The sequence below is a fragment of the Oncorhynchus mykiss genome, chromosome 19 (genome assembly GCF_013265735.2).
Source record: "Oncorhynchus mykiss isolate Arlee chromosome 19, USDA_OmykA_1.1, whole genome shotgun sequence".
NCBI classification, from domain to species: Eukaryota; Metazoa; Chordata; class Actinopteri; order Salmoniformes; family Salmonidae; genus Oncorhynchus; species Oncorhynchus mykiss.
Window position 1 is genome coordinate 38207144 of NC_048583.1, and position 144179 is coordinate 38351322.

General features: G+C 42.6%; 5 protein-coding genes and 2 pseudogenes across 7 annotated transcripts in view; 5 read left to right on the forward strand and 2 right to left on the reverse strand.

The window, feature by feature from the left end:
- Window positions 1–2726, forward strand: part of LOC110497769 (b(0,+)-type amino acid transporter 1) — a 3634-nt gene extending 908 nt beyond the window's left edge. Inside the window, exons 1-6 of one of the 2 annotated variants that reach the window (XM_036954745.1) lie at window positions 560–1367; window positions 1453–1586; window positions 1675–1804; window positions 1908–2032; window positions 2125–2212; window positions 2364–2726. In XM_036954745.1, the coding sequence (XP_036810640.1) occupies window positions 666–1367; window positions 1453–1586; window positions 1675–1804; window positions 1908–2032; window positions 2125–2212; window positions 2364–2594 (1410 nt within the window). In that variant the 5' untranslated portion in view covers window positions 560–665 and the 3' untranslated portion in view covers window positions 2595–2726. Of the gene's footprint in view, window positions 1–559; window positions 1368–1452; window positions 1587–1674; window positions 1805–1907; window positions 2033–2124; window positions 2213–2363 lie in introns of those variants that run through there. The other variant, XM_036954744.1, reaches the window with a different exon arrangement.
- A 12578-nt stretch (window positions 2727–15304) lies between these two features.
- Window positions 15305–36004, forward strand: LOC110498343 (annotated as a pseudogene).
- A 9426-nt stretch (window positions 36005–45430) lies between these two features.
- ldah (lipid droplet associated hydrolase) lies at window positions 45431–119523 on the forward strand. The gene is made up of 7 exons (XM_021574123.2): window positions 45431–45835; window positions 46418–46570; window positions 63083–63217; window positions 66932–67101; window positions 105759–105999; window positions 113347–113429; window positions 117315–119523. Exons 2-7 carry the CDS (start codon window positions 46426–46428, stop codon window positions 117507–117509), a joined length of 969 nt encoding a protein of 322 aa, XP_021429798.1. The 5' UTR covers window positions 45431–45835; window positions 46418–46425; the 3' UTR covers window positions 117510–119523.
- An 8692-nt stretch (window positions 119524–128215) lies between these two features.
- LOC110497772 (growth/differentiation factor 6-A-like) lies at window positions 128216–134102 on the reverse strand. The gene is made up of 2 exons (XM_021574124.2): window positions 133634–134102; window positions 128216–130793 (listed from the first exon to the last, which is right to left on the reverse strand). The coding sequence occupies exons 1-2, from the start codon at window positions 134049–134051 to the stop codon at window positions 129793–129795; spliced, it is 1419 nt and encodes a 472-aa protein (XP_021429799.1). The 5' UTR covers window positions 134052–134102; the 3' UTR covers window positions 128216–129792.
- Window positions 134103–135652: 1550 nt separating this feature from the next.
- Window positions 135653–137764, forward strand: LOC110498344 (annotated as a pseudogene).
- A 2310-nt stretch (window positions 137765–140074) lies between these two features.
- On the forward strand, window positions 140075–144112 carry mtres1 (mitochondrial transcription rescue factor 1). Of its 2 annotated transcripts, none has more exon segments than NM_001165124.1 (4): window positions 140075–140157; window positions 140961–141408; window positions 141677–141749; window positions 143146–144112. In NM_001165124.1, coding segments are annotated over 3 exon segments (702 nt in total). In that variant the 5' UTR covers window positions 140075–140157; window positions 140961–140980; the 3' UTR covers window positions 143347–144112.
- LOC110497773 (BEN domain-containing protein 3) overlaps window positions 143667–144179 on the reverse strand; it is a 5641-nt gene continuing 5128 nt past the window's right edge. The window contains exon 5 of the mRNA XM_021574125.2: window positions 143667–144179. This exon is cut by the window's right edge and continues 2175 nt beyond it. Coding sequence (XP_021429800.1) covers window positions 144102–144179 — 78 coding nt within the window. The 3' untranslated portion in view covers window positions 143667–144101.

A 144179-nucleotide genomic window follows, 5' to 3' on the forward strand; every position in this document is an offset into this window, starting at 1 on the left:
GGCCACATGAAACAAACCAAAAATACTGAGTATAGAATATGCAGGAAAATCAACTGCACCAATACCTGACAAAGAGTATACTTTATCGCATCCTGACAAAATGCTTTGATATTTGAACAATCCCACAGACAGCGATACTGTGTTCCCTTGTCTAGATTGCATTTGATAGACTGATCCAGGTGGAAAGACAGTGTAACATATAGTATGTCTGCAGACCAACATCATCAGCTAGGGGGCGAGTCTACACTCAGCTGTCATTTCTATATTCACATGGCTTCTGACAGCAATTTCAGGTGGCTTTACCACCAACACATATAACAATGGTGAGAGAGGTCAACCTTCCAACCCTCAGGGAAAGAGAAGGAATTTCTACACCATCCATAAACATTTAAAGGAATAATCTAACTGTACGATGACATAGCATCCCCTTTTCTCCCTCTCCTAGGGGAGGGTGTAATCTTTATGGGAACCCTTTTACAGCTATAAACAAAGATGACACAACAACATACTTTATTCAACCTGAGAAGTTAATATTAACTAAGGACTTTACACCCAGCTTCAAAGATTTGCCAGGTCTTTGTCATAATTGTTCTTGACTAAAAGAAGAGAGGATCTATCATTGACAACAGATTCTCCTGTTGTTTGTATAAATTTGGGGTCTGGCCATGGCAGAAACAGAAACAGAGAGGATTCAACTGAAGCGCGAGTTGGGTTTAGTCAGTGCTGTTTCCTTGGTAGCAGGAACCATGATTGGATCGGGAATATTCATGTCCCCTCAGTTTGTGCTGTCCTACATTGGAAGTCCAGGGGCAAGCCTGATCATTTGGGCATTGTCTGGCCTTGTAGCCATGCTGGGGGCACTCTCATATGCTGAGCTAGGAACCATTATTAAAGAATCAGGAGGGGACTTTATCTACATTCTTCGAATCTATGGACAGTTTCCTGCCTTCTTTGTGGCCTTCACCTTCCTACTAGTGGTGAAACCAGCAAGCATTGCAGCAATATCCCTCAGTTTTGCAGAATATGCTGTGGCACCTTTCTACCAAGACTGTTCTCCTCCTCAGCTAATAGTGAAGTGTGCTGCTGTTGCAGCCATCATGGTTGTAGCCATGGCAAACATCTTGAATGTACGTTTAGCCATGAGAATTCAGGTGGTCTTCTTGGTGGCTAAGCTATTTGCATTGATGGTTATGGTAATTGGAGGGATAGTGATAATTGCACAGGGAAATGTTGCTGTACAACAAAATGCTTTTGATGGTACGAACTTGGGTTTGAGCTCCATAGGGATGGCTTTTTACCAAGGCCTCTGGTCCTTTGCTGGCTGGTACAACTTGAACTATGTGACAGAAGAGTTGAAAAGACCTGAGGTAAGAATGCACTGTAATAAATCATGTATTTCCTTACATGATCCTAAGGACTTAAACTATCTTTCTCCACCTTGCATCCTCTCAGGTAAATCTGCCCAGGGCAGTTATAATTGCCATCCCCATGGTAACCATGCTGTATCTACTCGTCAATGTGAGCTACCTGGCTGTCATGACGCCAAGAGAACTGATGTCGTCGAATGCAGTGGCTGTCACCTGGGGGTGAGAGAGCTTGACTCCATCCACACACCTCTCTCTCATTTCTTTACATTTGTGGTGAGCTGACAAATGACCTTGTTGTCGTCAACAGGAATAAGGTGCTCGGGAGCTGGGGATGGGTGATGTCTATCGCAGCCGCTTTGTCTGCTTTCGGCTCCCTGAATGGAACATTCTTTAGTGGCGGCCGGGTGTGCTTTGTGGCTGCAAGAGAGGGACACATGGTGAGAAACACATTCAAGAGACAGACCATTTTAACAAAAGCTTTTTTTTCTGATGTAAGTAGTAGTTTTCTATGTCAACATTTGTGTTTTTTTCCTACCCCAGCCTGATATTCTGTCCATGGCCCATGTGAATCGACTGACCCCCTCTCCAGCCCTGATCTTCACCACGGCTATCTCACTCCTGGTTCTCATCCCTGGTGACTTTCAGAGCATTGTCAACTTCTTCAGGTAGTTTATGCTTTGACTTTAAAATGGCTCAATACATAAACGTTTTGTTGCTGCTTTATTTATCTTCCATCTCTCTCCATTGATATTGCCAGTTTCACTGCCTGGTTCTTCTATGCAATCACTCTGTCTGGGCTCCTCTACCTCAAGATCAAGAAACCTGAACTTCCCAGGCCATATAGGGTGAGTCTCATAGGACATATCATTTCTACTTTTATTTATAAAGGTCTGTTTCCATTTGAACATTGGTTTCTAACAATGTAATTACCCAAATGGTCCCATCTGCTGCCCACCCCTCTTGTGAGCGTACCATTGTTTTTGTTTGTTCAACCAGGTTCCCATTGTAATCCCCATCTTGGTCATCATCGCAGCAATTTTCCTTGTGCTGGCACCTATAATTGACAACCCCGCGATAGAGTACCTCTATGTCACCATGTTTATCTTTAGTGGTATTTTGGTTTATGTACCCTTCATCCACTTCAAACTGTGCCCTGGACTGTTGGAGAAAGTCACTGTGTTCCTGCAGCTCTTCCTAGAGGTGGCCCCAGCAGACAAAAATCTATGATTTATTTTACAGAATATATGTGTCACGGTCTGACCTTTATTTCCTTTGTTTTGTCGTTATTTAGTATGGTCAGGGCGTGAGTTGGGGTGGGCAGTCTATGTTTGTTTTTCTATGATTTTGGGATTTCTATGTTTCGGCCTAGTATGGTTCTCAATCAGAGGCAGGTGTCATTAGTTGCCTCTGATTGAGAATCATACTTAGGTAGCCTGGGTTTCACTGTTTGTTTGTTAGGTGATTGTCTATGTTAGTTGCTTGTGTCAGCACAGTTCTCATTATAGCGTCACGGTCGTTATTCGTTTATTGTTTTGTATAGTTTGTATTCAGTGTTCAGTGCTTTCTTTAATTAAAACATCATCATAAACACATACCACGCTGCGCTTTGGTCCGCTTCATACGACAATCGTGACAATATGTCTGAGGATAATGTTGTCTGCTGAGTAAAAGTTGACAAAAATAAGTTTGTCTCAGATTGGCACCACCATAACCAAATTGTGAATGACTTCTCAATAGTATGTACAGTGCCTTCAGAAAGTATTCATACCCCTTGACTTATTCCACATTTTGTTGTGTTACAACCTGAATTCAAAATTGATAAAATAATTTTTCTCACCCATCTACACACAATACCCAATAACGACGAAGTGAAAACATGTTTTTAGAAATGTTTGCGAATGTATTGAAAATGGAATACAGAAATATCTAATTTACATAAGTGTTCACACCCCTGAGTTAGAATCACTTTTGGCAACAACTACAGCTGTGAGTCTTACTTGGTAAGTCTGTAAGACCTTTGCACACCTGGATTGTACAAAGATTTTTACCAGAGTGTCTGTAGTGACGCCTCAAGCACTGAGATGCAGTGCCTTAGGCCGCTGCGCCACTCGGGAGCCTGAACGATAAACTTTCAACATTGGCCATGCTGTCAATCCAGCATGATATCTGCCAAGCTCAAAACAACTTAACTCGGAACTGGGAAATCTGAACATCAGTGAGTTCAAGACAACTGGGAAAGCGAGCTCCGACTGGGAAAATACATTTTGAACTGTCATCCAACTTGGAATTGTAAATCGGGAACTCGGGCCTCTTTCTACAGCTAAGACCTGAAGATCACCGACGTCATCATGATTTGACCTTGTTAATTTCAGAGTTGTCAGTTGTCTTGAATGCCCCATACTTAGATGACAAAGTTTGATGACAAAATTTGCCCACAAAGGACCGCCGTGCCACTTCCCTGTTCAAGTGAGCACAGCACAACAAGGTCCAAAAATGTATTGTAGGCTGCTGCATAAATTATGTAATATGCCAGGGAGATATGTATACTTTAGGTAAGAAAATAATACTAAGTGTATGTTGTGTAGAAAGCTGTTAGTAGCCCATGTGCCTCACCCTAATCATTTGGTCTATTTTCCCCTTTTATTTTTGCCTACTTGTTGTCTTCTTATGCCATAGTTTGTACATCTCAATTGTCAGTAGAAACCACATTTGTTTAAGCAAGTCAGCCATATCAAATATGTTTTTTTTAAGTCAGTAAATGATGCTAAATTTACTGTTTCGCTGCTAGACAAGGCTTCACTGATAGCCAGGTGTAGCAGTGGTAAGGTGTTGGGACTGCTGTTGAGACTGCTGTTGGAACATCTTGTTGTAGGCCCCAACAGTTTGTGGTTACCGTTTGTCACCGTTATAGTGCAATTAATGTATTCTTCAGTGTTCAAATTTGATTTGTCACGTACGCAGAATACAACACCTTACAGTGAAATTCTTACTTACAAGCCCTTAACCAACAATGCAGTTTGAAGAAGAAAAAAAAAGTAAAAAATTGAAATACCTAATAATTAAAGAGGAGCAGTAAAACAACAGTAGCGAGGCTATATACAGGGGGTACCGGTACAGACTCAATGTGCACAGGTTAGTCGAGGTTACTGAGGTAATATGTACATGTAGGTAGAATTAAAGTGACTATGCATAGATAATGAACAGAGAGTAGCAGCAGCGTAAAAGAGGGGGGAGGGGGCAATGCAAATAGTCTGGGCAGCCGTTTGTTGAGCTGTTTCAGAGTCTTATGGCTTGGGTGTAGAAGCTGCTAAGAAGCCTTTTGAACCAAGACTTGGTTCTCTGGTACCACTTGCCGTGCGGTAGAAAAGAGAATAGTCTATGACTTGGGTGACTGGAGTCTTTGACAATTTTTAGGGCCTTCCTCTGACACTGCCTGGTATTGAAGTCCTGGATGGCAGGAAGCTTGGCCCCCGTGATGCACTGGGACATACAGTGCCTTGCGAAAGTATTCGGCCCCCTTGAACTTTGCGACCTTTTGCCACATTTCAGGCTTCAAACATAAAGACATAAAACTTGTATTTTTTTGTGAAGAATCAACAACAAGTGGGACACAATCATGAAGTGGAACGACATTTATTGGATATTTTAAACTTTTTTAACAAATCTAAAACTGAAAAATTGGTGCGTGCAATATTATTCAGCCCCTTTACTTTCAGTGCAGCAAACTCTCTCCAGAAGTTCAGTGAGGATCTCTGAATGATCCAATGTTGACCTAAATGACTAATGATGAGAAATACAATCCACCTGTATGTAATCAAGTCTCCGTATAAATGCACCTGCACTGTGATAGTCTCAGAGGTCCGTTAAAAGCGCAGAGAGCATCATGAAGAACAAGGAACACACCAGGCAGGTCCGAGATACTGTTGTGAAGAAGTTTAAAGCCGGATTTGGATACAAAAATATTTCCCAAGCTTTAAACATCCCAAGGAGCACTGTGCAAGCGATAATATTGAAATGGAAGGAGTATCAGACCACTGCAAATCTACCAAGACCTGGCCGTCCCTCTAAACTTTCAGCTCATACAAGGAGAAGTCTTGTCTTCCAACAAGACAATGATCCAAAACATAAAGCAAAATCTACAATGGAATGGTTCAAAAATAAACATATCCAGGTGTTAGAATGGCCAAGTCAAAGTCCAGACCTGAATCCAATCGAGAATCTGTGGAAAGAACTGAAAACTGCTGTTCACAAATGCTCTTGATGGTGCAGCTGTAGAACCTTTTGAGGATCTGAGGACCCATGCCATATATTTTCAGTCTCCTGAGAGGGAATAGGCTTTGTCATGCCCTCGTCACGACTGTCTTGGTGTGTTTGGACCATGATAGTTTGTTGGCGATGTGGACACCTAGCAACTTGAAGCTCTCAACCTGCTCCAATACAGCACCGTCGATGAGAATGGGGGCATGCTCGTTCATCCTTTTCCTGTTGTCGACAATCATCTTCTTTGTCTTGATCACGTTGAGGGAGAGATGGTTATCCTGGCCCTACATGGCCAGGTCTCTGACCTCGTCCCTATAGGCTGTCTCATCGTTGTCAGTGATCAGGCCTACCACTGTTGTGTCGTCTGCAAACTTAATGATGGTGTTGGAGTCGTGCCCTGCCATGCAGTCATGGGTGAACAGGGATTGCAGGAGGGGACTGAGCCCGCACCCCTGAGGGCCCCCCGTGTTGAGAATCAGCGTGGCATACTGAACTATACTCTACTTTTCTTTACTTTACTGTGCTGTGCTGTCCAAACTTGTGAAACATGGACTTCTGTGATTGGTTCAGATTTGGTCCAGTCTCCAGTCGTGGATCTATGTTTGGGCCAAATTAAGGTCAAAGATCAACTACTGTGGACGTTGAAGTCAAGGCCGGACTGGACTGGCCCATAAAACATTGTCTGTGAACGTTGAAATCAAGGCCAGAGCAGAATGACCAAATTTCAACTACTTTTCAATGTCCATGGACATCCAATGATGGTCAAGTGTGTGTGCGGATGCTGGTTACAGTAAATGGAAAAAGAGGGGGATCATGGGTAGGAGTCAGGAAGACCCTGGAGAGGTAACATTAACTGGAGAGAGAGAGAAGAGAGAATAAGGGAGGGGTTGTCCAGACTGTTTTCACACTCTCACTTTGACCACAAGATGACTGAAAGAGAAACAGTTATGAGCTGAACATAACTATGCCAGTGGAAGGGAGGACAGTAGCAGGTGACCCAATTGTGGCTTGTGAATACTATGATTTCCCATAGCCAATTCAAATGCAGTGATTCTGGTAGAACTACGAGTTTTAATCAGTTAATAATTCACTAACAATAATATATATCAGTAAAAACACTAACTAATTGGTAGGTCTACTTTTGTTATTTATGTGAACATTCATTGTCCTCCCTCCTCACGAGGGTGAGAAATGAGAAAATATCTTAAAGATACTGTATATTGGTTTTTGTTAACGGAATTACAAGGAAAAATGCAATGCTTCTTAAATTTACAGAAGGCAAATAATTTCTCCAAAACTCACCTAAATATAAAGTCAATTTGGAAAGAATTCAGAAGCCTTGACTTTTCCCACATGTTGTTATGTTACAGCCTTATTCTAAAATGGATTCAATTGTTTTTTTTCCCCTCATCATTCTACACACAATACCCCATAAGGACACAGCATGAACAGGTTTTTAGAAATGTTTGCAAATGAAATATCAAATTTATCAAAGTATTCAGACCCTTTATTCAGCATTTTCCTGAAGCACCTTTGGTAGCAATTACAGCCTTGAATATTTTTTTACTTCACCTATATTCTTGGGTATGACACTACAAGCATGGCACACCTGTATTTGGGGATTTCTCCCATTCTTCTCTACAGATCCTCTCAAGCTCTGTCAGGTTGAATGGGGAGCATTGCTGCACAGTTATTTTCAAGTCTCTCCAGAGATGTTCAATCTTGTTCAAGTCCAGGCTCTGGCTGGGCCAGTCAAGGACATTCAGAGACTTGTCCCGAAGCCACTCCTGCATTGTCTTGGCTGTGTGCTTAGGGTTGTTGTCCTGTTGGAAGGTGAACCTTCTCCCAAGTCTGAGGTCCTGAATGCACTGGAGAAGGGTTTCATCAAGGATCTCTCTGTACTTTGCTCTGTTCATCTTTCCCTCGATCCTAATTAGTCTCCAAAATCCCTGCAGCTGAAAAACATCCCCAGAACATGATGCTGCCACCACCATGCTTCACCGTAGGGAGGTACCAGGGATCTTCCAGACGTGACACCTGGTATTTAGGCCAAAGAGTTCAATCTTGGTTTCATCAGACTGGAGAATCTTGCTTCTCATGGTCTAAGAGTTTTTAGGTGCCTTTTGGCAAACTCCAAGCAGCCTATCATGTGCCTTTTACTGAGGAGTGGCTTCAGCCTGGCCACTCTACCAATAAGGTCTGATTGGTGGAGTGCTGCAGAAATGGTTGTCCTTCTGGAAGGTTCTCAATTCTCAACAGAGGAACTCTGTAGCTCTGTCAGTGTCCCTGACCAAGGACCTTCTCCCCCGATTGCTCAGTTTGCCCAGGTGGCCAGCTCCAAGAAGAGTATTTGTGGTTCCAAACTCCTTCCATTTAAGAAGGATGGAGGCCACTGTGTTCTTGTGGACCTCCAATGTTGCCGACATTTTTTGGTAGCCTTCCCCAGATATGTGCCTCGACACAATCCTGTCTCAGAACTCAATGGACAATTCCTTCAACCTCATGGCTTGGTATTTGCTCTGACATGCACTGTCAACTGTGGGACCTTATATAGACAGGTGTGTGCCAGATAAATTGCAGGCCACACTACTTGCCTAGAGAGTTTTCAGCTATACTTTTCATTACTGTTTATTTACCACCACAGACAGATGCTGGCACTAAGACCGCACTCAGTCAGCTGTATAAGGAAACAAGCAAACAGGAAACCACTCACCCAGAGGCGGCGCTCCTAGTGGCCGGAGACTTTAATGCAGGGAAACTTAAATCAATTCTACCAAATTTCTATCAACATGTTAAATGTGCAACCAGAGGAAAATAATTCTAGATCACCTGTACTCCACACACAGAGACGCATACAAAGCTCTCCCTCGCCCTCCATTTGGTAAATCCGATCACAACACTATCCTCCTGATTCCTGCTTACAAGCAAAAATTAAAGCAGGAAGCACCAGTGACTTGGTCTATAAAAAAAGTGGTCAGATGAAGCAGATGCTAAACTACAGGACTGTTTTGCTATCACAGACTGGAACATGTTCCGGGATTCTTCCGATGGCATTGAGGAGTACACAACATCAGTCACTGGCTTTATCAATAAGTGCATCGTGGACGTTGTCCCCACGTACATACCCCAACCAGAAGCCATGGATTAAGGAAACATTTGCACCGAGCTAAAGGGTAGAGCTGCCGCTTTCAAGGTGCGGGACTCTAAGCTTACAAGAAATCCTGCTATTCCCAGCAACGAACCATCAAACAGGCAAAGCGTCAATACAGGGCTAAGATTGAATCGTACTACACCGGCTCTGACGCTCGTCTTATGTGGCATGGCTTGCAAACTATTACTGGCTACAAAGGGAAGCACAGCCGAGAGCTGCCCAGTGACACGAGCCTACCAGACGAGCTAAATCACTTCTATGCTCGCTTCGAGGCAAGCAACACTGAGGCATACATGAGAGCATCAGCTGTTCCGGACGACTGTGTGATCATGCTCTCTGTAGCTGACGTAAGTAAGACCTTTAAACAGGTCAACATACACAAGGCTGCGAGGCCAGACGGATTACCAGGACGTGTGCTGCGGGCATGTGCTGACCAACTGACAGGTGTCTTCACTGACATTTTGAACATGTCCCTGATTGAGTCTGTAATACCAACATGTTTCAAGCAAACCACCATATTCCCTGTGCCCAAGAACACAAAGGCAACCTGCCTAAATGACTACAGACCCGTAGCACTCACGTCCGTAGACATGAAGTGCTTTGAAAGGTTGGTAATGGCTCACATCAACACCATTATCCCAGAAACCCTAGACCCACTCCAATTTGCATATCACCCAAACAGATCCACAGGTGATGCAATCTATATTGCACTCCACACTGCCCTTTCCCACCTGGACAAAAGGAACACTTATGTGAGAATGCTATTCATTGACTACAGCTCAGCGTTCAACACCATAGTACCCTCAAAGCTCATCACTAAGCTAAGGATCCTGGGACTAAACACCTCCCTCTGCAACTGGATCCTGGACTTCCTGAGGGGCCGCCCCAGGTGGTGAGGGTAGGTAACAAAACATCTGCCACGCTGATCCTCAACATTGGAGCTCCACAGGGGTGCGTGCTCAATCCCCTCCTGTACTCCCTGTTCACCCATGACTGCCTGGCCAGGCACGACTCCAACACCATCATCACCTGATCACTGACAACGACGAGACAGCCTATAGGGAGGAGGTCAGAGACCTGGCCGGGTGGTGCCAGAATAACAATCTATCCCTCAAAGTAACCAAGACTAAACAGGAGGGAATGACAAAATCTATTCCCCCTCAGGAAAGTAAAAAGATTTGGCATGGGTCCTGAGATCCTCAAAAGGTTCTACAGCTGCAACATCGAGAGACTGGTTGCATCACTGTCTGGTATGGCAATTGCTCGGCCTCTGATCACAAGACACTACAGAGGGTAGTGCATACCGGCGGTACCGGAGTGCCAAGGCTAGGACAAAGAGGCTTCTCAACAGTTTTTACCCCCAAGCCATAAGACTCCTGAACAGGCAATCAAATGGCTACCCGGACTATTTGCATTGTGTACCCCCCCTAACCCCTGTTTTTACGCTGCTGCTACTCTCTGTTTATCATATGTGCATAGTCACTTTAACTATATATTAATGTACATACTACCTCAATTGGGCCTACCAACCAGTGTTCCTGCACATTGGCTAACCGGGCTATCTGCATTGTGTCCCGCCACCAACCACCCACCAACCCCTCTTTTATGCTACTGCTACTCTCTGTTCATCATATATGCATAGTCAATTTTACCACATCTACATGTACATACTACCTCAATCCGCCTGACTAACCGGTGTCTGTATGTAGCTTCGCTACTTTTATAGCCTCGCTACTGTATGTAGCCTATCTTTTTACTGTTGTTTTATTTCTTTACTTACCTATTGTTCACCTAACACCTTGTTTGCACTATTGGTTAGAGCCTGTAAGTAAGCATTTCACTGTAAGGTCTACACCTGTTGTATTCGGCACACGTGACAAATAAACTTGATTTCCTTTGATTTAATGACTCTTAGCTTTCATTTAACATCCAATTTGATATGCTCCTATGAACTTCACATGTTGGGGCTCATGGGACCTTTTGCATGGAAGTGACCTGAAATACAACTTTTTTTTAAATCATTATGACCCTTCATCTAGTCCTCTAGGTAGGGGTAATGAACTTGTAAATTAAAAAAACAACAACAAAAAACACTACTTTGTACTTGACCTGTATTTGACTCTGTACTTGTCCTGCAATTTTACCTGCAATTTGACATTTGACCTTTGTGCTAGAGACAAATGGCTTCATGTGCAGTAAAGGTCAAACCATGACTGTCATAAGGATATAAGTGTGTTTCCCTGTGATGTTCAGAGGCCAAACGACAGTGATCTGAAATGTGGCAAAACTGTCCTAAATGTTATTAAATGTAATAATTTGATTGACTATGGCTTTGGCACATGTATCAAAGTTATTACTGTACTGGGTCAAATTGACCCAGAACATCATCCGTGTATAGCTTTTTCGAACATAAAGGAAGGGTTCAATTGAAAGTTTATCAGTACCTGTATCAGATCTCTGCAAGTTCCAAAATCTTTTTAAAAAGAATGCCAAATCCTACTCTTATTCAGCATTACTATAATATACTTTTGTACAACTTTTCCAAAAACTGTATGGAACATTATAGCAAAGAATAGCTATAATTCCTCATACAGTGTATTGACCTACATAACGTGCAACGGGTAGTTGTTGTAAGTTGCTACAGGACAGTAGACAAGATCCCTGAGAAACAAAACATTAGACAATTATATTTTGACGCAAAACAATTGCCAAATGGAAGAATCAATACTGACAAATCTGCAAAACACTTATTCTAGAGAGAACTCAACTAAACGTAAGAGTCAGAGTTCCCCATCATGGGGGACCCCAAGATCTGCTTCTGAGCACCAATATCTCATTTTGATGGTGAAGACCATTCTTCATTTGCATTGTATTTTGTCAATATAGGATGATAAATATTTTTGTAATATGTAAAAATATATATATATTCTATTCTATACTACACTATACTTTAATTAATTACATTAAACATGATTTTAGATAGACCAGGTCCGTTTCTGAACTTCTTCAAGCTCTCATTAGTGTAAAGGAGGTTTCTGAGTTGGTGTCCTATACTGCTGTCCCACTTTATCCTTGAGTAAATATCCAAGCTAATTTAGGTCTCAATACATTTTTTTACTTACTAAAAGACCAAATGATGTCTAAAAATGTATCCTCGTGTCTCTGACATTTACACAGATTCAATGTAACTAAATAATAAATAAATGCAACACCAATGTTAAGATGTTTACTAACATGAGGACTTTTTCACTTGCTTTTTAGAGAAAAGCTGTCAAGTGGTGAGTGTAGCTGGTGCACAGAAGTCAGGAGAGCAGAGATGAGTGGACAAAGCACTTTACTAAGGCAATCATTTGCACAGAATGCAACCTCGTTACAAAACAAATGTCCAACGAACAAGTGAGGCAGCACAAAGTACAAAACCCAAGTACAAAGTACCGGCTGCCACAAAGCACAGGTAATAAAACAAAACCCGGCGCAAACCAGCAGGAAGCGTGCCAATCTTGACAATAAACCATTCCCCACACAGACATGGGGGGGAACAGAGGGTTAAATACACGACAAGTAATGAGGGAAATATAAACCAGGTGTGTGGGAAAACAAGACAAAACAAATGGAAAATGAAATGTGGATCGGCGATGGCTAGATGACTGGTGACGCCGACCGCCGAACGCCGCCCGAACAAGGAGAGGAACCGACTTCGGCGGAAGTCGTGACAAAAGCAGTGAGAATGCTGATGAACAGAAGTCTCTAAGGGTTTACTTGACCCGTTAATCTTACATTCAGTGAATAAATGATTTCAGTGAAAAGTTATGTTGATTGTTGAAAAGTTATGTTGATTGTTTTAAGTGATGATTTGTCTTAAGTGATGATTTGGCCCTGAGTGAATCCTTAGCATGTAGGCAGGGGCCTTAGGAAACAAGGTACAAGCATGTTTCCTGTACACTGGGTGGCAGCGTAGCCTAGTGGTTAGCGCGTTGGACTAGTAACTGAAAGGTTGCAAGTTTGAATCCCCGAGCTGACAAGGTACAAATCTGTCGTTCTGCCCCTGAACAGGCAGTTAACCCACTGTTCCTAGGCCATCATTGAAAATAAGAATATGTTCTTAACTGACTTGCCTAGTAAAAAAATCAATAATCTCAGCTTTAGGATTTTTTGTTTTAGTGGAACTGGAGATAACAGAGCTGGACCTGGCTAGATCTGAACATTGCACCATAATGTTTATGATTCAGTACAATTGATGTTATTCATTAAGAGAATTGCCATTTAGTACGTAAAGGGTCCAGAGTTCCAGTGATGTTGTGGGACTTTGACTGTGAACTCAGGATGTTGTCTAAACAAATATTGACTCAATTTTGAGAAAACATCTAAAACTTAGGTAGTATATGAGAAATATTGATAAAGGTGATATAATATTTGTTCATGCAGTAAAATTATTCAAATTGATTTGCCCATTATGTGTGATCTCCAGTGTCAGCAAGGTTAAAGACCTTTACGAAATACTGAAATTATACCAATACATGACAGAGAGAAGAAATTACGTGTCTGGGACATCCAACCTCAGGAATGGCCCCAATGTCATGTCAGGTAGGCTCGAGTTATGCCTGCTGGTAACTGGGGGGAACTGTTATCTTACTGATCCTTCCTCACTAAGTTTGCCTGACCCTTCCTCTCTGGTTATCATCCTCCTCATTCAGATGGAACTCGATGTCCTACTAGAATGCAGCTTCGTTTTTCACACGGCGGATTGTGCCTTCTGTGAGATGTTGGTCATGAACCCCCAGGGAGAGGCTGTGTATAGACAGGCTGCAGGAGCTGAGGCCTTCCAGGCTGCAATGGAGAAGTCAGTGCAAACATTTACCATAAAGATAAAACATGTATTGATCATTTGTACATAGAATGCGCTACTAGTCCCTCTTGTAAAACGGTTCTCCATCCTCCAAGTCATCAGGAGAATGAACAGCACAGCTGTGTATGGGGACATCTTTGTGTACAGTCCAGTCCTGACTTCCACTGGGTCAGAGATATGCTCATTTTGGCCCAATACAAACAAAGCAAAGACATTATGTACGCTCTGGCAAACACTGTCAGGAAGTAAGTGAAATTAGTCTTTCATCCCAAAATAACTGGAATCATAGATATCTCATCAATTGCCTTTCTTTTTTTCTTTCTTTTTTTTTTATCGAGGAAAATGTTAATGTTAATTTGACCATAAAAGCTTTTTAGCCATTTAGATTTTTTTATTCAATTATTTTTTTAAGTTAACCACCAGAGGGCAATACATCACAATACAATTCAGAACTACTGGGTAACATATTCCCAAATCTCATCTGCAGGTTTCACCCAGGACATCCCACCCCTGAGGTCAAATAGGTGAAAGAGTTCATGGATACCATATTGGGAGACTGCTCAAGGGATGAGGATATGACTTTCCTGATACTAAGGGTATACAACCGCTTATAAGCAATATTACAAGTCATGTTTTAAGTATTGTGTTGTTTTATACCTAACATACAGATACAGCTAGAAATATGTGTGCTGTGAATGACAGGTCAGAAAAACTCTCTTGGAGGGGTACCAAGATGCTGAGAGCCCCATCCAGAAACGTGTGGCAGCTTATCTGGTGCTTATGAAGAGTCCTGACAATGTGCTGCTTAGCAAGGTGATCGCCATGCTGAAGGATGAGCAGGACCCACAGGTCAGGAGCTTTGTGGCCTGCTGCATTGACAGCATCTGCCACTCTGTTGATCCCAAAATGCAACAGTAAGTGACTGTTTTCTACATGATATGTTCAGTCACTCCCTCTTCATTTACATGATTAATTTAATGTGTGTGATCACAGTGGTGGAAGGTGTTGATGTTTTCTGTATCTCCTACTGTATATGTATTTGACACCTGGCTAAGGAAATCATCTTCATTGAGTTTCTATTTTTCACAGTTGCGTAAAGTACTCAAGTAAAAAATACTTTAAAGTACTAGTTAAGTAGTTTTTGGGGGTATCTGTACTTTACTATGTATATTTTTGACAACTTTTACTTTTACTTCACTACATTCCTACAAGTTTTTTTTTACTTTTTACCCCATACATTTTCACTGACACCCAAAAGTACTCGTTACATGTTGAGTGCTTAGCAGGACAGGAACATGGTCAAATTCACGCACTTATCAAGAGAACATATGGTCATGCCTACTGCCTCTGATCTGGCAGACTCACTAAACACAAATGCATTGTTTGTAAATTATGTCTGAGTGTTGGATGTACCTCTGTACATTTTAAAAGCAAGAACATTGTGTCTTCTGCTTTGCTTAATATAAGGAATTTGAAATGATTTACACTTTTACTTGAGTATATTTAAGTATATTTATACTTAAGTATATTTGACCAATTCCATTTACTTTTGATTCTTAAGTATATTTAGAACCTAATACTTTTAGACTTTTACTCAAGTAGTATTTCACTGGATGACTTTCACTTTTACTTGAGTAACTTTCCATTAAGGTATGTGCACTTTTACTCAAGTATGACAATTGGGTACTTTTTCCACCACCGATTTTTCATCTGTCTGTCCAGCTGCAAAATCATGGGCTTGATTGTGTTCAATAGAATCGCAGCAATATAATACCCTTTATTGTCCTAATCCCCATAATCATTTGTGCAACTCAAGTAAGTTGTGGGTTCTGAAAAGTGCTCTCTTTCTCTCTTCCTCAAGAATAAGACCTCAATATAATAAGTTAGTATATCGAGGAGGCATTGCATCAGCACTCTGTTAATAACCACTTCGCCACAATGTCCCGCACCTGCAAAATGGACACCGCCATGGGCTCCATAAAGAGCAACAAGATCTTTGATTCCACTGCATCCCTGCCAAAGGCAGTCCTGCTGGAGACCACCTTCAAATCCTTCAGGTATAACAGTGATATGTTAGAGGTTTTTTAAAAACTATAGAAACTATAAAATATATATTTGTTTAATAAAATGAAACATTTACTTAAAATGTTTCTTATTTAAAATAATATTGCATCAATATTGGTGTGATTACATTGATATCTTGTCTCCCCCTTTTTTCCCACTTCCATTTTCAAGGTCTGTATTGAAGGAAATGGATATGAACTGAGCCTTGAGGCCCTTTTTGGAGAGCAAGGTTTCACCCCTGTCTCCAAGGCCTGTACTGGGCTGGTCTCAAGATGCCAGACTCAGTCCAACAGGTGCTGGAAAACTGTATCATTTGATATATTGCTGCTCAAGGAATAGTCTTTTCGTTTGGCTTTTCAGTGTGAGCTGAAGTATTCAAAGACATTTTTAATCATCCATATCTTACAGGCCCCACAGGACCTCGTAAGAGACATTGGACAGAACCTCCAAAAGCTTGTCAGGGAACTGCACTCTCAAGACTCCGCTGAGGCCATGGCCTACCTAAGGATTCTTGGAGATGAAGTTGGATACATCAAGTCCAGTGAGATGGAGCACATGGCCCCGGACCCTAGCTATGAACTGACGTGTTCTTCAAGATAATGCCTCTTAAGGTAAATCATTGTTGACTGAATAGGTCATTCTGAGGGGGAAAGCATATAATAATATACAGTATGTGGAAACAATATAACTAAACAAAACAGTAAATTACAAATGAAGCTAAACATGATTTCAATTATTTCTATACATTTAGAGTATAACTGACCCACACCCAAAGTCTCTTTGTTTCAATTAGCCATGCAGTCTCTGATGTCCAGCGTTGACAATGAGCTTCATGCCCACTATATCTTCCTGGATTAGAGTTTTTCCCTTCCCTCTGTGTCTGGCTTACCCCTGAAATTCTCCTTGTCTGGTGTCTTCGCCCCTGGAGCTAAGTGAGGTCTGAACTTTTCCCCTGGCATGGTAAACTGCCTGCTCTTTTGTTTCTATTCAATTAAATGTATAGGCCTTATGGAACCTGTTTGATGGATTTGGACTATATTTGGACAAATTCTTTCATTTATTTCGGATCCTAGGTGATTTTTACGTGTAAATTATGCCTTTCTTACCTGTAGCAGCTGTATTTCATGCAATCTATTGATGTGGAGTATATTACACAAATGGGCCTCGACATTCCTGAGTTTGTGGTGGCTGGCATCGAGATGCACACCAGCATATACCATGAGAGTTTCCTGAGTGCCAAAGTCACCATTAGCAGTAATGTTATCAAACTCTTCACATCTGCACCCAAGGGAACCACTCAGCTTCTATTCAGTGTCTGGTGGGAATTACTCTAACTTCAACTTAAATGATTTTACTTCTAATAATTTAATTTTAAATATAAGTGGCACATTATGGTTAGCTCACATACATATTAAGAATCCAGTTTGTATTAAATGCCATCATTTTTTAAATGTAGACCAACTTGACTTAAACCAGCCTCAACTTGCATCAGTTATATTAAGCATTACTATATGATGATTCCTACAACTCTTCAAAATCCAGAAAGAAGCTGATGTAAGTGTCCTCCACCCAGACTAAGATGGTGCCCTCTATAGGAGAGAGCATGACAGACTCCACTGAGTGCCAGCTCCTGTTTACTGGTATGAATATCTGCACCACACTGTGTTACGCCAACGCAAACTCAGACGATGCTCCATACTACCCCCTTACAGGGGAGAGCAGGTGAAGGCTGCGTCCATTGCTTGGATTTCCAAACATGATTGATTTCAACTGTATCATTCTATTTATTAAAAGGATAATCTTTAAGAGACACATGTCTGTCAATCCATTAGGCTTGATGTGGAGCTCCAACCAACAGGGGAGGTCACAGAATACACTGCTGCCATTACTTCTGAAACTCTCAGAGGGGGCAAGGAGGGACGAAAGAAAATGGACTCTCTGAACCTATCCCCGAGGGTGGAAGGTATGTGTGTCCAATGGAGAACAAAAAAAATTGAATTAAGACGGACAAATGCCATAAATATCCATATAAAATCAATTGGGGTCTGCAGAGCGCAGACCACTTGACTTTTTCCATATTTTGTTACTTTACAGCCTTATTCTAAAATTGATTAAATTTTTAAAAATCCTCAATCTACAAACAATACTCTATAATGTCAAAGCGATAACAGGTTTTTTAGGAATTTTAGCAAATTCATTAAAAATTTAAACAGAAATACCTTATTTAAGTAAGTATTCAGACTCTTTGCTATGATACCTGAAATTGAGCTCAGGTGCATCATGTTTCCATTGATCATCCTTGAGATGTTTCTACAACTTGATTGGCATCCACCTGTGGTAAATCAAATTGATTGGATATTATTTGGAAAGGCACACACGTTTTGTTTTGTGTGGAGGCATAGATCTGGGGAAGGGTACCAAATAATGTCTGCAGCATTGAAGGTCCCCAAGTACAAAGTGGCCTCCATTCTTAAATGAGAAACGTTTGGAACTACCTAGACTCTTCCTAGAGCTAGCTGCCTGACCAAACTGAGCAATCGGTCAGGGAGGTGACCAAGAACCCAATGGTCCCTCTGACAGAACTCCAGAGTGACTCTGTGGAGATGGGAGAACCTTCCAGAAGGACTACCATAGCCGCAGCACAAACAGGCCTTTATGGTAGAGGCTAGATGGAAAACACTCATCAGTAAAAGGCACATGACAGTCCGCTTGGAGTTTGCCAAAAGGCAGTTAAAGACTCTCAAAACCATGAGGAACAAGATTGAACTCTTTGGCCTGAATGCCAAACATCATGTCTGGAGGGAACTTGGCACCACCCCTACGTTGAAGCATGGTGCTGGCAGCATCATACTGTGGGGATGTTTTTCAACGGCAGCGACTTGGAGACTAGTCAGGATCGAGGAAAAGATGAACGGAGCAAAGTAGAGAGAGATCCTTGATGAAAACTTGCCCCAGAGCGCTCAGGATCTCAGACTGGGGTGAAGGTTCACCTTCCAACAAGACAACGACCCTAAGCACACAGCCAAGACAACACAGGAGTGGCTTTGTGTAATGAAGGGGCGGTGAGTCGAAAGCAGGTGCAGGTGAAACATTTTAATAAAACAAAACCAAGAACATGACACTAACATAAGGCAGAACGCCGATACAGAAGGACAATACCAACTGGTGAGTGAACATGGGAGAGTAACATATAAAGGGGAGGAAATAAAGGTAATGGAGTCCAGGTGTGAATCATAATGATTAACAGGTGTGTGTAATCTAGAGACGTCATATGCCGGGGGGGAGAAGCAGGAGCAGACATAATCCTCAAGATGAAACACAGGGGTCTCACTGCGGTGACGGTCTGCCTGTTCCCTCTGACGATGAACGGCGTGCTGGGGTCTCACGTGCGCATTGTTCCACACCTCCTCCATGTGCCGGAACTACTCATCTACTACAGGAGCCAGGGTCTGGCCCGGGGTCCATGGGGCCAGGGCCGGCTGGAAACCCAAAACACACTGGAAGGGGTTCAACCCAGTTGAGAAGTGACGTAGAGAGTTCTGGGCATATTCTGCCCAAGAAAGGAAATGTGCCCACTCAGCCTGCCGGTCCTGACAGTGACTCCTCAGGAACCTCCCCAGCCCCTGATTCATCCTCTCCACCTGCCCGTTAGACTGAGGCCGATACTCGGATGTGAGGCTAACCGTGACCCCGAGCTTCTCTAAGAAGGCCCTCCATACTCGGGATGTGAATTGGAGGCCACGGTCCGAAACGATGTCCTTCGGAAGGTCATAATGCCAGAAGACCTGCTGGAAGACTGAAAATCTATCCACTCCCACCAGAATGGTGAAGAAACCATCAGAAGGGGGAAGATCAGTAACAAAGTTAATGGATAGATGGAACCAAGGTTGCTGAGTCACGGGAAGTGGCAGGAGCGTCCCTGCTGGAGCATTTCCGGGGGGGAATTGGTTTCAGCACACACGGAACAGGAGTTGACATATCGAGTAACATCCTGCACCACAGTGGGCCACCAGTATTTCTCAGTGAGGGAATGGATAGTGCGAGAAATCTCTGGATGTCCAGCGATGACAGGTGTGTGCCCAGGTCAGCAGCCGATCCCTTAACCCTGTGGGAACGTAGATACGCATGGGAAGATAATTCTGAGGTGCGGGCTCCCTCTCTAGAGCCTGGTGAATGTCCACATCTACTTCCCAAACCACTTGTCCCACGACTCGGGATTATGGGATTATGGGTGCCCTCTGGCTAGGAGCCCCCCCCCCTGAATCGTAAGTGTGGGACAGGGCATCGACCTTGATGCTCTTAGAACCTGGGCGATAGGTCAGCATGAAGTAGAACCTGGTGAAGATGAGGGCCCACGTGGCTTGGCACAGATTCAGTCTCCTCGCTGTCCGCATGTACTCAAGGTTCCGATGGTCGGTGAGGATGACGAATGGTTCCTTGGTGCCCTCCAGCCAGTGTCTCCACTCCTCTAATGCCAACTTCACCACCAAGAGCTCCCAATCTCCAACGTCATATTTCCTCTCTGCGGGGGACAGTTTCTTGGAGAAGAAAGCACAAGGATACAATTTTAATGGGTCCCCCTGTCTTTGTGACTAAACTGCCCCCACACCCACCTCCGATGCGTCTACCTCAACCACAAATGGTAGATTGTGATCTGGGTGTTTTAGCAAGGGGCCGGAGGTGAAACGCTCCTTGAGGAGACGAAAGTCCTCGTCGGCTGCTGGAGACCAAACCAACCTACGAGACCCACCCTTGAGGAGGGAGGTGAGAGGGGCAGCGACGGCACTGAAGTTCCTGATGAAGCGGCGGTAAAAGTTGGCAAACCCCAAAAACCGCTGTAATCCTTTGATGGTGGTTGGGACTGGCCATGACCTTACCGCATCTACCTTCTTCCTCACTCCCTGCAGGCTGATTTGGTAGCCCAAGAAGGAGACAGCCCTCTGGTGGAATTGGCACTTCTCCGCCTTGATGAACAGGTGGTAATCCAAGACTGCTATAATGCGAGTGATGTGATCTTCCAGGTTGGTCGAGAAGATCAGGATGTCATCGATGTACACAATCACCTGGCGTCCGAGCATGTCCCTGGACACCTCATTGACGAATGCCTGGAACACTGACGGAGCATTGGTTAAGCCAAAGGGCATAACCAAGTACTCGCATTGACCAGACATCATGCTGTACGCCCTCTTCCACTCATCCCCCTCCCGGATGCAAATGAGATTGTAGGCACTCCACAGGTCCAGTTTGGTGAAGAACTGGGACTCGCGGAGCTGCTCGATGGCTGACGGCACCAGCGGGAGAGGGTACCGATACCTTGTGGTGACGTCTCGATTACCGTGGACTCAATGACAAAGGCGTCCTCCCTCCTTCTTGGCCACGAAGAAGAAACCAACCAATGCAGGGGACGTGTACCAGCGGATGAAACCCTGTTGGAGCGCCTCTTGAATGTAGTCCTCCGTGGTCTGGGTCTCAGCCACCAACAGAGGGTAGATGCATCTGCACGGAGGTGTAGCACCGGAAAACTACTCAATGGTAAAGTCCCAGGGTCGATGAGGAGGGAGACAGGTAGCGCGGGTCTTGGAGGATACCTCCCTTAGACCCTGATATTCCATTCAGGTGACCAGTTGGGGATTCTCATCCTCGACCATGAGATGGTAGGGTTATGGCGCTGAAGCCAAGGTAGGCCGAGGATGATCTTGTGAACTAGTGCACTGGTGATGAAGGGTATGTTTTCCTGGTGATTGGGCTCCACGGTGAGGTTGAGTGTTTGGGTGATGTGTGTGATGGTTCCGGATCCTAGAGATCGACAGTAGAGACTTTGAACCGGTAAAGGAGAGGAGAGCGGGTAGGTAGTAATATTGAGAGAGGAGGCAAGGGTCTGAGTCCCCCGAGGTGCCGGAATCCACTAAAGCTGTAGACACAGGGCATGAGGGACAGGCAGCCAGAGTGATGGTACTACAAAGAATCTAACAGGAAGAGCAGTAGATGGAATACCCCTACCTCCATGGGTTCAGGCCCTGATGCCAAACACTCACCGAAGGAGGGAGAGAAGCGATGAAGAGGAGGTTATCCAGACGGATGGCCATCTCAATGAGTGCGTCCAGGGTGAGGTTGTCATCTCGGTTGGCCAGTTCCATCTGGATCTCCTCGCGCAGACCTCTTCTAAATAACGTGCTGAGCGCCGGCTCATTTCATCCACTGGTAACTGCTACTGTCCGGAAGGTAAGCGCATACTCAGCAGCTGTCTGATTCCCCTGCTGGAGCTGAAGCAGATGCTCACCTCCCTCTCTGCCCTCCGCGGGATGATCGAAAATACATGAACCCCTCATAAAACCCAAGAAGACTATCAAAAAGAAAATAGCAAAAGGAGAATGGGAAATACACGCTGGTTGACTTGCCTAACATGCAAGACGAACTGGCACAGAGAGATAGGAAACACAGGGATACATACACTTGGGGAAATAAGCGACACCTGGAGGGAGTGGAGACAATCACAGGAACAGGTGAAACAGATCAGGGCGACACATAAGGCAGAATGCCGATACACAAGAACAATACCAACTGGTGAGTGAACATGGGAGAGTGACATATAAAGGGGAGGAAATTATGAAGGTAGTGGAGTCCAGGTGTGAATCATAATGATTAACAGGTGTGCGTAATGATGAGTGCCAGGGCCCTCATTTATCAATGTTGCCTACAAACATAAATGTTCGTAAAACATGCAAGCAATAATTTATAAGCAAAGTGTGGGATTTATTCATTTGTACTTATACTTGAGAATGTGCGTACATTTAAGCACACCTCTGACCATGCGTACACACAGCACCTTGTGGTAGAAAAGTCAAACTGCTAATGAAATACCATCCACCAAATGGAGAAAGGATTGACATACTGTATCAAATAATAAACTATGAAGAAAAAAGATAATACATTAATGGTTTATTCATGTATTTCTTTCATAGACACTTATCCCACTAATAGTTTTCTCAGGGTGCTATCAAATTCATAAATATGAACCCATTTAAGCCTAATTAAATAATAAAATAAATTAGAAAGGGAGTGGAATGTAAGGTTGGAGGCAATTTAGTTAAACCAGTTAAATAATATTAAAGGCAACACTGAGGCATCGTGACTTGTCCAACATGGTAAATCTTGCATTGCTGGAGGATCTGGCACAAGCTGCATTACGCAGGGAGCGTGTTTTCAGGGAGCGTGTTTTTAGAAAGGGAGACGAAACGCACCAATGCCATCCCAGTGCATACCCAAGTCCTCTCTACCCTGGGATTTTTGAAGGGAGATTGAGGATCGGTCTGGCATTTCACAACCAACCATGAGCCGAATCTTGCCTGCAGCCCTTGTGGCATAATTTCATTGACCCCACAATACATACGGTTTCCACTGCTGTGCAACAGGCCAGAGTGAAAGGGATACCATAGCTGGATTTCCCAATGTCATTGGAGCAATTGACTGCACCCACATCACAATAAAAGCACCATCATTGAACAAATTCAACTTATTCAACTGAAAAGGTTTCCATTCTGTCAATGTGCAGGTCCTCTGTGATTCAAATTTGGCTTTGTTGAATGTAGTGGCCAAACGGCCAAGTGGGACACACGATTCATTCATTGTGCAGGACAGTTCAGTTGGCCCTAACCTCCAGGAAGGAGCTGTTGAGGACGGATGGCTTATTGGTAAGTGACTTATGTTTTATTTGCAAGGTTTTATTTGCCATGTTAGACCTCTACTGGGAAACAATATCTGAATGTTGTGTTCAATACTGCAGGACACCGGGGCTACCCATTAAAACCATGGCTGATGACTCCCCTCACAAACATCTCAAACCAACAAGAGGCAAAGTACAACCAAGCCCACGCACGCACAAGAGCAACAGTGGAGCGCACCATAGGCCTGCTGAAAGGGCATTGCCTGGCTGCAATACCAGCCTAGCAAGGTTTGCCTCTACAATGACATTCCTTCAAATGCCATTACGTGAATGTAATACAATGTGCAAATTCCTTTTTAGGTTTGCTACATTGTCAAGGCTTGCAGTGTGCAACATTGCAATCAAAAATGGCATTCCCCTGAATGATCCACCCAGACCCACTCGCCAAAGAGGACACCCTTCTTGTAGGCCTGGGGATGAGGGGTCAGCCAAATCACCCACATCTGTCAAGATTTCATGTTTTTTTTTATTTTTGTTGTATTAATTTTGTTACATTTATTTTGTTATATTTATTGTCAAGAAAAAATATTGAGATGTGGTCCATGTCTGAATATTGTTGCAAAAATAAAGCTTGACATACCATCAGTTGGTGTGTCTGGTATTCCTTCAGGGTCTACGAGAGGGTCCTCAGTATCACCATCACAAATGATGCCACTGAGGTCTCTCCAATTATGCTGCCAATGTGCTGGTCCATAGCAGACAGTGGAGAGTCACTCTTCCCTCCTCCTGTTGCACTTGTCATTTTTGTGGATCAAGCCATTGCTGAGGGCTCCAAAAAGTATGGCTTCTTTTGTTTCCACTTTGGTGATCAAAAGTATATTTTGATCACCAAAGTAATATTTCTGCGTCCGAATAGTTTTTTTGGGGGGAGGAACAGGAGCAGATGTGACACTTTTGGTACAAGCCTCTGAATGTCCTTGAGCGACCAAGCTAGAGCCCGGACTTGAAACCGATCGAACATCTCTGGAGAGACCTGAAAATAGCTGTGCAGCGACGCTCCCCATTCAACTTGACAGAGCTTGATAGGATCTGCAGAGAAAAATGGGAGAAACTCCACAAATACAGGTGTTTGTAGCGTCAAACTCAAGAGACTCGAGGCTGTAATCGCCGCCAAAGGTTCCTCACCAAATTAGAGTAGAGGGTCTGAATACTTATGTAAATGTGAGTTTTCAGTTTTCATTTTTTTATACAATTGCAAACATTTCTAAATACCTGTTTTTGCTTTGTCATTATTGTCACGCCCTGACCATAGTTTACTTTGTATTTTCTATGTTTTGATTGGTCAGGGTGTGATCTGAGTGGGCATTCTATGTTACATGTCTAGTTTGTCTAGTTCTATGTTCGGCCTGATATGGTTCTCAATCAGAGGCAGGTGTTCGTCATTGTCTCTGATTGGGAACCATATTTAGGTAGCCTGGGTTTCACTGTGTGTTTGTGGGTGATTGTTCCTGTCTATGTGTTTTTCACCAGATAGGCTGTTTTAGGTTTTCGTTACGTTCATCACGTTCTTTATTTTGTACTGTTTGTATTTAGATTCGTGTTGCTATAGTCACAATAAACATGGATCGTAATCTACACGCCGCATTTTGGTCCGACTCTCCTTCTCACCAAGAAAACCATAATAGAATCACCCACCACCAACGGACCAAGCAGCGTGTCAACAGGCAGGAGCAGCGCGAGGAGAAGCGCAATAAGGATTTCTGGACATGGGAGGAAATCCTCGACGGGAGAGGACCCTGGGCTAAACCAGGGGAGTGTAGCCGCACTAAGGTGCAGCGGGAGAAGAAACAACAGGAACAGCCCAAGGAGGAGTACAGTATGGAGTATACTACTTGGGAGGAGATCGACAGGTGGGCGGCCGACCCAGGGAGAGTGCCGGAGCCCGCCTGGGATTCGCTGGAGCAGTGCGAGGAAGGTTACCGTAGAATGGAGGCGGTGAAAGCAGAGAGGCGCTGGTATGAGAAGGCAGCTCGGCGACGCGGATGGAAGCTTGAGAGGCAGCCCCAAAAATTTCTTGGGGGGGGGCTAACAGGGAGTATGGCTATGCCAGGTAGGAGACCTGGGCAGACTCCCTGTGCTTACCGGGGGGCTAGAGAGACCGGACAGGCACCGTGTTATGCAGTGGTGCGCACGGTGTCTCCAGTGCGGGTGCATAGCCCGGTGCGGTATATTCCAGCTCCGCGTGTCTGCCGGGCTAGATTGAGCGTCGAGCCTAATGCCATGAAGCCGGCTCTACGCAGCTGGTCCCCAGTGCGTCTCCTTGGGCCGGTTTACATGGCACCAGCCTTGTGCTCGGTGTCTCCGGTTCGCCTGCATAGTCCAGTGCGGGCTATTCCACCTCGCCGCACTGGCAGGGCGACCGTGAGTATTCAACCAGGTAAGGTTGGGCAGGCTCGGTGCTCAAGAGCTCCAGTGCGCCTGCACGGTCCGGTTTTTCCAGTACCACCTCCACACCCCAGCCCTCCGGTAGCAGCTCCCCGCACCAGGCTTCCTGTGCGTGTCCTCGGCCCAGTACCACCAGTGCCAGCACCACGCATCAGGCCTACAGTGCGCCTCGCCTGTCCAGCGCTGCCAGAGCCTCCCTCCTCTTCAGCGCTGTCGGAGTCTCCCGCCTGTTTAGCGCTGTTAGAGCCTTCCTTCTCTACAGCGCTGCCGGAGTCTCCCGCCTGTTCAGAGCTGCCAGTTAGCATAGAGCTGCCAGTTTGCAAAGAGCTGCCAGTTAGCATAGAGCTGCCAGTTAGCATAGAGCTGCCAGTTAGCATAGAGCTGCCAGTTAGCATAGAGCTGCCAGTTAGCATAGAGCTGCCAGTCTGCATGGAGCTGCCAGTCTGCATGGAGCTGCCAGTCTGCAAGGAGCTGCCAGTCTGCAAGGAGCCGCCAGAGCTGCCTGTCTGCAGGATGCCGCCAAAGCTGCCAGTCTGCAAGGAGCCGCCAGAGCTGCCAGTCTGCAAGGAGCCGCCAGAGCTGCCAGTTAGCATGGAGCAGCCAGGGCCGCCAGTCAGTATGGAGCAGCCAGGGCCGCCAGTCAGCATGGAGCAGCCAGGGCCGCCAGTCAGCATGGAGCAGCCAGGGCCGGCAGTCAGCATGGAGCAGCCAGTCAGCATGGAGCAGCCAGTCAGCATGGAGCAGCCAGTCAGCATGGAGCAGCCAGAGCTGCCAGTCAGCATGGAGCAGCCAGTCAGCATGGAGCAGCCAGGTCTGCCAGTCAGCATGGAGCAGCCAGTCAGCATGGAGCAGCCAGAGCTGCCAGTCAGCATGGAGCAGCCAGTCAGCATGGAGCAGCCAGAGCTGCCAGTCATCATGGAGCAGCCAGTCAGCATGGAGCAGCCAGATCTGCCAGTCGACCAGACTCTTCCAGATCTGCCAGTCGACCAGACTCTTCCAGATCCGCCAGTCGACCAGACTCTTCCAGATCCGCCAGTCGACCAGAATCTTCCAGATCCGCCAGTCGACCAGAATCTTCCAGATCCGCCAGTCGACCAGACTCTTCCAGATCCGCCAGTCGACCAGACTCTTCCAGATCTGCCAGTCGACCAGACTCTTCCAGATCTGCCAGTCGACCAGACTCTTCCAGATCTGCCAGTCGTCCAGACTCTTCCAGATCTGCCAGTCGTCCAGACTCTTCCAGATCTGCCAGTCGTCCAGACTCTTCCAGATCTGCCAGTCGTCCAGACTCTTCCAGATCTGCCAGTCGTCCAGACTCTTCCAGATCTGCCAGTCGACCAGACTCTTCCAGATCTGCCAGTCGACCAGACTCTTCCAGATCTGCCAGTCGACCAGACTCTTCCAGATCTGCCAGTCGACCAGACTCTTCCAGATCTGCCAGTCGACCAGACTCTCCCAGATCTGCCAGTCGACCAGATTCTCCCAGATCCGCCAGTCGACCAGATTCTCCCAGATCCGCCAGTTGACCAGATTCTCCCAGATCCGCCAGTCGACCAGATTCTCCCAGATCCGCCAGTCGACCAGATTCTCCCAGATCTGCTAGTCGACCAGGATCTGCTGAAACCGCCAGCCAGCCAGGTTCTGGTAGTTTCTACTACCTGCCTGGGCTTCCTCTCAGTGCTGAGCTTCTTCTCAGTGCTGAGCTTCTTCTCAGTGCTGAGCTTCTTCTCAGTGCTGAGCTTCCTCTCAGTGCTGAGCTACCCATCTGTCCCGAGTTACCTCTGTCCCGAGCTGTCCCTCTGTCCCATGTTATCATTGTGGTGGGTAACCTATTTAGGGACGTTTAGGAGGGGGATTAAAACTGTCATGGAGTGGGGTCCACGTCCAGCGCCAGAGCCGCCACCGCGGACAGATGCCCACCCAGACCCTCCCCTATAGGTTCAGGTTTTGCGGCCGGAGTCCGCACCTTGGGGGGGGGGGTACTGTCACGCCCTGACCATAGTTTACTTTGTATTTTCTATGTTTTGATTGGTCAGGGTGTGATCTGAGTGGGCATTCTATGTTACATGTCTAGTTTGTCTAGTTCTATGTTCGGCCTGATATGGTTCTCAATCAGAGGCAGGTGTTCGTCATTGTCTCTGATTGGGAACCATATTTAGGTAGCCTGGGTTTCACTGTGTGTTTGTGGGTGATTGTTCCTGTCTATGTGTTTTTCACCAGATAGGCTGTTTTAGGTTTTCGTTACGTTCATCACGTTCTTTATTTTGTACTGTTTGTATTTAGATTCGTGTTGCTATAGTCACAATAAACATGGATCGTAATCTACACGCCGCATTTTGGTCCGACTCTCCTTCTCACCAAGAAAACCATTACAATTATGGGGTATTGTGTGTGGATTGATGAGGAGAAAAAAACAATTGAATCAATTTTAAAATAAGGCTGTAACGTCACAAAATGTGGAAAAAGTCAAGGGGTCTGAATACTTTCCGAATGCACTGTATCTGTCCTCTCCATATTAGGTGCTGAGCCCACAGAGGCGACCGTAACACTGAAGTACTGCAAGGACACTCTAACCACTGACGTCCAGATCCCTGATTACGACAGGGATAAAGCTGGCAGTCACAGACGGCAACGTCAAGGGGAAGAAGATGCGTGGCACAATATTTCACAGTTGTTTCTAGTTGGCCGTTCCAGGTAAAATAAATCACAGTGTTGTAATTCTTTCCAGTCTTCCTCTGTGCAAAAAGTCATTATGAGATATGCTAAGTGTCAGACAGCTTTTTCTCTGTGATGTGTGACCTGACAATGTCAATAACAAAATGTAACTGCAAACAGTAATGATTAAAGTCTTACATCTGGTTTTCCCATACATATGACAACAAGTTTGAGGTGAAGATGAAGTCCGACCTGAACTCTGAGATTCAAAACTCATCCCAAATACAGAAGATTACCAGAGGCAGCTACAAAAGCTCATTGATGACATACTAGATCAGAAAGTGGCTAAAACTGATATGAAAGTGCAGCACATTATTACCAAAGCCATTGAGGTGAGGGATGTTGCTGCTGTGTTTGAAATATATTTTGGTTAATGCCATCGGCAGTAATTTTTCCAATTGTCTACTCCCAATTGCAGCAGTTTTGTTTCCATTGATAACATTTCTCTACAAAAAGTATCAATCACAAAGTATCTCTTTTTAGGCAAGCAACATTTAGACAAGGTTGCTTCACAAGGTTGCTGGAAGAAACAAGAGGAGCCTCGCTGAACTCACTCTGCTCACCGGGCCTGAGAATCTGTTCCTTCAATCGTAAGTATCTGACAATTCACATATTAAATGGGTAGGGGTTATTTCCATTTCAATCCATTCAATTCAGGAGATAAAATTAAATCTCAATTTAATAATGGCAAAGTGTCAGGGGAAACAGAATAAATTCATCACTAGTGACAATAAGTTAATTTGTCACTTTCTTGTTTTTTTGTTTATTTGTTTTTACAACAGTGACAGCCCTTACAAAAAAAGATTGCAGTTTTAAAACTGTAACTGCAGTTCCACTGCAAACTTACTGCAGTAAAAAAAATGGTGTTATTTTGGACGCAGTATTTGCAGCATACTGCAGTTCTACTGCATTCTAACTACAGTTATACTACAGTGTACTGCAATTATACTGAACTTTGACTCAAACCTTTTTTCGTAAGGGAGTTTATTCAGATACCAGTTCAACCAGAACAAAATGGTTGTCTACCTTGTTGAGCCTTTGGGAGGAAAATCTTCTGAAGAGCTAAACTTTCCCACTACCCTGTACATTCCTTCGATCAATGTTACTGAAATAGGTTGGATGACTCCTGCCAATGAGACCCAAATCCTAACTTTCACCATACCCAGCTCTTTTGATGTCATGCTGCCCTTGCTTATCTTTGCTGAGGTGACCTCCAAAGTGATCAGCAACTTCTACAAATGGGACGGATCCATCTCTGGGGGAAACAACACTGTTGATGCTCCCAGCTATATTGCTCATTATAAACTGGGTGGTTTGAGCCCTGAATGCTGATTGGCTGACAGCCGTGGTATATCAGAACATATACCACGGGTATGACAAACCTTTTATTTTTATTGCTCTAATTACATTGGTAACCAGTTTATAATAGCAATAAGGCACCTCGGGGGTTTGTGATATTTATTATTACTTACATACAACGGGTTACCAACATATTCAAATAATGATTGACATATTTTAATTAAAAACGTTATTTTGATGAATGTATTGATACTATTTCATCCTACCACAAGATATAGTCCAGGAACAAATCTATGGTTGCTACCCATGCCGGCTGGTCGTTCGTTCTATTCTAATAGAATAGAACGATATCACCATATCACAATGACACCATATCACAATGACAATGGTTTCATCCAATGATTTCAGGAACTGTGGAAGATAATCTGAAGTACCTCATCAAGGGTCCCTGAGCCACAGTTTCATTGATGCCAGCTTCATTGTCCTTGAAACCTTGAGTGTGACAGACAAACTGAATGCCCGGGCCAATGACAAGATTGAAGCCTCAAGTCCCCTGGGCATGCAGACCTTTCTGTACTACTCTGCGAAGTCAGAGCACTTCTGAAGAGGTCACAGGGGACGATAACTTGGATGGAACCATCAGAGTGGGCTCATTGAAAGCTGACTCTTCCTACAGCCATAACTATGCCATTCGCCCCCTCAAAAGAGAAGGAAGAAGAGAGTACAACCTGCGGGTGAACTCGACACTTATCCAGGCTCACAACATGATCAAGGGAGTGTATGCCAATTACAAGTTGTCCATTGTGTCCAAATCCAATGTGCAGGACGATGCCCTCAAGCATATGGCAGAGCTCAACTACAAGGATGGCCAACTATCCCTGAAGTGTGATGCTGTTTCCAACACTCTGGCCAATATACTTAACAATAAAGTTGAGCTTGGAATCTCCAGTGAGGTAATCTTTTTGAGAGTCCCAGGCTAATGATGCAACAAACACGGGCTTACTCCCTTCTCACAGGATCCATGAACTCTGATGGTCTTGAAGTCAACTCTGAAGGCTCCCTTACCTTTAAAGATGGCCATGGATTATATAAGTCCACTGTGACAGTGAACAGAAATGGACTGGTTACCAGTGGCACCAACAGCATGCAGTGCAGTCCCTTGACATTTGAAAACATCTACAATGGTGACATAGTGGCACCACCCTGACCTCCACGACCAAAGGAATGGCTGAAGAAAGCAGTGTCAAGCTAAGTTTGGAGGGCAGAATATCAAGTACTGAGGCTTCACTAGGTAGGCAGTACCGTCAGAGGCAACGCCTATGATTCAAACGCAAGAAGCACAATTAAACTGGCATTGAACAGGAGGGGACCTTCCCCAACAACATGAAGGGATCTCTGCAGGACATGAAGACAGAAAACACCCATGGTCTGAGTCTCACATTATGGACCCTGGCTTTCTGCTCTTAGACAGACTACTTCATCTGTGAGGATGATACAAACATGATATAAAGGTTGGCATGAAGCCTTGTTTTACCTCCATTGACATGAAAAATTATCTCAAGTTCTTTGACCTCCGTATGACCAATGAAGGCCACGTGAAGATGAAGCCTACCAAGCTAAACCGGACTGGAATTGTAAGAGGAGCCTACGGAGAAGAACATGAGCTCAGGCACACTTTCTGACCTACAGTAGCTGGCACACTGAAGTTTAGCACAACTGGGAAGATCATGGATGCACAGATGAGACACAACTGTGAAATTTAAATTGCAGGACTGACCTCCAGTGTCAATGTCAATGCCAACAGTGATGGTCTGGTGGACCTGTTTGGGAAGCAAACTGGGCAGCTCTACAGCAAGTTGCTTGTGAAAGTAGAGCCTCTTGCACTTGCTTATTCACATGACTGCCTGGCCTCAACCACACCTGCTAGAGAGTGGAGAATCTGCTGCTCACCTGGATAACACATTTGACGGTCTTCTAACACCCAGTGAACAGTCATTGACCTAGAAGACTAAATCCAAGTTTGACAACCACGCTTATAATCAAGACTTATAACAATGCTGAGAAGCTCAGAGAAGGAAAATCAAGAATTCAATGCCTCCAGTTTCTTGAAGTTTGACAAGAACAGTGACTCACATATCGTCAAGCCTCCCTTCATTAAAATACTTCCAGCTGCTTTTGAGCTTCTCATGAATGCTGTTGTCAATGCTCCGGAGGCCATGCAACAATATATCATCAGTTTAGACATTAACCAGCTAATTGGTGGGCTAAGACTTCATTTGGACAATCTGCAAGTCAGTGACAAGTCAATGAGAGAGATTGATTTTGAGTACAAAGTGAATGAGGTGAAAGAGAAACGGATTCTTTTGACACAAGAGTATGCTGTGACACTGGAAGACTTGAAGGCCTCTGTGGAGAATGAACTCCACCAAAATCCGAGACCTGATGGCTACAGTCATGAGTGGAGAGTGGAGAGTGGAGACTTTCAAATGCCATTCCTCTCACAAATTGGAAATCAACTGAAGGACTTTGATTACCATTTTAAAATCAGAGAGACAATTGTCCGAGCTATTGATGCAATTGAGGATGTCATCAGACAGATTGATCTACAGAAGCTAGGCGACAGACGTGTTGCCTGGTTGGGGGACATTGATGGTAGATTTAGAATCAAAGAAAAACTTCAAGATAAAATTAATGATTTGAAACAGGTTATTGAGACCTTTGATGTCACAATGTTTTTCCAGGATCTGAAGGATTACTGATTAATGATCCAAAACATAAAGCAACATCTACAATGGAATGGTTCAAAAATAAACATATCCAGGTGTTAGAATGGCCAAGTCAAAGTCCAGACCTGAATCCAATCGAGAATCTGTGGAAAGAACTGAAAACTGCTGTTCACAAATGCTCTCCATCCAACCTCGCTGAGCTCTAGCTGTTTTGCAAGGAGGAATGGGAAAAAATTTCAGTCTCTCGATGTGCAAAACTGATAGAGACATACCCCAAGCGACTTACAGCTGTAATCGCAGCAAAAGGTGGCGCTACAAAGTATTAACTTAAGGGGGCTGAATAATTTTGCACGCCCATCTAAATCAACCTGAACTGAACAGGCTGTCCTGCAGTTCAGGTTGATTTAGATGGTGGGAATGACGAGGTCAGTGAGAGAGGCACTAAAAAGGAGGAAATCTCAACCTCTGCTGTCTTTAGTGCATCTTGTTTAATATATCTTGGTCCTTGGCCACCTTGCGGATTTTCTCAATTAGTTTGTTCTGCTGAACAGAAATGTAGCCGACCTTGTTGGTTTAGGAGTCACTTGACTTTTGCATATAGATGAGTACCTCCTCTCCTCTGCCGTTAACTCTATCTCTCATATCTTGAAGAACTTTATATCATCGAAGGCTGTAGTATCAATCACATCTGTCATCATCTTTACGGCAACTTTTGGCTCTTTGAGTTGTTCCTATTATTTGAAGATTCTCCGGAAGAGCGATTCCATATGCTTCAATTTGATTATTAACATACAGTGCCTTGCGAAAGTATTCGGCCCCCTTGAACTTTGCGACCTTTTGCCACATTTCAGGCTTCAAACATAAAGATATAAAACTGTATTTTTTTGTGAAGAATCAACAACAAGTGGGACACAATCATGAAGTGGAACGACATTTATTGGATATTTCAAACTTTTAACAAATCAAAAACTGAAAAATTGGGCGTGGCAGCTCCTGGCTGACTGACGGCTCTGGCAGCTCCTGGCTAACTGACGGCTCTGGCAGCTCCTGGCTGACTGGCGGCTTTGGCAGCTCCTGGCTGACCGACGGCTTTGGCAGCTCCTGGCTGACTGACGGCTCTGGCAGCTCCTGACTGACGGGCGGCTCTGGCAGCTCCTGACAGACGGGCGGCTCTGGCAGCTCAGGACAGACGGGAGACTCTGGGAGCGCTGGGCAGGAGGAAGGCTCTGGCAGCGCTGGACAGACGGGAGCACCTGTAGGGAGGAGACGGAGAGACAGCCTGGTGCGGGGGGCTGCCACCGGAGGGCTGGTGCGTGGAGGTGGCACCGGATAGACCGGACCGTGAAGGCGCACTGGAGGTCTCGAGCACCGAGCCTGCCCAACCCTACCTGGCTGAATGCTCCCCGTAGCCAGGCCAGTGCGGCGAGGTGGAATAGCCTGCACTGGGCTATGCTGGCAAACCGGGACACCATGCGTAGGGCTCGTGCCATGTACCCCGGCCCGAGGAGACGCACTGGAGACCAGATGCACTGAGCCGGCTTCATGGCACATGGCTCGATGCTCACTCTAGCCTGGCCAATACGAGGCACTGCAATGTACCGCACCGGGCTATGCCCGCGCACCGGGAACACCATGCGCCTCACGGCATAACACGGTACCTGCCCGGTCCCTCTCTCTCCACGGTAAGCACGGGGAGTTGGCTCAGGTCTCCTACCTGACTTAGCCACACTCCCCGTGTGCCCCTCCCAATAAGTTTTTGAGGCTGCCTCTCGGGCTTCCAGCCGCGCTGCTGTGCAACCTCCTCATAACGCTGCCTCCCGGCTTTCGCTGCCTCCAGCTCTGCCTTGGGGCGGCGATATTCCCCAGCCTGTGCCCAGGGTCCCTTGCCATCTAATATCTCCTCCCAAGTCCAGTTCTCCAGGTATCGCTGCCTCTCGTCACCACGCTACTTGGTTCTTTCTTGGTGGATGGTTGAGCACGGCCCGAAAACGGCGGGTGAACTCCGGGTAGTGGTCCAGAGTCTGGGCCGTTCCAGACAGCGTTGGCCCATTCCAGGGCTCTACCCGTCAAACAGGAGACGAGGAGGCTCACACTCTCTTCACCCGAGGGATTCGGACGAACGGTAGCCAGGTAGAGCTCAAGCTGGAGCAAAAATCCCTGGCACCCAGCCGCCACTCCATCGTACTCCTTTGGGGGCACGAGACGCAATGCGCTGGGACCAGACGATGACGGAGGAGGAGTGGGTTGTGTCGTCTGTGTGGGAGCTGGGGTGGATGTCGGGAGACCACTACTCTCCCATCGCTCCATCCTCTCCATCATCAGGTCCAACGCCGAACCGATCCGATGGAGGACGGCTGTGTGATGGAGGACGCGCTCCTCCATCGATGGAAGAGGGGTGGTCACTGCTCCTGCTGACTCCATGGTAAAAAGGTGCGGGCTTCTGTCAGTACTTCTAGAAGTAGTGGGTAGAGGAGTCAGAGCAGGGTAGTAGATACGTGGATAGTTTATTCCCAAAGCAACAGTGTCGGTCAACGCCACACACACGGGCGCTATAAGACCCAGTCCAAAACAACAGGACGAAACGGTTCGAGAAAAAATAACATCCACAGAAATCACACACACCAAATAACAGAAAACAGGCTCCCTAAACATGGATCTCAATCAGGGACAACGATTGGCAGCTGCCTCTGATTGAGAACCATTCCAGGCCAAACACAGAAATAGCAAATCATAGAAAACTAACATAGACAACCCACCCAACTCACGCCCTGACCATACTAAAACAAAAGACAAAACAAAGGAACTAAGGTCAGAACGTGACAATCTTTCAGGGTATATTGTCATAATTTTAATGTGGATATCACCAACCAAACCTATGTTGGTGTGAGCTTCTGCGATGCTTCCGCAAGGATGGCATCACCACTTTCATGGCTTCAGTTGGTTTCCTCATATTCCTTCTTACAGGGAGGTCACCTTCACAGGTGTATGGAAAAGTGTTCAGCCTCTAACTGGTAAGAAACACCTGAATTACTGGCACTTTTATTTACTGCACATACTACAAACGTCTTTACTATAAATCGTCATAATGAAAGCTTAGAATTTTCTAGATGTTATTTTTTATGGACACAATACACAATACATTGGATTATTTTTGCTATATTTAGTGTTTATACTGAAGGTATGAGACAAATGCTGATCCCCTCTTGTTCCTTATCTATCCAGTCTAACCCCGACAAGGATACAGACATAGTGAGTGTCAAAGCCACTCTGAAGAGCTCTGAGAAGTTGAGTTTCCAGGTTGCCTGGAATATGGATACCATGCATTCCACCATTGAAGGGCTCAAAGAGCAGATGCCTGCCATCACAGATGTGCTGCTCAAATTCATAAACACGTATCACATAGCTCACTTTGGCTTCGATGTAAACCGTGCCTCCATGAAGCTGAAGAACTGTCTCCAACGTCCTTGAGAGAGCCTATCATGAGGTCCCAATGTGTCTCGATACACTACAGAATTTTATGAGAGAGATGTTTAGCAGCTGACAACATACTGTCTATCAACATCACTGATATGAGTGACACGCATCCACTAGGTTTTCAGTTCTTACGTTCATGCGTGAGACCAATTTCGCTTTTCCCGGACTAGAGGAGAGACTTTCTGGACAGGAGGTCTATGAGAGGGCCAGTCGCTCTATGTCTGCAGCCATTGACCGGGTTGCCCAAAGGTTCTTAAATCTCATGGAGGCCATAACTGAGATTGAACGTTTCATTAAATGTTTTGAGTTCCCCCTCTCTGGTAGCAATGTAGTCTTCAACGGAAAGAATATTGTTGCCAATCTGAGGTCTGCCATTAAAGCCACCAAGTATTATATAACCGACGAAGAGAGCGACTTGGAGGATGTGAGTCTGGAGGAGCTGATCCAGGAAGTGAATGAACTCCTGCAACTATGTTTCCAGATGGCAGGAGAGCTGATCCAGGAAGTGAATGAACTGCAGATGGCAGGAGAGTTCCTCAAATTGGAGGAAATCGAGGAAATGGCCCGCAAAATCTTGGTTGTGGCAAGATCTGAAGTTGGCGAGTACAAATACTGCCAAAATGAAGATCCAGGAAACCTATAATGAGGTGACCATGGAGCGTGTGAACAGTGACCTCAAGGAGCTTGCCGCTATTTTACAGTCTCACTTTTATGGGGGACTCAATGAATTTATCAACCTAATTGAGCAGGTGTCGTAAAGCATGGCTCCATACATTAGAGTAACCTTGAAAAAGATGGACGTTGATTTTCCCCTTCCCTTCTTCTGGAAGCCTTTCGGTGAGTGGCCAACGCAGATCAGGCAGTGAGTGAGCAATGCTTATCACCACTTGAATGAGAACAGCTAACTGCATTGACTTTGCTATGGAAAACCAAAAAATATTATACTAACATATATACATCATGTTTGAGCTGTTATTATATATGTATCTCTGTGTTAAATTTGAAAGTGAGTTTTATTTTTAAATTGCTGAACAATTAACAATTCATGTAGCATGTTGTTTATTTTTGATGACTATGTTAATTGAGACAAAAAGGGGATTTTTACAGCACAAGTGTAGTACTGTGCATTGTTCAATTCCAAGATATGGTCAACAATGCATTCAAGTGGGATTCTTACATCCCAACAATGGAAGATGGTTCACACACATAAAGTACAGACTCCAAGATCCTTCTTTTGTTGGAGCTTAAGGTTGAAATAGTGTGGCCCTTAGATGGCAGGGTCGTCCAACTCATTGGAATATTTCTAGTTTTAGAAGTTCAGCTGTCTACAACATAGGAAGCTAAAAACCTTTGTTTGCTGGGTCCAGTTATTCACCCTTCACCCTGCCTCTTCTCTCCCTCTTGCCCTCCCTTCTTTCTCACTCCAAATATCCCATACAGCCTCTTGCCCTCTTTCATACTGTGTGCCACATTCCCCCTGCTTATTTCCCCTGGTTACCTGGTTGGACACTTAATGCCCCCCACAGCTATTTCATATACTCTCCCGAAGAGGGGCCCATAACAAATGTTGCTAAGCATGGTGGCTGTCACCTGTTTGGAATTCAGGGCTGTGTTGGTCGCCAGAGCGTGCTGCTTTTCCCACAGTAGTCTATCAAAAAGTTTTATGTTTGAGTTTTGCTCAAACATCAAACTGTATGGGCATCAAAAATATCAGAATATGTAAATGCATTCTATCTTATAAATAACTCACATTAGACTAAAAAAGGTTCAAGATCATTGCTGGAAAGGTGAACCAGAAAGGACTTTGGCTTCATGTATTACTTCATTATGAGCAATTTCAGAAAATGTCAAAAATGAAAAGTTCAGTGTGGCTTTATTTTCAGGAACAAACATGCAGTACATCATATTTCTTTAAATATTCATAGAAGTCAACAAATGACGGTGTGTTTTGGTGTTGGACACTAGCAAAACATTTGTTTTCATATTTTTCTAGTAAGACATATGGAGTATATAGAGTTATACAGTTGTAAACACATACTTTCTTCTGCTATTCAATCCCACTCCCCGCTCTCCCCACCTGACCCCAAAATGAAAGGCAAAAATAGAACAACCCATCCCTTCCCAATACCCCATTTCGTATTACATCGTCATACCAACATGATCACATATAGGCTTATTTCTCGAGCAGACATTGGTGGAATTGCATCATACATACTGTATGTCTGCAGGTGACCGGTGCACCTACTGGCTTGCCCAGAGGGTGCCACAATATGCTACAGGTGGCAAGACTTAACTGACAATGTTACTATAACACAAGCTATTGCCCAGATATTAAAGTGACTTCAGAGGTCATTAATAAGATGTCCTATTGTTAAATATTCCTGAATTGGATTATTGCCAGCCTTGAGTAATCTAATTTCTATGAAGGAGTAACAAGGCTGCAAAAGAAAACAAAATGTCTGTGATTTACGGGGTGCGTAAAAGGGAATGAAACATCCGCTGTGACACCCCCACCCCATTCCCATAATATTCCTCATGCACATTGTCAGCTGTGTGTCTTTAATGAGTAGAGGCAAAGTATATACTGCTTTGTCAAGACAAGGCCCAAATCCCTGTCATCAGCGTGAAGAAAAGATGGAGGAAAAGAGGGAGGAGAGCGGGGTGCCTTGTAAGAATTTGCAGATGAGTAGGTAAACCACCACTACCCTCCGTATTATTGGCCAACGTGCAGTCATTAGAAAACAAACTGGACAATCTATGATTAAGACTATCCTACCAATGGGACATTAAAAACTGTAAGAGCCTATATTTCACAGAGGCATGGCTGAACGACAACACGGACAATATAGAGCTGGCTGGCTTCTCCGTGCATCGGCTGGACAGAGCAGCTACGTCTGGTAAGACGAGGGGTGGTTGTGGGTCTATTTGTCAATAACTGCTGGTGCGTGATGACTAATATTAAAGAAGTCTCAAGGTATTGCTCGCCTGAGGTAGAATACCTCAAGATAAGCTGTAGACCACACTATCTACCAAGAGAGTTGTCATATATATTATTCATAGTCGTCTATTTAACACCACAAACCGATGCTGGCACTAAGACCACACTCAATGAGCTGTGTAAGGCCATTAGCAAACAAGAAAATGCTCATACAGAAGTGTCACTCCTAGTGGCCGGGGACTTTAATGCAGGCAAATCTGTTTTACCTCATTTCTACCAGCATGTCACAAGTGCAACCAGAGGGGAAAAAACTCAAGACCATCTTTACTGCACACACAGAGGCACATACAAAGCTCTCACCTCACCCTCCATTTGGCAAATCTGACCATAATTCTATCCTCCTGATTCCTGCTTACAAAAACTAAAGCAGGAAGTACCAGTGACTCACTCAATACGGAAGTGGTTAGATGATGTGGATGCTACACTACAGGACTGTTTGCTAGCACAGACTGGAATATGTTCTGGGATTCATCCAATGATATTGAGGAGTATTCCACCTCAGTCACCGGCTTCATCAATAAGTGCATTGACGACGTCGTCCCCACAGTGACCATACGTACATTTCCCAACCAGAAGCCATGAAATACAGGCAACATCCGCACCAAGCTAAGCTAAGCTCTAGCACCAAGGCTAGAGGTGCTGCTTTCAAGGAGTGGGACTCTAGAAATCTCGCTATGCCCTCAGACGAAACATCAAACAGGCAAAGTGTCAATAGAGAACTAAGATTGAATCCTACTACACCGGCTCTGACGCTCATCAGATGTGGCAGGGCTTGAAAAGTATTACGGGCTACAAAGGGAAACCAAGCCACGAGCTGCCCAGTGACGCAAGTCTTACAGACGAGCTAAATGCATTTTATTCTGGCTTCGAGGCAAGCAACACTGAAACATGAATGAGGGCACCAGCTGTTCCCGGACAACTGTGTGATCACGCTTTCCATAGCCAATGTGAGCAAGACCTTTAACCTTTCTAGGGCAGGGGTTCCGCTAGCGACAACATTCCGCTGAAAAGGCAGTGCGAGAAATTCAAAAATATTTTTTTGAAATATGTAACTTTCACACATTAACTAGTCCAATACAGCAAATGAAAGATAAACATCTTGTTAATTTACCCATCATGTCCGATTTCAAAAATGCTTTACAGCGAAAGCACAACATATTAGGTCATCGCCAAGTCAAAAAATACACAGCCATTTTCCAGCCAAAGATAGGAGTCACAAAAAGCAGAAATATAGATAAAATTAATCACTAACCTTTGATGATTTTCATCAGATGACACTCATAGGACATCATGTTACACAATGCATGTATGTATGTTTTGCTCGATAATGTGCATATTTATATCAAACATCTCAGTTTACATTGGCACCTTACGTGCAGTAATGTTTTGATTCCCAAACATCTGATTTTGCAGAAATACTCATAATAAACATTGATAAAAGATACAGTTATTCACAGAATTAAAGATAGACTTCTCCTTAATGCAACCGCTGTGGCAGATTTAAAAAAAACTTTACGGAAAAAGTATAATCTGAGAACGGCGGTCAGAGCCCAAAACAGCCAGAGGAATATCCACCATTTTCAACAAAGTTAGAAATAACACCCTAAATATTCACTTACCTTTGCTGATCTTCATCAGAAGGCACTCCCAGGAATCTCGGTTCGACAGTAAATGACTGATTTGTTCCATAATGTTCCATAAATTCCATCATTTATGTCCAAATAGCCACTTGTTGTTAGCGTGTTCAGCCCAGTAATCCATCTTCATGAGGCACAGGCACTTTGTCCAGACAAAAACTCGAAAAGTTCCGTTACAGTCCTTAATAAAAAAGGCAAACGGTGTATGGAATCAATATTTAGGATGTTTTTAACATAAAACATCAATAATGCTCCAACCGGAGAATTCCTTTGTCTGAAGAAAAGCACTGGAACGAGAGGTGACTCTGTCGGGAGCACGCGTCATGACACCAAGGCACACTGCCAGACCACTGACTCAAAGAGGTCTCATGAGCCCCTCCTTTATAGTAGAATCCTCATTCAAGTTTCTAAAGACGGTTGACATCTAGTGGAAGCCGTAGGAAGTGCAACTTTATCCATATCTCAATGTGTATTCGATAGGCCAAGCTTTGAAAAACTACAAACCTCAGATGTCCCACTTCCTGGTTGGATTTTTCTCGGGTTTTCACCTGCCATACGAGTTATGTTATACTCACAGACATCATTCAAACAGTTTTAGAAACTTCAGAGTGTTTTCTCTCCAATACTAATAATAATATGCATATATTAGCATCTGGGACAGAGTAGGAGGCAGTTCACTCTGGGAACGCTATTCATCCAAAAGTGAAAATGCTGCCCCCTATGCCAAAAAGGTTAATCAGGTCAACATTCACAAAGCCGCGGGGCCAGACGGATTACCAGATGTGTACTCAAAGCATGCACAAACCAACTGGCAAGTGTCTTCACTGACATTTTCAACCTCTCCATGACCGAGTCTGTAATAACAACATCTTTCAAACAGACCATCAACACCCTGTGCCCAAGAACGCGAGGGTAACCTGCCAAAATTATTACCGCCACGTACCACTCACGTCGGTAGCCATGAAGTGGTTTGAAAGGCTGGTCATGGCTCACATCAACACCATCATGCCGGAAACCCTAGACCCACTCCAATTTGCATATCACCCCAACAGATCCACAGATGACGCAATCTTAATCAAACTCCACACTGCCCTTTCCCACCTGGACAAAAGGAACACCTATGTGAGAATGCTGTTCATTGACAACAGCTCAGCGTCCAACACCATAGTGCCTACAAAGTTCATCACAAAGCTAAGGACTAAAGGACCCTGGGACTAAACACCTCCCTCTGCAACTGGATCCTGGACTTCCTGATGGGCCTCCCCCAGGTGGTAAGGGTAGGCAACAACACATTGCCACACTGATCCTCAATACTGGGGCTCCTCAGGGGTGTGTGCTTAGTACCCTCCTGTACTCCCTGTTCACCCACAACTGTGTGGCCAAGCACGACTCCAGCACCGTCATTAAATTTGCTGATGACACAACAGTGGTAGGCCTGATCACCAACAACGATGAGACATCCTATAGGGATGAGGTCAGAGATCTGACAGTGTGGTGCCAGGACAACAACCTCTCCCTCAATGTGAGCAAGATAAAGGAGCTGATTGTGGACTATAGGAAAAGGGGGGCCGAACAGGCCCTCATTAACATCAACAGGGCTGAAGTGGAGCGGGTCAAGAGTTTCAAGTTCCTTGGTGTCCACATCACCAACGAACTATCATGGTCCAAACACACCAACACAGTTGTGAAGAGGGCACGACAACACCTATTCCCACTCAGGAGACTGAAATTATTTGGTATGGGTCACCAGATCCTCAAAAAGTTCTACAGCTACACCATCGAGAGCATCCTGACCGGTTGCATCACCACCTGGTGTGGCAACTGCTTGGCATCTGACCGTAGGGCACTACACAGGGTAGTGCATACAGCCAAGCTTCCTGACGTCCAGGACCTATATACTAGGCGGTGTCAGAGGAAGGCCCCAAAAATTGTCAAAAGACTCCAGTCACCCAAGTCATAGACTATTCTCTTTGCTATCGCACGGCAAGCGGTACCGGAGTGGCAAGTCTAGATCCAAAAGGCTTCTTAACAGCTTCAACCCCCAAGCCATAAGACTACCGAACAGCTAATCAAAGTGCTACCCAGACCCCTCTTTTACGCTGCTGCTACAAGCCATTAGACTGCTGAACAATTATTCAAATGTCCAATCGGACTATTTACATTGACCCCCCACCCTCTGTTTTTACATGGCTGCTACTCACTGTTTACTATATATGCATAGTCACTTTACAAATTACCTTAACTAACCTGTTTCCCCGCACATTGACTCGATACCGGTACCCCCTGTATATAACCTTGTTATTGTTACGTTATTTTCTTGTGTTACTTTTTTGATCAGATTAGATTTTTTTACTTTAGTTTATTTAGTAAATATTTTCTTAACTCTAATTCTGGAACTGTATTGTTGGTTAAGGGCTTGTAAGTAAGTATGTCACAGTAAGGTTGTTGTATTCGGCGCATGTGACAAATAACATTTGTTTTGAATTGATTTGATTTGATAAAAATCATATAAATTATTGTAAATTCTTGCAATGTTTCGTCTCAGTCCTAATTTGACCTTTAAGATCAGATGCAGCCTTGCTCCTGAGAGACCTTGGCATTTGGGTGTCATTAGCACCTTGCACCAGGATCATATTAGTCATAAGGTCAGTTTCCATTCCTCTAGGGAAGACACACTGGTACTTAAGAAAGACGACAAAGCCAGCCAGCTCTCTTCTCGCACCTGCTGACACCCATTGCTCTTGAAATGAAAAGGTTTTCCTTAAGTCAATCTGAGCTGACTTAACACCAACTTGATATATAAACTTGATATATTATAGCATGATACTCCTGATAATTTTGTGCAAGCTTTTCAAATTCCATTATTGTTTGTATCATTACTGTAAAGTTATGTTCCGCCTCCCTTACTAAGAAGGATGCCCCAAAAACAACTAAAGAACAAATCTGCAAATGGAAGAGAGGCACCTTTGACAGCAGGAGAGGGACATCCCACCACCTAGGAGGAGGAGTGGTTTCATTGCTACACACAATGTGCTGATATTGTCTTCTCCGTCAGCCCTCAAACATTAACGGCTCCCAGCTTGTGGCTTCTAAATAATAAGGAGTTCAGGTCTGGGAACTTTTCAGCCACCCCATCACACCACACCACATCACACCACATTCCATTGGAAACAGCAGCAACTTCACCACCACTGTTGCCTCCCACAGGCTGCATGAGAGCCTCCGATCTCCCTCCCTGCAGGTTTGGGAGCACATCCAATTTTGTGATGCACAGTGCCAAGCCTAGCTCCTCTTTGAGTGAACTCTTCACAGCTGGACCCAAATGACTTGCAGGTGTCTCTGTAGGCTGCACATCCCCGGCTCCCCCACTCATGGCCAACGGGGGCATCACCTTTGCCACATTGGGGATCACAGCTGGTGCAGCGTAACACTCAACAGGAAATGTCTGACAGCAGCCCGCCAACGTGAATATGGAAAATGTCCATATAGAGAGAGAGAGAGAGAGAGAGAGAGAGAGAGAGAGAGAGATAGAGAGAGAGAGAAAAATTGATGGGGTGGGAGGTCGGATAGTTGCTATGTAAATGCAACAGCCAAACAGGACATCTTTTGAATGTACTGTCCCATCTGACAAGGTGCAGGTGTAACAGTAAGTACTGTGATCATGAATTTTGCTGGACAATGGATGTGATGTTCAGTGGTTGTAAGTGTGCTATGGTTCTTACATGTTTCTCAATCATTGCCCAGCTGCTGTTTTATGGACCTGGTCAGGCATATATCAGCCCCTACATAGTGAAAGCTCTGAAATGTGGCTAACTGATTTAGGTTTAGGCCAGATCCAATGAGTTGAGGAGAGTTTTATCTCCTCTCCCGAGGGAGGCTCTCAGTCCTGCATGTTAACATGTTTCCTGAAATCAAAGCACACACACACACACACACACACACACACACACACACACACACACACACACACACACACACACACACACACACACACACACACACACACACAGACACACACACACACACACACACACACACACACACACACACACACACACACACACACACACACACACACACAGACAGACAGACAGAGGCATCTGCATTCCCATCAACAACAAACATTAAATATTCTCTGTCCCCTCCTGTACTCCCTGTTCACTCATGACTGCATGGCCAGGCACAACTCCAACACCATCATCAAGTTTTCTGATGACACAACAGTGGTAGGTCTGATCACCGACAATGATGAGACAGCCTATAGGGAGGAGGTCAGAGACCTGGCAGTGTGGTGCCAGGATAACAACCTCTCCCTCAACGTGATCAAGCAGTACCGGAGCGCCAAGTCTAGGTCCAAAAGGTTTCTTAACAGTTTCTACCCCAAAGCCATAAGACTCCTGAACAGCTAATCAAAGTGCTACCCAGACCCCGCTGTTATGCTGCTGCTACTAACCGGTGCCCCCGCACATTGACTCTGTACCGGTACCCCCTGTACATAGCCTCACTATTGTTATTTTACTGCTGCTGTTTAATTAAGTATTTGTTACTTTTATGTTTTATTTTCTATTTTTTACTTAACACTTATTTTTGTTAAACATTTCTTAAAGCATTGTTGGTTAAGGGCTTGTAAGTAAGCATTTCACTGTAAGGTCTGTAAGGACAGAAACAACTTTATTTTATATTAAATAGCTTTGTTTGTTTGAAGAACAATGTTTTCACTCCAGCTCAGAAGGTGGCGGTAATGCACCTAAACAATGTTTTCCACACTGGTATTGAACCTCAATGAGAAAGAAGAAGACGAAGCAAACGGCGACGTTTCAGACCATTTATATTGTAGTTGTGTTGCGCAGAATATCACATCGTTAAGTATTGATGGGATTTCAGCCGTATTAAACGCTGCTCCCATGTTTTAAAAGATCTGATACACAGCTGAATGGGCTCAGATCCCCACACATGCGGTCGTGTCTTCACGGTGTGATAATTTGCTGAACAGGGTTAAAATGTAGAAATCTAATCTGGAACGACACGGAAGACTGTCAGACTGGACCAGCACGAAGCCGGGTGCGCGCTATCGCTCGTGCTTCTTCAGTCTCACTGACACACACTACTAAGGCATCACCATCTTCTGTGTAGCAAAGTATTTGGAATACAGTAGCTGCGGCAAAACATTTCATTTCGAGAAGTAATTTGGTATGTAATTATCGCTGTGAAAATATAGCTAGCTGACCTATTAGCAACATAATGCTAGCTAGCCAGCTCACAGAAAAATGTTCATATGCAATGAGCTAACAAGTTATCTAGGTTGACTTCAAATGCAAGACATGTCATGTCAGACAACCTAAAAACGATTACTTAAATGCTCAACTAATGCTTATAAGGTCATATAGCTAATGTATTACACTGACTGGGTGTCAAAGTTCATAACACGTTTAGCTGATAACAAATAGGTGAAAGGTTGAGTGTAGTGTGTTCTATTAATCTCAGTCAAATTGGACCATTCTCGAAAGGACAGCCCCTATTAGCTACAGTAGCTGTGCAGTTGAGATGCATAGAAAATATTAGGCTACTTCTGTAAAGCTATTACTAAGGATAGGATGTATTTCATAGGGTGAATGTCTGATTATCTCCATAATAATGAAGGCTAGTACCCAATATTCATCCTATGAATAAAAAACTGTTTTTTGTCGCATAACAAACATAATGTAACATTAACAGATGTACAGTATGAAATAACAATACATAACCCTGTTTGTGCCTCTCTCTCTTGCTAAGCCTTTGAGATGGGATCCTCAGTGATGGAGGATAAGGATGAGGCCTGCACAGAGCACCTATACTGCTGTGGTGCTGTCACAGAAGTGCTCAAATTCGGCACCCGTAACCTACACTCTGGCAATCAACCTAAAGTGCTTTTTCTCATCATACCAGGTGAGTGTCATTAAAGCATTTTCTTAATTCAAGGGAAATGCATTATGCTATCACTGGTTAGATTATTGTGAGATGCCTGCCGTTTTCATCCGGAATCTGTATTGGGAAATCGACTACAGCCAAAGGTATTTTGAGTGGGCTATCCCTTTAAACTGGAGATATAAAAGTGGTATTGTTAATACTACAAATTAAATTGTATTCCTGACTAAGCAGTTTGCTGTAATTTACCCTTGGTGTCTCATCATCATGTCATGTGATGTTGATATTATTAAATGTGTTAAGCCTTACTCACTATCCTGAAAGTCTGAGACTATGTTCTCTGGACCAAATAGTACACCAACATCATTTGGGTCTCGTATGCCTCGATACAACTCTGCCTATGTCACCCACTTCTTTGTGTTTAAATTTGGAAACTTTGAGAAAGATGAGCCATAGAGTCAGGGGGAGATTCAGTCATGCCAGTGACCTTTGAAAGGTCCCAGTGACTGGAGCTCGTTCATTGCCCTCTGAATATCACTGAACTTGGGGCTCAATGGACCCTTTATGGCTGACAGAGACACTGCGAAGGCCCTGTTATTGTAGACCAGCTGCCCTTTTCCCTGTGATCAGAGCAATGATCTTTGTGTCCAACCTTAGGTACAACCGGTGTTTCATACCCTAAAGCACTCACAGGTGCCTCTGTGTTCTCTGTAGGTGTGTGTGTTTTGATTGACGAATGGAAACCATGACCTCCTCCAATGAAACTTATGTTTTTTGACTGTTTCGATAGAACACAGGTGCGACAGCCAATCATTCTAAAACGTCAATGCATGTAGCCGACTAGAATTATAGACATTCAGTAGATACTTTTGTATATATAGTGTATGTGGACACCCTTCAAATTAGGAGATTTGGCTATTTCAGCCACACCCATTGCTGACAGGTGTGTAAAATCGAGCACAATGCCATGCAATCTCCATAGACAAACATTGGCAGTAGAATGGCCTTACTGAAGAGCTCATTGATTTTTAATGTGGCACCATCATAGGATGCCACCTTTCCAACAAGTCAGTTCATCAAAGTCCTGCCCTGCTAGAGCTGCCCCGGTCAACTGTAAGTGCTGTTATTGTGAAGTGGAAACGTCTAGGAGCAACAATGGCTCAGCCGTGAAGTGGTAGGCCACACAAGCTCACAGAACGGTACCGCTGAGTGCTGAATCGTGCAGCACTTAAATATCTTCTGTCCTCGGTTGCAACACTCACTATCGATTTCCAAACTGTCTCTGGAAGCAATGTCAGCACAAGAACTGTTCGTCGGGAGCTTCATGAAATTAGTTTCCATAGCCGAACAGCCACACACAAGCCTAAGATCACCATGCACAATGCCATGCGTTGGCTGGAGTGGTGTAAAGCTCGCCGCCATTGGACTCTAGAGCAGTGGAGACGTATTCTCTGGAAACAGGTTCTCTGGACTGATGAATCAGGCTTTACCATCCGACAGACAAATCTGGGTTTGGTGGATGCCAGGAGAAGGCTATCTGCCCCAATGCAGTGCCAACTGTGCCAATGATAAAATATGGCGACAACAGACATGGCAAGTCTGCTTCTAGCTCTTAAGCAACTTTGCAGTATTTTGTTTTTTGTGTGTACATTATTAGCCCAAAACATTTTTGTGTTATTACATACAGCCGGAAATAACTTTTGGATTTCAGAGCGGCGGTAACTCACCAGCATTACGACTTTCCCGAATTGTATCTTGTAACCCACAGAACAATTGAACTTATCACAGAGGCTGCTCCATGATGCCGCCGGCGGAGAAGAGGTATTCGGTGTGGACTTCTAGTCCGACTCAGGAGGTGGACACACCATCCACCGCTTCCGAGTATATTGCTCGCTAATGTTCCGTTTCTGGACAATAAAGTAGATGAGCTCAGGGCAAGCATCTCCTTCCAGAGCGACATCAGGGACTGTAACATACTCTGTTTCACAGAATCATGGCTCTCTCGAGATATACTGTGTTCTCGGTTCATCACACAGACAGGAATAAAGTCGGGGGTGTTAGTTTTATGATTAACTACTCATGGTGTGATTGTGATAACATACAGAAACTCAAGTCCTTTTTTTCACCCAACCTAGAATACCTCACAATCAAATGCCGACCGTATTACCTCCCAAGAGAATTCTCTTCTGTATTATAGTCACAGCCATGTACAGTGCCTTGCGAAAGTATTCATCCCCCTTGAACTTTGCGACATTTTGCCACATTTCAGGCTTCAAACATAAAGATATAAAACCCTATTTTTTTGTGAAGAATCAACAACAAGTGGGACACAATCATGAAGTGGAACGACATTTATTGGATATTTCAAACTTTTTTAACAAATCAAAAACTGAAAAATTGGGCGTGCAAAATTATTCAGCCTCCTTAAGTTAATACTTTGTAGCGCCACCTTTTGCTGCGATTACAGCTGTAAGTCGCTTGGGGTATGTCTCTATCAGTTTTGCACATCGAGAGACTGACATTTTTTCCCATTCCTCCTTGCAAAATAGCTCGAGCTCAGTGAGGTTGGATGGAGAGCATTTGTGAACAGCAGTTTTCAGTTCTTTCCACAGATTCTCGATTGGATTCAGGTCTGGACTTTGACTTGGCCATTCTAACACCTGAATGTGTTTATTTTTGAACCATTCCATTGTAGATTTTGCTTTATGTTTTGGATCATTGTCTTGTTGGAAGACAAATCTCCGTCCCAGTCTCAGGTCTTTTGCAGACTCCATCAGGTTTTCTTCCAGAATGGTCCTGTATTTGGCTCCATCCATCTTCCCATCAATTTTAACCATCTTCCCTGTCCCTGCTGAAGAAAAGCAGGCCCAAACCATGATGCTGCCACCACCATGTTTGACAGTGGGGATGGTGTGTTCAGCTGTGTTGCTTTTATGCCAAACATAACGTTTTGCATTGTTGCCAAAAAGTTCAATTTTGGTTTCATCTGACCAGAGCACCTTCTTCCACATGTTTGGTGTGTCTCCCAGGTGGCTTGTGGCAAACTTTAAACGACACTTTTTATGGATATCTTTAAGAAATGGCTTTCTTCTTGCCACTCTTCCATAAAGGCCAGATTTGTGCAATATACGACTGATTGTTGTCCTATGGACAGAGTCTCCCCACCTCAGCTGTAGATCTCTGCAGTTCATCCAGAGTGATCATGGGCCTCTTGGCTGCATCTCTGATCAGTCTTCTCCTTGTATGAGCTGAATGTTTAGAGAGACGGCCAGGTCTTGGTAGATTTGCAGTGGTCTGATACTCCTTCCATTTCAATATTATCGCTTGCACAGTGCTCCTTGGGATGTTTAAAGCTTGGGAAATCTTTTTGTATCCAAATCCGGCTTTAAACTTCTTCACAACAGTATCTCGGACCTGCCTGGTGTGTTCCTTGTTCTTCATGATGCTCTCTGCGCTTTTAACGGACCTCTGAGACTATCACAGTGCAGGTGCATTTATACGGAGACTTGATTACACACAGGTGGATTGTATTTATCACCATTAGTCATTTAGGTCAACATTGGATCATTCAGAGATCCTCACTGAACTTCTGGAGAGAGTTTGCTGCACTGAAAGTAAAGGGGCTGAATAATTGTTCACGCCCAATTTTTCAATTTTTGATTTGTTAAAAAGTTTGAAATATCCAATAAATGTTGTTCCACTTCATGATTGTGTCCCACTTGTTGTTGATTCTTCACAAAAAAATACAGTTTTATATCTTTATGTTTGAAGCCTGAAATGTGGCAAAAGGTCGCAAAGTTCAAGGGGGCCGAATACTTTCGCAAGGCACTGTATATTCCCCCTCAAGGCGATACCACGGCGGCCCTCGAGGAACTACACTGGACTTTACGCAAACTGGAAACCACATATCTTGAGGCTGCATTAATTGTAGCTGGGGACTTTAACCTCTTGAATCTATGGGGGCGCTATTTCATTATTGGATAAAAAAAACGTGCCCGTTTTAAGCGCAATATTTTGTCACGAAAAGACGCTCGACTATGCATATAATTGACAGCTTTGGAAAGAAAACACTCTGACGTTTCCAAATCTGCGAAGATATTGTCTGTGAGTGCCCCAGAACTGATGCTACAGGCGAAACCAAGATGAAACTTCAAAGAGGAAGTGAGCAAAAGTTTCGAGGCGCTGTTTTCCATTGTCTCCTTATATGGCTGTGAATGCGCCAGGAACGAGCCTACACTTTCTGCCGTTTCCCTAAGGTGTCTGCAGCATTGTGACGTATTTGTAGGCATATCATTGGAAGATTGGCCATAAGAGACTACATTTACCAGGTGTCCGCCCGGTGTCCTTTGTCGAAATTGGTGCGTAATCTTCAGCTGCAAGCATTCTTCCATGGGATTCAGAGGAGAAAGCAGACTTCCACGAACGATATATCATCGAAGAGATATGTGAAAAACACCTTGAGGATTGATTCTAAACAACGTTTGCCATGTTTCAGTCGATATTATGGAGTTAATTTGGAAAAAAGTTTGGCGTTTTGATGACTGAATTATTATTATTTTTTTGTATTTTTTGGGGGTTTTGAACAAAACGGAGCGATTTCTCCTACACAAAGAATCTTTTTGGAAAAACTGAACATTTGCTATCTAACTGAGATTCTCCTCATTGAAAACATCCGAAGTTCTTCAAAGGTAAATGATTTTATTTGAATGCTTTTCTTGTTTTTGTGAAAATGTTGCCCGCTAAATGCTACGCTAGCTATCAATACTGTTACACAAATGCTTGTTTTGCTATGGTTGAAAAGCATATTTTGAAAATCTGAGATGACAGTGTTGTTAACAAAAGGCTAAGCTTGAGAGCTAGCATATTTATTTCATTTCATTTGCGATTTTCATGAATAGTTAACGTTGCGTTATGGTAATGAGCTTGAGGCTGTATTCACGATCCCGGATCCGGGATGGCTAGTATCAAGATTAACAAAGCAAATTTGAGGAAAACACAACCAAAGTTCTGTCAATACATTGACTGTAGTACTCGCTTAGGAAAAACATTAGATCACTGCTACTCGCCTTTTCGAGACGCCGACAAGGCCCTCCCTTAGGCAAATCAGATTACGATTCCATTTTTCTCCTCCTTTCCTACAGGCAAAAAGTCAAACAGGAAATACACGTGCTAAGGTGTATTCAACGCTGGTCTGACCAATCATTTCCCAACAATCGTTTACAGACAGATTATTTAACTTATAGTTCACTGTATCACAATTCCAGTGGGTCAGAAGTTCACATACACTAAGTTGACTTTAAACAGCTTGGAAAATTCCAGAAAATTATGTCATGGCTTTAGAAGCTTCTGATAGGCTAATTGACATCATTTGAGTCAATTGGAGATGTACTTGTGGATGTATTTCAACCTTCAAACCTACCTTCAAACTCAGTTCCTCTTTGCTTGACATCATGCTAAAATCAAAAGAAATCAGCCAAGACCTCAGAAAAATTATTGTAGACCTCCACAAGTCTGGTTCATTCTTGGGAGCAATTTCCAAACGCCTGAAGGTACCACGTTTATCTGTACAAACAATAGTATGCAAGTATAAACAACATGGGACCATGCAGCCACCATACCGCTCAGGAAGGAGACGCTTTCTGTCTCCTAGAGATGAATGTTATTTGGTGCGAAAAGTACAAATCAATCCCTGAACAACAGCAAAGGACCTTGTGAAGATGCTGGAGGAAACAGGTACAAAGTATCTATATCCACAGTAAAACGAGTCCTATATCGACATAACCTGAAAGGTCGCTCAGCAAGGAAGAAGCCACTGCTCCAAAACAGCCATAAAAAAGCCAGACTATGGTTTTCACCTGCACATGGGGACAAACATCTTACTTTTGGGAACTGTTTGGCCATAATGACCATCGTTATGTTTGGAGGAAAAAGGGGGAGGCTTGCAAGCCCGAGGAACACCATCCCAACCGTGAAGCACAGGGGTGGCAGCATCATGTTGTGGGGGTGCTTTACTGCAGGAGGGACTGGTGCGCTTCAAAAAATAGATGGCATCATGAGGAAAGAAAATTATGTTGATTTATTGAAGCAACATCTCAAGACATCAGTCAGGCAGGAAGTTAAAGCTTGGTCGCAAATGGGTCTTCCAAATGGACAATGACCCCAAGCATACTTCCAAAGTATTGGTGTGGCCATCACAAAGCCCTGACCTCAATTCTATAGAAAATTTGTGGGCAGAACTGAAAAAGCATGTACGAGCAAGGAGGCCTACAAACCTGACTCAGTTACACCAGCTCTGTCAGGAGGAATTGGGCAAAATTCATCCAACTTATTGTGGGAAGCTTGTGGAAGGCTACCCGACACGTTTGACCCAGGTTAAACAATTTAAAGGCAATGCTACCAAAAACTAATTGAGTGTATGTAAACTTCTGACCGTTTGGGAATGTGATGAAAGACATGAAATCTGCCATTTTAAAATAAAATTATTTTAAAAAATAAAGTGGTGATCCTAACTGACCTAAGACAGGGAATTTTTACTAGGATTAAATGTCAGGAATTGTGAAAATCTGTGTTTGAATGTATTTGGCTAAGGTGTATGTAAACTTCCGACTTCAACTGTATATACTATTTTCTATTCTACTGTATTTTAGTCAATGCCACTCCGATTTTGCAAGTCTTAATATTTATATATTTCTTTTTTCCGTTATTTTACTTTTAGATTTGTGTATTGTTGTGAATTGTTAGATATTACTGCACTTTTGGAGCTAGGAACACAAGCATTTCTCTAAACCCGCAATAACATCTGCTAAATATGTGTATGTGACCAATAACATTTGATTTGATTTGTAAAGTTTGGTGGAGGAGGAATAATGGTCTGGGGCTGTTTTTCAGACCCCTTAGTTCCAGTGAAGGGAAATATTTATGCTACAGCATACAATGACATTCTAGGCGATTCTTTGCTTCCATCTTTGTGGCAACAGTTTGGGGAAATCCCTTTCCTGTTTCAGCATGACAATGCCCCGTACACAATGCAAGGTCCAATGGTTTGTTGAGATCGGTGTGGAAGAACTTGACTGGCCTATACAGAACCCTAACCTGAACCCCATTCAATTTCTTTGGGATGAATTGAAACGCCGACTGCGAACAAGGCCTAATCGCCCAACATCAGTGCCGACCTCACTAATGCTCTTGTGGCTGAATTGAAGCAAGTCCCCTCAGCATTGTTCTAACATAATGTTCCGAAATCCAACAAGCATTCCAACATGCACCCGCAATAACATCTGCTAAATATGGGTATGTAACCAATAAAACATTTGATTTTGATCTTGTTGAAAGACTTCCCAGATGAGTGGAGGCTGTTATAGCAGCAAAGGGGGGACCAGCTCCATATTAATGCCCATGATTTTGGAATTATAGGTTTGACGAGCAGGTATCCACCTACTTTTGGTCATGTAGTGTAAATTCCTTAAAATGTTTACATGAAAATTTGTTCGTAAAAAGTTTGAAAACTTTTAATACCAGCACCTAATATGTTTTGTAATGTGTAGGTGAATGTTCTATATTCTGTGTGATTGTGTTGTGTGTGAGCCTCTGACGTCTTGATTTCCTCCTGAGGATCAATAAAGGGTAAATGGATAGGATAGCCTACTTGATACACAGGCCACCCTCATCGGCCACCCTCCATCAATATATCCCTCCACCCTCCCTCCAGGCATCCCTCCATTCTCAACAGATGGAGGAGAGTTAAAAAGGTCAGCAAGATCAAGGGAGGGAATGGCAATCAAATGTTACCTCCAGGTTACATTCCAAAATCATTCCACCAAATATTTCAGCAATGTATGAAAAAAGCAAAACCAATAACTTGGGCTGACATTCCAGTGCTAGCCCTCAATCCACATGCCACAATGCTATTAGCAGTACCAGGCATGTTACTATTCGATAAACGTCTGAATTGTGCCCCTGTAATACCACCGTGATTAAGGTGAGTTAAAATACATATTTTAAGGTGTGTAAGATTTACCACTGCTCATTGATAACTTCAACTGCTTGATTTTCGCAGAATAAGCCTACAAGGCAAATGTGTTTTTGGAAGTATAACTCAACCTTTGGAAGTGCAGTGGAAGTTCTAAGTGCACTGCAGGTGCGGGACTACGTCATTGCTGCGGTACTTCTGGCACCAAGCCGAGAGGTCAAAGACGCTAGGGAGGGAGGTCTGCACAGTGTTCAGCTCAGCAGGCCCAAATTTATAGGCACTAGAAAAGCGCCCTTTCTGGTGAGGGAAGAAGGGAGGAAAGATAACAAGTGGGAAAGACTGGGAGGGGTTGGTTTGACTTTTCCTTGAATTACTCAAGCTTAGAGGGATTCAGGAGTTGTCCTCTTCAAAAACTGATACATTTGGTCACGAGACATCTGTATTTAAAGAATTAGGCCTAATAGATACCTATTGTGTAATGAGTCAGTCTCACATTAAGGTAGTTACAGTATGTCACTACATTAATAGTGCATCATGTGTCACTCTCTAATTGCCAGTGTCTGCTATATATATATTTTGGACCTGAACTGTGGCTAACAGGGAATTCCGTTAAAGGTGCACTATTCAGAAATTGCTCTACCATTTCCTGGTTGCTAAAATTTTAATTGATCGCATAATTTCAGTTTATGTGACAAAGCAAGCAAGTATAGTGTAGAGTCATTGTACCATCTAAACCGCTGTGAAATATATTTTCCAAATCCAAAAATATCAGTAGCTGGTGTACAAAACTGAAAGTAAAAGACGCAAAAACTCAACTTTAGAATGGGAAGCATAGAAATAGTGCCCATAGAACAGATGTATCACTTCTTAGACTTGCTTTCAATGAGAATGACAGATCTATAACTCATGTCTATGTGAATTTGGTCGGGTCGCCCAAATAGTTACATATTGCAGCTTTAAAGCGACAGACACACTAAAACAATAAGAATGTACTTTTATTGAGTTATTATATATTAGAAACAAATAATATTTTATTAAATAATGGATATTTCCAACAATGTAACATATAATAATAATGAAATAACTGTTTTACTAACTTTAATCTCTTACTAACTTATTCCCTAATCAAGAAGACTTCTGACTTTTCTTTCCTTCTATAGGCTGTCTGCTTCGTTCCTCCTATAGAGGGAGTGGTGTTACTGTCACACAGTGCTAGTTGGGGAAGGGAAACATATTAAAGTGTGGATTCAAGCCTGACAGCTCTCTCTCTACCCATTGTCTGCAGTTTGAACAGATGCAGGACCTCCCCTGGTATTTGATACTTTGACCCACAGATCTCTTTAAAGCATTATAAAGTAAACACCTTCTTCCTTAGGCTGAATGAAATACCATTATAGCCTCATAATTTGTCTGGGTCGACCCTGCAGACTTAAGGAGCATGTAGTTCACTCTGACTGGTTAAATAAACAGATATTATTTATATGTAGTAAGACATTACATTACTAACTGGCTGCTCACCCTTTCAAGTTTTTCTCTCCCTTTTTTTTGTCAAGAGTTAGAATTATGTATTGAAAATACATTTTAAGAAGGCCATCTGTGAGAACCCCAAGAGAGCAGGGTGTGAGAGGAGATTTAGTAATAAAGAGAGAGTGAATGATGACTGTCAAGTCAAGACCCCTTGCCTGCAATGTGCAGCGTCGTCACAGACAGCTATGAAGAATGGCCTAACCAGTGAAGAGTAGCGTGCTGCTTATCCTTCATCTCCCTGTATATCCTTTATCTCCCTGTAGTCTGTAATATTTATTGTATCAGTTACATTTTTGGTACCAGTTGCTGAAATCAAAAATAGTTTTACATTTCCCAATTAGGTGGGTATGGGTACAGTGTGCTTGTGAAGTCCTCATTGTAGTCTAAATTAGTTATGACTTGTTTAATGGCTAGCCGACATCTGGTGTGGCCTTTGCTGTTGCGGTAGATGGTGTAACTTCGTCAGAATTTCCCATCGCTGTCTCATCGAAAACAATGACATCTGAATTTCGTCCTGCTGTTGTGCTTTACCTACAGTACCTGAGTACAACAATCGGAAACCCTATTTGCTCCCACTACTTCAATACCTCTGTCATGGATCATTTAGTACTCAGGTGTTTAAGAGTCTTATTGTGGAGTTAAGTATTCAGGCTTTTCCCTCTCAACCACTGAGTCATGATTCTGTGAGACCTCAGCCATCTCTCTCCATCAACTCATTTGTAACCCATTGTTAGTTCAGGTTTCTTACTATGTGCTCTGTCTCTCTTTCAGCCCACAGACTTAACATTGTGTACTAATGTCATTTGTTCTATCCATTTGTTTTTGTCTTATTTTTTCACAAAAGGGGACTTCTGCAATCTCCTTCATGACCTCTCTTGAGTGAGAGGTACACTCGTCGCAACATAGAACCCACGTAATCCGCCCCTGGTCCATCAATTGGCTGTGAACACCAGACAGATGTAACCTCCAGCGATTCACATTCCAAACTCAGCTTTGCTGATAGAGACAGATGTTGGGCCCAAAACTCATACAAATACTGAAGCTTATGTTCATAAAGACCAAGAATCAGTTGAAAGTTCATCTGTTCACATCCCAATTATGTGTTCAGATTCGGGTACCTGTCTACTTTTTGCAAAAGCGCGGTCTGAGGTGTGGTCCCAGACTGCTACAGTATAAAGCTGTTTTCTTTTCTACACTTCCCCCGAGTTCAAACTTATTCAAGCTGTGTGACAGTGGGATTCAGGGGGCCTTCATTACTTCTCTTGGGAGTGCAAGCCACAAGCGGGATAATGGGGGCGTCTGTTGTGGTGCCTAGCAAAAATAGCACTGTCATTTCCAATGGCACATCTCTGGTATGGGCTAGGTTTCTGAAAACCTGCTTCTTGAGCATGTCTGGGGCCATCTGGGAGAGATTTGGAAACCCAGCGTGAATAAAAACATACAAATGTATTTAATCAGTAGGCTGGGAGGGGCTGTGGATGGAGTCTAGAAAAGGGTGCTGCATTTAAGGAAAGCCCATCCCCTGCACACTCCCCACTGTCTGGGAGAAAGAGGGAGTTGACTGTTTACTCAGCTTGTGGAGAGCAGGAGAGAGTCAACACAATGTTCAACTGCGGGAGCCTGGCAGATATGGAGAAAGGTTGCCCAGCGATGAGAGAAAAGAGGGGGCCTTATCTGTCATGGTCGGTTAAAGGGGAAAGTTGGATTTCACATTCAAGAAGGTCAAAACAAAGTGATGGTGTCCATTCTAACTGAATCTACTACAGTGGAGGCAAGAGCTTTCATGAGATTCAAATGAGTTGTTTTTTCACTGATCATCATAACCTAGGCTTACTCCTGTCAATGAAATGAATAAGACTGAATACGTTTCCACCTCCCTGAACTATTTCTAGGGGGAATTGTCTTTCTAATAACTTGTGCTTCATAAATACAGTGCCTTCAGAAAGTATTCACATCCCTTGACTTTTTCAACATTTTGTTGTGTTAGAGCCTCAATTTACAATTTCTTAAATACAACTTTTCTGTCACTGGCCTACACACAATACCCTTAACGTCAAAGTGGAATTAGGTTCTTCAAATTTTTTACAAATTCATAAAAAATTGAAAGCTGAAATGTCTTGAGTCAATAAGTATTCAGCCCCTTTGCTATGGCAAGCCTAAATAAATTCAGGAGAAAAAATGTGTGCAAGTCACATAATAAGTTGCATGGACTCTCTGTGTGCAATAATAGTGTTTAACATGGTTTTTGAATGACTGCCTCATTTCTGTACCTCACTCATACAATTATCCGTAAGGTCCCTCAGTCAAGCAGTGAATTTCAAACACAGATTCAATCACAAATACCAGGGAGGTTTTCCAATGCCTTGCAAAGAAGGGCACCTCCCGGATAAAAAAAGAAACGGAATGGAGGTAAGCACAGGAAAAATCCTAGAGGAAAATTTGGTTCCGTCTGATTACCACCAGACACTGGGAGATGAATTCACCTTTCAGCAGGACAATAACATAAAACACAAGGCCAAGTTGCTTACCAAGAAGACAGTGAATGTTCCTGAGTGGGTAAGTTAAAGTTTTGACCTAAATCTGCTTGAAAAAAAATCTATGGCAACACCTTAAAATGGTTGTCTAGCAGTGATTAGCAACCAATTTGAAAAAGTTTGAAGAATTTTGAAAATAATAATGGGCAAATGTTGCACAATTCAGGTGTGGAAAGCTCTTAGCGACTTACCCAGAAAGACATGCAGCTGAAATTGCTGTCAAAGGTGCTTCTACAAATTATTGACTCAGGGGTGTGAACTTACAGTGCCTTGCGAAAGTACAGTGCCTTGCGAAAGTATTCGGCCCCCTTGAACTTTGCGACCTTTTGCCACATTTCAGGCTTCAAACATAAAGATATAAAACTGTATTTTTTGTGAAGAATCAACAACAAGTGGGACACAATCATGAAGTGGAACGACATTTATTGGATATTTCAAACTTTTTTAACAAATCAAAAACTGAAAAATTGGGCGTGCAAAATTATTCAGCCCCTTTACTTTCAGTGCAGCAAACTCTCTCCAGAAGTTCAGTGAGGATCTCTGAATGATCCAATGTTGACCTAAATGACTAATGATGATAAATACAATCCACCTGTGTGTAATCAAGTCTCCGTATAAATGCACCTGCACTGTGATAGTCTCAGAGGTCCGTTAAAAGCGCAGAGAGCATCATGAAGAACAAGGAACACACCAGGCAGGTCCGAGATACTGTTGTGAAGAAGTTTAAAAAATATTTCCCAAGCTTTAAACATCCCAAGGAGCACTGTGCAAGCGATAATATTGAAATGGAAGGAGTATCAGACCGCTGCAAATCTACCAAGACCTGGCCGTCCCTCTAAACTTTCAGCTCATACAAGGAGAAGACTGATCAGAGATGCAGCCAAGAGGCCCATGATCACTCTGGATGAACTGCAGAGATCTACAGCTGAGGTGGGAGACTCTGTCCATAGGACAACAATCAGTCGTATATTGCACAAATCTGGCCTTTGTGGAAGAGTGGCAAGAAGAAAGCCATTTCTTAAAGATATCCATAAAAAGTGTCGTTTAAAGTTTGCCACAAGCCACCTGGGAGACACACCAAACATGTGGAAGAACTTTTTGGCAACAATGCAAAACGTTATGTTTGGCGTAAAAGCAACACAGCTCATCACCCTGAACACACCATCCCCACTGTCAAACATGGTGGTGGCAGCATCATGGTTTGGGCCTGCTTTTCTTCAGCAGGGACAGGGAAGATGGCTAAAATTGATGGGAAGATGGATGGAGCCAAATACAGGACCATTCTGGAAGAAAACCTGATGGAGTCTGCAAAAGACCTGAGACTGGTACGGAGATTTCTCTTCCAACAAGACAATGATCCAAAACATAAAGCAAAATCTACAATGGAATGGTTCAAAAATAAACATATCCAGGTGTTAGAATGGCCAAGTCAAAGTCCAGACCTGAATCCAATTGAGAATCTGTGGAAAGAACTGACAACTGTTGTTCACAAATGCTCTCCATCCAACCTCACTGAGCTCGAGCTGTTTTTGCAAGGAGGAATGGGAAAAAATTTCAGTCTCTCGATGTGCAAAACTGATAGAGACATACCCCAAGCGACTTACAGCTGTAATCGCAGCAAAAGGTGGCCAAACAAAGTATTAACTTAAGGGAGCTGAATAATTTTGCACGCCCAATTTTTCAGTTTTTGATTTGTTAAAAAAGTTTGAAATATCCAATAAATGTCGTTCCACTTCATGATTGTGTCCCACTTGTTGTTGATTCTTCACAAAAAAATACAGTTTTATATCTTTATGTTTGAAGCCTGAAATGTGGCAAAAGGTCGCAAAGTTCAAGGGGGCCGAATACTTTCGCAAGGCACTGTAAATGAGATATTTCTACATTTAATTTTCAATAAATTTACCGACATGTCTAAAAACATGTTTTCACTTTGTCATTATGGTGTGTGTAGATGGGTGAGATTTTTATTTATTTAATCCATTTTGAATTCAGGCTGTAACACAAAATGTGGAATAAGTCTAGGGGTATTAATTATTAATGAAGACTATATCTGTACTCTTCTAAGTCTATTTGCCTCCCATAATTATTTTTGTACACTCGGCTCAGCAGAGAAGCTTGCTTGCTCTCACACAAAGTGTTGTGCAACATCTTCAGCTGCATTTGGCTCTTGATTAATGACTCAGGATATGTGAATGAAAATATGAAAACACTACCGAGACCTGCGGCAAGTGTTCTGAACTTGGGGCCCACTGTAGTTAGAGTTCAGACTCCGACTACAGGTTTTATCCCATATCCCTCACCCTCAAACCACTGTTTATCATTATTTCCCACAAGTCTCATCCATGGTAGGTCCATGTACTTTATGGTTGCCGTCCCCCACCTTAGAAGAATAGAGTTGAACTCATATCCTAAATGTTTAGGATGGTTTCAAGATTGCATCAGCTTTCACAAGGAATCCAAGTCCTTCTGCCAGGCAAAATAAGACAAGTTAATTATTTTGCTGATATTAACTATGTGTGATTGTTACTTATTAGCTTGTTAGCTTGATGGGAGCATGTGGTTAGCTGCTTTCAGAATGCAATACATGTGGGTTCAAATCCAAAACTGTAGAGCTCTTAAATACAAAAACATCTAGATTCACATCTGTGTGTTGCAATGGCTTTACTTCGTCCTGAGGACATACCAGGGGGAAAAGTATGGGGTCTGCGTGTTGCCAGTTATTTATTATGTGTTTTATACACACCCAATATTCATAAAACTAATTGGATGTATTTTGGGGATAATAGACAAAAATGAATGTAACAGAAGCAATGTGTTCACTCATTGACTGTATTTTCTCCCACCAAGAAATTTTCCAACATTACATTTTTAACAGTGGCATAAGAACTATCCTACCAACAAACAACTCAACACCATTTTAACAAACAAATCATCCAGGTGAATTTTATCCAAAGTGTTAGATTGCTTTAGCTAATTGTTCCACATGCTTTAGCCTAAATGTGGCATGTTATTGAACGATGAATGTCTATGTATTGTTGTAACACTCCTAATGGGAGTGTTCTTCCAAAGATTGCATCTGTGGCTCTCTCTCTCAGCACCCTCTCACGGGGGCAGTTATACATTGAACGCTCATGAAATGACACATACAGGCAAAATCATCATAACAAAGATTCCAAAATAATGCAGTTAACACACATATGGATGATACGCACTCACGCTTACAGTATACATCAAAATACCATATATATGCCTACAAGCAACTCAAACAAGCACTATACAAAACATTGACGAATATTTGTCCTGTTGGACAAAAAAAGACAGACCACACAGAGTAGCCATTGTTCTTTAGCAGCTGCTATACAGTTTTCTTTACACTTTTATCGCACCCTGATAGTCCGAAATAAACCCCCACCCAGGATAAACTCTCTTTTTTTACCTATGGAATAAAAGTCCCTCTTTGTTCTGTGTAAAGACATCAGTACCATGAGCTAAATAAAGTTCCTAGCTAGCAGCTGAGCTGACAGTGCTACCTATGACATGCTGCTGTATGAGGGCTGATGAGATTGATGGCAAAGGCCAGGGAATGACAACCATTACATGGCCAACACTTTGTTGTCATGCGTGACATCTTCAAGAGTAGAGAAGAAAATGATTAACATACTAAGAAGTTGGTACGGTTGGCTGTCAATATATGTTTTATATGGTTTGTTTTATAGCATTTAGTCATGTAGCCTACCTCCATAAAGTGTAGTTTATGTTTTTGTTATGGATGTGCATCTTTCCCTTTCAAGAGGATTTGATTCATATCTGGAGACATGGGCTCTGATACAATACAGGAATGATATGTTTGAGTATAAAACAATTCGGTTTGATTAGAGAATGAATCAAAGTGATTCTGTGCGATACGATTTGATGCACTAACATTTGTTTAATAAATACATTCATTTTCCATTCTAAATAAAAATCTGCTGCTGTTGTAGCTCATGAGCTGAGCCTCTGAGCTGACTTGTGTGTGTGTGTGTGTGTGCGGTTTGTGTGTAAGTAATTATGTATGTACTGTAGGCACCTGATCTGAGCCATAATGGAGACTAGGCATCTACCAACCCGCTACCACTATCAGATTAGGGGAGGGCAAGGTAGCCTATGTATCCAACACTGCGGTTTGTGGTCCACAGACAGATGCATTCGTATCTTTTTTGTTGTTGTGTATTTTATCTTTATTTAACTAGGCAAGTCAGTTAAGAACAAATTCTTATTTTCAAAGACAGCCTAGGAAATGTGGGTTAACTGCCTTGTTCAGGGGCAAAACAACAGATTTTTACCTTGTCAGCTTGGGGATTCAATCTTGCAACCTTTCGGTTACTAGTCCAACGCTCTAACCACTAGGCTACCTGCCGCCCCAACTTGTGAATTTGTGAATCGCTACATCCCTAGTTTTTATCATGTGGTGTTACATTTGCAGAGCACTTTATGATGTTTATAGTGTTTTTGGCATATTTGCAGGTAACCCAGGTGTGGTTGGCTTCTACAAGACCTTCATGCAGACGCTTCACCAGACATTGGGGCGGCGCTACCCTGTGTGGGCAGTGAGCCATGCTGGACACTGTGTGCCTCCTGATACTATGGACATGATTGAAGGTACATAACTAATTCATATCTCTTATTGAGAGTGCTTTGTGCAGCTGGACTTTCTATGAGTCCTTATTGCTGGTGTATCCACAATGATCCACTTCCACTTATTCACATCAACAGTACATCTCCTGACCACTAATGACTGATTAGCTAGCTTTGAAATGGGCAGGTCCTTGTTAGCTCACTCTCCAATACAAAAGACGATGTTAAGGATGGCGCAGGAGATGAGGAATGTTAGCTGAGCTGGACGAGTTAGCCTGAGCCAAGGGGCCTCTCCCTCTCCCTCTCTAGCCAGCACCACCATATGAGCCCTGTAATATTCATTCATAAAGCAGTGAGGACGTTTTTATTGTGCCTGATACATGGGAAAGACATTACCAAGCCCTCACATGTAGTAAGTTAAATCCCTTCTCTGAGGGCTCATGAGATACATTGGACGATACAGTTTGGATCTGTCCACCTTGAGAAGGACAAAGGACAGATATATCCATCTTGAGGGTTTATAAAGGACAGATAAGTGTGTAGGTGTAAGTTAACATTCTGTCAAAGTGTACCCTGGTAGGTAGACTCATTTGGATGTGCGATAACTAGCGTGAGTTATGATGATAACTTGACGGAAGTCTTGATTTCCAGGCCTCTCTTTACGTAGCTCAAAAGTCTGGAGACAGACATGACAAAGTCACGTAATCAGACAACCTATTTTGACCATATAGATTCCAATGTTGAATTTGCAGATGTCAGATGATTATGGTCATGACACAATATATATATATTTTATTATAATGAGAAATAATGATGTAATACTTAGTATTTTCCAGAGGTTTGGTAGAGTTGGTCTAGATTAAATAGACATTCATGTAACAAAGTGAAGCATTGAACAGTTCCTCTTTTATTGTGAACACATGGCACACACTTGTCGAAACTTCCAACTCATAAATGATTCATGGAACACACAAGGCAAAGTCTGGAGATAGTCAATAGATACAGTAAAAATAAAATCAGACAACCCTGCCAATTCGTAGCATGTCATCCGATCATCAGAGAGAATAAATGAAAACCACTCTGTTCAGCCTGGTGTTCTAGGGGGTGACAATGAGCAGCAGCCCTATCTCAAGATGGGCAGGGAAGGACTCATCTTTTATCCCAAAACCTCAACAACGGCCCTGATTAAGACCAGAGAAAGGCTCAAATTGTCTAGCAGCAAGTCCTGTGTTCATCTCAATAGTCCTTCATCATGTCTTTCCATTTGGTGAGATGCCCTCATCCAAGGAAATCTGCTCACTATGATTTACTGTAAATACTACTAAATAATTTATCTGCTTGTGGCTATGATAGCCAGGCTAGACCTGCACGCTCATGTGGTTATCATGCAGTATTATTCCAGCATTACTAACTAGGTGTTCATTCTTAGGATGGCACTTTCCATATCCACTCGACTATTACCCACATCCAACATGGAAACACAAACATGTCTGACATATCAGCTTCCTTTTCACCTCTCTTCTTGTGGCTTCAATCCAAGCCTTTGGGGATTTACCACCCTGGTCAACCCCTTGAATGCTTGCCATTGATTTACAACTCGTCAAAGAGCATTCAGTTTGCTAAGGGATAGGGTGGCATCGTAGAGCAGCAGCTTCTAAAACCTCTGGGACGTCCAAGGAAAGGCCTCGCCGATACAGAGAAACCCATACAGCATTGATTGGGCCTCCTCTGACTTTCCAGTGACTTGTGCAAATTAAAGACTGGCAGTTATTATTATTAACAGCTAATGCATACTTGATGAAGTTGAAAAAAAGTTTTCCAGTTTTGGAAAAACAAACAAGAGTAAAAAAAAGTGCAGCATTAAAGGTTCTATTCCAAATCTTCCAGTGGTAGAAGTGTTCCTGTGGCAAGGCAAGTTTTACTTGATGGTTTTGATGACTGTAAAAATATCTGTTAATGCAAACACAGGGAACATTCTCCCTGTGCCAGCATCAATAATCCATTCCTGGGTCACGGGATCCTCCAGGGGCCTCAGATCTCATTCATTTTGTCAGAATGAGTTTGCAACGCTACTTTTCACCAGCAACTTTCTCACTTTGATATGGCTAAATTGCACACTATTAATGTCCAGAGTACTAAAACACGCATTCAGAAAATGTAATCCCCCCCAAAAATGCTACACCAGCCAAGGTCTAATATCACGAGAGGTTTTTATGGAGACTTTCTGATTCCAATTATGCTCCCACCGCTATCGTCGGTCACGTCTACAACTCCATGTGATTTTTGCCATGGATATTGGTTGGTTGATTGTTTGAGCATATCTTTTTAAATAAGTGTTGGAGACAAATGGCACAAAGCAGTAGAAATGTGCAATAATGACTTAAACCTTTTTGTTTACCACCACTTTATGAAATGTTGGTCTGATGCCCAGCTTTTCAATCGGATCAAATAATTTCAAGACAACCTTCACTTTATCTTGTTTCTTGATCGCTCGTTTTTGATGCAAGGTCGACAAGTGTGGGCTACCACTGTGGTACAGATGTTGAACCCAGCTTCACAACCCTTTTGAGAAGGAAGTTTGTATTCTGAGAGGAAGTATGCACAGTACAGGACCTAGGCTGTTGCTAATCTCCTTCTCATCTCTTTCTCCGTATCCTCGTCAGCTTCATTAATGGTGCAACCACACCCAATTACAGAGGAGAGAGTACCAAAAAAAAAGAGCCTACACCTCCCATGTTGCAATCAGTAACACCACAAGTTAGGTTTCTTTTGACACATAGGAAATCAGTTACCTTTTCCCTAGAAGAAAAAATGCAGCACACATTTATTGCACATTTGTGAGAAGGCTTTAATCGCTTAACGGGCCGCCCCAGCCTGGGATGTTCTTTCTCTTGCCAAGAGGATCATTATGTTGTGTGGGGGAATTTGTCTTTGCCATATGTTATTCTTTATTGATCCATTAATCACAATTTGCACTCATTTTGTTTTTTCCATTATACAGTAAGCATATCCCCAACCCCCACAACCTTCCCCATCCGATCCTTATGCTGTCTGTACGGCTGCTCCAAATTCCACTCTGAAAGAATCAAACATCAAGTCCCTCACCAATTATGTTCAATTTTATGCGGATTGATTTTTTTCGTTATGAAATTCATTTTGAATTTGTCTTTTCCCGCCCGCTAAATCACCATAGACACTTTGTATTCTTCCTTTCGGTCTTTCTTACCTTCTCTTTCATCATCTCTCCATCTCCTTTTCTCATACCCTCTAATCATAACATTGTCTTGGATTTGACTGCTTTGCACAGGTAGGGAATTGTTAACCGCTTCCTTCAAAGTTTTGTTCTCTCACTAGATTTACAGCATTATATGATAAAATATCGTTAAATATCTTTCCAAAAAGATTACAGAAATGAAATCAAGATGTTTCTAGAGTACTTCCTAACTTCGATTGCCCTTTGGATTTTCTTGTTTTAATTTTGTTGTCAAAGGGTCCTGAGTACTACTAATGAGAAGACATCAGTGAATGAAACAGTGAACATTACCGTAACATGATGTCCCTGGGCCTATGTTGGGGTGATCCATGTGCCAAATGTAAATAAAGACTATCTTGTGTACAGAGACATTGATGAATGATGCTGGCTCATGTCCTTGATCAGAATGATTTGGGTGATGGTGAAATAGATGATGTCATACTGATGTAATACTGAATACTAATGATGAACCTTGATCTTTGCAGACCCAACAGTGATGGCAGCGGGGGACGTGTTTGGTTTGAACGGGCAGATAGAGCACAAGCTGGCCTTCCTCACGGAGCACGTTCCCAGGGACTCTCGCCTGGTCCTGGTGGGCCACTCCATTGGCTGCTACCTCATCCTGGAGATGATGAAGAGGGATCCTGAGCTGCAGGTGAGTCCCCACTTTGATTCAAGTAATACTGTAGAAGTGAAGTTGTAGTGTAATGTCTATAACATGGAGATTTGTCAAGCTTTAAGTGATCTATGAAGGTTTTCATAGATCTCTACAACCTTCTTGACCCACAGTTGACCCGCTTTTTATGTTCGTACATTAGAATTACTGCATTCATTTACCACCATGATAAGCATTGATTCCCATATAGCTGCCTCTGCTTCATGGCACTCTGCTGTCCAGTGATGGGTTAGGCTGATTCCAGGGTGAGAGCATGGCACATTGCGAAGTGCAGTGAAAACACTGCCTCAGCATGGGAGAGGTGCATGTTAGAGACGGCCTGTGAAAACATCCTATGCCGAGATAGGACTCCCCTTGTAACCTTCCCACTCCGCTCGCAACGTTAAAGGTTAATGGGTTGAATAACAAGAAATAGTATTTTTTTTCTGGGGGGCATTCCAGCTCTTATTTCAGATAGAGCCTTTTCACAGGATGTTTTTGTCTTGTTTCTCTACTTGTCTGTAATTTCCCTTCTCTGTGGGGCTTTTTCCTATGTCCTATGTGTTGTAGAGACCAAAATGTAGAAACATTGGTAACTGCTCTGTCTAATCTTAATCGTGCTATCTTTAACATTTCCTCAAGCAAATAGTGCTTAGTGATACAGTTGAAGTTGGAAGTTTACATACACCTTAGCCAAATACATTTAAACTCAGTTTTTCATAAATCCTGACATTTAATCCTAGTAAAAATTCCCTGTCTTAGGTCAGTTAGGATCACCACTTTATTTAAAGAATGTGAAATGCCAGAATAATAGTAGAGAGAATGATTTATTTCATATTTTATTTATTTCATCACATTCCCAGTGGGTCAGAAGTTTACATACACTCAATTTGTTTTTTTTAGCATTGCCTTTAAATTGTTTAACTTGGGTCAAATGTTTCGGGTAGCCTTCCACAAGCTTCCCACAATAAGTTGGGTGAAATTTGGCCCATTCCTACTGACAGAGCTGGTGTAACTGAGTCAGGTTTGTAGGCCTCCTTGCTCGTACACGCCTCCTTGCTCGTACACGCTTTTTCAGTTCTGCCCACGAATTTTCTATAGGATTGAGGTCAGGGCTTTGTGATGGCCACTCCAATACCTTGACTTTGTTGTCCTTAAACCATTTTGCCACAACTTTGAATGTATGCTTGGGATCATTGTCCATTTGGAAGACCCATTTGCGACCAAGCTTTAACTTCCTGACTGATGTCTTGAGATGTTGCTTCAATTTATCAACATTATTTTCTTGCCTCAAGATGCCATCTATTTTGTGAAGTGCACCAGTCCCTCCTGCAGCAAAGCACCCCCCCATCATGATGCTGCCACCCCTGTGCTTCACGGTTGGGATGGTGTTTTTCAGCTTGCAAGCCTCCCCCTTTTCCTTCAAACATAACAATGGTCATTATGGCCAAACAGTTATATTTTTGTTTCCTCAGACCAGAGGACATTTCTCCAAAAAGTTTGATCTTTGTCCCCATGTGCAGTTGCAAACCACAGTCTGGCTTTTTTCTGGATGTTTTGGAGCAGTGGCTTCTTCCTTTCTGAGCAGCTTTTCAGGTTATGCCGATATCGGACTCGTTTTACTGTGGATATAGATACTTTTGTAGCTGTTCTTCACAAGGTCCTTTGCTGTTGTTCTGGGATTGATTTGCACTTTTCGCACTAAAGTACGTTCATCTCTAGGAGACAGAACACGTCTCTTTCCTGAGCGGTATGACGGCTGCGTGGTCCCATCGTGTTTATACTTGCGTACTATAGTTTGTAAAGATGAACGTGATACCTTCAGGCGTTTGGAAATTGCTCCCAAGGATGAACCAGACTTGTGGAGGTCTTCAATTATTTATTTTGATTTTCTCATGATGTCAAGCAAAGAGGCACTGAGTTTGAAGGTAGGCCTTGAAATACATCCACAGGTACACCTCCAATTTACTCAAATTATGTCAATTAGCCTATCAGAAGCTTCTAAAGCCATGACATCATTTTCTGGAATTTTCCAAGCTGTTTAAAGGCACAGTCAACTTAGTGTATGTAAACTTCTGACCAACTGGAATTGTGATAAGTGAAATAATCTGTCTGCAAACCATGCAAAAAATTACTTGTGTCATGCACAAAGTAGATGTCCTAACCGACTTGCCAAAACTATGGTTTGCTAACAAGAAATGCGAGTGGTTGAAAAAATTAGTTTTAATGACTTCAACCTAAGTGTATGTAAACTTCCGACTTCAACTGTATGTAGGCCTTTATAGATATACAGATCTGTAATAGTCAAGGAATGAATAATAAAGTGCTTAGTCTGAAAACATGCAGTACATAAAAATAGCTAATTCTATCAGTTTCTTTTATTTTATCTCATGTTTTCAAGTCAAAAACTTAAACAACCAGTTGGCTTTAAGTAGTGTTACCCAAATACCCCACGACCACTTAAATAGGCTACACGTTTATGCATCAACCTTGAGCTGCGTCACTCTCCCTCTCTGTCTCTCCTTGAGCTGGTATCTCCTCCTGAGATTTGGCACAGCCCATTCTGTGGTCCAGCCGGCTCTGCCGTATTCTTGTCGGTAAAAAAAGAATGAGGAGAAAAATACTTCCTTTCCCACTGAAGATTACAGGCTGCCAAGAAGAAAACACAAGCGATTATGTCCTGTAACGTATGATGTGTGATAATCAGAAACTCCTGTTCCTTTGGGTCTCAGGTATTTGTGTTGGAATAATGGCTTGCCTTATGGGTTGGGACACCGACGAGGCCTAGGTAAGCGGTGGCGGGCCTTTTTGTATACTTATAGACAGAAAAGGAGTCAGAGTTCAGCTTGTAGCAGGGACCAGACTGGGGTGAGTTAGCACACTTCCAGAGCAAAGCATCTGGCATGCTGCCTGCCCCTGAAAATTAGATTTGGGAGGAAGGCCTGATGAGAATGTCTAGGTTATGCCCAGAGTTTTCTCCAGGTGCATTATGAAGAGTTTATGTTTGGCCTGGTCTTTCTAACACCATGTTCATACAATACTACAAGCTTTGCTTTGCATCTGACACAATTTGGAGAGAAGTTGTTGTTTGTGTCTGTTTGTGTGTGTGTGTGTGTGTGTGTGTGTGTGTGTGTGTGTGTGTGTGTGTGTGTGTGTGTGTGTGTGTGTGTGTGTGTGTGTGTGTGTGTGTGTGTGTGTACAAGGTAGCATACACTTAGTATACAAAACATTATGAACACCTGCTCTTTTCAGGACATAAACTGACCATGTGAATACAGGTGAAGGCTATGATCCCTTATGGATGTCACTTGTTAAATCCACTTCAATCAGTGTAGATGAAGGATTTTTAAGCCTTGAGAGAATTTAGACAAGGATTGTGTATGTGTGCCATTCAAAGTGTGAAGACACATTATTTAAGTGCCTTTGAACAGGTTATGGTATTAGGTGCCAGATGCACCGGTTTGTGTCAAGAACTGCAACGCAAGGGCACCCGAGTGGCGCACTGGTCTAAGGCACTGCATCGCAGTGCTAGCTGTGCCACTAGAGATCCTGGTTCGAGTCAAGGCTCTGTCGCAGCTGGCCGTGACCGGAAGACCATTGGGGCGGAGCACAATCAAATCAAATCAAAATCAAATCAAATCAAATTTATTTATATAGCCCTTCGTACATCAGCTGATATCTCAAAGTGCTGTACAGAAACCCAGCCTAAAACCCCAAACAGCAAGCAATGCAGGTGTAGAAGCACGGTGGCTAGGAAAAACTCCCTAGAAAGGCCAAAACCTAGGAAGAAACCTAGAGAGGAACCAGGCTATGTGGGGTGGCCAGTCCTCTTCTGGCTGTGCCGGGTGGAGATTATAACAAAACATGGTCAAGATGTTCAAATGTTCATAAATGACCAACAATTGGCCCAGCGCTGTCCGGGTTAGGGGAGGGTTTGGCCGGCAGGGATGATCTTGTCCCATCGTGCACTAGTGACTCCTGTGTTGGGCCGAGCGCAATGCACGCTGACACAGTCGCCAGGTGTACGGTGTTTCCTCCTACACATTGGTGTGGCTGGCTTCCAGGTTAAGCGGGTATTGTGTCAAGAAGCAGTGCGGCTTGGCTGGGTTGTGTTTCGCCTCTTCTGAGTCCGTACAGGGGTTGCAGCGTTGGGACAATACTGTAACTACCAATTGGATACCATAAAATTGGGGAGAAAAGGGGGTAAATAAAAAAGAAATAAAAGAACTGCCATGGATATCATATTGGTCCATCCGCCAAAGGACATCCAACCAACTTGACACAACTATGGGAAGCATTGGAGTCAACATGGGCTAGCTTCCCTATGGAACGCTTTCGACACCTTGTAGAATCCATGCCCGACAAATTAAGGCTGTTCTGAGTGCAAAAGGGGAGGGTGCAACTCAATATTAAGATTTTCCTAATGTTTGGTAAAGTCTGTGTATATTGGTTAAAAAATCAGTCTGATCTTCCTGGCAGCACCATCATGTTTTCCTTACCGGTACAGAGAACTGAGTCAAACAAAAAGCTCTTTAGAAGCCAACTCACTTAACCTATCCCTTTTCAATCTCTGTACCTGTCATTTACACACAAACAGCATCTCCCGTTGACTTGACAACAGATGGCTTTCCATCTTGCTCATACAGTTAGCATGTAAGAAAGGTGTCTCTGGGGATTCTCTGATCAGAGGAGCGTTCTAGATAGGTTAGACCATGTTGACATGAGATAGCCATCAGATCATGTTGTATACATCCAATATGACTTTAAGGAAACCAGCTGCCTCAAAATATGTTTAGCGTGGCAGCTCTCTCTTCCTACCGCCTTTCACCACAAGGCTTGTTGTAGTAATGGAGAGGGTGATACCCTGATACTGGGCACAGCACAGCAGGCTACAAGGAGCCAAGTCTGTCTTATTTCAAATGGAAATCCTCACACTGTTTCCACAATGGCACTTTGGTTCAATGGAGTGTGGCTTGAGTGAGGCTTATGCTGGAGCTTTCTGGCTGCTCATCACTGAGTAAATGCTGTGATTCACATTAGAATGACGCCACCTGTCAGAAGACAATGATCTATGATATACATTGACATCTGTCTCCCCCGAGATCATTGTCTGAGGCCAAGATTAAGAGCACAGCTGCCAAGAGTGGTCTTAAGTGGGAGACTACACTATTGAGACGCCATCTTTGAATGGCAGGGGAAGGCTAGATTCAAACCAGCATGTTGAACGTTTATGCATTTGTTTGCTGCCTGCCCCCATGTCTAATGTTTATGCTACTGTGCAAATACTACTGGGGTTTTTGTTGCCCAAACTTCAGAAGCAGACATTGGGGTCCAGTAGCAGGGGATAGCTGGAACACTGCTGGAGTGCAGGCATAAAGAGCTGATAGCCTGAGGGGTCAGGAGAAATATGCCGCAGGAATGTAGCCTCACAACCCACTGCAACAGGGGGTGCTGGAAGCTGTGAAAACAATGGTCGCACGCAGTTCAGGGGAGTTTATATTTGAGTCTGTCTATGTTTATGTGTGCTATTAACTGCAATATATCAATACTATGTGTTCTGAGTTTGTGCTTACAGTATATAGATTAATTCTAAATTCTGTCTACACAAATTATATTTTATTTTATTTATTGAAACTTTATTTAACTAGGCAAGTCAGTTAAGAACAAATTCTTATTTACAATGACGGCCTACCCCGGCCAAACCCTAACCCGGACGACGCTGGGCCAATTGTGCGCCCCCCGATAAACAGTACTTTTTAGTAGGCTACGTTGTGATTGTATATTTAGCACTGTTTGGAAGAACATTGGATATGATATGCCAAAACAGTGATTTCACTGGTAACCACCACTGACTTGTTTATGTTAATCTCCAGGGGATCATTATCAGGCCAGACAGACAGAAGCAGATTGGCAGAGAAATAAAGACAGAGTGGAAAAGTGATTGTTGGATATCTGGACCAGGTTGTTTATGTCTAGAGGAAGAATATGTATGGCATCTAGCCTATAGAGCCTATGTGTTGTCAAGCAGGGTAACTGACCCAACAGCCTTCAGTTTCATCTTCTGTATCTTAACCTTGTTCTGAACACCTCCAAAACAAAGGTCATGTGGTTCGGTAAGAAGAATGCCCCCCTCACCTCATACAAGAACTTGGGAGTATAGACTTGGTTTCCTCTATCGTAATCGCTATTCTTTCACCCCAGATGCCAAACTAACCCTAATTCAGATGACCATCCTACCCATGCTAGATTAGGTAGATGTAATTTATAGATCGGCAGGTAAGGGTGCTCTTGAGCGGCCAGATGTTCTTAACTATTCGTCCGTCAGATTTGCCACCAATGCTCCTTGTAGGACACATCAATGCACTCTATACTTCTCTGTAAACGGTCCATCTCTGTATACGTGAAGCAAGACCAACTGGTTGATGCTTATTTATAAAACGCTATTAGGCCTCACTCCACCCAATCTGAGATACCTACTGCAACCCTCATCCTCCACATAGAACACCCATTCTGCCAGTTACATTCTGCCGGTCCCCAAAGCACAAAATTAGGAAGCTGCTGCTTCCCTCTTTAATAATACCTTTCCTGATGACTTGAATCAGAATAATAAAGTCATACATTTCCAGAAACAGGCAAGATTCCCAAGTTCTTGTGAAGTGAGGCTCCAGTTACGAGGAAGTTGATACTCCAGTCCACACAATATGAAACATCCTTTCCTCTTCAGTGCTGGGCCCTAACCTGAGGTGATAATCACGCTGGTGTGCTGGTCCACATTCACTCTCTCTTTTAGAGAGTCCGTCAATACAGAATATTTCAAGAACTTTGAAAGTTTCTTCCAGTGCAGTCGCAAAAACCATCAAGCGCTATGATGAAACTGGCTCTCATGAGGACCGCCACAGGAAAGGAAGGCCCAGAGTTACCTATGCTGCAGAGGGTAAGTTCATTAGAGTTAATTGCACCTTAGATTGCAGCCCAAATAAATGCTTCACAGAGCACAGAGTTCAAGTAACAGACACAGCTCAACATCAACTGTTCAGAGGAGACTGCGTGAATCAGGCCTGGTTGAATTGCTGCAAAGAACCCACTGCTAAAGGACAGCAATAAGAAGAGTCTTGCTTGGGCCAAGAAACATGAGCAATGGACATTAGACTGGTGTAAATCTGTCCTTTGGTCTGATGAGTCCAAATGTTTTATTTTTGGTTCCAACCGCCGTGTCTTTGAGATGCAGAGTAGGTAAACAGATGATCTTCACATGTGTTGTTCCCACCGTAAAGCATGGAGGAGGAGGTGTGATGTGTGGGGGTGCTTTGCTGGTGACACTGTCAGTGATTTATTTAGAATTCAAGGCACACTTAACCAGCATGGCTACCACAGCATTCTGCAACGATACGCCATCCCAACGGGACAATGACCCAAAACACACCTCCAGGCTGTGTAAGGGCTATTTGACCAAGAGGGAGAGTGCTGGACTGCTGCATCAGATGACCTGGCCTCCACAATCACCCAACCTCAACCCAATTGAGATGGTTTGGGATGAGTTGGATGAGCATATTTGGGAACTCCTTCAAGACTGTTGGAAAATCATTCCTCATTAAGCTGGTTGAGAGAATGCCAAGAGTGTGCAAAGCTGTCATCAAAGCGAAGAATCTCAAATATAAATATATTTTGATTTGTTTAGCACTTTTTTGGTTACTACATGATTCCATACAGTATGTGTTATTTCATAATGTTGATGTCTTCACTATTATTCTACAATGTAGTTTTAAAAAACCTTGAATGAGTAGGTGTGTCCAAACTTTTGACTGGTACTGTACAAGCTCTAGGATGCTCACAGGCCTCACAAGACTCATCTGAAGGTCCCCCGGTACCACTTGAAAAAATGTAATGTGTTTTTAGTGACAAAAATAAGGGGTTAAAGATTTTTGTAAATGTTTGCTGATCTTTCTTATATACTTATACATCAAGGGGTCTTAAAATTCTAAATCAAATATCAAAATTATCCTTGGTATGACCTTCTTAAAAGGTTTCATTTAGCTTAGTAGACCCCCCCTCCCCTCTCCTGGCTTGCGAAAGTATTCACCCTCCTTGGCATTTTTCTTATTTTGTTGCCTTTCAACCTGGAATTAAAATATATTTTTGGGGGGTTTGTGTCATTTGATTTACACAACATGCCTACTACTTTGAAGATGCAAAATATTTTTCCTTGTGAAACAAACAAGAAATAAGACAAAAAAATATATAGAAAACTTGAGCGTGCATAACTATTCCTCCCCCCCCAAAGTCAATACATTGTAGAGCCACCTTTTGCAGCTATTACAGCTGCAAGTCTCTTGGGGTATGTCTCTATAAGCTTGGCACAGCTAGTCACTGGGAATTTTGCCCATTCTTCAAGGCAAAACTGCTCCAGCTCCTTCAAGTTGAATGTGTTCTGCTGGTGTACAGCAATCTCAATTGTATTGAGGTCTGGACTTTGACTAAGACATTTAAATGTTTCCCCTTGAACCACTTGAGTGTTGCTTTAGCAGTATGCTTAGGGTCATTGTCCTTCTGGAAGGTGAACCTCTGTCGCAGTCTCAAATCTCTGGAAGACTGAAACATTTTTCCCTCAAGAATTTCCCTGTATTTAGCACCATCTATCATTCCTTCAATTCTGACCAGTTTCCCAGTCCCTGCAATTGAAAAACATCCCCACAGCATGATGCTGCCACCACCATGCTTTATTGTGGGGATGGTATTCTCGGGGTGATGAGAGGTATTGGGTTTGCACCAGACATAGCATTTTCCTTGATGGCCAAAAAACTCAATTTTAGTCTCAGCTGACTAGAGTACCTTCTTCCATATGTTTGGGGAGTCTCCCACATGCCTTTTGGTGAACACCAAACATGTTTGCTTATTATTTCCTGACCTGTTTGGAGAGCTCCTTGTTCTTCATAGTGCCATCTGCTTGGTGGTGCCCCTTTGCTTAGTGGTGTTGCAGATTCTGGGGCCTTTCAGAACAGGTGTATATATACTGAGATCATGTGACAGATCATGTGACACTTAGATTGCACACAGGTGGACTTTATTTAACTAATTATGTGACTTCTGAAGGTAATTGGTTGCACCAGATCGTATTTAGGGGCTTCATAGCAAAGGGGGGTGAATACATATGCACGCACCACTTTTCCGTTTTAAAATGTTTAACATTTTTGAAACAAGTTAATTTTTTCATTTCACTTCACCAATTTGGAAAAATAGGAAAAACGCCAAGGGGGTGAATACTTTTGCAAGGCACTGTAGTGGGCTAATAGCAGTAATGGCAAAAATATATTTTTCATATGTTTTATTGATACTTCAAGGAGTCTTAAAATTCTAATCTGGTATGTCCTTCTTAAAACAATTCCATATAGCTTAGTAGTTCCCCCAACCTGCACCCGAGTCTATAATATTGGGACCGCAGCGCATCCCGCCATAAGGAGAGACTGCTATCACGACCCAGCCATAGCCACATAGAATTGAGCTGCCACAAGCTCGATACCCACTAATATCATAAATATTATAACACTTCCCCCATGAATGTGTCTAGTTTAGTTCAGGACGTTACACATTAACACATTTACAAGCAGTCTGAGATACCTACTGCCTCTGCCAATCACATTCTGCCAGTCCCCAAAGCACAAAATAGTCAAATTAAGTCAAATTACTTGATATGAAAAAGGTTGAGAATCACTTTGATGGCCTAACATGATAAATCTTGTGTTATGATAAATGTGACCGACCACCTTGATTGTCTTATGTAGCAAAATTTGATATTGTGTTTTTTACATTGGATAAAAGCAGATATACAAAATGGTATATCATACACTGCATTTGAAGAACAATGGGAAAGTAATTATGTTTTGAAAGTTGATAAACTTGTAACTTCACTTTTGAGAAAATTACCTTTTGAGAAAATGTTTTGATCTGAGCGTTCTGTCATAACAACAACAGTCAGGCACTCAAGCTAACTGGCTAACGTGAGATAACCGTTCACAGACCATTTTACTCCCCTAGCAGAGCTGGTTAGGCTGTTTTTATGTTATCCAGAGCTTTGGTGACTGCAACTGTGCTGCTGGCAACAATATATGATTTTTTTGCCAAAGTTTACTGACACCAGCCATATTCAACACGTGTTGAGCGTTCGTAAATATGTCAGTTATTTTGCGCTCTGGCACACTCAGACGAGAGTGCTCTGAAATCGGAGTAGATAGCCTAATGGTTACTTGTATAGTGGAGTCTTTTGTTAAGACATGTAGCTAGCTAGCTAGGTAAACAATGAACCATAATCCCAACTCACCCTGCATGAATCTGCAGGTAGCTAACCAACCAGGTTCAATGTTAGCGAGCTAACATTAGGCTATAACTAGCAAAGCAAATGGCTCTGAGATACGAATAATAAGATCATACACATAACATAACGTTAGCTAGCGAGCCAGCCAGCTAACATCAGCTTGCTAGCTAACAGTACGCTTTAACTTGAAATGAAAATGACTTTCTGTCAAAATTAGAAACGTGTAATATCATGGATGTATGCCTTTCCCTGTCACAGATGCCATGGTTGCCCTTAGTCTGAAGATGTAATCCGGATACAGGTGTTTTCTCCATCTCCTTACCTATCATACTCTAATTCCACTGATTTCAAACCTCAGTCCTCCAGAAAGTAGAGAGCAACACTTATGCAGTTCTACTACGTGATACATTTGTTTTTATAGCTGCGTTAGACAGGATTACCTACTGTACACATACTGATCAGCTCAAATAGACAAAAATGTGCTATATGGCAGACCAATCCAAACTCATCTCTAGGCATGTCCAGCCCGCACATTATCTCAGCCTATCATGGCTAGCGGGAAGGTTGCTGGCTTTTTCTATGGCTAAACCAACTAGGCTCGTGATTTAACACTTTTATTTGTATTTACAGATGGCATACAAGTCTGTTATTAAGGCACATGAATCTTCACATGTTCCAGAAGGCATCTTTGCCAAATAAACTTATTTTAATTTAAAAAAAGTTTAAATGTCTCTCCTGTGAAGTAGTGACATGCACCTAGTTTCCTGAAACGAGTAACAAATATTAGTTAACATGTATAATGATGGGGAAAATGAATCTTCAGAATTTCTTCTAGAAGCTATGGAGTGATGACAAATGGTGACAAGGCCTCAAAACACAAGCCTCTGGAAAGACGTCAGATCTGGGAGGCCCTTAAAATCTCACTTTTTCCTAGGTGCTCAAACTGCCCCAGCTGTTTCTGTTGAATGGCAACATTTTATCACACCCATTATTCATGGTTTTGACTTTGCAAAGCCAGGCTCTACATCTCCACCAGGCTCAGAACATCTTTCGCATAGGAATGTGAGGCGGTAGTTAGAAATGGAAATGTACTTTCCTATGGGACTGAGTTATCATCAGTACCGTAGTAGCCCTATGAAGTCTTTGTCACTGTTTTGGGGTGGATGCTGAAGCTAAGAGAGTAATGGCAAAGGTTGTGTACCACACCTCAAATGTTGAGTGACTGGAGACATGGGTTGGACATGGATAGAAATGTTTTGAATGCCTTTTAATGGAGATATGTGTATCATTAATGCAGCTCTGTAGCTGTTCAGTGCCTTACAGCAGGTGTGTCAAAGTAATTTTGCCAATGGGGCCATTTCTGTAAAGCCACATTTCAGGAGGGCTGCATATTGGTGACAACAAAAAAGTGCATTGTTACACACTTATGTAGTCTATATACTTACTTAACACCGTAATCTGGCAATTGCCTTGACTGCATTAACAAGCGGTTTAAATAAGTTGGGTCCTAAAATGTCCACTGAGCCTCATGTTTGACCCCTGCTCTAGAGGTTCTATATACAATGTACACACCCTATATAGTGTAATGGAGTCTAATAGTGTAATGGAGAATATTGATGGCTTGTTAACTGTTTGGGTGGGCTCTGGCAAATTTGACAAACTAGATCATTTTCATCAGCCTGATGGGAATATTACATCTACAAATGATAAATAAATGAATACATATTGAAACATTTTAATCTGCTTTTGTCTTTCATCTTGATAATGAAGGCGTTTCTATAGAGCAAGAAAAAGATTGACCTCTCATTACCTTTCTCTGTGGTCAGGAGTATTCATTACATTATGACCTTCACCATAAGTGTGTCGTCACAAATCTACCTGTCATCCCCACATACGTTCTCTGGTCCAGCTTTCCATAACTGTACTTTCCACCTGATGTCACTTACCAGCCGAGACAGCTGACACACGTAGACACCACATTATACGCCATGGAGACTGGAGAGTGAGCCCGTAGGTCAACTCCATCCTTCCCTGTCTCCAGCTCCCTCCTCTTTCCTAGTCAGAAAATCCACAGAGCAGGCCTATAGCAGGGAGTTTGGGCATATCAATGGAGCCTGAGCAGTCCCCAGGCTCCTTCTCTCTTATGAGGTGCGAGAGAGGTACGCGAGGAGAGCTTTAGTGCAGCCCTTAACCCACACTCTGTCACTTAACAGCAGCGGCTGCAATGGGCTGCACAAGGCCTTCCACACGCTCCATGGCCAGGTGGCCTGTACACTAATGTTTTACGACCAGAGGAACACCTGCTGTCTAACAGTGCGCTGGGTCTGGCCTGGCACTGCGTGGCCTGTCGGTCCATTGGACCTCGTTACCGAGTGTGTTAGGGCGGGCTGAAAGCCTCTGACCAACGTTCCATGCTGTTCCCAGAAACTTCTGTTAACTTTCCTTCTCTCTTTCCTACTCCTTTCATTTCTCAACTCAGCAACAATAAAAAAGGAAGGTAATATATCTATAAAACAACTAATGTTGGAATTTTTTGTCGTTGACAAATTGTTCCCATTTCGGAAAACCATTTGGTTTCCTTAGTTCCTGGGTAAAGCTGTACCTCTCTGAGCTTGTGTGTTCTTTACAAATGTTTCACTGTCTCAGGAGTTTGACTTCAGGAGTTGACTTCAGTAAACAGTACGTACGTGTGCATGCGTGCGTGTTTTATTTCACGAAACAGACTGAACATACACCCAAGTGAAATGTACGTGTCCTGTTGGCTGCAGCTCTGGTGCATCTGTAAAACATTAACATTCCTGCTCTGTCACATTTAGAGCTCAGGTCTTTAGAAATCAGCCCTTTTCACTGGGACATCTTAAGTCCACTCCTTTCGTCCATCCTCTGTCCGGCACAGTACAGCCAGATGCTGTTGCAGGTTCAAGGACTCTTCTGACCCGGCCACAGGGACTGGTCGTGTGTGTGTCCTAAGAAAACAAGCCGTAATTGAAGGGAAGACATGAAGCTTGTGTACAGTGCTTTCAGAATGTATTCACATTCCTTGACTTTTTCCACATTTGTGACCCAACACCTTGATTCAGTCGTATGTAGCAACATTTTAAATGGTGTTTTAATTTTTTTTTTGTTTTACATTGGATGAAAGTATAGACTCAGAGCTAGAAAATGTTATATCAAACACTGCAGTTAAGGAACAATGGGAAAGTAATTCTGCTTTGAAAGTTGATCAAATTGGCCCGTGAATGTTTTGGTACACCTACTGGAGAGCTCTTCTTTGTCTACACCCATTCAGCATTGCTCACACCCTCTTAAGCCTTAGCCCCATCCATCTCTTTTAGGATTCACATTTGAGGCCATGTGCTAAACAGAGTAAGGTAGTGTAGTAAACAATCAAAGATTAAGAGTAAAAGTGCTGAAAGTAATAGTAAAAATAGTCTTTATCTAGTCCTTGGCCTATATCCTAATCTGACTTTGGTGCCGGTCATGTTGTATTTCACATTACCGTCTTTGGTAAACACAATATCAAATAAAATCCAAATGTATTTGTCACATGCACAGGATACCGAAGGTGCAAATACTACAGTTTAGACCTGTAATCCCAACCCATACTACACTATATATAGTCTGTGGACACCCCTTCAAATTACTGGATTCAGCTATTTCAGCCACACCCCTTGTTGACATGTGTATAAAATCGAAAACACACAGCCATGCAATCTCAATAGACTAACATTGGCAGTAGAATGGCCTTACTGAAGAACTCAGTGGCTTTCAATGTGGCACCGTCATAGGATGCCACCTTTCCAACAAGTCAGTTAATCAAATTTCTGCCCTGCTAGAGCTGTCCCGGTCAACTGTAAGTGCTGTTATTGTGAAGTGGAAACGTCTAGGAGCAACAACGGCTCAGCTGCGAAGTGGTAGGCCACACATGCTCACAGAATGGGACCGCTGAGTGCTGAAGTGCGTAACACGTACAATTTGTCTGTCCTCGGTTGCAACACCCACTATCGATTTCCAAACTGCCTCTGGAATCAATGTCAGCACAAGAACTGTTCGTCGGGAGCTTTATGAAATGGGTTTCCATGGCCGAGCAGCCGCACACAAATCAAATCAAAATAAAATCAAATGTATTTATATAGCCCTTCGTACATCAGCTGATATCTCAGTGCTGTACAGAAACCCAGCCTAATACCCCAAACAGCAAGCAATGCAGGTGTAGAAACACGGTGGCTAGGAAAAACTCCCTATAAAGGCCAAACCCTAGGAAGAAACCTAGAGAGGAACCAGGCTATGAGGGGTGGCCAGTCCTCTTCTGGCTGTGCCGGGTGGAGATTATAACAGAACATGGCCAAGATGTTCAAATGTTCATAAATGACCAGCATGGTCAAATAATAATAATCACAGGCAGAACAGTTGTAACTGGAGCAGCAGCACAGCCAGGTAGACTGGGGACAGCAAGGAGTCATCATGCCAGGTAGTCCTGAGGCATGGTCCTAGGGCAAAAAAGAAAGAGAGAATTAGAGAGAGCATACTTAAATTCACACAGGACACCGGATAAGACAGGAGAAGTTCTCTTGACCCTAGCCCCCCGACACATAAACTACTGCAGCATAAATACTGGAGGCTGAGACAGGAGGGGTCAGGAGACACTGTGGCCCCATCCGATGATACCCCCGGACAGGGCCAAACAGGAAGGATATAACCCCACCCACTTTGCCAAAGCCGAGTATAGCCCACAAAGATCTCCGCCACGGCACAACCCAAGGGGAGGCGCCAACCCAGACAGGAAGATCACATCAGTGACTCAACCCACTCAAGTGATGCACCCCTCCTAGGGACGGCATGAAAGAGCACCAGTAAGCCAGTGACTCAGCCCCTGTAATAGGGTTAGAGGCAGAGAATCCCAGTGGAAAGAGGGGAACCGGCCAGGCAGAGACAGCAAGGGCGGTTCGTTGCTCCAGAGCCTTTCCGTTCACCTTCACACTCCTGGGCCAGACTACACTCAATCATATGACCCACTGAAGAGATGAGTCTTCAATACTTAAAGGTTGAGACCAAGTTTGCGTCTCTCACATGGGTAGGCAGACCATTTCATAAAAATGGAGCTCTGTAGGAGAAAGCCCTGCCTCCAGCTGTTTGCTTAGAAATTCTAGGGACAATTAGGAGGCCTGCGTCTTGTGACCGTAGCGTACGTGTAGTTATGTACGGCAGGACCAAATCAGAGAGATAGGTAGGAGCAAGACCATGTAATGCTTTGTAGGTTAGCAGTAAAACCTTGAAATCAGCCCTTGCCTTGACAGGAAGCCAGTGTAGGGAGGCTAGCACTGGAGTAATATGATCACATTTTTTGGTTCTAGTCAGGATTCTAGCAGCCGTATTTAGCACTAACTGAAGTTTATTTAGTGCTTTATCCGGGTAGCCGGAAAGTAGAGCAGTGCAGTAGTCTAACCTAGAAGTGACAAAAGCATGGATTAATTTTTCTGCATAATTTTTGGACAGAAAGTCTCTGATTTTTGCAATGTTACGTAGATGGAAAAAAGCTGTCCTTGAAACAGTCTTGATATGTTCGTCAAAAGAGAGATCAGGGTCCAGAGTAACGCCGAGGTCATTCACAGTTTTATTTGAAACGACTGTACAACCATTAAGATTAATAGTCAGATTCAACAGAAGATCTCTTTGTTTCTTGGGACCTAGAACAAGCATCTCTGTTTTGTTCGAGTTTAAAAGTAGAACGTTTGCAGCCATCCACTTCCTTATGTCTGAAACACAGGCTTCTAGCGAGGGCAATTTTGGGGCTTCACCATGTTTCATTGAAATGTACAGCTGTGTGTCATCCGCATAGTAGTGAAAGTTAACATTATGTTTTCGAATGACATCCCCAAGAGGTAAAATATATAGTGGTGGTCCTACAACGGAATCTTGAGGAACATCGGAATTTACAGTTGATTTGTCAGAGGACAAACCATTCACAGAGACAAACTGATATCTTTGCGACAGATAAGATCTAAACCAGGCCAGGCTTTTCTAAAAATGTTGAGAGGAATGGAAGATTCGATATAGGCCGATAGTTTTTTAGATTTTCTTGGTCAAGGTTTGGCTTTTTCAAGAGAGGCTTTATTACTGCCACTTTTATTGAGTTTAGTATACATCCGGTGGATAGAGAGCCGTTTATTATGTTCAACATAGGAGGGCCAAGCACAGGAAGCAGCTCTTTCAGTAGTTGGAATAGGGTCCGGTATGCAGCTTGAAGGTTTAGAGGCCATGATTGTTTTCATCATTGTGTCAAGAGATATAGTTCTAAAACACTTGAGTGTCTCTCTTGATCCTAGGTCCTGGCAGAGTTGTGCAGACTCAGGACAACTGAGCTTTGAAGGAATACCTAGATTTAAAGAGGAGTCCGTAATTTGCTTTCTAATAATCATGATCTTTTCCTCAAATAAGTTCATGAATTTATTACTGCTGAAGTGAAAGCCATCCTCACTTGGGGAATGCTGCTTCTTAGTTAGCTTTGTGACAGTATCAAAAAGGAATTTCGGATTGTTCTTATTTTCCTCAATTAAGTTGGAAAATAGGATGATCGAGCAGCAGTAAGGGCTCTTCGATACTGCACGGTACTGTCTTTCCAAGCTAGTCGGAAGACTTCCAGTTTGGTGTGGCGCCATTTCCGTTCCAATTTTCTGGAAGCTTGCTTCAGAGCTCGGGTATTTTCTGTATTCCAGGAAGCTCGTTTCTTATGAGAAATGTTTTTAGTTTTTAGGGGTACAACTGCATCTAGGGTATTGCGCAAGGTTAAATTGAGTTCCTCAGTTAAGTGGTTAACTGATTTTTGTCCTCTGACGTCCGGTAGACGGAGGGAGTCTGGAAGGACATCAAGGAATCTTTGTGTTGTCTGTGAATTTATAGCAAAACTTTTGATGTTCCTTGGTTGGGGTCTGAGCAGATTATTTGTTGCAATTCCAAACTTAATAAAATGGTGGTCCGATAGTCCAGGATTATGAGGAAAAACATTAAGATCCACAACATTTATTCCATGGGACAAAACTAGGTCCAGAGTATGACTGTGACAGTGTGTCATGTATTGTCATGTTGTGTCTTTCTGTCCTTTCCTTTCACCCTGTCTCCCTCTGCTGGTCGTATTAGGTTACCTTTTCTCCCCCGCTTTCCCCCAGCTGTTCCTTGTCTCCTCCTAACTACCTCGTCACCCCTTTTCCCACCTGTTCCCTTTTTTCCCTCTGATTAGTCCCCTATATCTCTCTCTGTTTTTGTTCCTGTCCTTGTCGGATTCTTGTTTGTTGTGTTTCATGCCTGAACCAGACTATCGTCATGTTTGCTGTAACCTTGTCCTGTCCTGTCGGAATCTGCCGGTCTATCTGAGCCTACCTATGTTTGGTTATTAAAGAAGCTCTGTTTAAGTTAGTTCGCTTTTGGGTCCTCATTCACTCACCGTAACAGAAGAATCCGACCTCACAGAACAGGTTCACCATCTCCGCCTCGATCCACCGGCCACTTCCAGGGCTTTCGAATCTCCGGAGCCCAGAATCAATAACCCGCCGTGTTACTCTGGGGAGCCCACTGAATGCCGCTCGTTCCTCACCCAGTGTGATATTGTGTTTTCTCTCCAGCCCAACACTTACGCCAGGAGCACTGCTCGTGTCGCCTACGTCATATCTCTCCTTACTGGACGGGCTCGTGAGTGGGGCACGGCAATCTGGGAGGCAAGGGCTGAGTGTACTAACCAGTATCAGGACTTTAAGGAGGAGATGATACGGGTTTTTGATCGATCTGTTTTTGGGGAGGAGGCTTCCAGGGCCCTGTCTTCCCTATGTCAAGGTAATCGATCCATAACAGACTACTCTATTGAGTTTCGCACTCTTGCTGCCTCCAGTGGCTGGAACGAGCCGGCTTTGCTCGCTCGTTTTCTGGAGGGTCTCCGCGCAGAGGTAAAGGATGAGATTCTCTCCCGGGAGGTTCCTTCCAGCGTGGATTCCTTGATTGAACTCGCTATTCGCATTGAGCGACGGGTTGATCTTCGTCACCGAGCTCGTGGAAAGGAGCTCGCGTTCTCCGTTGCCCCCCTCTCCGCATCACTACCATCTTCCTCTGCCGGCTCGGGTGCTGAGCCTATGCAGCTGGGAGGTATCCGCATCTCGACTAAGGAGAGGGAACGGAGAATCACCAACCGCCTCTGTCTCTATTGCGGTTCTGCTGGTCATTTTGTCACTTCATGTCCAGTAAAAGCCAGAGCTCATCAGTAAGCGGAGGGCTACTGGTGAGCGCTACTACTCCTGTCTCTCCTTCAAGATCCTGCACTACCTTGTCGGTCCATCTACGCTGGACCGGTTCGTCAGCTTCCTGCAGTGCCTTAATAGACTCTGGGGCGGAGGGCTGTTTTATGGACGAGACCTGGGCTCGGGAACATGACATTCCTCTCAGACAGTTAAGGGAGTCCACGGCCTTGTTCGCCCTGGATGGTAGTCCTCTCCCCAGGATTCAGCGTGAGACGCTACCTTTAACCCTCACTGTTTCTGGTAATCATAGCGAAACCATTTCTTTTTTGATTTTTCGTTCACCTTTTACACCTGTTGTTTTGGGCCATCCCTGGCTAGTTTGTCATAATCCTTCCATTAATTGGTCTAGTAATTCTATCCTCTCCTGGAACGTCTCTTGTCATGTGAAATGTTTAATGTCTGCTATCCCTCCTGTTTCCTCTGTCTCTTCTTCACAGGAGGAGCCTGGTGATTTGACAGGGGTGCCGGAGGAATATCACGATCTGCGCACGGTGTTCAGTCGGTCCAGGGCCACCTCTCTTCCTCCACACCGGTCGTATGATTGTAGTATTGATCTCCTTCCGGGAACCACTCCCCCCCGGGGTAGACTATACTCTCTGTCGGCTCCCGAACGTAAGGCTCTCGAGGATTATTTGTCTGTAGCTCTTGACGCCGGTACCATAGTCCCCTCCTCCTCTCCCGCCGGAGCGGGGTTTTTTTTTGTCAAGAAGAAGGACGGGTCTCTGCGCCCCTGCATAGATTATCGAGGGCTGAATGACATAACAGTTAAGAATCGTTATCCGCTTCCTCTTATGTCTTCAGCCTTCGAGATCCTGCAGGGAGCCAGGTTTTTCACTAAGTTGGACCTTCGTAACGCTTACCATCTCGTGCGCATCAGGGAGGGGGACGAGTGGAAGACGGCGTTTAACACTCCGTTAGGGCACTTTGAATACCGGGTTCTTCCTTTCGGCCTCGCTAACGCTCCAGCTGTCTTTCAGGCATTAGTCAATGATGTCCTGAGAGACATGCTGAACATCTTTGTTTTCGTGTACCTTGACGATATCCTGATTTTTTCACCGTCACTCCAGATTCATGTTCAGCACGTTCGACGTGTCCTCCAGCGCCTTTTAGAGAATTGTCTTTTTGTGAAGGCTGAGAAGTGCTCTTTTCATGCCTCCTCCGTCACATTTCTCGGTTCTGTTATTTCCGCTGAAGGCATTAAGATGGATCCCGCTAAGGTCCAAGCTGTCATTGATTGGCCCGTCCCTAAGTCACGCGTCGAGCTGCAGCGCTTTCTCGGCTTCGCGAACTTCTATCGTCGTTTCATCCGCAATTTCGGTCAGGTGGCAGCTCCTCTCACAGCCCTTACTTCTGTCAAGACGTGCTTTAAGTGGTCCGTTTCCGCCCAGGGAGCTTTTGATCTCCTCAAGAATCGTTTTACATCCGCACCTATCCTTGTTACACCTGACGTCACTAGACAGTTCGTTGTCGAGGTTGACGCGTCAGAGGTGGGCGTGGGAGCCATTCTTTCTCAGCGCTCCCTCTCTGACGACAAGGTCCACCCATGCGCGTATTTTTCTCATCGCCTGTCGCCGTCGGAACGTAACTATGATGTGGGAAACCGCGAACTGCTCGCCATCCGGTTAGCCCTAGGCGAATGGCGACAGTGGTTGGAGGGGGCGACCGTTCCTTTTGTCGTTTGGACTGACCATAGGAACCTTGAGTACATCCGTTCTGCCAAACGACTTAATGCGCGTCAGGCGCGTTGGGCGCTGTTTTTCGCTCGTTTCGAGTTCGTGATTTCTTATCGTCCGGGCTCTAAGAACACCAAGCCTGATGCTTTATCTCGTCTCTTCAGTTCTTCAGTAGCCTCCACTGACCCCGAGGGGATTCTCCCTGAGGGGCGTGTTGTCGGGTTGACTGTCTGGGGAATTGAGAGGCAGGTAAAGCAAGCGCTCACTCACACTCCGTCGTCGCGCGCTTGTCCTAGGAACCTTCTTTTCGTTCCCGTTCCTACTCGTCCGGCCGTTCTTCAGTGGGCTCACTCTGCCAAGTTAGCCGGCCACCCTGGCGTTCGGGGTACGCTTGCTTCCATTCGCCAGCGTTTTTGGTGGCCCACCCGGGAGCATGACACGCGTCGTTTCGTGGCTGCTTGTTCGGTCTGCGCGCAGACTAAGTCCGGTAACTCCCCTCCTGCCGGCCGTCTCAGGCCGCTTCCCATTCCCTCTCGACCGTGGTCTCACATCGCCTTAGATTTTGTCACCGGACTGCCTTCGTCAGCGGGGAAGACTGTTATTCTTACGGTTGTCGATAGGTTCTCTAAGGCGGCTCATTTCATTCCCCTTGCTAAGCTTCCTTCTGCTAAAGAGACGGCACAAATCATCATCGAGAATGTTTTCAGAATTCATGGCCTTCCGTCAGACGTCGTTTCGGACAGAGGTCCGCAATTCACGTCTCAATTTTGGAGGGAGTTTTGCCGTTTGATTGGGGCTTCCGTCAGTCTCTCTTCCGGCTTTCACCCCCAGTCTAACGGTCAAGCAGAACGGGCCAATCAGACTATTGGTCGCATCTTACGCAGTCTTTCTTTTCGCAACCCTGCGTCTTGGTCAGAACAGCTCCCCTGGGCAGAATACGCCCACAACTCGCTTCCTTCGTCTGCGACCAGGCTATCTCCTTTTCAGAGTAGCCTCGGGTACCAGCCTCCGCTGTTCTCATCTCAGTTCGCCGAGTCCAGCGTCCCCTCCGCTCAGGCTTTTGTCCAACGTTGCGAGCGCACCTGGAAGAGGGTCAGGTCTGCACTTTGCCGTTATAGGACGCAGACTGTGAGGGCTGCTAATAAGCGTAGAACTAAGAGTCCTAGATATTGTCGCGGTCAGAGAGTTTGGCTCTCCACTCAGAACCTTCCCCTTAAGACGGCTTCTCGCAAGTTGACCCCGCGGTTCATTGGTCCGTTCCGTATTTCTCGGGTCATTAATCCTGTCGCAGTTCGACTTCTTCTTCCGCGATACCTTCGTCGCGTCCACCCGGTCTTCCATGTCTCCTGTATCAAGCCCGTTCTTCGCGCCCCCGCTCGTCTTCCCCCCCCCCCCCCCATCCTTGTCGAGGGCGCACCCATCTACAGGGTCCGCAGGATTTTGGACATGCGTCCTCGGGGCCGTGGTCACCAGTACCTCGTTGATTGGGAGGGGTACGGTCCTGAGGAGAGGAGTTGGGTTCCCTCTCGGGACGTGCTGGACCGTGCGCTGATCGAGGATTTCCTCCGTTGCCGCCAGGTTTCCTCCTCGAGTGCGCCAGGAGGCGCTCGGTGAGTGGGGGGGTACTGTCATGTATTGTCATGTTGTGTCTTTCTGTCCTTTCCTTTCACCCTGTCTCCCTCTGCTGGTCGTATTAGGTTACCTTTTCTCCCCCGCTTTCCCCCAGCTGTTCCTTGTCTCCTCCTAACTACCTCGTCACCCCTTTTCCCACCTGTTCCCTTTTTTCCCTCTGATTAGTCCCCTATATCTCTCTCTGTTTTTGTTCCTGTCCTTGTCGGATTCTTGTTTGTTGTGTTTCATGCCTGAACCAGACTATCGTCATGTTTGCTGTAACCTTGTCCTGTCCTGTCGGAATCTGCCGGTCTATCTGAGCCTACCTATGTTTGGTTATTAAAGAAGCTCTGTTTAAGTTAGTTCGCTTTTGGGTCCTCATTCACTCACCGTAACACAGTGAGTAGGTCCAGAGACATATTGGACAAAACCCACTGAATGCCTTTTGGAGTGGGTCTGTGGACCTTTCCATGTGAATATTAAAGTCACCAAAAATTAGAATATTATCTGCTATGACTACAAGGTCCGATAGGAATTCAGGGAACTCAATGAGGAACACTGTATATGGCCCAGGAGGCCTGTAAACAGTAGCTATAAAACGGGATTGAGTAGGCTGCATAGATATCATGACTTGAAGCTCAAAAGACGAAAACATCATTTTGTTTTGTAAATTGAAATGTGCTATAGTAGCAACACCTCCGCCTCTGCGGGATGTATGGGGGATATGGTCACTAGTGTAGCCAGGAGGTGGGGCCTCATTTAACACAGTAAATTCATCAGGCTTAAGCCATGTTTCAGTCAGGCCAATCACATCAAGATTATGATCAGTGATGAGTTAATTGGCTATAATTGCCTTTGAAGTAAGGGATCTAACATTAAGTAGCCCTATTTTGAGATGTGAGGTATCACGATCTCTTTCAATAATGACAGGAATGGAGGAGGTCTTTATCCTTTATCAAAGATTGCTAAGGCGAACACCGCCATTTTTAGTTTTGCCCAACCCAGGTCGAGGCACAGACACGGTCTCAATGGGGATAGCTGAGCTGACTACACTGACTGTGCTAGTGGCAGACTCCACTATGCTGGCAGGCTGGCTAACAGCCTGCTGCCTGGCCTGCACCCTTTTTCATTGTGGAGCTAGAGGAGTTAGAGCCCAGTCTATGTTGGTAGATAAGATGAGAGCACCCCTCCAGCTAGGATGGAGTCCGTCACTCCTCAGCAGGTCAGGCTTGGTCCTGTTTGTGGGTGAGTCCCAGAAAGAGGGCCAATTATCTACAAATTCTATCTTTTGGGAGGGGCAGAAAACTGTTTGCGACCAGCGATTGAGTTGTGAGACTGCTGTAGAGCTCATCACTCCCCCTAACTGGGAGGAGGCCAGAGACAATTACTCGATGCCGACACATCTTTCTAGCTGATTTACACGCTGAAGCTATGTTGCGCTTGGTGACCTCTGACTGTTTCATCCTAACATCGTTGGTGCCGACGTGGATAACAATATATCTATACTCTCTACACTCGCCAGTTTTAGCTTTAGCCAGCACCATCTTCAGATTAGCCTTAACGTCGGTAGCCCTGCCCCCTGGTAAACAGTGTATGATCACTGGATGATTCATTTTAAGTCTAATACTGCGGGTAATGGAGTCGCCAATGACTAGAGTTTTCAAAATGTCAGAGCTAATGGTGGGAAGCTTCGGCGTCTCAGAGTGGAGACAAGAGAAGGCTCGGCCTCGTTGCTTAATGGGGAAAACCGGTTGAAAGATTCTGTCGGCTGAATGAGTGACACCGGTTGAGCATTCCTACAGCATTTCCCTCCAGAAACCGTGACAAGGTTGTCCAGCTGCGGGGACTGTGCGAGGGGATTTATACTATCTGTACTTACTGGTGGCACAGACGCTGTTTCATCCTTTCCTACACTGAAATTACCCTTGCCTAACGATTGCGTCTGAAACTGGGCTTGTAGCACAGCTATCCTTGCCGTAAGGCTATCGTTCTCCTGTATATTATGAGTACAGCGACTGCAATTAGAAGGCATCATGTTAATGTTACTACTTAGCTTTGGCTGTTGGAGGTCCTGACGAACCATGTCCAGATAAAGCATCGGGGGTGAAAAAGTTGAATGAAAGAAAGTTGAGTGAGGAAAAAACCAAAAATATAAACGGTAATTAAAAAGTAAAAACCGTAAAGTTGTCAGGTAGCAAAGTAAGGTTGGCAACAAAACGCAGAGCAACACGTAAACAAGTCTGCAAGTTGTGACCGGAAAAGCCTAAGATCACCATGCACAATACCATGCATCGGCTGGAGTGGTGTAAAGCTCACCGCCATTGGACTCTGGAGCAGTGGAGACACGTTCTCTAGAGTGATGAATCACGCTTCACCATCTGGGAGTCCGACTGATGAATCTGGGTTTTGCAGATGCCAGGAGAACGCTACCTGCCCAAATGCATATTGCCAACTGTAAAGTTCGGTGGAGGAGGAATAATGGTCTGGGGCTGTTTTTCATAGTTCGGGCTAGGCTCCTTAGTTCCAGTGAAGAGAAATCTTAACGCTACAGCATACAATGACATTCTAGACCATTCTGTGCTTCCAACTTTGTGGCAACAGTTTGGGGAATGCCCTTTCCTGTTTCAGCATGACAATGCTCCTGTGCACAAAGAGAGGTCCATACAGGAATGGTTTGTCGAGATCGGTGTTGAAGAACTTGACTGGTCTGCACAGAGCCCTGACCATAACCCCATCAAACTCCTTAGGGATTAATTGGAATGCCGACAGCGAGCTAGGCCTAATCTCCCAACATCAGTGCCTGACATCACTAATGCTCTTGTGGCTGAATGGAAGCAAGTCCCCGCAGCAATGTTCCAACATCTAGTGGAAAGCCTTCCCAGAAGAGTGGAGGCTGCTATAGCAGAAAAGGGGGTACAAACACAATAATGCCCATGATTTTAGAATGAACAGGTGTCAACATACTTTTGGTCATGTAGTGTACCATGCACAATGCATGAATCTGCAGGTAGCTAAAGCTAACCAACTAGGTTCAGTGTTAGCTAGCTAGCTAACATTAGGCTATAACTAGAAATGCAAATGGATTTCTGAGATATGAAACAGCACATACACGTAACGTTAGCTAGCGAGCCAGCCAGCTAACCTTAGCTAGCTAGCTAACAGTACGCTTTAACTTGCAATGCAAATGGCTTTCTGACAAAATTTGAAATGTATTATTCCACATTCAAGACAACTGGGAACTTGGACAAAAATGAGCCCCGACTGGGAAAAGTCGTTTTGAGCTGTCATCTAATTCGGAATTCCAACTCGGAAACTCGGGCCTCATTCCAGAGCTCCCATTTTCCGACCTGAATATCATTGATGTCATGATTTGACCTCGTATTTTGCTGAGTTCCCAGTTGTCTTGAAAGCACCATAATATCTGAAAATGTAGCTAGACTTTTACCCATATACATGGATGAACGCTTCTCCCTCTCCCTGGTTGCCTTTAGCAAACCAACTATGATCAATGTCAGCTAGCTAACATTAGGCTATAACTAGCAAATGAAATGCAAATAATATTACTACACAGCTCATACACATAATGTTAGCTAGCGAGCCAGCCAGCTAATGTTAGCTAGTTAGCTAACAGTATGCTTTAACTTGCAATGAAAATGACTTTCTGACAAAACGTCAAACTTATAATGAAAATGTAGCTTTACTCTTACAAGTATACATGAATGAACGCTTCTCCCTCTCTGTCATGGATGCCATGGTTGCTATTAGTTTGAAGATGTAATCCAGAGACAGGTGTTTTATACAACAGCCATCCTTGTTCTTTTTTCGACTCCCACTGCATTTGCAATCATACTCTGCTTCCACCGGACACAACTCTGTCAACTTCTTCCGTGACAACAACACTGATGATCGCCGTATCTTCCCCATCACTTTCATCAGAAGACTCTACAATGTCTAGTTCATTTTCAGAGCCAGAAAGAGTCAGCATTGCACAATCGTCCATCAGAATTTTTTCCACAAAATCTTTGTTGATAGTGCCTTTTAAATTCAGTTGTGAGCAGTAGCAACACTTTTGCAGTTCTTCGGGATATCTTTCAAAACATCTGCGGTATAATGGATCATCTACACATACTGAGCAGCTCATGTTATACAGTGCCTTGCGAAAGTATTCGGCCCCCTTGAACTTTGCGACCTTTTGCCACATTTCAGGCTTCAAACATAAAGATATAAAACTGTATTTTTTTGTGAAGAATCAACAACAATCATGAAGTGGAACGATATTTATTGGATATTTCAAACTTTTTTAACAAATCAAAAACTGAAAAATTGGGCGTGCAAAATTATTCAGCCCCCTTAAGTTAATACTTTGTAGCGCCACCTTTTGCTGCGATTACAGCTGTAAGTCGCTTGGGGTATGTCTCTATCAGTTTTGCACATCGAGAGACTGACATTTTTTCCCATTCCTCCTTGCAAAACAGCTCGAGCTCAGTGAGGTTGGATGGAGAGCATTTGTGAACAGCAGTTTTCAGTTCTTTCCACAGATTCTCGATTGGATTCAGGTCTGGACTTTGACTTGGCCATTCTAACACCTGGATATGTTTATTTTTGAACCATTCCATTGTAGATTTTGCTTTATGTTTTGGATCATTGTCTTGTTGGAAGACAAATCTCCGTCCCAGTCTCAGGTCTTTTGCAGACTCCATCAGGTTTTCTTCCAGAATGGTCCTGTATTTGGCTCCATCCATCTTCCCATCAATTTTAACCATCTTCGCTGTCCCTGCTGAAGAAAAGCAGGCCCAAACCATGATGCTGCCACCACCATGTTTGACAGTGGGGATGGTGTGTTCAGCTGTGTTGCTTTTACGCCAAACATAACGTTTTGCATTGTTGCCAAAAAGTTCCATTTTGGTTTCATCTGACCAGAGCACCTTCTTCCACATGTTTGGTGTGTCTCCCAGGTGGCTTGTGGCAAACTTTAAACAACACTTTTTATGGATATCTTTAAGAAATGGCTTTCTTCTTGCCACTCTTCCATAAAGGCCAGATTTGTGCAATATACGACCGACTGATTGTTGTCCTATGGACAGAGTCTCCCACCTCAGCTGTAGATCTCTGCAGTTCATCCAGAGTGATCATGGGCCTCTTGGCTGCATCTCTGATCAGTCTTCTCCTTGTATGAGCTGAAAGTTTAGAGGGACGGCCAGGTCTTGGTAGATTTGCAGTGGTCTGATACTCCTTCCATTTCAATATTATCGCTTGCACAGTGCTCCTTGGGATGTTTAAAGCTTGGGAAATCTTTTTGTATCCAAATCCGGCTTCTTCACAACAGTATCTCGGACCTGCCTGGTGTGTTCCTTGTTCTTCATGATGCTCTCTGCGCTTTTAACGGACCTCTGAGACTATCACAGTGCAGGTGCATTTATACGGAGACTTGATTACACACAGGTGGATTGTATTTATCATCATTAGTCATTTAGGTCAACATTGGATCATTCAGAGATCCTCACTGAACTTCTGGAGAGAGTTTGCTGCACTGAAAGTAAAGGGGCTAAATAATTTTGCACGCCCAATTTTTCAGTTTTTGATTTGTTAAAAAAGTTTGAAATATCCAATAAATGTCGTTCCACTTCATGATTGTGTCCCACTTGTTGTTGATTCTTCACAAAAAAATACAGTTTTATATCTTTATGTTTGAAGCCTGAAAGGTGGCAAAAGGTCGCAAAGTTCAAGGGGGCCGAATAATTTCGCAAGGCACTGTAGACTGAAGCATGCTACATGGCAGACCTATCCGAACTCATCTCTCGGCATGTCCAGCCAGTCCATTATCTCAATCAATCATGGCTAGCGGGAAGGTTCCTGACTTTTTCTGTGGCTTAACAATTTTATTCGTATTTACAGATGGCATGCAAGTTTGTTATTAAGGCACATTAAAGTTCACAGTTCTTGTTCCAGAAGAAATTTCTGCCAAAATGTTCAAATGCCTCTCCTGTGAAGTAGTGATGTGTGACATACGCCTAGCTTCCTGGAACGGGTCACATTTTGGTGTTACAACCTGAATTTAAAATGAAAAGCTGAAATATCTTGAGTCAAAAAGTATTCAACCCTTTGTTATGGCAAACCAAAATAAGTTCAGGAGTAAAAATGTGCTTAACAAGTCATATAATAAGCTGTGTTGACACACTCTGTGCAATAATAGTATTTAACACACAATTATCTGTAATGTCCCTCAGTCAAGCAGTGAATTTCAAACACAGGTTCAACCACAAAGACATGGAGGTTTTCCAATGCCTCGCAAATAAGTTATTGTATTGGTAGATGGGTAAGAAAAAAGCAGACATTTAATACCCTTTTGAGCATGGTGAAGTTATTAATTACATTTTGGATGGTGTATCAATACACCTGTCATTACAAAGATACAGGCATCCTTCCTAACATTTGCTGGAGAGGACGGAAACTGCTCAGGCATTTCACTATGAGACTAGGGCTGTGGCGGTCATGAAATTTTGTCAGCTTGTGATTGTCAAGCAAATCAATGCCGGTCTCACGGTAATTGACCGTTAATTAACATAAACACATTTAGCCTCTCCTGGCTTCCACCCATAGCCTACAAGCCACTGATGCAGACCTTTGGAACATCTACATTTTAAAAAGTCTAATAAATCCATCTAATATAGCCTACACTATCACAATAAATCCATTATTAATTTTATACAGGTCGAAAGAAACATGATATGAAGAAAATGTAGTCTATTTCAGACGAACAGAATAGCATACTCTGAGTTGTCCATATGTTAGGTCCTGATCTGGCTATGCCATATGACTGTGTGCTAGTTCATAGTTCATTTAGCAGACAGGATTTGCTTAGAATTTCTTGGCATTATTTTTATTTTATAGTATGAAGAATACAATTGAACATAGCTGAATAAAATAGAAAGGATATTTTCTCCAAACGATTTGAGGGAGTGCGCACATTCTGTGTTGAACGTTAACAAAGAAACAGGTACTCCTATATGCTTAATTTAGTTATTTATGTAACTTTAGTCGTGATACAAATGTTGGTCTATATGTTTTGATTTGTAATACATTTTAAGGCTGCATGATGCGACTCTAATGATGATTTGAAAAAAGTCACATGAAAGGCATGAGCTCTGCTTTGTTTTGTTTTTTGCGCAGGCTGTACACACTTCATCAGTCTCTCATTCACAATTTGACAAGCACTTGATAATGCCTCAAATTTCCTGGCTGCATCCCCTCTGTGTGGCCGTAATGCCCCCTATAAAAATCCATGCCTTTTGCGGCCAGTAGCCATTGTGCCCTTGGGCTGAATATAATCATTATAATTCCCTTCTCCCGGGTGTGTGCCAAAGCAACTCTCATTCACATGGCTCTCCGTCATGTGATCGGGTCTTTTTCACAGGCTGCAAGTGAAGACAGACACACGTCCTTATCCATTTCCGAGGCGCATATTGAAGATATTGGAAGAACTGTCCACATTTTACTTTTCGTCAACCAACAAGATGAGTAGGCCTAACGAACAGCAAAAGCATTAGCCTATGTCAATCTACCATCCCCCATAGTACAAAAGTTGACCTATTCTATTCCATGTGAGAAATAAATATTCCAAACAAAGTCTGGGACAGTTATGGGATGCGATATATCCCAAATTATACAACCACTAGCATTAAAACCCAGTTTTAAGCAACGAGCCTGACGAAACAGATGAGAATGTTTAGCTTAAAATGGCTTCACATTATAAGCGCAGCAATGCACACACGGCAATTATAGATATACTTCTCCTTAATGCAACCGCTGTGTCAGATTTCAAAAAAGCTTTACGGAAAAAGCAAACCATGCAATAATCTGAGTACGGCGCTCAGACACAAAAACAAGCCATACAGATACCCGCCATGTTGTGGAGTCAGTAAAAGTCCGAAATAGCGTTATAAATATTCATCAGAATGCACTCTCAGGAATCCCAGTTCCACAATAAATGTTTGTTTTGTTCGATAAAGTCCATCATTTATGACTAAATACCTCCTTTTGTTAGCGCATTTAGTAAACAAATCCAAACTCACGAGGCGCGGGCATGTCCAGGCGAAAGTTCAGACGAAAAGTTCAAAAAGTTACATTACAGTTCGTAGAAACATGTCAAACAATGTATAGAATCAATCTTTAGGATGTTTTTAACATAAATCTTCAATAATGTTCCAACCGGAGAATTCCTTTGTCTTTAGAAATACAATGGAACGCAGGTCGCTCTCACAGGTGCAATCGTGATCAGGTTGAAACAGCTCTCAAGTGCCCCCACTTCAAGCGTTAGGAAGTGCAATATGACCCCATAGACACTGTATATTCGATAGGCAATGAGTTGAAAAACTACAAACCTCAGATTTCCCACTTCGTGGTTGGATTTTTCTCAGGTTTTTGCCTGCCATATAAGTTCTGTTAAACTCACAGATATCATTCAAACAGTTTTTAGAAACTCCAGAGTGTTTTCTATCCAATACTACTAATAATATGCATATATTAGCTTCTGGGCCTGAGTAGCAGGAAGTTTACTCTGGGTAGCTTTTCATCTGAATGTGAAAATGCTGCCCCCTATCCCAAACAGGTTTTAAGGTAAACTGCAAAAAATGTGGCAAAGGAATTAACATTATGTCCTGAATACAAAGCGTTATGTTTGGGGCAAATTCAACACAACACATCACTGAGTACCACTCTTATTTCGTGATGGCTGCATCATGTTATGTATATGCTTGTCATTGGCAAGGACTAGGGAGTTTTTTAAGATAAAAATAAAATAAATAGAGCTAAGCAGAGGCAAAATCCTAGAGGAAAACCTGGTTCAGTCTGCTTTCCAAATTCACCTTTCAGCAAGACAATAACCTAAAAGGTAAGACCAAATGTACACTGGAGTTGCTTACCAAGATCACATTGAATGTTCCTGAGTGGCCTACTTACAGTTTGGATTTTAATCGGCTTGGAAATCTTTTGCAACACTAGAAAATGGCTGTCTAGCAATGATGAATAACCATCTTGACAGAGCTTGAAGAATTTAAAAAGGAATAATGTGGTAAATATTGTGCAATCCAGGTGTGCAAATCTCTTAGAGGCATACCCAGAAATATTCACAGCTGTAGTCGCTGCCAAAAGGGATTCTAACATGTATTGACTCAGGCTTGTGAATGCTTATGCCAATTAGATATTTATGTATTTCATTTTCAAGAAATTATCAAAGATTTCGAAAACATGTTTTCACTTCGTCGTTATGGGGTATTTAATGTTGATGGGTGAGAATAATAATACATTTAATACATTTTGAATTCAGGCTGTAACACAACAAAATGCTGAATAAGTCAAGGGTTATGACTACTTTCTGAAGGCACTTTATGTGTGTTAAAGGGAGAGGAAGAGACCGAAGAATAAAGTGTGTTTGTCTGTGCATGTGTGTGGTTGTCTGGGTGTGTTTTGTGTGTGTTTGTGATATTAGTTATTCTATTGGTTAGTTAGTATTATTCTTTCATTAGGGTGTGTCTGAGCCTATGCAGTTTGTTCAGTGTTTAAGCACCAACCTCTTCTTTCTATAGTCTTTAGAACATTCCTCTGTTCCACTGGAAGTGGAGCTGCTTCCCATCAAAACTACCGCTTTACACATCAAAGCTCACCTGTGTCCCTCTGCGCACCCTCTTTCTCTCTGTCTCTCTTTTGCTCTCAAACCTACTACATTTTCTCTCACGCTCACACTCACACTACCACATATTGGTATCTTTTAACATCTCCATTAATCTATAGTTACAAGGCTACATTGGTACTCAATGTTGAAGTATTGCCAAAGCGAGCCATGAAATTAGAAGATTAATGATGAAGCAACATTGATTATTTTAAAAGGGAGAGCCTCTAATTGAGCCCCATTGTGGACGCGTCATAATACCCATAAAACATAGCGGTTAAACACCGAAATGGTTACAACTGTTTTTTCACCATTCAATTTATCCAATGTGGATTTTAGAAACACTTTTAAATAAGGCCTGTGTTTCGTGTAAATTACCCTGGCGTGAATTTTTGATAACTTTGTAAATCTCTCTTGGACAAGGTGACTTTTTTATCAATAGATTCGTCTAGCTAGCTAGCTAGCTACTTTCTACTTTAATCTAAAATGAAAGATATATTGAATTTTTTAAATGTACTGTTCCATATTTTATTTAACTAATATTTGGTGTCTTGTTTATGCATTTGGTCTTGTGTCCTGTACAGCATACTATCCTCGTAGCAGTAAAGATATTTATAATGTCCCATGAATACTATGCTATTTTTTTTAAAGAAGCTATATAGCTAGCTAGCTATCTACCTAGATGATATTAGCAACATACCCTTATTTTACTAGATCCTCTTCTCCAGCCGGTGGAAGTCTTTATTTAATCCCTTATAATTTCTGCCAACTATATGAACAAGGTGAAATCGATTTCAATTCATGGTGTCAGAATGCACTGCTGTATTAAAGCAATTCAGATTTAATGTATTGACATGTTCTGTTGCAGATTCAAAGCCAAATTAACTACTTGCAGAATGTATCTATAATCATGAATGAATAAGCGTTTTTATTTGACAAGAATGCATCTAGTCACCCATCAATTCGTCAAACACCTGAACTCAAACAATTACATTGTTTTAAGGAAATCAAAATTGGAAACAATGCATACACAGCTTTAGAATAAATTAAGAGACCACTGCAAAATTATCAGTTTCTCTGGTTTTACTATTTATAGGTATGTGTTTGGGTAAAATTAACATTTTTGTTTTATTCTATTAACTATTGACAACATTTCTCCCAAGTTCCAAATAAAAATATATTGCATTTATTTACAGAAATTGACAACTGGTCAAAATAACAAAAAAAGATGTAGTGTTGTCAGACCTGGAATAATGCAAAGAAACTAAGTTCATATTCATTTTTAAACAACACAATACTAGTGTTTTAACTTAGGAAGAGTTCAGAAATCAATATTTGGTGGAATAACCCTGATTTTCAATCATAGCTTTTATGTGCCTTGGCATGCTCTCCACCATTCTTTCACATTGATGTTTGGTGACTTTATGCCACTCCTGGCGAAAAAAATCAAGCAGCTCGGCTTTGTTTGATGGCTTGTCACCATCCATCTTCCTCTTGATCACATTCCAGGGGTATTCAATGGGGTTCAGGTCTGGAAATTGGGCTGGCCATGACAGGGTCTTGATCTGGTGGTCCTCCATCCACACCTTGATTGACCTGGCTGTGTTGCATGGAGCATTGTCTTGCTGGATAAAACAATCCTCGGAGTTGGGGAACATTGTCAGAGGAGAAGGAAGCACGTTTTCAACCAGGACAACCTTGTTCGTGGCTTACTTCATGCGTCTTTCACAAAGACAAATCTTCCCGATTCCAGCCTTGCTGAAGCACCATCACCGATCCTCCACCAAATTTCACAGTGGGTGCGAGACCTGGAGAGGCCTACAAGCCACAGTGTCTCACACCCACTGTGAAATTTGGTGGAGGATCGGTGATGTTATCAAATCAGGAGAAGAACCAGTGAAACAAGCAGCATAGGGAATATGGGTGAATGTGGGGAGGGGCTAATAGAGATAAGCTGGTGAGTTCCAAAGTGTCTGAAGTTGAGGGGCATAAAAGGCATAGTGTGGAATAAAGGGTATCTAGAGTGATGGATGCCCATGGAATAAACATAAAATGGGGTGCTGGAGTGCTTCTGCATCCTTTTTAGGTTGTTGTCACAAGTATCCGGCGAATGTCCAGTCATACTCGGGGTCTCAGCGTGTGTCCCTCGGCGTCATTCCGTCTCAGTTGCAGCATTAAAATCGTAGTCATTGTGTGTCTGTGTATCACAACATTAAAGACAATTACAATGAGTGAATACAGTATTTCCACAAATTGAGCCATAGACAATACAACTTAATATTTGAGGACAGCATTTTGTTGACAACATGGGGGTGTACACTATGTCTACTATATGTGAATGATGGAAGAATCTTACCCCAGCTATAGGTCCATTTGAGTGTGCATGTTCATTTAGGGATGCTTGCTCTCAAAGTCCTGCTTGCATGTCTTCGGGTCTGCATCTATAAAGTTAAAGTTCAAAATGGAGGAAGTTAACAATTTGTGGCTTAGATTGAAGTTGACACAAAAGATAAACTAAGCAATACGATGCAACAAACTACTACCCATTTGAAAGACTGTACCACTCAGGCCAGTACAATAGCCTGCACATGGAGAGGAACCTAAAGGCACATACAGTACCAACCAATACAACTCACTGACAGACAGGGCAGGTGTGGACCAGTGCTGTCTTGGCTGCAGCCTTCTGGTTCGCAGCTGCTCCCTTCTTCTTAGCAGCCACCGCCATGGCATCAGTCAACAAGTTCAACTCCAAGAGAGTGGAGCATGCGTTTATATATAATTGTGTTTCAGGTTGAAAGAGCTTGCCTACATTGAACAAAAATATAAAGCAACATGCAACAATTTCAAAGATTTTGCTGAGTTACAGTTCATATAAGGAAATCAGTCAATTGAAATAAATTCATTAGGCCCTAATCTATGGATTTCATATGACTGGGAATACAGAAATGCATAGGCTGGTCACAGATACCTTAAAAAAAGGTAGGGGCGTGGATCAGAGAACCAGTCAGTATCTGGTGTGACCATCATTTGCCTCATACAGCGTGACACATCTCCTTCGCATAGAGTTGATCAGGCTGTTGATTATGGCCTGTGGAATGTTGTTCCACTCGTCTTCAATGGCTGTGCAAAGTTGCTGGATATTGGTGGGAACTGGAACACGTTGTCGAACACGTCAATCCAGAGCATCCCAAACAAGCTCAATCGGTGACATGTTTCGTGAGTATGCAGGCCATGGAAGAACTGGGACATTTTTAGCTTTCAGGATTTGTGTACAGAGCCTTGCGACATGGGGCCGTGCATTATTATGCTGAAACATGAGATGATAAATGTGGATAAATGGCATGACAATGGGCCTCAAGATCTCGTCACAGTATCTCTGTGGATTCAAATTGCCATCGATAAAAATGCAATTGTGTTCATTGCCTTTGGCTTATGCCTGCTCATACTATAACCCCACCACCACCATGGGGCACTAGGTTCACAAAGTTGACATCAGCAAACTGCTCTCCCACATGACGCCATACACGCTGTCTGCCATCTGCCCGGTACAGTTGAAACCAGGATTTATCCATGAAGAGGACACTTCTCCAGTGTGCCAGTCGCCATCGAAGGTAAACATTTACCCACTGATAGCGGGTACGATGCCGAACTGCAGTCAGGTCAAGACCCTGGTGAGGAGGACGAGCACGCAGATGAACTTCCTTCTCTGAGACAGTTTTTTGGGTTGTGCAAACAAACAGTTTCATCAGCAATCTGGGTGACTGGTCTCAAGATGATCCCGCAGGTGAGGTAGCCGGATATGGAGGTCCTGGGCTGGCGTGGTTACACGTGGTCTGCGATTGTGAGGCCGGTTGGATGTACTGCCAAATTCTCTAAAACAACATCGGAGGCAGCTTATAGTAAAGAAATTAACATTAAATTCTGTGGCAACAGCTCTGCTGCAGTCATAATGCCAATTGCATGTGCCCTCAAAACTTGAGACATTGTGTTGTGTGAAAAAACTGCACATTTTAGAGTGCCCTTTTATTGTCCTCAGTAATGATCATGCTGTTTAATCAGCTTCTTGATATGCCACACCTGTCAGGTGGATGGATTATCTTGGCAAAGGATAAATGCTCACTAACAGGGATGTAAACACATTTTTGCACAACATTTTAGAGAAATAAGCTTTTTGTACATTTGGAACATTTCTGGGATATTTTATTTCAGCTCATGAAACATGGGACCAACACTTTACATGTTGCGTTTATATTTTTGTTCAGTTTAGTTGAGAGGTGATAAGACTCAGGCACACCCGTTGGCTCCAAAAAAAAGCTTGTTTTGTACGTAAATGTAGTCATGTAACCAGGCTAATGTTGCTAACTAGCTAACCATGAGCTAGCTTACTAAATAACAGGCATTTTCAATGTAGAACTTGCTCAAGACAGTTCACAGAATTGTCTATTTAAACAACTTTAGCCAATTTATTCATTATAAAATGTAGCTAACATTAGATAGTTAATCCAAAGATTCTTACGTTTGCCTCGATTCGGCAGTCTCTTCCAAATCATCATGGCCCTGGTGAGTGATGTTAGGCTGGACACATTACAATGCTTTTTTCTGATAAAAAGTAGTTTATTGCATCAGCTGTGGAGCCCAGTTTCATAATATGACCATATTTCTCAGCTGCTTGCCGTCGTTTTGAAGCAATCACAAAAAAACAGACCTTATTTTAGGGCATTTTTCACCCTGCCAGCTCCTATTAGTTATATTGAGCACCGTGGCACCAACTCGCCTTCCGAACATTCTATTCCCAGCTTATCGTTCTACGTCACAATGCCTTCGCTATTGTTGGCAGTGAGACCTGCTCACGTTGTTGGTAGATAAAATGTAAACATCAACAAAAAATTACTCATGGAACTCTGAGGTCGTCCCATTGTTTCCTATAGGGGAATTATAGGCATGTCTGTCTATTTCACCAAATATCTCACAATGTGTATATTTAGATTTGTTTCAAGTCGGACGCCATTTTAATCATGAGAATCTCTTATTTCTAATTATGTAAGTCTGGGCAGCGAGCTTGGTTGTCATCAAATGCTAGCCCCAAAAAACGTTTTGCCCGTGGAACGCTGAGCTCCCCCCATTGTTTTCCTATGGAGACGCATGCCGATCTATTTCACCAAATATCTCACTGTGTATATTTAGATTTTTTCAAGTCGGGCACCATTTTAGTCATGAAAATCTCCTCTTTGTAATTATGTAAGTCTGGGTAGCGAGCTTAGTTGTCATCAATCACTAGACCAGAAATAGTCAGAAGTTTTCATTTTTTCCCAACTTTTTCATTATGCAGACATAAGCACAGTTGACACCATCGAGGTGCTGATGTTTACTTTCTACACAAGTAGTTTTTTTTCCAGTTTCGTCTGACGAACAGATAGTAGTGGTCAAATAAAAAGGGTAAATTTTTCTTGTGCTGGAATCGAATTCCAAGCATCACTCCAGTCAAAACAGGCTCTGTGAACATTCGATTCCATTCATTTGCTATGGGCTCGTGCTAGTGTTCCAGCTTAGCCAACGTTCTTTTGCCGTTTTTCAGCCTTGGGTGAATTTTGACTCGTTCTATTGTCCAGCCTAGTGATGTGAAGCTTGAGACATAAATGTTTAGTTCTGTATGATAGCCACATTAGCAGCTAATTAGCATTTTGTTTTGATGGTGGTAAATATAGGCAAATATATTGATAAAAGTCACCTTGCCCGAGTCAGATTTACACGGTTATCAAAACGTCATGCCAGGGTAAGCCTACACGAAACACAGCCTTATTTGAAGTGTTTGTAAAATCTGATAAAATGAATGGTGGAAAAAACGATTGGAACCATTTCCGTGTTTGACCGCTAGGTTTTATGGGTATTATGACTCATACTGTGGTAAACTATGAACGTCACAGGTTTCACAGTAGTAGATCACTGTTAATGCATGCTATTATGTTATCTCTTAATATGTGGTTGCTTGCCCCCGTCCCCCTCCCCATGTAAAAAAAGCAGACTTTCTTCCTACTATCTGGTCTTAAGGGGATGCCTTAGTCTTTTAGTGAGTTTGTTTCACTCACATTGGAGGATGGCCTTTCTCTCTTCCTCCCTCCTTGTCTCTCTCTTTCCCCCTCTTCACCCCTTTTACCCCTACATTTAAACCTATCCTTCCGCCCACCTCTCCATCCATTCCTTATGTCCCTGGTGCAGTCCTTGAAAAGGAGTTAAACCTCCGGGTCCCCATAAGGATCTCTGGATCTAGTTAATCAATCCCTGCTTTGAACTGGTAAGAAAAAGAGAAATACAGCAACCACAAAGGATGGATAATATTCACATCCTTGCTCTCTCTGGGTCAATGACTGACTGTTATGTTGAGGTTTATCACTCTTCCAGTCTGCTGCTGGCCAAACAGTGGCAGGTGCTTCCTGTTTCCTAGGACTAGTGTCTTTTCTCTCTGACTCTCATTTTATCTATCTATCTATATACAGTATCTATCTCTCTCTCTTTCACTTTTTCTCTCTCCTCTTTTATTTGTTCTCCAGCGTGTAAGCATGTAAGCACATGCGTTGCCCATGTCACGCCCTCTCTTTTTCTGGACCTCTCATCGCTTTTACCGCTTTCATTCTACCACTACGACACACACATGCTCTCACCAACAATATATTTATTTATTTATCTCTCTCTCTGTATGTCTTTGTCTCTCTTTCTCTCCATCTGTTTTGTCTTTTATGCCCTTGCTCCTCCACTTAAGCAACTCCTTCTTCACATAGTGCCCCCTGGCAGCACTAGTGTAGCATAACATTAGAGTTGCACACAACTTTTAACTCTAGACTGAATGTTGCAATAAGATACCTGCACATTGTCAACAAGTTTTGAAAAATCCAAAACCGAATTCATTGTATTTATTAAAACATGATGCCCAAAAAGTGCAATAGTCCATCTTTAAAACTGAAGCCATAAAAAGCTGAAGTTAGGTGAAGGTCTGTGAATGTCATAGACTATCTATGCTTCTATATTTATTGTAAGACACACTGAATGAATGCATAGAAGAAGGAGGTTTAAGTTGGGTATTGCTAACATCCTTTCTTCTACACGTTCTTGTGCAGGTGGTGAAGTCAGTGATGCTGTTCCCCACCATCGAGCGCATGGCGGCGACCCCTCAGGGAAGGGTCATGACCCCGGTGCTGTGCCGCCTGCGCTATGTGGCTTACCTGCCCATCTTCCTCCTCTCTCTTCTACCTGATGTACTAAAGGCCTTCATGGTGAAGCTGGTCTTCGGAGGGCTGGGTTCACTGGACCACTCGACCGTGCTGCCTACTGTTAGCCTCATTAATGTGGACACCGCTGGTGAGTCTCTCCCTCTGTTCAATTCAGTTTGATTTCACTTCAGAGCCAAAGAAGAAGGGGAAACGAGTGAACTCAAGCTTTGTCAAACTACAGTGATTAACCTGTCCATGCAAAGACAATCAAATTTTGGCCTGTCTATATTATCATTTCCATAGTCTGTACATGCTCACAATTACAGTTGAAGTCTGAAGTTTACATACACCTTAGCCAAATACATTTAAACACAGTTTTTCACAATTCCTGACATTTAATCCTAGTAAAAATTCCCTGTCTTTGTTCAGTTAGGATCACCACTTTATTTAAAGAATGTGAAATGCCAGAATAATAGTAGAGAGAATGATTTATTTAATATTTTATTTATTTCATCACATTCCCAGTGGGTCAGAAGTTTACATACACTCAATTCGTTTTTTTTTTAGCATTGTTTAACTTGGGTCAAATGTTTCGGGTAGCCTTCCACAAGCTTCCCACAATAAGTTGGGTGAATTTTGGCCCATTCCTCCTGACAGAGCTGGTGTAACTGAGTCATGTTTGTAGGCCTCCTTGCTCACACACGCCTTTTCAGTTCTGCATACAAATGTTCTATAGGTTTCAGGGCTTTGTGATGGTCTCTCCAATACCTTGACTTTGTTGTCCTTAAGCCATTTTGCCACAACTTTGGAAGTATGCTTGGGGTCATTGTCCATTTGGAAGACCCATTTGCGACCAAGCTTTAACTTCCTGACTGATGTCTTGAGATGTTGCTTCAATATATCCACATAATTTTCTTTCCTCATGATGCCATCTATGTTGTGAAGTGCACCAGTCCCTCCTGCAGCAAAGCACCCCACAACATGATGCTGCCACCCCTGTGCTTCACAGTTGGGATGGTGTTCTTTGGCTTGCAAGCCTCCCCCTTTTTCCTCCAAACATAACGATGGTCATTATGGCCAAACAGTTCTATTTTTGTTTCCTCAGACCAGAGGACATTTCTCCAGAAAGTTTGATCTTTGTCCCCATGTGCAGGTGCAAACCGTAGTCTGGCTTTTTTATAGCGGTTTTGGAGCAGTGGCTTCTTCCTTTCTGAGCAGCCTTTCAGGTTATGTCGATATAGGACTCGTTTTACTGTGGATATAGATGCTTTTGTACCTGTTTCCTCTAGCATCTTCACAAGGTCCTTTGCTGTTGTTCTGGGATTGATTTGCACTTTTCGCACAAAAGTACGTTCATCTCTAGGAGACAGAACGCTTCTCTTTCCTGAGCGGTATGACGGCCGCGTGGTCTCATGGTGTTTATACTTGCGTACTATTGCTTGTAAGGATTAACATGGTAACTTCAGGCATTTGGAAATGGCTCCCAAGGAAGAACCAGACTTGTGGAGGTCTAGAATTGTTTTTCTGAGGTCTTGGCTGATGTCTTTTGATTTTCCCATGACGTCAAGCAAAGAGGCACTGAGTTTGAAGGTAGGCCTTGAAATACATCCACAGGTACACCTCCAGTTGACTCAAATGATGTCAATTAGCCTATCAGAAGCTTCTAAAGCCATGACATAATTTTCTGGAATTTTCCAAGCTGTTTAAAGGCACAGCCAACTTAGTGTATGTAAACTTCTGACCCACTGGAATTGTGATACAGTGAATCTGTCTGTAAACAATTGTTGGAAAAATTACTTGTGTCATGCACAAAGTAGATGTTCTAACCAACTTGACAAAACGATAGTTTGTTAACAAGAAATTTGTGGAGTGGTTGAAAAATTAGTTTTATTGACTCCAACCTAAGTGTATGTAAACTTCCGACTTCAACTGTATGTGTATATTCTCCTACAGTGTTCTCTTTTATCCAGTAGTGACTTCCCCCATAAAACGTTGCGTGTGAATCTCATGTTGCTTTATCCAGTCTTTTGAAAGAAGAAAGAAAGTATCTCCGTTTTGGCACACGAAGGCATACATTACTGTAGCATCAGGAGATACGATGTTTGTAATTAGGTTTATATAAAGCAAAGATAATCCCAGCCGGGAGTGGCTGCCAAGAGGAGGATGGCATATTTCACTGTCAGAGATTATATGTTATTTATTACAACTCCTAGAATATATCCCCTCCTCTTTATTTGCCAGATGATTGCTGGGGTATGGGTATAAGCGGGAGTAATTAAGACCGCTCCTTGGAGGAGGAGAAGAGCCAGCCATCCCTCCTTCCTGCACAGAGTGGAGGAAAGCTCACTCTCTCTTTCCCTCGGATTTGAAGTGCGCTGTGTTTCCCCCACCGTCTGTCCTGGGAGGGGAGAGATTGATGTTGTGGCGGCCCGAGGGCCTATGCCAAAAAAAGTCTCTACAGCAAGTAGCCATGCCCTCAGTCTCTCCTGTGAGGTTAGAAAGCCTCTTCTTCTTCTTGCCTCTGTTGAGCATGTTTTTTATCATTAGCACTTCCCTTTAATTTGCTTTTGGAATTTTTATTCCCTCATGGTCAAAATGCTTTGCGTTTTCCTGCTCAATTAATTATATTCGGACTAGTTAAATAAGGCTTTAAACAACCTAAATTCTTAATGGTTTTATACCTTTTTTCGAAAGAGAAGATCATTTTTCTTTGATTTCTAAAGGCAAGGTGGAATAGAGTTGTTCCTTATTGGTGTTGCGCTATTGAACATTGGCCCCTGGCTACAGATGGTTCTCTGTCATGTGTTACATACAGTATATAATAAATGGCCAGTTGACAGGCCTAATTAGCAAAACATGTTGCGATTAGATGGAATTTCCTGCGTACATTTCAGCGTTTATTTTTTCTGAAATCCCTCGCAAAGAAGCAGAGAACGTTGATGTTTTGGTGCTGAAGGAGGGTTCTGGGTGCTCAATAGCAGTAGCAGTCACAGGCCGACCACCATTATTATACAGCTTTGAAGGGAAAGCAATAGTCTGTACCCCATTTCTTAGCTTGTACTGCTCCAGACAATTGAGTTGACCATAAATTGTAGCCTAATGCCAATTATTATACAATACGAAATATATAGAATTTTGTTCACACTTTATTGTTTGAAGTATTCATTTGATTTATTTAGTAAGTATAGCTTACTTATTAACTGAACTGTGTCACAGACATTCCATCCCACCCATCTGTCTCTTGGAAAACAATATTTGTTTGTTCTTCAGTTTATTTGAACACATCTCATTGTTCTCTCATTCCTGCATGCCTTTGCTTGTTGCTGGTATTCATCCTGTTTGCTGGTGAGTTGGCAATCTAGTCAGAGACTGACTCCACAGCCTGTCTCTTCAGACTCCGGGGCCAAGTGGAACAGAGTTAGCAGCATATACATCAGGAGCACAGCAGGAAGGGGATTAAACTCCTCTAAGCAGGCAACCTTGCACCAGGTAGAGCAATGTCATCACTCAGCTGGAGGGAGACTGGCCTTTTTTCTTCTTAAGGAAGTCCAAGTAACACAGTGAACAATATCCTCTCCACGTACTCCATACTGGGAAGAGGGATGTGCAGCACGAAGAGAAAGTCTTGCACTAACTTTCTTTGATATGTGTAATGTTTTGCCATCATTACCTAAACACAGGGTAAATGTGACTGGACTTCTCAACTTCCTCATTGTACTGGTCTTTGCTGATTGCATGAGATTGTATATGTTATAAAATCGATGTTATGCTACAGGTAGATTACAACCTCACAAAAACAGCAAGATGATAGCCTGTTTCAGGCTGTTTCAGGTGGGAGTGTTTCGCTATAGTAAGGCACTGTAGCTACTTATTAGTGCTGGCAGCAGCAGTGAGACAGTGGTTTCAATCTGATCTGGGATCTGTGCTGCTGATTCTCTCTGGTCTTATCTCCTCAGCCAGTCACTAACGAGCCACATGTGTGAGGATCTGTAAATTGGGCTGGAATGCCATGCCCTACCAAGTACAACCCCCCACCCCCCATCCAACCCCCAACTCCACTGATAGAGATAAGGGAGCTTGCTACAGCTGGGGATGTCTCCCCCAACAGATCTCATGGACAGGTTGGATTCTCCCCCCCCCCTAAGTTCCTATTACTCTTACTCTCTTTGTCATCCCATCTGTTTTCCTTACTGTGCTCTAATTCATCTTTACTTACATGCAACTCAAGCTGCATCACAAGTCTTCCATTGACATTGATGCATGATTTACCTTGACTTCCTCAAGTTAGGATTCTGTCAGTCATGTGTTACAGAAAGACCAGGAACGTAGCCTAGAGGTTACTATGCTCAAACTTGACATGTGAGTGACTGTGGTAAACAGAATATTTTAAACATAATATTGCTGATAGAGCGCAGGTACACATGAGTCACCATGGCTACGCACGGAGGAAGGGGGTACAGATTTTGTTTTCTGTCATAATACGCAGATAACTGCCCATTTGTGAGAGATCAAACATCACCCAACCCAAATGCCTAAAGGCTTTGAAATCAAGGTGTATTTGCGTTGAGGTTGTTTTTTCCTATATCACCATATACAGTACAGTATATTCTCTCAAAATAGTATAACATCTACCTGAAACAGCATCTAGTTGGTTTCGGTGAATACTCAATGCATTTTTTACTTAAAGCCACACTGTCAAATGTGCATACCATCAAAGAGGAATAATTTATTTTGATGTAGTATTGCTCCATATGCAACAGTAAGGCTGTGTAACTAAATGGAAGTAGATTAACCATTTATGAGTAATTACACAATGGTGGGAAGAGAAAGTATTCAGCTTGACAAGGTTAAAGACCTTTGGAACCAAGGGGATGCTATCATGAAGTAATTTACACACTCAGAAAAAGCTGGATTTTACAGAGAGTGAAGATTTACGGAGATAGTTAAAAATGTGTGTGGAATGTAGGAAGTAGCCCATAAAGACCCGGGGCAGCACCTCAAGATGTCTCACAAACAGGAGTTACTGGTTGAGTTTTTCTAGACAGCTAGATGTTGATTGAGACAGGGTTACGGTGAGGTTTCAATGTTTCCTATCATTCGATCTATAATAGTTCCCCCCCCCCCTGTCTTGAGTGTCTGAAAGCACAGTCTCACAGAAGCTATGATTGACTCATCTTGGATGTACAATTGAATTGCTTATTAAATAGCCAGATGGTAATATAATATCACATTTTGATTTAATTTTCAAGGGAGACTGTATTTTAGAAACATATGTGCAGCACATCTGTTGAGATCCTTCAGGTTGCAGTGTGTCGCACAGTTTTTGCACAATTGACACACACAATGCCTGCATTCACTAGGCCGTTCTCTCCTGTTGGCCATCCCTCTGCAGCATAAATCAGAGAGCTAAGTGTGTCCCTCTTGTTGCTGTGAAGCTGTTGAAACCCCCAACTCACCGGGATCTCTGGGAGACGTACAAGCTGCCTTACAACCCTGGGCTAAGCCCTCAAAATGTAGGAAATTACCTCAAAGACTAAACAAACCAGTGCTATATGAAAGAATCACACCCTCTTTACTGACTTGGAACTTTTCGTCTTTCACTATTTCTGCCTCTCACCCTTGACCTTTGGAGTAAGAAAAGCATTCTTTCTCTCCAGTCCTGTGCCAGGTACAAAGCGCTTCAAAGCCGGCACTCCACAATACAAGGCGACGCCGCTCACAGATTATGATTAATATGCGCACAAGTGGTGCAGATTTGCAAACGGACATTCGCTTCCTCCTCCTCGGAACAGCAAAATATGGAAATATGAGTGGCTAGCTATGGGGACCTGAATCCCCCCTCCCCCTTCCACACACAGACACACACACACAAACCCCCCACTGCCACCACCTCATCCAGAAAGGGACCGTGGCAGTGAGGAGATAGGCGTGAGTGATCACTCACAGGACAGGAGGATATTCGTACAGGATATTAACAGTTTTCTCATCCATATATTCCTCCCCAACCACCCACTGAGTACAGCCTAGAGATTACTCTCACTGAACATTTCCTTGAATCATTGTGTTGAGCAGAAATTAGCTATTCGGTTCAATGATTTTGTGTGTGTGTGTTTGTGTGTGTGCAGCTTGCGTGTCTGAATTATTGATGGACTCTCAAAACTTCTGAAATAGCAGCAATATTTTCCAGCGAGTGCAGCTTTAAAAAAAAAAAGTGTCCCTCGACTAATGTTTTTAATAAAAAGTTCATGCTGCTGAAAGGGAAATGTAATGGAACGTAGAATCAAAGGCATTGAGTTACACTGCTCTCTGGGGAGGGTTTTCCCCATCTTTCACTCACATTTTTACCGTTATCATTTCTGGTATCCAATGAACCATCCATGTTCTTCCCCATTATATTTTCCAGCTGTGTAAGATTGAGATGGATAATTGGGAGTTAGTGGGGGGGTGAGATACATTAATCTCTGATTTCTTAGTCCTCGTACTCTTTCCTTTGAATTTTTGTTGAATGTTAAAACTGATACTACACATGCCTGTGTGATACTACATGTCTGTCTGTGTGTTTTTACAGCTTGAGAAAATAGAAGGAACAGTGTTATACACTCAGTGGCCAGTTTATTAGGTACACCCATCAAGTACCCGGTCGGACCCCTGTAGCATGAAGGGATGCACCTGGTTAGCAACAATGTTCAGATATGCTGTGGCGTTCAAATGTTGCTCAATTGGTATCAAGGGACCTAACGTGTGCCAGGAAAACATTCCCCACACCATTACACCATCTGTATCGTTGACACCAGGCAGGATGGGGCCATGGACTCATGCTGCTTACGTCAAATCCTGACTCTGTCATCGGCATGACGCAACAGGAACCGGGATTCGTCGGACCAGGCAATATTTTTCCACTCCTCAGTCCAGTGTTGGTGATCGCCTGCCCACTGGAGCCGCTTCTTCTTGTTTTTAGCTGACAGGAGTGGAACCCGGTGCTTTTGTCTGCTGCAATAGCCCATCCATGACAAGGACCGATGAGTTGTGCGTTCCGAGATGCCGTTCTGCACACCACTGTTGTACTGTGCCGTTATTGGCCTGTTCGTGGCCCGCCTGTTAGCTTGCACAGATTCTTGCCATTCTTCTTCGACCTTTCTCATCAACAAGCTGTTTTCGCCCACAGGACTGCCGCTGACTGGATGTTTTACGTTTGTCACACCATTCTCGGTAAACCCTAGACACTGTCGTTTGTGAAAAGCCCAGGAGGCCGGCCGTTTCTGAGATACTGGAACTGGCGTACCTGGCACCAACAATTATACCATTCCTAGGTCACTTGTTTTGCCCATTTTAACGTTCAATCAGACAGTAACTGAATGCTTTAATACCTGTCTGCCAGCTTTATATAGCGAGCCATGCCCTAGTTTTATGAACCTAACCCTAACCTAATAAACTGGCCATCGAGTATGATAACAACAGCTTAATTATATGACTTGTTTTTCCTCTTTAATTTCAGCCAATGCTATGTACATGGGGAGTCAAGAGATGTTGGAAGTTCTGGAGAGAGACAACTTCACCATCAATCAAAACCTTGGCAAGGTAGGAAACATACAGTATATATTTAATGTTTATTGTGATCTTGTTGGAATATACAGTGCATTCGGAAAGTATTCAGACCCTTTCACTTTTTACACATTTCATTACATTACAGCCTTATTCTAAAATCGATTAAATACATGTTTTCCTCATCAATCTACACACAATACCCCATAATGAAAAAGGGAAAACAGATTTTTAGAAATGTTTTTTTATTTTATTTAAAAAAATACTTTATTTACATAGATATTCAGACCCTTTGCTATGAGACTCAAAATTGAGCTCGGGTGCATCCTGTTTCCATTGATCATCCTTGAGATCAAATCAACAACAAAAACAATGTATTAGTCACAACAGGTACAACAGGTACAACCTTATGTTGTACAACTTGATTAAAGTCCACCTGTGGTAAATTCAATTGATTGGACATTTGGAAAGGCACACACTTGTCTATATAAGGTCCCACAGTTGACAGTGCATGTCAGAGTAGAAACCAAGCCATGAGGTTGAAGGAATTGTCCGTAGAGCTCAGAGACAGGGTTGTGTAGGGTAACAGATCTGGGGAAGGGTACCAAAAAATGTCTTCAGCATTGAAGGTCCCCAAGAACACATGGGCCTCCACCATTCTTAAATGGAAGAAGTTTGTAACCACCATGACTCTTCCTAGAGCTGGCCGCCCGGCCAAACTGAGCAATCGGGGGAGAAGGGCCTTGGTCAGGGAGGTGACCAAGAACCGAATGGTCCCTCTGACAGAGCTCCAGAGTTGGAACCATCTCTGCAGCACTCCACCAATCAAGCCTTTATGGTAGAGTTGCCAGACGGAAGCCACTCCTCAGTAAAAGGCACATGACAGCCCTCTTGGAGTTGCCAAAAGGCACCTAAAGGACACTCAGACCATGAGAAACAAGATTCTCTGGTCTGATGAAACCAAGATTGAACTCTTTGGCCTGAATGTCAAGCATCGCGTCTGGAGGAAACCAGGCACCCCTCATCACCTGGCCAATACCATCCCTACAGTGAAGCATGATGTTTTTCAGCAGCAGGGACTAGGAGACTATTCAGGATCGAGGAAAAGAAGAACGGCACAAAGTACAGAGAGATCCTTGGTAAAATCCTGCTCCAGAGCTCTCAGTGCCTCCAACTGGGGCGAAGGTTCACCTTCCAACAGGACAAGACCCTAGGCACACAGCCAAGACAACAGAGGAGTGGGACAAGTCATAGGACAAGTCTCTGTATGTCCTTGAGTGGCCCAACCTGAGCCCGGACTTGAACCTGATCGAACATCTCTGGAGAGACCTGAAAATAGCTATGCAGCGACACTCTCCATCCAACCTGACAGAGCTTGAAAGGATCTGCAGAGAAAAATGAGAGAAACTCCCCAAATACAGGTGTGCCAAGCTTGTAGCATCATACCCAAGAAGACTCGAGGCTGTAATCGCTGCCAAAGGTGCTTCAACACAGTACTGAGTAAAGGGTCTGAATACTTATGTAAATGTGATATTTCCATTTTTATTTTTAAACTGTTTTTGAATCCATTTTAGAATGAGGCTGTAACGTAACAAAATGTGGAAAAAGTGAAGGGGGTCTGAAGAATGCACTATAACTCCATCCCGATGTGGGCTTGATAAAGTTTACCCATAGATACAGGGTGAATACAGACGGTAAAACAAACCATCTCTGGTGGACATATTGAGAAATGGACTGACATGTTACATGCTGACCACACCCACCCGCATTGCGTGTGCGTGTGCGAGCGGTGCGTGTGCGAGCGTTGCGAAATAAATGTACACATACATGTTATTAATTAATTTCATCCAAATTGCTTGCACGCCAACGAGCGTCTGCATAGCCAGGCGCTAAAATAGAACTTGGTTTTATGTTTAATGCTTGACGCCCTGGGAAACCCCACCTCTCCCATCTCCTCATTGGATTTTAGGAGCATATACCCAAATGGGTGAATGAAAGATGAAATGAGGTCCACACTCCAGTCAAAGGTGGTGGCTAACCGCCATATAAAGTCCACAGAAGAATAAGAAGACTGAAGGAGGAGAGATTACTAGAAGCTAACTAGGTTTCCCATTTTATCTGTGGATTATTAGTTGGAGTAGAGAACTCACAAAAAGACTCAAAATGGGAAAAAATTCTACAAAAATCCCCAAAAAGGGAGCTTGTGCATTTCAGGTGACATTACAACCCAATGTTTATGAACCCAGGACAAATTAGCTAGCAACAGCAAACTAGCTAGCTAAATGTCCATTAATGTTTCATGTGTTTCCACCTGTCCCCAAATTAATACAATTGGTTCAGAGTTCATTTTGATATTTCAACATGCTTATCCTGATCACGTCTGTTGGGGATGGACAAAATCAAAATGCGCCTAATGGCACATGCGGACGCACGCACATGCCCGGTCTAGTCAGCATGTTAATATAAGGTGTTGTTTGAAACACAGTGACAGAAGTTCTCCCATGTGCCAGTCCTTCAAAGTGTTAGTCCCTCTCTGACCCATTTAAACTACCGGAGGACCTGCAACATATCCTCCTACACACCATCCATTTACCTTCCCGTTACCTATTCACAGGGAGGTGTTGAACTCCTGAGGACTCTTGGCCCAATGCAGTGGAACACTTACAAACTGCAGTTAAGAGATGTCTCAGTTGATCCATTTTATTAGCCTAATAAATCTGCTGTTCATATACCCTCACGTTTTAATGTTTCCTTGTTGGCAGATGTGAATATTTTATGGGTTACACTCTCTGTAGCTATAACATTCTCACACATACACTCTCTTTTTCTCGAACACAAACACATACACAGTAAAGACAAAAGCCAGACATGAAATGGCAGATACTCCTTTTCTTCCTTTTCAAAGAGAGTGGAGAGGTGAGTGCCACATTCAAGCTGATCAAAGGGAGATAAGCTCTTGCTTCATAGTTGATGTGCAGAGGGTGTGGTCAGATTATAATAGCAGGTGTCACTGTAAGGATCCCCCTTCCACTCTCTCTATCAGTGTTGTGCTCAAATCAGAATTAAATTGAGGATGCCTCACATATTCCAATTAAATTATTGTATTTGAACTGAATTTGAATGTAAGTTTTTATTAAAGGCAATATAATTGAATTCAGGGAAATAGCACGGACCCTTCAAGAAGAAGCCAAACAAACCAAATGGTTGATGGAAATATAATAGCCTATTCTTTAGCACTGAGGCTAAAGGAGTATTATGAACCCTGTTTCCAGAGAAAAGTGATGTATTCTTTGGTATCTGGAAGTGTGACCTGTCAGATTCAATGAAACTCTCATGTTTTATGACTGAGTAGAATTTCTTTGAATTTCACTGAATTAAATTCTACTTCCTTTCACTCAAATTAAAATTCTACATCCCATGTGGTGTGGCCAATTCAATTGGATTTCAACTCATGAGGTGAATGCGAGTCAATTCCAAAATTCTGAATTGAGCCCAACGTTCTCTCTCTCTCTCTCTCTCTCTCTCTCTCTCTCTCTCTCTCTCTCTCTCTCTCTCTCTCTCTCTCTCTCTCCCACTTTATTCGGATCCTTTTTTTCATCAAGAATAATGAGAATAATGTGTATCCCCTTCAGTGTGTGTGCATGCGTGTATGTGTTCTCGCTAGTGTACTCCTTCTCTCTCTGTGATATTAACCAGAATCCCCATCCTCACAGAGGATGGGCGGTGGCGATGGATCTGCACTGGTTGACAGTCTTTAGACTTCATCTATTGTCGGTTAAAAAGGAGAATTAAAATAAGTGAATGAAAACCTTGGAATCTTCCAGTGCCAAGTGTATCCACAGATCAAATGGAGTTTTAAATTCATAATGAAAAGTGTTAATGCTATGTTAGTTATGGATATTTTGTCATTCCTCTGTTCAGCTTGTGTTTTACTATGGAGCCAGTGACCACTGGTGCCCTGTGCAGTATTATCAGGAGATCAAGAGGAAGTTTCCAGAGGGAGACATCAGACTGTGTAGTCGAGGAATTCGTCATGCCTTCGTCTTGGACGCAGGAAAGGAAGTGGCTGGTATGATCTTTGAATGGATCCGCGAAGATTTGCAAACATGGAGCTAGTTTCAAATACGCTCCAAGCAGCATGACAGTGTGACTGTGATTTAAAGAAATTGTCATCTAAATATCAATTGGATAATGATATTGTCGGTTTATGTTACCTAAATTAATGTAAAACTTTAAAGGAGTGATGACATCTGGTAGTGAAATGAAAAAATGAAGATATTTGTCCAAATCATTGTCAAAGCTCTTTAAGCACTAAACCAGTTCCCTAGGCTATAACGTGTGATTATAGCCACTACAGTACCATCACTGCCTTTATAGTTACAGAGATATCAGGTAGGCTTCAACAACCACATAGTTTTTATGAAAATCCCAAAATTGACTTGTATTTTGACATTGGACCCCAAAACTTTGTTCTGTCTGTTTTCTTTCCCGATTTTACATTTTAAAATTAGTTTTTATTTCAATATACTGTATAGCTAAGTAATGCATAATGACCAAAACTTTGATACGATTATTAATTCTAATTGTATTGATTTGTGTATCGCGTTATATCTTTATTGGACCACCAATCATATAAATATGTATTTTTTGTTACCAAATTTCTGTTGGGTTGGCAGGCAATTGTGATACTTCACTTTGTAAAGTAATGGTATGTGTTTGCTGAAGAGGACCAAGAGAAATCAGCTGGAATCTATTCATACATTTGATTAGTTCATAGGTTCTTAATTACCCTGTAATGTAATGTAACTATTCAATCAAAAACAACATCCTTTTTGTTTTGCAAAAATGCACATTAATGTCAAACAAACTCAAAGGCATATTAACTCAAACATGCTTTCCTGATGCATGGAAAGAAAGAATGCTGTTTCTGAATTATTCCAGACACGTGTGGAACATGTTTGATTGCGCATGGCAAAATGTGTTGGCAGATCAACTCGATGGTTTTATTTGATTTATGTTTTTCTGTGTTCTGTCAACGCAGCCTGATACAGATAACTTGTCTCCGTTTCCTGCCCTACAGTGCAGTGCCGGAACAATGTGTTTTTAGTGCATGTTTGATTGAATTTTGCCATAAATCTGTGATGAAATAACAAAAAGGCATGCTCATCATTCCAAAAGTTTAACTCCATCTAAAGTTGGATTTCCTATATTTTGGAAGTCTAAGAAAGTATATTTCTGACAAAGGAATCTGCAGACTTAGTGTTCATCTTTGACCTCCAACCTCTGACCGAGCACGCCTTCCACTGTTGGCCACCAGCCACTGGTGATGTAACCATTTAGGAAAGCTCTTCAAAAAGCCTTTCTTAATTTACATGTTTGATGGGGAATCTTGGTTTATTAGTTGTCTGGATGTATTTGATATCTGCCCATTTTGAAATGCAAATGAATATGGAAGGCTTAGTGTTATCTGAAGCTTAGGCTCCTGTTGAATACACACTGAGACTAATGTTGTTTATACCAGTGTGATGGATGAGATCTGGGCGGAGAGGGAGAGAGAGTTACTAGATGGGGTTTCGTTCATCCTAGTCACGACTGCAATGCAGTAGAAAGGATTTCAGATACAGAGACTAACAGAAATTCATTAAACTAAGCAATTGGTGGTTGATCCTCTACAAAAAAAATGTTTGAGTTGTGCTCATGTGTAAATTTGGTTTTACATTACTTTAGATTATATTGATTTAAATTACTAATCATGATGTACCCTTTATTAACTAAATGTTTTGTAATTGTCATGAAAAATATGAAATTAAATATATATACAGTACTCGTCAAACGTTTGGACACACCTACTCATTCCAGGGTTTTTCTTTATTTTTACTATTTTCTACATTGTAGAATAATAGTGAATACATCAAAACTATGAAATAACACACATGGAATCATGTAGTAACCAAAAATATATTTTATATTTTAGATTCTTCAAAGTAACCACCCTTTGCCTTGATGACAAAAAAATGAAGAAAATCCCTGGAATGAGTAGGTGTGTCAAAACTGATATATAATTATTAAAAAGTGATAGCTTTTGTTCTATGTAAATATTTTGAATTGAAATAAATTAAGGACAAGTATTTATCTGGGGAATGTATGTTCTTTCACATCCATTGACTTGCTTTGTGATTGCAGTGCCTCCTTTGAAAAAAATGAATTTGTGAGACAAAATAATGTATCATTGATGACTAACTATTGGGTTTTTAAATTCTATTTCCCAGCTCCACAAAGAAAGACAATGTAGTGGTGTGTGAGTTAATATTTGCTCTGACATTTCAGCATACCCTTTTAAAGCCATGGCATGGTCCCTTTATATCTAATTGCCCACAGTTCAGAAAATCCTGTGACTTTTTTCCGCCTCTTAGAAGGAGGGGTTAAATAGTCAATTTCTTCCATAAAAGTACAACAAGATGGCAATAGAGACAGACATGTGCAGCCAAAACACACAAGAGCTGATTCAGGACAATTATCCCCATTCTGAAGATGAAGTGGCATTTCCCTCAGTCGTGTTTTACAGAGGCAGGCACCAAAAACACTCCAGGGCCTCTATAAAGAGTCTCAGAGTAAGAGTTCTGATCGGTTTTGCCTTTTAAATCTTAAATTAATATGATTATATGGACAGAGGGGACCTGATCTCAAAATGAGTTTCTCACAGTGTATTAACATTGCCAGAATTGCAGTACTTTAATGTACGTTTTTCTGAACCTGGAAAATTATTGGAATTTTACAATTTATTGACTGCTTAAGTGAAGGCGATCTCTTTGAGTTTTGAATACAAAAAACAAAATCAGTTATTTGACAAAAAAAATACTAATCTTGGAAGTAAGAGTTTGCTTTTGTCAGAGTAAGCTGTCAGCCCTTTTTGGGTCAGGAAGGATGTGTTGAGCTTGTTGACATCTGAAGGCTTTCAAATTCTAGGACTATAAAAAATTTGCCTTAGGGGAAAGTCAACTAAAATCTAAATGTTTTTTGAAGTAGTTAATATTTTGTTTTTGCTTGATTTAAATAAACTCAAGCTCAGGAATGACACCAATGGATTGAACTCCATTGAAGTTCTGAGGACTAAATCTTGGTCTGAGCATTGGCTACACATTGTTATATCCCTCGTGGTCATCGTTTAGATTTTTCTGTGAATGGACTTGGCATTGACCATGGACTGATGGCCAAGGTGCCTGTGCTTGCTCTATCAAAGATCTGCTTTAGGTACAGTGCCTTGCGAAAGTATTCGGCCCCCTTGAACTTTGCAACCTTTTGCCACATTTCAGCCTTCAAACATAAAGATATAAAACTGTATTTTTTTGTGAAGAATTAACAACAAGTGGGACACAATCATGAAGTGGAACGACATTTATTGGATATTTCAAACTTTTTTAACAAATCAAAAACTGAAAAATTGGGTGTACAAAATTATTCAGCCCCTTTACTTTCAGTGCAGCAAACTCTCTCCAGAAGTTCAGTGAGGATCTCTGAATGATCCAATGTTGACCTAAATGACTAATGATGATAAATACAATCCACCTGTGTGTAATCAAGTCTCCGTATAAATGCACCTGCACTGTGATAGTCTCAGAGGTCCGTTAAAAGCGCAGAGAGCATCATGATGAACAAGGAACACACCAGGCAGGTCCGAGATACTGTTGTGAAGAAGTTTAAAGCCGGATTTGGATACAAAAAGATTTCCCAAGCTTTAAACATCCCAAGGAGCACTGTGCAAGCGATAATATTGAAATGGAAGGAGTATCAGACCACTGCAAATCTACCAAGACCTGGCCGTCCCTCTAAACTTTCAGCTCATACAAGGAGAAGACTGATCAGAGATGCAGCCAAGAGGCCCATGATCACTCTGGATGAACTGCAGAGATCTACAGCTGAGGTGGGAGACTCTGTCCATAGGACAACAATCAGTCGTATATTGCACAAATCTGGCCTTTATGGAAGAGTGGCAAGAAGAAAGTAATTTCTTAAAGATATCCATAAAAAGTGTCGTTTAAAGTTTGCCACAAGCCACCTGGGAGACACACCAAACATGTGGAAGAAGGTGCTCTGGTCACATGAAACCAAAATTGAACTTTTTGGCAACAATGCAAAACGTTATGTTTGGCGTAAAAGCAACACAGCTGAACACACCATCCCCACTGTCAAACATGGTGGTGGCAGCATCATGGTTTGGGCCTGCTTTTCTTCAGCAGGGACAGGGAAGATGGTTAAAATTGATGGGAAGATGGATGGAGCCAAATACAGGACCATTCTGGAAGAAAACCTGATGGAGTCTGCAAAAGACCTGAGACTGGGACGGAGATTTGTCTTCCAACAAGACAATGATCCAAAACATAAAGCAAAATCTACAATGGAATGGTTCAAAAATAAACATATCCAGGTGTTAGAATGGCCAAGTCAAAGTCCAGACCTGAATCCAATAGAGAATCTGTGGAAAGAATTGAAAACTGTTGTTCACAAATGCTCTCCATCCAACCTCACTGAGCTCGAGCTGTTTTGCAAGGAGGAATGGGAAAAAATTTCAGTCTCTCGATGTGCAAAACTGATAGAGACATACCCCAAGCGACTTACAGCTGTAATCGCAGCAAAAGGTGGCGCTACAAAGTATTAACTTAAGGGGGCTGAATAATTTTGCACGCCCAATTTTTCAGTTTTTGATTTGTTAAAAAAGTTTGAAATATCCAATAAATGTCATTCCACTTCATGATTGTGTCCCACTTGTTGTTGATTCTTCACAAAAAAATAGGGTTTTATATCTTTATGTTTGAAGCCTGAAATGTGGCAAAAGGTCGCAAAGTTCAAGGGGGCCGAATGCTTTCGCAAGGCACTGTAGATGTCATATCTTACCCAACCCAAACCCATGCTAGTTTTTACTTATGGAAAACATAGAGGGAAACATCTCCCTAGAGAAAACCATCACCAGCTGCATTGTGGAGACATTGGAGGAAAGAATCCCTGTGTAAACCAAGCCTACTTTAATCTCCCTCTTTGGCCCCATCAAAAGGAATGACAAAACCCCTTAATTAACTTATCCTTGATTTAAACCATGAGACAAGGGTATTTCGTGGCGGGAAATGGAGTAATCCTGCCCTGGTGGTTTAAACTGTGGCAAAATCAAACAAGCATTACTGTGTTATGTCTCTTTAGTGGTGCAGGTCCCCTTGCGGGGACAAAAAAATACCCTGAAATATTCTGTATTTCTCCTGTTCCACCATCGTCTGCAACAAATCAGCATTTTACAAAGTCCCTTTAATTTTTTCCCTTTGTTATGTTTTCTTTTGACATTGATACAGTAGCTTATTTTCAGCCTTCCTCAAATGTTTATAACAAAATTACATCATTTAATTTCCAAATCCCACAACAACAACTACAGTGCCTGAAGAAAGTATTCACACCCCTCAACATTTTCCACATTATGTTGTGCCTACAATGTCAAAGTGGAATTATGTTTTTTTGACATGTTTACAAATGAATTAAAATGAAAAGCTGAATTGTCTTGAGTCCATAAGTATTCAACCCCCTTTGTTATGGCAAGCCTAAATACGTTAATGAGTAAAAATGTGCTTAACAAGTTACATAATAAGTTGCATGAACACTTTGTGCAATAATAGTGTTTAACATGATTTTTTAATGACTACCTCCAACAATTATCTGTACGGTCCCTCAGTCGAGCAGTGTATTTCAAACATAGATTCAACCACAAAGACCAGGAAGGTTTTCCAATGCCTCGCAACGAAGGGCACCTAGTAAAAAAGCAGGCATTGAATATCCCTTTGAGCATGGTGAAGTTATTAATTACACTTTGGATGGTGTGTCAATACACCCAGTCACTACAAAGATACAGGCGTCCTTCCCTAACTCAATTGCCGGAGAAGAAGGAAACCGCTCAGGGATTTCATTATGAGGCCAATGGTGATTTTATAACAGTTACAAAGTTTAATGGCTGTGATAACAGAAAGCTGAGGATGCATCAACAACATTGTAGTTACTCCACAATACTAACTTAAATGACAGAGTGAAAAGAAGGAACACTGTACAGAGTACAAATATTCTAAAACATGCATCCTATTTGCAATAAGGCACTAAAGTAAAACTGCAAAAAATGTGGCAAAGAAATTAACTTCATTTCCTGAATTCAAAGCATTCTATTTGGGGCAAATCCAACACAAAACATCACTGAGTACCTCTCTTCATATTTTTAAGCATGGTGGTGGCTGTATCATACTATGTGTATGCTTGTCATCCGTAAGCACTAGGGAGTTTTTTAGGATAGAAAATACATGTAATAGATCTAAGCACATGTAAAATCCTAGAGGAGAAACCTGGTTCAGTCTGCTTTCCAACAGACACTGGGAGACAAAATTCACCTTTCAGCAGGACAATAACCTAAAACACAAGGCCAAATCTACACTGGAGTTGAATGTTCCTGGGTGGCCTACTTACAGGTTTGACTTAAATCGTCTTGAAAATATATGGCAAGACTCTTTAGCAATGATCAACAACCAACTTAACTGAGCTTGAAGAATTTTAAAAAGAATAATGTGCAAATATTGTACAATCCAGGTGTGCTAAACTCTTAAAGGCTTACCCAGAAAGACTCACAGCTGTAATCATTGCCAATGGTGATTCTAACATGCATTGACTCAGGGGGTTGAATACTAATCTAAAGATATACTAGTGTTTTATTTTACATGCATTTTTTTACAAATGATATATTTTTTCTTCCACTTTGACATTACGGAGTATTTTGTGTAGATCATTGACAAAAAAGGACAAATCCATTTTAATTCCACTTTGTAAGACGACAAAACATTTTAAAAGTCCAAGGGTGTGAATACTTTCTGAAGGCACTGTGTGGGTTCTTTTTGTCCCAAGGTCAAAAAGTCTGTGTTTCAAATCTAGCTTGTGCTATACAGGGAAGACCGTGGTTGTCACAGTTTTTGCTCTAACCTGTATTACTAAGGCTCTCAAAGTCACTTACAGGAAGACTCAAAGGAAGATTATTCATATTATTATGAATACAATATTTAATAAAATAATCTTTACAAAAAAAACTGGTGAACATAAAATGAGGATAAAAAGTGTGCTTACATATACTTTTTCAAATATATACTACTATAAAATATTTCCAAAAGAGAAAATAGCTGTTTACAGTTCATTTACAATTACATTATGTACAGACCTTTATAACCCATAGAATACATACATACATACATACATACACACAGTGCATTTTACATGAACACATATAAAACTAATGGCCGTCTAACGGTTAAATCTCAAACATTTCCCTTCTCAACAAAATATGAACTTGACCAAGCTTTTACTTGTACAATGATCTTTATACAGAAGCTTACATGTCTTTAAAAATATGTGGGGGACTTTCATACAATTTGCGTTTCTTGCCAGAAATCAAATGCTCTCTAATATTCAATAAATCCAATCAATAAATGTGGAAAGGAGGAGAATGAAAAGGAAAAAGTTACCTTTATCTGAATTTCCCTTGAAAAGCATGGGGAAGACATCATATTTGAATAGGTTAAAGCAGAATTATGGTGAAATACACATTGCATAGATGTTGTTAAGTACTTGGAATTTTATATCAGAATCCCAATTCAATAACGAACCAATGCTCTTACACAAACAAAACTCTAAATATATTTTGTCAGTGTTAACAGCTACTAACTTGAACATTGCCCAGGTCAAACCGCAACTGATGATATTGTTAAATTAGAATCAAGCATGCAGATCTCAAGTCAGAATACCTCCCACAGTGCCTTTGTAACAGACCATCCTTGGATAAGCCGACCCAGGAGTCGGTCAGATGTTCACAACAACACTTTGTACTCGTCAAGCATCCATGAGTCTTGAAACAACATCCATCCTAACCATGGCACAGCTTTCACCTTTTGTTGCGTTAGAGTCTAGGATTTTGAGGCATTTTCCCCCAATGATCTTTACAACACTCAACACTACATCCTAACATGTGTCCATTGTTCTTGGCAAAATTGCTCAAGCTTTGTCAAGTTGGATGGGGATCGTTGATTTACAGCAAACTCTGTCTTTCCACAGATTTTCAAACAGATTTAAGTTGAGTGGAGTCGCAAAATGTGCAACAAAATGTAACAACTGTGCAGGGGGAATACTATTTCAAGACAATGGACATGCTAAGACAAGCTCGCTGAAGTAAACATGCAATGAAGTATGGAAAAGCCCAATCACTTCCTTGTCCTGCCATTTTCATGAAAATGTGTTTGGCATTATGGATCACAAAGAAGCAGAAAGAAACAGTCATACAAAGTAGCTGTAATAGGACACGCACACAAACAAAGTGGGAAAAAATACAAATGTATGTAATATCAAGGCATGGCATACCAAAGGAGCTACTCTCTGGACTAAATTAGCTTTTGGGGTTTATTTTCTGCCTGCCACTTTTGTTTTATTATCCTTTGCCGTATTGATGTAATTTAGATAAAGGGTATACACGCTAATCAAGAAGCTCTTATGGTAACTATTTTCCACTGAGCAGAATGTCACTACAGTTGAAAAGATATTCAAAAAGGACGGTAACTTTGGTAGTAATCATGTTTCCATCAAAAATATGTGCAACAGGAATTTACAGGAAGTTGTATCATTACACCCCCTTTTTCTTAATGTTTGGGCAGTTTTATGTTTACATTTAAATAGAAACTCTGGAAAGTTGATTCGAACATTGCTATTGATCAATGTATGTTAGGTGAATTCAATGATGTTTGGGGAGTTGCATTATAGCCATGAATCGGCCTCCTGGAAATGATGTGCCACTAAATTTCCTCTGCTGTTTGAAAATATAACACAAGCAGAGGATTTCTTGTTTGTTTTTGAGCGTAGTCCTTTGTTCAAAATGCCACTATAGTCCGTTTTGCAGGATTTTGTTTTAATTCATAAAGAACCAAATCGGTTTTACATAACCGTAAAAGAAAACCGTAAAAAATAAACAATCTCTGGTTTGGACTAAAACATGTGGAACAAAATGCATGAAAGCTGCTTTGGATTTTGGTTAGAAATGAAATGAAATATTTTAACAGACAGAATTCCAAACAAAAGAAGCAAACACTCAAATATGGTAATTAGTACATTACATTTGACTCACAAATTGTATATCAGTACAAATACTGCTGTACTTAGAAATGCACTAGTCTGTAGTCATAAATGATCAACTATTTGCCTTTTGTGCAAAAACATGGGAATATATCTATTTGAAGAAATAAAACTAAATGTACATAAATCTTGATACACCACACGGGGGTCAATGCAGACAGAATGGTTTGGTAATTTCAAATTCTGTTCAAGAATCTTTGTTTGAATTTGACTTGGAATTACAGGAAATATAATTACATTTAAACTGAAACTCAGTGATATGACGTTACCACAAACAGCGTTAAATATATTACAGACAGAGTGTGAAGCAAAAGGCTGATCTCTTTCACTAATACTATGAAATATCTGCAAGGGAGTTCTCTCCTAGGGACACCACATATGATCTGTGCCTAGTTTACACTTTGCAAGTGGTTTTGTTTCCTATGTGTTGACTGTGCATATTTAGTTACCTTGTATTAATGTGATTCCACTGGGATTTGTGAAATAATATACAGTGGGGAATTTACGCTTAATTACCACCTTTGAAAAGCAGGTAATAACTTATTTCTTGCTGTGATACCTGTATGTTTGGAATGACAATGAACAAACACGGCAGGGAAGAGTTGGCTAAAGCACAAACATACACTACATGACCAAAAGTATGTAGACACCTGCTCATGGAACATCTCATTCTAAAATCTTGGGCATTAAATCGGGGTTGCTTTGCCTGTTGCTGCTATAACAGCCTCCACTCTTCTGGGAAGGCTTTCCACTAGATGTTGGAACATTGCTGCAGGGACTTGCTTCCATTCAGCCACACGAGCATGAGTTAGGTCAGGCACTGATGTTGGGCTATTAGGCCTGGCTCGCAGTCAGCGTTCCAATTCATCCTAAAGGTGCTCGATGGTGTTGAGGTCAGGGCTCTGTGCAGGCCAGTCAAGTTTTTCCACACCGATCTTGAGAATCCATTTCTGTATGGGACCTCGTTTTTCCGCAAATTTGGAAGCACAGAATCATCTAGAATGGCATTGTTGGATGTAGCATTAAGATTTCCCTTCACTGGAACTAAGGGGCCTAGCCCGAACCATGAAAAACAGCCAAGACCATTATTCCTCCTCCACCAATCTTTATAGTTGGCACTATGCATTGGGGCAGGTAGCGTTTTCCTGGCATCTGCCAAACCCAGATTTGTCCGTTGGACTGCCAGATGGTGAAGCGTGATTCATCACTCCAGAGAACACATTTCCGCTGCTCCATAGTCCAATGGCGGCGAACTTTACACCACTCCGGACAACGCTTGGCATTGCGCATGGTGATTTAAGGCTTGTGTGCAGCTGCTCTGCCATGGAAACCCATTTCATGAAGCTCCAGACAAACAGTTAGTGTGCTGACGTTGCTTCCAGAGGCAGTTTGGAACTCGGTAGTGAGTGTTGCAACCGAGGACAGATGATTTTTACGCGCTTCAGCACTCAGCGGTCCCGTTCTGTGAGCTTGTGTGGCCTACCACTTCGCGGCTGAGCCGTTGTTGCTCCTAGTTATTTCCACTCACAATAACAGCACTTAAAGTTGACCCGGGGCAGCTCTAGCAGGGCAGAAATTTGACGAACTGACTTGTTGGAAAGGTGGCATCCTATGGCGGTGCCGTGTTGAAAGTCACTGAGCTCTTCAGTAAGGCCATTCCACTGCCAATGTTTGTCTATGGAGATTGAATGGCTGTGTGCTCAATTTTATACACCTGAAGGGATGTCCACATACTTTTGTATATATAGTGTATTTGTACCAGCAGGCTAACATGCCACTCTGGACTGAACTCTAAAATAAAATGGAATAGATGGAAATTACATCCAAAGACCAACACATGTTGCTGTTTGATCAATAGCATTTAGCAAAATCATGTGCTCTTATAATTCAGTACCTGGAGTGTTAAATGGTGAATTCCAATGTTCCATTTCCCTGACAAGGAATTCCTATGGACATTATATAGCCTATAGGTTCTGTGCTGTTGACAGGGAAATTAATCGCCATATCAATCAAAGTTAGCACGGGATCTGCTTGTTTAAGTCATGTACATTACCAGCTGTAGTAGAAAGCCTACTCTGCAAAAAAATGAAATTTCTCAGTTGCAAGCAATAATAAATCGGAGTCATGCCATAAAAATCTGCTTCAAATTCACCTTGTCGGCCTTCATTCATACCACCTTCATTCATACCTTAAATGTTCCATATCATATACCTCTGATCTTTGCATAGTAATGATATAGAGTGATATAAGCAAATGCATTGTGACACAGCTATTTTTCTAAGTTAACTGTGTAAATGGGTCCTATAGCATATCCCTAACTAAAGATCACTGTTCCTCCAACTTGGGCTGATAGACAGAGGTTTCTACAGCAGACAGCTCCATGAACGGGAGACGTTTTCTGTCTTGCTAAAGAGATGCATAACAATGTCCAGATTTCTCAATACTGACAGCAGCATTATCTAAAACATGTCCAAGGGATGACAGTAGGGTCTTGTGTGATGCAAACGACAATATTCAAAAGTCCTTTTTGATTGTGTCCTCCCATACATTTGAAATGTTGTTTTAGTTAAGAGCAAGCACAGTGGGAGCAATTCAGTGGAACTAAAACTGTCTTACTATGTCTTCTGATAGTTAAGGATATCAAATCATTTACTCCCATGCCTCTCTTATAGGCACACAAATGTACTCTAACGCTGTTGTCATAACGCTAGAAGTCTGGGGTTTTGTTCATTTCAATTCATTCTGTCTGCTGTTCAGCAAATTAAAAGCTAGGGCTGATGTTTTATACACCTTATCATAAATGGATTACTAAAGTAATGTGATACAACCAAAGTGAGAAGCATATCAGTTGTTTAAGAATGGGATATTTACTAAAGTTGACAGCATCGGGCAACATGCAGAGCCAAGGAGACAGAGAGAGAGAGAGAGAGAGAGAGAGACAGAGCATGTTATGAGTAAAGAAATGCTAAAGAGCTCATGAAATTAAATAGCAGCTCAATGACAAATTCTAATAAATTAAGCAGCAAATTAGATTATGTTCCACTCAAGTTAAGGCAGATCAGTAATGAGCATACTTGTCGGGACTTTTTTTCAGCAAATCACAAAATACAGTTGGTTTAGGGGGAAGAGATAGGGGAGGCCTGCGTTAACAAGCGCATCAAACCACCAATTGATTTTCCGACAAGACAATCAGACATCCCCCTCTCTCGCAATGCTACCTGCAGCCACAGCTCTCCACCACCATGTCCTCATACTGCTTGTAGACCACATTGTTGCCAGAGTCAATGTAGAGGATGCTGATGGGGCTGAGTTTGGAGGGGACACAGCAGCTGGGCGGGCTGGAGTCAGGGTCCATAGAGTTCATAAGTGTCTGAATGATGGCGTGATTTGTTGGCTCCAGGTGTGAGCGCAGAGGAAAGTCACACACGCCCTCACAGTGGTGCGCCTCGTAATCCAGCGGTGCGATGATCCAGTCGTCCCAGCCCAACTCCTTGAAGTTGACGTGGAGCTGCCTGCGGCTGCATCGAGTCTTCCTGCGCCCGCTGCCTCCACCACTCCTTCCTCCTCCTCCAACACCGACGCCTCCTCCTCCCCCACCAGCTCCACCTATAGATCTGCTGGTCAGGGCAGTCCGGCGTCTGCGACGCCTGGATAGGTGACCAACCACGTCACCAGAGAGGTTCAAAGGATCCAGAAAACCCATGTGTCCTCGCACTGCCTTTATCTGCTCCCTGATCTCCTTGAACAGGTTTTCTTTCCTGCGGGTGCGAGAAAAAGCCACCAGCAAGGCCCTCTCCTGGGGCTGCCGAGACTGGCGTCGCAGCCCTACTGTAAGAGGGTTGGCTGCCTCTTTGGTCAACTCTGAAACAACCAGCAGGTCAAAGCAGGCCACAAGGAGGTCGTTGCCCGCTGCTGTCCTGTGGCTCCTTCGTCGAGCCTTCACGCTTGCCCACACGTCAAATACATCCCATTTGGGAGGCTCGCCATCCAGAACGTCGACTGTCCTGGAATCCAGCAGCCGTCTTCCAGAGTTCCCCTCAGACGGACAAGTGTAGAGGAGGAGGCGATAAAGATTCCTGCCCCATGTCAGCACAGGAAGGAGATCCAGCGGTGGCTTTCTCAGGATCCTCAGTTCTGCCTCCACAAGCTCATCAGTCCTGGACAGACTGGAGAGATCGAAGAGATAGCGCTGGCCACTTCCCCAGGAGGAGTGATCTGTAGTGGAATGAAACAAAGGCTAGTCACTTGAATCTAACACTAACACACACATACACAGTTATTAAAACACACCTATTCCAAAAGAGGATGGGGAACGCAAACCAAGCACTGGACGTCAGCTGACTTAAATCTCTTTGAGTGTCTGCGGCCATATGTAAACAAGTCTTCAACGTTTGGCAGGAACTCCCCTCTCCTTGGTCAAGTGCAGTGGCTCTCTACGCTAGACAGAAAGCCTGTGGCCATGAAGCCCTGTCTGTGTGTCTCCCCCTCGGTGGGAATACCGTTTCCACATGCAAGCAACAGAGCTGACAAAAGCTGCAGGAGCAGGCCAGGAGGAAAGCACTTGGCTGACCTGTAGGCAGGCTCAAGTCCTTGGCAGTATGTGCTAATTACACTGATTGAGTGAGAGGAGGGCTTGGCGAGACACTGGAGAAACTGAAACTGAAGTGGCCTCAGCTCCCTTCCTCTCTTCCTCCTTCGGTCCATATTTCTCAAAGAGAGAAAGTGGTGGCTATAGAGATTTGAACACACCAAAGTGATGGGGATGTACTGTATATTTAGTAGAATGTTTGGATTTCATATAGTGATGGGTGCACATACAGCTGTAGTCCACAAACAAACAGAAACCTGACACTCACCTGAATTATCACATACATGAAAAAAAAGACAAACAAATAATATTTAAATAATTTCTATGCATCTGATATGTTAGTCACGTCTACGTCCTCCCTCCCCAGAGAATTCAGTTTGGCACGTAACAGCTATTCACATCATCAGCCATACCACAGTTGCAACCATGACGGAGATGTGGCAATTGGCAGGGGGGAAAGCTTGCTAAGAGGGAACAGACTATCGCCTAACTTTCAAAAGTTTTCATGTTGACATTCAACCCAAGCAAGAGGTCTTGGGATACGGTGCAACCTGAGGACGAAACCGCAGTTCCATGGTTAAAACATGAAGGGACTTTCTTCTCCAATACAGATGGGTAGCATAAGAATCCAAGGCCAGATTGTGGTGTCGTGTCATCGATGCATTATGGAAGGGACCTCAAAATAAAACGGAATTGTGCACAGTGAGGCTCCGGCTGGAAAAGGACGTTTAAGCCTTTGTTGAGTGCAGATGATCTTCAGCCTTTGTCCCCCTCTGAGAAAGACCAGCCAGGCAGGCTTAAGTGGAATACCCAGACAATGAAAGGTGAAGGAAGCAGCACTATCCTAGCAAATATCCGCTTGCAAGACAAAACAATGACATAACCCAGACTATGTTGTAATCTCAGTGAATAAAAGATAAAGCTGCATTCTTTTCATATATTTTGTGTCTACATGTACCTGAGGTGAACTTGCTCTGTGAGCTTTATGGGGGCAAGTTAATAGGAAAGTCAGTGCCCACATTTAAACTCACACACAGGTGCACATTGACTTGATTACTTTGTTGGCCAAACTAAATTACATCAATAAAAAACTATAATATTGTCTCCTTAGACTACTACTAATTGCTGACTTTGAAACCAAAATACATGGAAATGATACTTCTCATCTTTGATGCATTTAAATGATTGTGCATTGAGACAGAAAATATGTTCATGCCTGTTTTGGAATCTAGTTTAAAATGATTTTGAATTACCTCCACTTTTACCTTCTAATTGTGTTTGTTCTTTAAAACAAGTTTGGAATCCTCAAAAAGATTGTGTAAAATGACTACAGTCCTTTGAAAATAAAAAAACATTTCTTAACACACAAGAATAACACACAGTTATAACATGTTTTGAGAGGAAGTAGAGAAATCATTCCTTGCCATAGGTCTACAAACCAAAATGTTGAATAATCATTGTTGTCATTATTATTACTATCATTGTTATTGTTATAATGTATAGGTTTACATGAACCTAAAACGGTGTCATTGTTATTATATTTACATGAAAATGTATTCCTTATAAATCCCGATTAACAAATTGAACTATGCCCAATAAAAAAAACAGGTTTGGACATAGTTTAGGTACTTGTATTCCTGCTATTTAATTTGATGGAATAGGCCTACTGACAGAGTATACTTATTCAAACAAATATTCTATGTGAACACCCGTTTTAAATTACAAGTATGTTTTTATCAGCAACACCTGGACTCGGGGAAAGCAGGCCTTCTCGAAGTGTTTAGCTCAAGGTGCCAGTGAGGTTTATACATCACAGATGTTGGAAATACGAGACATTTGACTTCATATTTCGTTGGAAGTATTTAGAGTATTTAGAAAACTCCCATATAAATGTGAAACAAATGTAGGCTACCTCCCCAAACAGACTAATGTTTCAGTTGTAGGTAGCCTACTTAAGACTTGTTAATACTTTTCAATAATGCATTGTTGCCAACATGACAGATGTCGGGATGTGGCGTAGGGGAGCATTTCAAATGAATGCATTCATCTTAAAATAATGACTGCTGGAGAAGGAAATTGTCAAGCAATTCGCTGTAAGGTTATCAGGTTTTTCAAGATATTGCAATTCAATGTTTCTATTTTAATTAATGAGGGAGGGGAAATCCTGTTTTTTTTAAATGGCATGAAACATTTTTTTAAGCCTATGACAGACATTTTTCTAAATATTCCCAAATCAGTTGTCTCGTATTTACCATATCATTTTCCAACACAGACTTGTCCAGATAGGTTGACCTATAATACAGCAATTTGCAGTAGGCTATGGATATTTGGATAACTGATTGATTGTAACCCATTAATCACAATTAATGTATTTGAATTGCCTTCAAACCCCAAATAAATGGCAACCACCATGATTAAGTCTACCCTGGGTGATAATAATAAACCTACTGATTTCACTTTCACCCACCTTTTCCTTGATCCACGAAACTGGTCACGGTGTTGGCGAGTCTTGCGGTGCGAGGAGCACTGCTGTTAAGCCCTCTGCTCTCTATCTCAGATAGTGTCCTGTATAGAGATACCATATACTCATGGGGGACGATAGTATCATTTATCGGAGGGTCTTTCCTGGACACCGCTGTCGGCTCTCTGCGACTCCGCTCATCCAGATGTGATACAAGCCCGTTATCATCCGCACCGGAGGGGTACTGCAATGATCCAAGTACCGCTGCCTCCAGAATATTCCCAAAGCACAGGGAAAGCCATAGCAAAGGAACAGCAGCCCTAATAGGATCCATTTTCAGTGGTCTATAGCTGTAAATGAGAAAGTTGGACGGGTTTGATGACTTTGGAAACTCCCCTTGCTCTTTAGATTGTGTTAATATCATGGATTTGGCTGACACTGAGTGGCTACATTGTCTTCTCTATTGCACTGTGTTCAACCAGCGCCCCTAGCGAGGAGCAACAATTGTAGGATACTTTTTCAATCAAGATGCTTTGAGTCTCACCATCTTTCCCAGCCAAAGTATAGGCTATCCTACATATATTTCGGTAACTAGTCTACTTAATAGGATTTATTCATAAACCGTTACAAATTACTGTATATTGGGTTTATGAATAGTTTATGCATCTGTAATAAACCGTTAAAACACATAGGTTGAAATTGTGTTCTTGTTTTTTTGTTCCTTGCCAAATAGTGAGTTTATGTGACTTCACTGTTGCACATTGATAATTAGCCTGTTATTATTGGCAATGTATGCAGCTAATGACAAGGACACATGTGAATGTGTTCGTTTATTAATAGATGCATAAATTATATTGGATTAATCTAATAATTAACCATTACAGTATACCTACGTAAACTCTTTTATACATCATTTCAAGTAGGCCCTATACCTTAATGTAAATAGTTAGCCATTTTCAGTTATTCATAATATGCTGAGACATGTTGGAGAGGAAATGATCCATAAAGATCCTCATCTACTTTCAGTAGGGATGTTAATAAAAAATAGTCCTGCACAACAAACTTTTTACTGCCTTCGTTTTTTACTCATATTGTACGTGTGTGGGCCTACATTGCCATCTGCCGTTTCATTGAGGGTTTGCATTTCAGAACAATCTTTTAACCTGAACGTACTCTTAGACATATCGCATAACAATTTCACAATGTCTTGCCCGTCTGCTTTTTGTTTTCTTACCATGCTTTAGTGTTTATTTATAAATACAATTATAGTACATACTATTGTTATTAGTAGCCTAGGCAAGTATTAGACTTGTAGGCTGAATCAGTTGTATTGTTACTAGGCAATTAGTAATTATATTGTTGTTGGGCTATTATTGTTAGGTTGTTGTTCATAAAGACTTTATAACAGGTGTGTATGAGCCGACCCAATTTGCTCAGGTAGACTATAATAAGATGCTTAGTGGAGAGGATAACTTCTGCATACCGACAAGGTCACGTTACTTAATCTGAGTGAGGGAGTATTCAAACACGATTCTAAATACCCTGATTTCTTGTAAAACGCCGCTGGTGTAAATGCTTTCTTGATCGCGACATTTTAGTCTGTTACCTGTATGTTTTATTCGATTAAATGTCTGCCATCAGCTCTCTCCGCTGCTGAATGTCTTTATTTAAAATGCATACCCTATAGATCATAAGCAAATAAATCACGCTTTTTATGTGCAAAATTAACAACGGAAACTGAATAGACACAAGCAACTATCTCTACGTTGGAGCAAAGAATAAGTAAACTCAATTCGGAAATTCGGCTGCGACAGCGAGTGAGAGCAGTACAACCACCGTTTTCGAGGATGATGCCAGAGAAGAGGTACCACTCATATTATGCTGCCATACAATTTCCACAGGCCTTGCTATAATAAAAGCAATACGTGGTCGAATATTGATGGCAATCGAAAGATTCAAGATGTACATTCGTACATCAGATGCCTGCTTTTACTCAGACCTCACTGTATTCAGGTGTAGCCTAGGATGAACAAGGTGGAAATAAAGCCATATTAAAAAAAACATTAAAATATTAAGGGGGTATGAAGATTCCTTTTATCCTGTTATTTAATTGTATTTTTGATAGTATTTTCCTATCAAGAATTAAGCAAATTGCTTCAATATATATATATATATATATATATATATATATATATATATATATATATATATATATATATATATATATATATATATATATATATATATATATATATATATATAAAATATGAGTCAAGCAACCTTGCAGTGAATTAAATAGGAGCTTCTTAGATGTGGGGGAAAATAGGATAAACATTGTGAATAAAACGTCAGAGACCTCAACAATGGTCATGAAATGTTGAATGGTTTGAAATACAAAATTCTGTGTCCATTTACATTTACTTACACTATCCTCCCTTTTTTTGCATGCTTTGAATTAACAGCAGAAGCACTTGAAACAATCCCCGATCAAGTCCCTGTGTAAAGAGAGCATCTGGAAAGGCCTGCTGCTCTCCATGCTCATGTACGGCTGCAAAGGAGCCATGGTGTGGTGCCATTTCACCAAGGTCACCCGCCTCACCTTTGACAGTGCCTTTAAAGGGAATTCCATGATGTACCATGACAGCCCCTGTTCTGATGGCTACGTCTACACCACTCTGGCCTACTACTACACCTACTCATGCTCTACCTGCACTACTTAGTGGAGTGCTTGCACCATGACAAGAGTGAGCTGCAGCATAAAATGGGACGTGGAAGGCATTTATGAACGTGTTCAAAGGATGCAGCAAGCTAAACCCTGCATCTGGTGGAAGACCATTAGCTACCACTATGTTAGACAGACCCGGCAGGTCACACGCTACCGTAATGGGGACGCCTACACCAGCACCCAGGTCTACCAATAATGGGTCAACACCCATGTGGCTGAGGCGGAATATGACAACGTTCACTGTGGGGTGAAGGACATCTCAAACCAACTGCATGGCCCCACTCACAAAACTGAGGTTCACTGAGTGTTTTAGTTTTGCTAATGTGGAGTCTGAGAACTCCTACCTCACCCAAAGAGCAAGGTTCTTCACAACGAGGAGCTAGATGACTGTATGGAGGTATGGGAGGATGCACCTGAAGGACATCAACTTAAAGGAGTGTGTGATTGTGTTTTCTCACCCTGACCACTGTCCATGGTATGGTGTCTCATCATGTGTTCTGGCGGCATAATTTCTTACCTTCTCATGGCCCCTGTGACCCCTCTCAACGAATGCCCTTACAGCCACCTGATCCCCCGGGTTAACACAATCGACAGAACAGATCTGGAGTGGCACATCCGTTCCAACCAGCAACTGGTGCCTAGCTACTCTGAGGCTTGTCTCATGGAAATGGTCCAGTGCTCCTCTGGTGGCTTCAGACAGAACTGCAAATGCTGTCACTGGGCAATGAGCAGCTCCTCCGTTTTGTCCAGCAGTGCCCTCAGCTTATGTACCGGCACTAGCCCGCGCGTCGGCCAGGTGTCCTACAGCGACAGCCGCTTCTCCTTGGGCCGGCGTTATGGCTCGTAGCACAGCTGTTTCTGGAGGAGTAGAAACAGTTTGGATGAGCAGTTGAGTCCCAGTGAGAACATCCGCTGCCTGTCCGGACACCTAAGCACTGACGACGAGGACCCCCCTGGATTACCAGGATGCTCTCTGCTTCCCAGTGCTCATTGTCCACTGTAGTGACAACTGCCACAATCATGTCCACTGCAGGGAGAACTACCACAATCGCAGGTCCTTTCATAGGAATGGCTCCAATGTGGAGACCTCCCTTGGACAATGCAGTGTATTCACAGATACCATGACTTTGTGTATGAACAAATATGTATGTCCGCAGGAAACTAACAACTCCTGAAAACCGCATAGCTTAAGATTGTTAATGGGTCTGTGTATATGTAAATCTTAGGTGATTAGTTCCGCAATACCTTTTAACTAGAAATCTCTAGGGGTTACATTTTGGCTGTGATAACACAAAAATGTGGAGATGTTACCAAAAAGAGAATTAGAGGGAGCATACTTAATTTCACACAGGACACCAGATAAGACATGAGAAATACTCCAGATATAACAGACTGACCCTAGCCCCCCAACACATAAGCTATTGCAGCATAAATACTGGAGCCTGGAGGATGTTTCTACAACTTGATTGGAGTCCACCTGTGGTAAATTCAATTGATTGGACATGATTTGGAAAGGCACACACCTGTCTATATAAAGTCCCACAGTTGACAGTGCAAGTCAGAGCATAAACCAAGCAATGAGGTCCGAGACAGGATTGTGTCGAGGCACAGATCTGGGGACGGGTACCAAAATATTTCTGCAGCATTGAAGGTCCCCAAGAACACTGTGGCCTCCATCATTCTTAAATGGAAGAAGTTTAGAACCCCCAAGACTCCTCCTAGAGCTGGCCGACCGGTCAAACTGAGCAATCGGGGGATAAGGGCCTTGGTCAGGGAGGTGACTAAGAAGCCGATGGTCACTCTGACAGAGTTCCTCTGTGGAGATGGGAGGACCTTCCAGAAGGACAACCATCTCTGCAGCACTCCACCAATCAGGCCTTTATGGTGGAGTTGCCAGACGGAAGCCATTCCTCAGTAAACCTGCTCCAGAGTGTTCAGGACCTTGGACTGGGCTGAATATTCACCTTCCAACAGGACAAGACCCTAAGCACACAGCCAAGACAATGCAGGAGTCTGAATGTCCTTGAGTGGCCCAGTCAGAGTCTGGACTTGAACCCGAACTACCATCTCTGGAGAGACCTGAAAATAGCTGTGCTGTGCAGTGACGCTACCCATCTAACTTGACAGAGCTTGAGAGGATCTGCATAGAAGAATGGGAGAAACTCCCCGAATACAGGTGTGCCAAGCTTGTAGCGTCATACTTAAGAAGATTTGAGGCTGTAATCACTGCCAAAGGTGATTCAACAAAGTACTGATTAAAGGATCTGAATACTTACGTACATTTCTATTTTCGGTTTTTATTTCTAATAAATGTGCAAACATTTCTAAAAACCTGTTTTTGCTTTGTCATTATGGGGTATTGTGTGTAAATTGATGAGGGTAAAAAAACGTTTTAATAAATTTTAGAATAAGGCTGTAACACAACAAAATGTGTAAAAAGGTAACATTTTGTGACTCTGAATACTTTGAAGGCCCTGTATACAGTGCCTTCAGAAAGTGTTCATACCCCTTGACTTATTCCACATTTTGTTGTGTTACAGCCTCAATTCAAAATGGATTAAATAGATTTGGGATGAGTTGGCTGCAGAGTGAAGGAAAAGCAGCCAACAAGTGCTCAGCATATGTGAGAACTCCTTCAAGACTGTTGGAAGAGCTACCTCATGAAGCTGGTTGAGAGAATGCCAAGAGTGTGCAAAGCTGTCATCGAGGCAAAGGGTGGCTACTTTGAAGAATCTCAAATATAAAATATATTTTGATTTGTTTAACACTTTTTTTGGTTACTAAATGATTCCAAATGTGTTATTTTATAGTTTTTTATGTCTTTACTATTATTGTACAATTTAGAAAATAGTTCAAATGAAGAAAAACCCTTGAATGAGTAGGTGTGTCCACACTTTTGACTGGTACTATATATGTATGGTGTGTGTGTGTATAATGTACTGTATGTATGTATATATTAACAGTATAACATGTCTGGAAAATACATCAAATATGCAAACATGACAGTGATGGGAAAGGTAATTATTGTGCAATGTAAATAAGATTTTGCACCAAAATCATCACAAATCAAGAGATTACAAAAACAACAGGTGGTACAGGAGGCATAAATAGGCTACATTGTCACCCGTTTTTGAGGAACCTCATGTACTTGCAATTATTAAAAAAACGTAATTAACAAACACTGATGAAGGTTTTTTCATTGAAATGCTGGAAATTATTAATTTAAAAGTTGGCGCAAACAATAATGGTTTTCGTGAGGTGTAAATCCACCTGTACACCTTCTTTTCAATAAAAAGCAACAAACTCCTACTCCCCCCACGGCTCTTGCTTTTATGCAGATGGTATATTCCTCTATTATGTCTCGTAGAAATGTATGTGTTGGATTACTAGTCAGATATGATGATTATGGTGCCAATGGTCCATCTTTTTTGCCTTCACAATTAATTTTCTATGTTTACGTCTCTTGTCTTAGGTCTCTCTTCATGGAGTCGTGTGTTGTCTCTCTTGTCGAGATGTGTGTTTTGTCCTTTATTTGTATTTATTCATGTTTAATCCCAGCCCCCGTCCCCACAGGAGGCCTTTTGCCTTTTGGTAGACCGTCATTGTAAATAAGAATTTGTTCCTAACCGATTTGCCTAGTTAAATAAAGGTTAAATAAAAAAATACATCGGACTTTTAATTTGAAGGATTGTCTAATTTGACGCGGAAGTGATATTACTGTTGCTGACCTTCACACGGGTCATGTAATAAGTACCTAGCTAGCTATCAAGCTAACTGAATGAAGAAGACTCGTCTCAAAATAAAGGTAACTACGACATGAATGGGTTTAGCTACAACCACCAATCATGAGGGAAAACAACGTTTGTTAGCTACTAGCTGTATTGCTTATCTCTGTAGCAAGGTATTTATTTGTTAGCTAAACTAATGTGACACATTACAACGTAAACTCACTTTAGCCTAGGTTGACGAAAACAATTATTTGTAGTATTTTTTAAATTTATTTTTTGACCTAGACTTAAGTTAGCTAGCCACATATCATGTACCCTAGCTGTGGACGAGAAGAGGTTTAGTACACTGCATAATATAAACAATGTGATAATGTAGCTAGCTACTGCATGTCAATTAGGTACATCGTTTGTTTTTAACTAAGGTTAACGGTAGCTTGTGCACTAGTTAGTTAAAGCTATTCAACCCTAATGAATGCTACTCTTATGGCCACACCCCCACATACATTTTCTTTAACGTTTTAATATAACCTTTATTAAACTAGGACATGTCAGTTAAGAACAAATTATTATTTACAATTACGGCCTAACCCGGACAACTCTGAGCCAATTATGCGACTCCCAATCACGGCCAGTTGTGATACAGACTGGAACTTATCAGGGTCTGTCGTGACGCCTCTATCACTGAGATGCAGTGCCTTAGACCGCTACATGACTCTGGAGGCATACCATTACCATAGTGGGCCACCAACATAACTTGACAATGTATCCTATCTATATTACATATATAGTTATTGATTTCCTAAAGGCTTGTTGTACCAAAAATCCACATTCAACTGCTTTTTATAACTCTAGTTGTAAACGACCGTCTACTTTTTTCAAGTCACAAGGAGGAGCTACAGCATGCAGGGATTGTTGATACAGGCACTGGCACTGAGACAGTTGGGAAGGCTGAGTACCCGAAAGCTGCTGAACCCTGGACCGGGACCTTACTGGACAGAATGGTGCCCAAGGACACTACACACCCGCCAGCTGTGTGGTTCCACCTCTTTCCTGACCCTTGGGGGACACAAGCTTCCTAAACGCTGGACTTCAGCTAAGAGCAGGTTGGTTCTTCATCACATGAGGTTCAAAAGCAGCAAGAAGAAAGGAGGCGCAAAGGTCGTACAGGAAGAGGAAGAAGATGATGAAAAGGACCTGGAGGACAGTGACTATGACGATGAACCTGAGGATGACTCCAGTGTGCCAAAAGACTACAAAGACATAGAGAAATATGTGCAGTCCTTTCGATATGATGTTATCATGAAAGCTGGCCTTGACATAGCACGCAAGTGAGTTGTTGCCTTTGTTTTTTGTTTTCAAATGGATGCAGTCAAGGAGATAAAGAGGGTTGGGTTATGGTATCATTAATATTTGACATTAATATTGACAACAATTTGAGGGAATCCAAATGGGTCGACTTTGAGCACCTCTCTCCTGAAAGCTTCAATGAAGAGAGATGAGGTCAAATTATTTGATTGATATGGAATTACTTAAAAGGCTCTAATCTAGGCCTATCCTCAGTGGCCAACTGATTTGTTGTTATTGTCTTTATTTCAGCAAAGTGGAGGATGCATTCTATGGCAACAAGCTTTGGCTAAATGGACAGAAACTTGTCAAGAAAAGTAAATTGGTGAGTTACTTTTGTGCCTAGTAATGATGTATAAAATAAACAATATTTCTGTCAACCTTCAACATCTTACAGGACTGTTAGGATCCAAACCCACTCCCCATGAACTGAAGTGGTAGAGCAGTCTAACCAACTGGATTGTCAGGGACAAGTCTAAGGGCTCGATTAAATCCGTAGCACTGAATATGCGCACTGAAATTTAAAGGCAATGTTTCCTCGTTCGGAGACTGCGTTTACGGTAAATAACCTTAATATTTAAATTGTGCTTGTAATAGCAGCCGAAGCATCACCCATATGGGTGCTACACTTTTCATGGTGCATCTGTTAAAGCCTACCTACAGAGAAGGATTAACTGTGAACTTCAGAAACAGAGGTGCCCAATGAACAGCTCCGGGCCTACCTGTCTAATGTTTCTCCCTCCCTGACCATCGACACCACCTCCACTCAAGCTACTCCTTTACTGAACTGCATCATCACCCAGCTGTAGAAGACCATCTCCCATAAACTGCCAGCTCCCTGAAGTTTATTTTTTAAATCGACTGAGATTCTGTATGATAAGCGCTATATAAACAAAATCTATACTGAACAAAAATAAAAACATGCACCAATTTCAAAGATTTTACCTGTTACAATTCATATAAGGAAATCGAGCAATTTGAATATATTTGGGCCCAATACATTTATTTCACATGACTGGGCAAGAGTGCAGCCATGGGTGGGCATAGGCCCACCCACTTGGGAGTCAGGCCCGGCCAATCAGACGTTAGTTTTCCCCATAACAGGGCTTTATTACAGACAGAAATACTCCTCGGCACCCGCTCAGACGATCCCGCAGGTGAAATAGCCGGAAGTGGAGGTCCTGGGCTGGCATGGTTACACATGGTTGTGAGGCTAGTTGAACGTACTACCAAATTCTCTATAATTACATTTCGAGGCAGCTTATGGTAAAGAAATTAACTTTCACTTCTCTGGCAACACCATTGGACATTTCTGCAGTCAGCATGCCAATTGCACGCTCCCTCAACTTTAGACATCTGTGTGGTATTGTGTTGACAACTGCACATTTTAGTGGCCTTCTGTCCACAGCACAAAGTGCACTTGTGTAATGATTGTGGTGTTTAATCAGCTTCTTGATATGCCACACCTGTCAGGTGGCAGGATTATCTATGTTAAGGAGAAATGCTCACTAACAGGGATGTAAACATTTGTGGTCCAAATTTGAGATATGCGTTTTGTGCGTATGAAACATTTCTGGGGTCTTTTATCAGCTCATGAAACATGGGATCAACATTTTACATGTTTAATATTTTTGTTCAGTAGATAATGCAGATCTTCAGCAATATGGATTAAATCAAACCCTAAGTTTCTTAATTGTACCCATCTTTGGTTCTCTCTTCAGGTTAAAGTTGGGGACACCTTGGACCTGGTATTGTTAGAGAACAAAGAAACAGACACTGTCACGCTTTTGAGAGTCATCTTTAAGAAGGAATTGGGTGAATCCAAGGATGGAGACCGGTACAAAGTTGTTCTGAGGCGCTGGAAAAACTTAGAACTTCCCAAGCAGAATGCCTTTAAACAACGAGTTTGTGTACAATACTGAATACACCACTCCCCATTGACAAGGGATTTGGAATACCTGTCTATGCATGTTACTACATCAAAGTGAATGGTGCATTTTTTACATAGTCTTCTTGGTATGTGTCATCAGTGGCTTATCTGTTTTCAAATGGCTTTGGGCCTTGACACAATTTTCTATTAGCAAATATTAGTAAGACGACTTCTCAATATTACTATGTAATTATGAAATGGATGGTCATGGTTTGAATCAGATGCAAGGGGATATGTGTGGGATAAGTTATGGAGTGCTAATAAAGTGAAATGCTGAATTTGACTGACTTGATTACAAATGGCTTAACGGGATCTGTTGCCATGGTTTAATACATATTTATAATACAAAATTCTATAAGAAGGTAGAACATTGTTATAAAAGACCAGTAGTGCCACAACCAATGGAAAAAAAACAATCACAATTTTTATCCATCTTTGCCTGTGACGTCTTTGTACTATTTACATGGTTATTGTTAAGGCTACACATCTTATATACAGGGTAAATTAGATGAGCTATGACACTTGTTTTGGTGTATACATACAGTCTATAATCTCAAACAAGCAGACGATGAAAAACTAAACTAATACTGTAGTTCAATATTACAAATACATTGAGTACTAATGAAATGCCTTTACAAGTTGGCCTTATCCTACACAGGACAGTGTGCAAAGGCTCCACTATGCTATTCAGCTTCTGTACTTGTGCAAATATTTAGAATAAAAAATAAATTGCCTTTAGCTTTGCTACTAGGACACAGTATTTGATCTCTTGGCCTTCTTCAATATGTCACACTTCTTGCGGTTGGGCCGCCGGCATCGCTCATC

Excerpts from the sequence above, each read along its gene's own strand:
- ldah (XM_021574123.2), top strand. The coding sequence starts at position 46,426 with ATGGGATCCTCAGTGATGGAGGATAAGGATGAGGCCTGCACAGAGCAC. Across the intron at positions 63,218-66,931 it reads TACTATGGACATGATTGAAG|ACCCAACAGTGATGGCAGCG; the intron begins GTACATAACTAA and ends TGATCTTTGCAG. Across the intron at positions 106,000-113,346 it reads CATTAATGTGGACACCGCTG|CCAATGCTATGTACATGGGG; the intron begins GTGAGTCTCTCC and ends CTTTAATTTCAG.
- LOC110497772 (XM_021574124.2), bottom strand. The coding sequence starts at position 134,051 with ATGATATTAACACAATCTAAAGAGCAAGGGGAGTTTCCAAAGTCATCA. Across the intron at positions 130,794-133,633 it reads TTTCGTGGATCAAGGAAAAG|ATCACTCCTCCTGGGGAAGT; the intron begins GTGGGTGAAAGT and ends ATTCCACTACAG.
- mtres1 (XM_021573137.2), top strand. The coding sequence starts at position 140,981 with ATGCAGGGATTGTTGATACAGGCACTGGCACTGAGACAGTTGGGAAGG. Across the intron at positions 141,409-141,676 it reads GGCCTTGACATAGCACGCAA|CAAAGTGGAGGATGCATTCT; the intron begins GTGAGTTGTTGC and ends TCTTTATTTCAG. Across the intron at positions 141,750-143,145 it reads TTGTCAAGAAAAGTAAATTG|GTTAAAGTTGGGGACACCTT; the intron begins GTGAGTTACTTT and ends TTCTCTCTTCAG.